Source organism: Punica granatum, chromosome 7, assembly GCF_007655135.1.
Source record: "Punica granatum isolate Tunisia-2019 chromosome 7, ASM765513v2, whole genome shotgun sequence".
In the NCBI taxonomy this organism is placed as follows: domain Eukaryota; kingdom Viridiplantae; phylum Streptophyta; class Magnoliopsida; order Myrtales; family Lythraceae; genus Punica; species Punica granatum.
The window spans coordinates 11,472,591-11,616,769 of NC_045133.1; the positions used below are offsets into that span (position 1 = coordinate 11,472,591).

The 144,179-nt window shown below is 38.2% G+C and overlaps 8 protein-coding genes and 2 long non-coding RNA genes across 20 annotated transcripts; 5 read left to right on the forward strand and 5 right to left on the reverse strand.

The window, feature by feature from the left end:
• The first annotated feature begins 5,288 nt into the window (after positions 1-5,288).
• Positions 5,289-8,860, forward strand: LOC116213008. The gene is made up of 2 exons (XR_004157979.1): positions 5,289-6,737; positions 8,397-8,860. It is a non-coding gene; the product is annotated as an uncharacterized LOC116213008 (long non-coding RNA).
• Positions 8,861-14,351: 5,491 nt separating this feature from the next.
• LOC116212971 (protein LSD1) lies at positions 14,352-21,965 on the reverse strand. The gene is made up of 7 exons (XM_031547751.1): positions 21,772-21,965; positions 20,375-20,488; positions 18,502-18,612; positions 15,904-16,016; positions 14,943-15,020; positions 14,786-14,854; positions 14,352-14,699 (listed from the first exon to the last, which is right to left on the reverse strand). Exons 2-7 carry the CDS (start codon positions 20,484-20,486, stop codon positions 14,655-14,657), a joined length of 528 nt encoding a protein of 175 aa, XP_031403611.1. The 5' UTR covers positions 20,487-20,488; positions 21,772-21,965; the 3' UTR covers positions 14,352-14,654.
• Positions 21,966-27,730: 5,765 nt separating this feature from the next.
• On the forward strand, positions 27,731-31,594 carry LOC116212968 (pentatricopeptide repeat-containing protein At1g63400-like). Of its 10 annotated transcripts, none has more exons than XM_031547745.1 (3): positions 27,739-29,680; positions 30,217-30,305; positions 30,723-31,594. In XM_031547745.1, the coding sequence occupies exon 1, from the start codon at positions 28,568-28,570 to the stop codon at positions 29,459-29,461; it is 894 nt and encodes a 297-aa protein (XP_031403605.1). In that variant the 5' UTR covers positions 27,739-28,567; the 3' UTR covers positions 29,462-29,680; positions 30,217-30,305; positions 30,723-31,594. The 10 variants fall into 10 exon arrangements, with proteins under 10 accessions (XP_031403609.1, XP_031403605.1, XP_031403607.1 ...); XM_031547747.1 differs by having other exon boundaries at positions 30,726-31,594; XM_031547749.1 differs by having other exon boundaries at positions 27,731-28,202; positions 28,683-31,594.
• Positions 31,595-31,862: 268 nt separating this feature from the next.
• LOC116212970 (vacuolar protein sorting-associated protein 2 homolog 2) lies at positions 31,863-38,552 on the reverse strand. The gene is made up of 11 exons (XM_031547750.1): positions 38,270-38,552; positions 37,906-37,950; positions 36,863-36,897; positions 36,734-36,784; positions 34,821-34,925; positions 34,650-34,721; positions 34,310-34,381; positions 33,511-33,591; positions 33,405-33,440; positions 33,242-33,300; positions 31,863-32,313 (listed from the first exon to the last, which is right to left on the reverse strand). Exons 1-11 carry the CDS (start codon positions 38,313-38,315, stop codon positions 32,253-32,255), a joined length of 663 nt encoding a protein of 220 aa, XP_031403610.1. The 5' UTR covers positions 38,316-38,552; the 3' UTR covers positions 31,863-32,252.
• Positions 38,553-52,017: 13,465 nt separating this feature from the next.
• Positions 52,018-56,731, forward strand: LOC116214761 (peptidyl-prolyl cis-trans isomerase FKBP42). The gene is made up of 8 exons (XM_031550215.1): positions 52,018-52,209; positions 52,334-52,457; positions 52,840-53,022; positions 53,328-53,417; positions 53,832-54,016; positions 54,116-54,238; positions 54,361-54,513; positions 56,199-56,731. The coding sequence occupies exons 2-8, from the start codon at positions 52,421-52,423 to the stop codon at positions 56,529-56,531; spliced, it is 1,104 nt and encodes a 367-aa protein (XP_031406075.1). The 5' UTR covers positions 52,018-52,209; positions 52,334-52,420; the 3' UTR covers positions 56,532-56,731.
• A 9,265-nt stretch (positions 56,732-65,996) lies between these two features.
• On the reverse strand, positions 65,997-67,349 carry LOC116212945 (disease resistance protein RGA2-like). 2 transcript variants are annotated; one of them, XM_031547708.1, is made up of 2 exons: positions 67,102-67,349; positions 65,997-66,913 (listed from the first exon to the last, which is right to left on the reverse strand). In XM_031547708.1, exon 2 carries the CDS (start codon positions 66,727-66,729, stop codon positions 66,163-66,165), a length of 567 nt encoding a protein of 188 aa, XP_031403568.1. In that variant the 5' UTR covers positions 66,730-66,913; positions 67,102-67,349; the 3' UTR covers positions 65,997-66,162. The 2 variants fall into 2 exon arrangements, with proteins under 2 accessions (XP_031403568.1, XP_031403567.1); XM_031547707.1 differs by having other exon boundaries at positions 65,997-66,814; positions 67,102-67,348.
• Positions 67,350-70,426: 3,077 nt separating this feature from the next.
• LOC116213948 (G-type lectin S-receptor-like serine/threonine-protein kinase At1g34300) lies at positions 70,427-71,477 on the reverse strand. The gene is made up of 2 exons (XM_031549113.1): positions 70,985-71,477; positions 70,427-70,601 (listed from the first exon to the last, which is right to left on the reverse strand). The coding sequence occupies exons 1-2, from the start codon at positions 71,443-71,445 to the stop codon at positions 70,568-70,570; spliced, it is 495 nt and encodes a 164-aa protein (XP_031404973.1). The 5' UTR covers positions 71,446-71,477; the 3' UTR covers positions 70,427-70,567.
• A 1,368-nt stretch (positions 71,478-72,845) lies between these two features.
• Positions 72,846-80,324, forward strand: LOC116213947 (CBBY-like protein). Its single transcript, XM_031549112.1, has 11 exons — positions 72,846-73,273; positions 73,340-73,389; positions 73,530-73,593; positions 73,794-73,842; positions 73,959-74,027; positions 74,819-74,880; positions 75,787-75,867; positions 76,335-76,489; positions 76,903-76,987; positions 77,295-77,438; positions 79,805-80,324. The coding sequence occupies exons 1-11, from the start codon at positions 72,972-72,974 to the stop codon at positions 79,893-79,895; spliced, it is 1,152 nt and encodes a 383-aa protein (XP_031404972.1). The 5' UTR covers positions 72,846-72,971; the 3' UTR covers positions 79,896-80,324.
• A 24,514-nt stretch (positions 80,325-104,838) lies between these two features.
• Positions 104,839-107,091, reverse strand: LOC116215500. The gene is made up of 3 exons (XR_004158474.1): positions 106,938-107,091; positions 105,546-105,614; positions 104,839-105,147 (listed from the first exon to the last, which is right to left on the reverse strand). It is a non-coding gene; the product is annotated as an uncharacterized LOC116215500 (long non-coding RNA).
• Positions 107,092-111,537: 4,446 nt separating this feature from the next.
• LOC116213263 (trihelix transcription factor ASR3) lies at positions 111,538-113,445 on the forward strand. Its single transcript, XM_031548136.1, has 2 exons — positions 111,538-112,466; positions 112,805-113,445. Exons 1-2 carry the CDS (start codon positions 111,716-111,718, stop codon positions 113,212-113,214), a joined length of 1,161 nt encoding a protein of 386 aa, XP_031403996.1. The 5' UTR covers positions 111,538-111,715; the 3' UTR covers positions 113,215-113,445.
• Positions 113,446-144,179: the final 30,734 nt, after the last annotated feature.

Below are 144,179 nucleotides of genomic sequence, written 5' to 3' on the forward strand. Positions count from 1 at the left end.
TAATTGGCTAACCCGATTGGAATTGGATTAGTCATTATCCAATTGACTTTCAAATACCATGTTTCACGCCAAAAAGATACACGGGTTGTATAAATATGTGGAATTGTTAATATGAATGTGATGGTTAGAGTGTCAACGTGCATGTTTTTGAAAAGTTTTGGATAATAGTCGTCCGACCAACTTAAAGCTGAGCTATTTAAATTGAAGTCGGGGTCTAAAAGGATACGATAGGGATCGCGATGGATGGGATCGAAAGATCAGAGTAGAAACTGCAACTAGATAAATATAGGAAAACAAAACTCTAGGTTTTCAGCACTTTCTTTCAACTCTAAGATTGTGTTTGTTTGAACTTAAAATTAAGCGTTGAAATTTAAGTGTACAAAATTTAAGCGCTTAAGTAAATAAGTGCTTAATGAATTAAGTAAATTTTGTTTGGTGGGATCAGTTTTCAAAACTTTATATCATTAGTGATCCTCGTAAATGCCACAAAACTTTTCTTCTTTTAACTTTCGCCCCAATATTTTATTTTGATTTTTCCAAAAAAAAAAGCTCAGATAGGAGAGGGACAGTGGTGGCTCCCGATCCCGGCCACCACTGCCTTAATCAAGATCGCCAGCGACGTCAAAGGTCACTGGCGACCTCGTCTGGTCCTAATCTCTCTCTCTTTCTCTCTTTCTCTTTGAGAGGGAGTCAAATTGGAGCCGGAGAGGGGTTCCGTCGACGGTGACGGAGCCCGGCTTTGACTTCGTCACTCTCTCAGAGAGAGAGAGAGAGGAATTTCGGGAGGTGGTGGCCCCTGATCCTGGCCACCACCGTCCTGCCGGTGATCTTCCCCCAACGCACCACCACAACCCCCTCTGCGCCCCTCTCTCTGTCGAAAAGCAGATGGACTGAACTGCAAAGAATGTAAAAGTTTTGGGGCTTCGCTGCAGATATTGTATAAAAAGCCCCTGACTAAGCGAGTTAGTTGAAAAAAAAAGAAGAGTAGGTTTCCATCTACTTAATCGTTAAGCACTTTTTTGACTGAATCATTACAGTTAAATCAACCTTTCTTTTGTGTTATTAAGTAAATTTAACTCAATTAAGTGCTGAAAAATTAATTTCAACAAACATCACCTAAGTAACGAGATTAAGCCATAATTCAAGGAATATGTAAATTAATCGTGATCATTAAGATGTTATAATGACTATTTATATCCTTAGTCAACTTGACTTGACTTCAATTCTTTCGAATAAGACTATACCTCATGCTGTTAATTCAAGTAGCCGTTGAGCATCACTTTCTTTTAAAGAAAGTTTAAAATTCTTGCAAATGACATGTCCTATGATTTACACGGTGTCCATATGAATCGTGGAAATTAGTTGAGTGAAATCCTCTCATTATCTTTAAAAAGAAAATTATAAGTGGTAACACTGGGAGAATTGTTTTATATCGTCGGATGAGATTTGTTTTAATTGATCATCCTGCTCATGATCCTAGAAAGGTGCTATTGTACTGTGATCTTCAAAGTAATTAATTCGCATTGTTACAGATAATTTGGATCGTAGGGTCGTATCGTCCTATGATCATGGTCAGGAGATTCTAATAGTCATGTTTAAAATCATTCCGATAAAGTTTTTTCATGAGTATCATTTCCAAAAAATTAAATCTTAATGATGAGTCTATATATAATATAATTAAGTACCTCTGATTAGTATTACTTTTAGGTGACAAACTCCCTTATGTCACGTTACTTTTCAGGTGCAAGCAGGCCCCCTCAAACTTTTTATTAGCTTTATTAGTTTCGCTACTTGATTCTCTCATTTTACCTCCCAAAATCACCCAATTTCACCTTTCTTTTTTGTTTCGAACTTCTTCGATTCTAACTTCATGATGTTACAAGGTCGTGATAGAGGCAGAGCCTTTGTACTACATTGGAAGTTCTTCGTAAGAAGAGCGGAGAATGACCATTCCTTATGCTGCAAGAAAGGAGATGGAGGGAAATGAGCGGTAAATGATCTTGCACGTCTGGAAATTGTTCGTAAAAGAGAGGAGTGAACTGTTGAATAAATTTAAACACGGGAATTGGGTAAGTGGGAGGACAAAAACTGCAGGAGTACTCCGGAGAGTCCCATTTTTGTAGTGTTAAAGAATTTTCTCGCAATAGTCTTTCGCTATTTTCCTCGAAAAATGCTTCAGTGATTTTTTTTGTTTTTATAACGAGGGTGCTCAATTTTTGTCCGATTAATCTCACAGTCCATATTAACACCATATAAGCTTAACTCTAGTCATAGCCCGTGCGAATGGTCCAATAACGAGCATTCTCCTACATTTCTTTGAGGGTGACTTAAACTTGAGATTTCTACGAGAAAATCAAGCCATTTAACCATCAGGTCAATCCTATTAAATTTTCAATCATTTTATTTCATTACAAGCTATCAAAAATATTTAAAAAAAATCAAAGAATGATTGAGTTTATTTTTACAACTGAATGAGTTTATTGTCACATAACTAATGGGCTATGAATTTGAACATTTTTATTCATTTTTCTCCGCCGCATCATTATAAAGATTGACCATCTAGAATTTTCACTTTCCTCTATCTATCTGTTAACGCTCTCAAATATGGCGAGTCTTCTTACTCCATTTTTGTGAAACCATCTTATTAAATTTTATATAATCTTATATAATGAAGAATAGAGGAGAATGAGATCAGCTTGTACGTGGTGACCCGAAGGCCGAAAATCTCGAAACAAAGGAGATCCAAAAGGGACGCCTAACTAATATGAAACGAACCAAACTATTTAAAATCTAAACCGACAAAATACCGGATATATTGTCTCCTAATAATAGTAAAATCGATCTCCAACACATCTCACATAAGGAGAGTCTTCTTCCTCCAATTTTGTGAAACCAAACACAACGTCAAATTACGCCGACAGGGTATGTGAATGTACAGGACAATGTTGGGACGGTGAAGAATTAATAACTTATACTTAAGAAACAAGGCCGTGATCTCGTAACGTAATTATGAAAAATTACTATGCCAGGACTCCCTCACATCCAGATAATAAACTATACTCAACCCAATAGGATTGGCCTAGTGATTAAGGAGTGTGACTTTCTTGGAGAAGTCTCAAGTTCAAGTCACCTCACGAACCATGCAAAAAAGTGCATAAGAGTACTCCCTATTGGGCCACTTGCACAGCCTGTGTAGCCGGATTGACCTGTTCTATTGGCTTGCGGGATGTTCACGTGTACTGTAGGAATTATAGGTGAAATGTACTCGTTATCAAAAAAAAAATTAATAGTAATAATGATAAATAAAAATAAACTATACTCTTTAACTTCTAAATAGAATCCAATTCCTGCCGTGCTTAGTTTTCGACGCATTGAGAGGCCAAGGGCTGTAAATATTACATTCTTATTCTACTCTTACTAGGGTGCCATTAACCGTCCACCTGTTTGCGTATATAGACAGAGATTCGGTCCATAAAGATACTAACAAGTACCCCAAATTACTTATAAAAACACACAAGTACCCAAATTTTATAAGTGATTCGTGTAATTAGAATGAATAGCTTATGTAAGTAGGCTTTTTATGTCACGAGCTTTCGATGGAATGATCTATTCGAGCAAGTTGGGTCCATAAGCTCAAAAGCGTATATAGTCCAAGGAAAAATGGCCCAAGGCATATGTCGATGGGCCATGACATGATATGGTCCAAGGAAAAAGTGCCCAAGGCTCCGTTTGGTTCGAGGTATGAAAACGGAAACACAAACAAAGACGGAGTGAGATGAAACGGGGTCCAAAAAGAACGTGGAGAGAAAAGCCCCGTGTCTTTTAACAACCATTGCCTCATAAGCCCAAGTCCATCCAAAAGCCTCAAACAAGCCCAGTCATCGAGGAAACGGTTGAGGGGGAAAATTCAAACCCCCAACGGCGATAAAACGACACCAGTATAAGGGGGTCAAGGTCATTCAAAATGATGCCCCCATAAATCGTCTACACTTCACCCTCCTTCTCAATAAGACAATACACGGGCTTCGTTTTGGAGTACTGTTGCCGATGAAAATGTCCTGAATAATAATTGTAGATTTCCGAATAAGTTAAATATTTTAGGAAATGGTAATTTAAAAATACTGAAAATAAAATAGATTATTGATTAATGTTTAAAATACATAATATGCAAAGAAGCATTTTACATAAATATCCATTTATCTGCCAAAAAAAGACAGAGAGAAAATCACTTTTACAATGACCAAAAGCAACTAAATCATGATTTGTAAAATTCTCATCAAATATTACTTTCGCTTAAAAACAAAGAAAAAGTGCTTATTGAACTCATGAGTCCACGCCTACTACACCTACAGGAGCCAGGAGGATCAAGATCCTAATGCACTTGATCAGATATGATCCTTGATATAGAGTCTATATTATAGACATGTGATGGACTCCGGGCCCAGTGACCCGGATCCGAGCCCATATTCTAAATCCACAATCCTTAAGCCCGATACTCAATTGGGCCTATCAGCACCGTTTTGGTCCACTGGAACTCGAAAATTATCAAGGAGGATCCGATTACATTTCCCACTTATCGAGAAAGACATCTCTGACTATCCCTCAACACATTCACTGCTTTTGGAGGTCGAGGCATTTCTTTAATTTAACACTAATTTTATATTTTTAGAAAAAAAATACTTTACGGGACGTTTTCGAATTTTTCGTGGTCAAGTTCGATTTTCAAAATCCGGAACAAAACTCAGGGTCGAAAATATTTTTCTGCAAAATATGGATTCTCAAACTTTTATGAACGCAATGGTGATTCCGGATTACTTCTCAGATATCTGATTGAAAAGACGAGAATTTCAAGTCTTACGTGCATTAATTTCGATTTTCAAATTCGGGACAATACTCGGGCTCGAAAAATATTTTTCTACATATTGTCGATCCTCGAATTTTTCTAAACACAATGGTGGTTCAGAAATGTTTTTCGGATATCTAATTTTAAAAATTGAATTTCGAAAATAATCGAGCAATTACGATCGATGCGTGTCCGAGGTTCGATGTCGATTTTTATCGAGATTCGATCTTCGTCGATGCAAATTGAAATTTTCATAAAGCCGATTATTTTTCGAATTTCTCAATTTCGAAGTTTTCATTATGAAAATGTCGACGAATCTTGAGAATCGAATTTATCCAAGGACTCGTATACGAGTATATATATATATTAAAGAAAAAAAACAGAGAGAAGAGAAGAAGTGGCAAGAGGCTCGGCCACAGTTGGCCCAAGTGGCCGATCCCCCATACCATCTCTGTTGACTCCCCTTTTTACTTCTTCTTCTTTTCTTTTTCTTCATTTTTGCAATCAAGTTGGGGCTGCAGATCAGCTCACTGCCCCGCTACACGACTGCTCACTCACTCTCTGCAACTTCTAAGCCCCTACAACTGCCACCTTGCCATCTCCATCACCTGCATCTTCATGATCTTCACACCTTAATTACCATCACCTAGATTCTACTCTGGGCTGCCTGTTCTTCTTGGGGAAAAAAAACAGAGAGAAGAGATCAAGGGAAAAAAGGGGGCTCGGCTGGCTCGATCTTTGGTCAAGCTTCCTCTCCTTTTCCCTGCCATCTTTATCATTGGGGACCACTGCCATCAACCTTCTTCTTCTTCTTTTGGGGAAGGCAGCATCAGATTAGTTGGGAGGAAGCTGCAAGACAGATTGCTCCTCTTTCTTCCCTCCTCTAATACCCCATTCTTCCTCATCACAATTTTTTGTCATCACCCACTCCTTTCCTTTCCCTTATTCTTCTTCATGGTTCCTCTGCTGAAGAGGTGGCTGGATCACCAGGAAAACATCACTAGCTCTATCTCTCGGGCCCTCTCATTCCACCAACATCATCATCATCAAAACAAATAGCAATCTCGATCTTGGGGGGGGGATCTTGGGGACCTTCTGCAGCTCCTTATCCATTCCCCTCTCCTCATCTCCTTCACGTCACCAGGATCCTCTTCATGCAACCATAGCTTGCTCTTTCCCAAGATCATGACCACTTCTCGACCTACTCCATTACATAACAAGCTTTCTTTCCATACCATCACCATCAGTAGCATCTACTAGCCCTTCTCAAGCTGTTGTAACCGCTGTGCTGAGGAGCTACTGTTCCTCTCCTTCTCGAGCTCCCGAGTCCCTGCTATGCTCCCCGTTTATGCTTGTTGTCTCTTTCTCCGAGCTGTTGTTGCTTTCCTTTCGTCTCTCCTTGCAGGTTGTTGTTGTTGCCCGTCCCTTTCTCGATCTCACCATGCCGTCTGGCAGACACTCTCGGAGCTCGATTGCAACCTTTCTTCCTCTCCAAGTGGCTGTTGTGTTACTGCATATGATTGCACCCCCGGGCTCAACTTTACTAGCTCCTCCTCCCCTCATTCCTTTGCTGCGGACCGATGCTTGCTATTGACACTTTGTTTGTGAAACTGTTGTTGCTTTCCTTTCTTCTTCCTTGCAGGCTTCTCTCGAGGTTGCTACGGTCATGCCCTTTTGAATCCCTTGAGCTATTGATGTTGCTACTCGGTCCATTTTTCGAGTTCTCTGAGCTGTCATTGTTTCCATTTAGCTCTAGTCGATCATTTGGAGCTTAGACGTTGTTGCTTCCCTGAGCTGCTGCTGCACTATGGTGTCAAGCCCGATTAGCTCATTGTTGCCCTAGTTCGATGGACTCTCGAGGTCGCACAAGCCTCCCAACATTTGCTCGGGAAAGGTACAAAATCTCAAACCTAGTGGCATGTCTAGGACTCCTCTTATCGATTGACCTGATGATTTCGTCAACGATGTCATGAAATGCGTGTATTGGATGAAAATGGCATGAATCAGTTTAATAATTAAACCCGACTTTTGAAAATGGGACATTGTGGTAAAAAACCGACATGAGCACAAATTTGAATATTTTAAAGAATGAACTTAAAATCGGTTGTTTAAAGTGAGAACGAATCCACACGAATTAATCTTATGTTCACTCAACTTTAAGGAATAAAATCAACTAAGAGCATCAAAACCAGCTTAATTGATCACTTGAATTTAAAACTGACGAATTGAGTATGGATGTGATCGTGTATGCCTATGTTTGTTTGTTCTTGGATTGTCAAGTGTTATTTTAATTAAATCCTCACAGGAATCGGATTCATCACGTAAAGTCGGTTTAAAATCAGGTTTAATCCCAGGGCGGTCGGAAATTAGAGTTCTAACAGAATAGTCCATCAATGGCCTACTTGATGGCTCGAAACTCACAAACCAAAGCATTCGACAAATTCATTTAACTTAATAGATCTCACACATGTAGTAATCTGGACGATCCATTCGGCTAATTAACTCACTTGACATTTAAAAGAATTGCACGAACCGACTAATAATTTATAATCAAGTCGATAAATCACGAATTGATGATCGTGCCTTTTTCCAAACCCATTTTCTTTACAAGTACCGAGGCGTGTGGTCCGTGTAGCATGGCTATTTGAGAAGGATTCGCTCGTATTGACTCGAGTCTAGGCCCGATTTGAGGCGGTCCAAGTTGGAACATGGGAGTGCTTCTTAGATCACTTCCAAGCAGACTGACCGGTCTTCCGGCTCCCTCAGGATCTACACAAGACCCTGATGGATCTAGAGGATCGGGCGACATCGGCTACTGGCTAAGGTGGCCCACATCACGCAATCTCACTTTTGCAACATAATTTTTCCATCTTAAGGGCAAGATTATCAATCTATGAATTACCAACGACCCTAAAGTTAAGGTGATCGAAACACTTTGAGCCATAGGTAAGGACGAGCAGCCTGTGCAGGCACAGGTCTCACCTGTATAGCCCTATTTACTTGGTTGAGGTGTTCTTGTAATCCTAGCATAAATTTGCACTTAGGAAAATGGACTAGAAACACGAGCCGAGACGGGTCACCCCCGTGGTGTTCCGCGTTCCCACTTCCCTAAGTTTGTGCTTAGATCAAGTTCATCTGTCATAAAACACAAAACCAGACTAATCACACACTCGGCACAATAAGCATAGGAAAACAGGCGGGACAAAACCGTAGGTTTCAAGTTTCGAGCGAGACACATTTCTATCATAATCTGTTAATCCTTCAGTGTCACGGAATAGTAAAACATAAAATAAACCCACATACTCGAGGCTTGACGACAGACATCATATCTATCAGGTCCTTTCAAGACAAAGTCGAATGTTATATGCCCTCCCGGGGCGGTCCATAGTCGATTTTCCAACCTATTTTCCGTTTTGTTTTGTTTGTTTAGACTAGAGACATGTTTGCCAAGCAACCCTAGTTCATAACTTGATAATCACGTAAACATGACAATCAATTCACACCACTTGTCTGTTTTATCTGTTTTTATCTATTTTCATTTGTTTCCTTGCAGGTCGGGCCCAACTCCATAGGATACGGTTGGCACGGGGTCCAATGCCCCAATCATTGATCACGGGATCCAATGCCCCCCATACACTAAGCGCGCATAACCTGAGCGCGACATGGGGTCAAACCTCGAGTCTTCATTTCAAACCTAGTAGTATCTAAGCGGAGGATGACTCTGGTCGGGATGCATGAAATGAGGTTAGACAATTACCTGGAAGCTCGACCGGTCTCACAGCTATCTTGAGGACCATTCTGTCCTCTTGGGATTTGTTAGTTCGGTCGGACCTTACCTCCAGCTCTCATGAGCTAGCATCGCATTAATTTCAGTTTCGATCTTTCCAACCTAACGGCGAGCAGGACTGGAATATTGACCGAACGAAGGCCGATCGGGATCCATTTGTTATAATTTGTATTTATTATTTGAGAGCATATTGTGAATCATTTATTTATACATTCATTTATATAACGATCCTGATCGATAAGCGTGAGATCCGAGGGTCGAAACCAATCAAGTTAGTTTATGGGTCCCCAAGATGAGCGGGACCATACGAGTCACGGGCCTGACCCATGCGGTGAACCGGCCATCATGGTTTAGCCAGTCGAGACATGAGGACTATATACTGATCCCCTGACATGAGGATCCGCTCCTCTTTTGGTCACTTAACCCGAATCAATTGCTTCCACAAATTTACAGTGTCAAACCGAGCTAAATGTGCGAAACCTAATCATGTGGTAAACTAACTAAAAATGGCAAACCCTAGACAAACTAGGACACCGATAGGGATATCCCACATGTAATAGAACTCCCGAATTCGGAGCCCTCGGTTCCGCAGACCATATGCCTTAGCAATTAAGTGTATCTATTACCCCTTTACTCAGGCAACTCACCGGCCATCGACCTCCGGGTCTTAAATAGGTAGTGGCGACCCCATCTCACGCGTGTCCGTCACGCATCCCCGGAAAGGTGGACACTCTCAAGCCATGCTATCAGCGCGCATGCACGGGCCCCAATGAGACGAAATTCAGGTCTGCATAGGGCCCATCTGTGGGCAAGTAACTTAATTAAAGGTCATGGCCTATTTTCCTTAATCAGATTAAAGTAAATCTGGTAAATATCTCTACAATATATTTGATTCCTTGTATCTCGGGAAATATCCGTAAAGATTCTCCTCCTATATAAGCATGGTCTGGTATGTTATTTACAATAAATGGTTCGTTCACAAACCCTAGATTGAGCCTCACTTAAGTATTAGAGGGGAAAATCAAGGAACACCCACAATCTCACTTTATGTAGGTTTAGCGGGGAGAGATTGTTCATATCACTTGGACCGTGAAGACTATCAAGACTTGAAGCTCGAATCCCGACTTCATCATTTGGTGTCGTTTATGGGAAATAAGACAAAAGATCATGGTATAAACAAGTAAAAGGAACACTTTAGCAATTCGAGGGCCTAGCGACCCTGCTACTTTTGGAACCCATAGGATGCAGAGGACCAATGATGCCAGCACTCTGGGGACTCGCAGATGGCAGGGAGATCTGAATCAGCCCTCTGTAGATGCTCCATCCCCCTCAGGCTGACCCCACTCCAACTGTTGACCCGGTGGAGGAAATCGACCTTAACTGGGCATACCTGGTGTCTTTACCAAAAGAAGTCCGTAATATGGTTTTTGGGATCATTGCCAAGGAGGCAGACCGGATAGCTGGAAGCACCGTGGTCACAGAAAACCAACCACCGCAGGGGGACCCACGTCCACCTCAGCCATAGGCAGAGGGTTGTCCTCAAACACAATTGTACCAAGGAGATATGGGGTCAGCCCTGAGAAATATTAGTAGTCGCCCCCCAAGGCCACCACATCATGAGAGCCGAGATCCGACATCCTAAGCTGCTAGAAAACGCCCCATGACTTTCGGGATCCCTCCTCTTGGTGATTCTGGTTCTAGCTCTGAAGATGAAGAAGATCCAGATCGGGAGAACCTATCGCGTCAAGTGACTAAAGCGACTAGAGCAACTGGCAATCGAGGAGCGACTAGAGCGAGTGGTAGCCGAAAAGCGACTAGAGCGACTGCAACGACCCTCTTTACTGCTGAAGATGTCGAGAGAATGGTGCAAGAACAAGTGGAGCATTTGCTTCAGGCAGTCGAGAGAAAGCATAAAGGATTGTCGACATTAAACAAGAATAACGACTCTCCTTTCACTCTTGAGGTAAGGGAGGCAACTATTCCCAGAAAGCTTGACGTCCCCAACATCACTCAATTTGATGGCAAAGCCGATTTTGTGGAGCATGTGACGAATCAAACCACCTCACTCCTGGGAAGGAATGCAACTTATGAGTGCTTGTTCTTCCCTGCAACACTAAAAGGGATTACAAACACATGGTTTCATCACTCGCTCCCGGAAGTATACAAAATTTCAATTAGCTGAAGGAACTTTTTCGCAAGAGATTCGCTAGGATAAGGAAAGTGAGGAAGAGTAAGCTGGAGATATTCAACATTGAGCAAGAGGAAAAGGAACCCTTCGTGATTCGTACCGTCACTTTCTCAAGGAAGAGACTAAGATAGAGGGGTTGATGCAAGTCAAGATGATGTCTACTCTCCAAAGGTCTTCGTAACGAAGACTTGATTAAGGCCCTACTGACATCTACCCCCAAAGACTTCACACAGATGACTGCAGTCGCTCAGAAATACATGCAAGTATAAGAGTCTCTTGCTAGGCTGAATAAGCTTAAGGAGAAGACTAATGATAAACACAAGCACCCTTCGGAGGGGGAAGAGCAACGAAAAAAACAAGCATATAAAGGAGTTTGAGAAATACACTCCGCTCAACGTCCTCAAAGTGGTAATGCTCAACGAAGTCGAAAGATTGGGTTGGGCACGATACCCGGCAGTTAAAAATAAACGGGGCGAGCTGGGAAAAGAACCCAACAAGTACTGCAAATATCACCGAGCACGAGGAGACCATACAAAAGATTGTAATATCCTCAAAGCAGACATTGTGAGATTAATTCAAGCTGGACATCTCAAAAACTTCGTCTAAGGAAATTCTGTAAAGCAATCACCTAGCCCACCGCGGTCAAAACACCCGAGGAGCCCCGCTTGGGAACTCAAGCCATCCTCTCCTAAACGAAACCACAAGCATAGAGGCCGCTTCAGGTCTCATTGTTGAAGAACCGCTCAAGGTCAAGTTTACACTCAGTATTTAGGTTTCCCTTCTAGCACATGGGTTCTACTATTGGCATTTACTTAAGTGAGCCAAATAGGCTACGCAAACTCATATTTTCTTACATTCAATGGAATAGCTTTTCCATTTTCTATCGATGGGTTGTTTTTTTGTGCCAATTCTCATCCCCGTGCATCAGGGGGCAACACTAACAAAGACCCTACAACAAGCAATAGTCGTTGCTACCAAGAATGTGCTCTTAGCCTTCGCTAAGGACCTCAGTCACTTAGCCTTTGCTAAGCAAGTCAATTTTCCTTTGTAAGGTCGCCTTTTCATTTCAATCGCTTTGCCTTCTCGAAGGACTTAAGTTGCTTAGCCTTTGCTAAGCAAGTCAACTTGCCTTTGCAAGGTCACCTTTTCATTTCAATCGCTTAGCCTTCGCTAAGCAAGTCAACTTGCCTTCGCAAGGTCGCCTTTTCATTTCAGTCACTTAGCCTTCGCTAAGGACTTCAGTCGCTTAGCCTTTGCTAAGCGAGTCAACTTTCCTTCGCAAGGTCGCCTTTTCATTTCAGTCACTTAGCCTTCGCTAAGGACTTCAATCGCGTAGCCTTTGTAAAGCAAATCAACTTGCCTTCGCAAGGTCGCCTTTCTAATTAAAGTCGCTTAGCCTTCGCTAAAGACCTCAATCGCTTAGCCTTTGCTGAGGACCTCAATTGGTTAGCCTTTGCTAAGCAAGTCACTCTAAGTCAAAAGTAAAAGTGACTAGCTAAACTGGTGCGACAAGCCTCACTCGCTTCAAGTCAAATTTTCGCAATAGGGGCATGGGATGAAGAAACGCCCTTACTTTTTTGAATGTGATGAGGACCTTTCAATCATTGCGTTGGCGACTGGATGCTTGAATGTAAGCAGGTGGAGCTGCAGGGGGAATCGATGTTAAAGAGTGAAAGCTTGGATCTGTAGAAATAGTTTGGGAAGGACAAGAAGAGCAAAGCAATTTAAAAGAACAAGGTAGGAAACTGAAAGCGGCGAGTAGACTAAGGATAATAATTGAGCCTTAGTCCCCATGAGGATAAGCCAGGCGAGGAAGATAAAGAAATTGTTGACATCACTGGACAGGTGCCATTCAACGCAAGCATCTGAAGGACAATGGGCAAGAACCTTGTGCTTTCCGTAGGATTTATCGGTGGGCCAAAACAAGCCATGTTGCCCTACCCCACTTCAATCCATGTGCTCGCCTAGCAACCAAACAAGGAGCAAATGATGAACTATGGGTTGATCGGCCCAAATCTGAGCTCATATGCTAAATCCGCAATCCTTAAGCCTGATACTCAATTGGGCCCATATGTGGGCAAGCTGCCCTAGTTAAAGGTTATCGCCTATTTTACTTAATCAAGTTGAGGTAAATTTGGTAAATATCCCTACAATATATTTGATTTTTTGTATCTTGGGAAATATCCTTAAAGATCCTCCTTCTATATAAGCATGGTTGGGTATGTTATTTACAGTGAATGGCTCACTCACAAACACTAGATTAAGCTTGACTAGAGCATCAGAGGGGGAAATCGAGGAACACCCTTGATCTCCCTTTGTGCAGGTTTAGCGTTCAAAGATTGTTCGTGTAGCGAGAATTGTGAAGATCATCAAGACCTGAAGCTCGGAACCCGACTTCATCAACATGACTATGTAGGAATGGACCAAGCATCCGACTCCAACATAATCGGTAGGACTGAGGATCAAAGGCTCCTGCTTACTGAAACAAAAGTTGATTAGCCTTTTTTATTTTTTTTGCTAACCCGAGGTGTCCAGACTTCGCCCGACTAATCTCCGGAGCTCTGTGAACCCCCGACGGCACACAGAGCAAGTAATCATGCCAAAAGCGCTATGGTGGCCTCAAGGGGAATCGAATCCGGAATCGGATGCAAGTTTAGGCGCACCTTAATCACTAAGTCAAATCCCTTGAGGTTGACCTGTATGTGAGTTAAGTAAGCCAAAAAGTAATACATGAGTGAATAGTAACTATCTTTTCTAATAAAATCTGAAACTTTGAAAGGAAAGAAAAACAACAGAGGATGTCGGAAACCCCATCCTTGGCAGCACGGCACCATCCCCATCTCAGGCCACCAACCTCACCTGCAAGGTCGCCAACACCATCGAGGCCATCGGCGACTTCGTGTGGTTGAACTGTAGCCCATAGCCACCAGCATTTGAGAAACAGAAAGATGTACGAGAGGGATGGAAAGGAGAGACTTTGTGGGCTGAAGGCGGTGCTCAATTTTAACCCGCAATTCCAATTCCATACTATTGTTTAATCCACCTCAATTTCTATCCGACGAATCAAATGCCCCATTACAAGATAAGGTTCGACTTATTATTTATATATCGTCCAAACACTCTTGCTGTGTTGGGTACTTCAACGAGTTAGTGATCGCGACTTTCCGAATGCTTTCGTTTTGGTGTTTCCATATATTGATCGTTTCCACAAGCTTAATCCGACCGACACCCTTCAAATATCTATTTCCGTCACACAGCGTTTCCGTCAAAGTCTAGAAATGCGTATGACGGCAGTCAACTCGCATGGCCTCTTCAAGGCCTAATATAGTGTTATGACTTAATGGATAGTCAGCCATACCCCGATTAACAAATACAGCAGACCTACCGGGGCTGATTTTGAATAGCCGATATTGGAGAAAATCTTGAATGGCCCTTATCTTGTGATTCTTTTCTAGCCATTCTTGCTCTTGATCGATTATCGAATCAACTATCATTCGGGGACCACACAGATAATAAGAGTTGCTTCACCTCCATAACAAGGATAAACATGCCGAAAACCATCAATTTACGCATATATGTATGGACAGTCTCGCAGCAGTATGAATCCCTCCCCTTCCTCTACATCAATACAATTTCCACATGTGAAATAACTCTTTTATCACGTACGCAACCGATGATTACCCAAGTCCATGTCAATCACAAAACCACCGCCCAAGAAGAGACAAATATACACAACGAATTCGATTTAACACAACCTTTGAGCCATTCGATCTTCAATGTCAATGTTCAAAGTGCATCTGACATAGGCTCATACTGACAACGGACCAAATGCAGTATTACGTTTTCTTTTCTGTTGTTACTCCAACCACGACATTTGTCACCTGTAAAATTATTTGGTCAACATAGATGCCCTCGATGAAACTGAGTATGGAGATTATGATAAGGAAATGACAGGAAAGAAATTTACCAATTTGCCACTCTCATCCACTGACATCGGATTCTCAACAACAACAGTTTGAGTAGAATGGGGCATGGACTGCAAATGGAAGATGAACATTGAGCATCAATAAGCAGCAAGCCAAATGAAAATTGTGGGCAAGAATAAAGTGAAAGCCAAAACTTACTGAAGTAGAGGGTGTCGAGTCGGAGCCTGTAGTTCCGTTGTTTCTCTGGGCTGGAATTGGAACCCTCACATTGCCAGCCTGCAATGTGATTCAGTTTGAGAGTGAGTCGATGAGATGGAAATTTGAAAAAAGTCAGTTTTTTGCAGACCGGTAGACCCAATTACTGAATTCAGGTGTGTTTCCACTAAAACTTTGTAATCTAGATTGTAGGCCGGAATATTTACCCAAAAAAAAAAAAAACAAAGGCCAGAAGGAACAAAGTTAATGTTGATGGTAATTCTCCAAAGTCGAATTCAATTTTAGGTAGTGGAGGCTCCAAAGAAATGACAGATTCAAAGAGATTATTGCCCAGACAAATAATTCTCTTTTCTTGCTTGTCTTACCAAATATTCATGAGGATGCCACAATGACGAAAAAGAAGAATGAGAAGACAACCAACCAAATAGCCAGTACACATCTGTTCCTACTCATCTATGATTACCATTACCTTTGTACAATGATGACATCAAATATGTATGACAAATTTAGTGCCCTTATACCAAGTCTTGTAAGCAAGAATCAAAAACCTTCCAGATAGAATCTTTTATTGAACGGCAATGCCAAATCATTCCTTCATACTGCTTTTGCATCTTATATCTTACAGATGAAAAGTCTGATGGTGGCATTGATATGAAAACAATACTAACATAACATTTGAACACATCAGTAAAGGAGAGGGAGGAGAGGAAGGGCTGGGAGGGAAAAGGAAGGAAAATGCTCTTTTCTATTTGTATGATATTAGTAGAGATGGAACGTATTCACAACATATATGTTTTCTCCCCTTCCATCTCCTTTCCCCTAAAAGGAATTCTCCAAAACAAAGAAACTGCTTACCCTCCACAGTACTCCTTCCACACTGTTAGGCCAATGGACCAAATTACTTGTAAAATAGGGAAAATGAGAGCCACAGAACAGTACTTACACCAACATTAGTCACGTATTGACAGAGTGCACATTTGACGGATGGAGCTCCATAAGGATACATCAGCATTGTCCGGCAGTTTCCGCAGTTCACTTGGGCATACTGATTGGACCCTTTTCATTTAGGAACAAGTGTCAAAAAGAAGAGAGAGAGACAAGAAATCAGTACCAGGTGACAACAAATGGATGGATGAGCATATGATTGATGCCGGCAATTTATGTAGAATATGAAAAGGTTAAATTGCCGTCATGAATGGTATGATGAATGAACAAAACAAGGATAAAAGAAGCCTTCTCACACAAGGTAGGGGGAAAAAATAGAGCAAGCCTGAAGCAATCCAGAACATTTTCAAGCATCACTAAAAGGCATAGCCATAACCCTCTGATCATTTTCGAGCAACATATAAACACCAATAGGAATAGACCCATGCGCTACGTACAATTACTTAAGAACCTGACAATTGGATTGTCTCAGCGTAATTAATGGGACAACAAGATAGAGAAGTAAAAGCTGAACCAAGAGATACAGAAATGCAGAATTCACTTGAAAATTATTACCATATCATACGGCCTTGCGGGTTCTAAACCTTATTTACCAACTAATTTCACAATAATTTGTCAAAAGATCCAACATTTTTCAATTATCTTTCTCCATTCTTAAATTACAAATCATAAATTCAGAAAATTTTAGTAGCTGGAATGCTTCCACCTTATAACAGTCTAAACCTAAACCAAGTATCTTCTCAAAATCAATGACACTATTGAACACAGTCTATCCACAATTATAATCAAAATGAGACCTTCAAAGAACTTATAGAACAATAGGCCAAATTCTTAGATTACAAACTGTAAACAATAGTAAGACAAACAAGGTATTAGGTGGAAAGCTCTGATAAGGCTAACAGGAGTTCTTTGCAAGTGGCTACCACCATTTGCAGTTCTTATCCATCAATTAAACTGTATTGTGATTTATTGATTATTTTTCATCATTTTTAATGTATAATTTTATTTAAATGTTATGCATTTTTACCAATAAATAATAGCTAGGATAAGCAGGAGCTTATTAAACTGGAAAATAAGGATGAAAAGCCATGCTAACATAGTATAATCGGCTTTTTAGAATACTTGTTGGTACGATGATACTTCTCATACACTTCTACAGTAGAACTTAACTGGTAAAAATAGCTTGAGTGTCTTTGTTCTCAAATGCTCCTCGAGTGCAAATGAGGTTTCTCATGCAAATCTATTTATAATTAACAAGAGAGAGAGAACTTTTTAGATGGTTCATGCATGTTTCATGGTGATGCCTTTTTGACGCAGCTGCCTACTACCTGACTCTAAAGAGGCGATTTGCACTATAAAGGTTTTGAGGAAGGCCTAACAGTTTGTGGAAAGAAATCTAAAAAAGAAAAAAAAGAAAAAAAAAAGGGTCTATTAGCACAGGGAATTGCCTCCATGGTGTGAAATATTGCCTTCACAATAACATAAAAATAAACTACAGCAAAAAGCAAAAAATGGAAAAAGGCAAAAAGAATAATTTTATCATCCTCTATGCATCTTTCATAAGTTTCGATAACAAAGGGACTTGAGAGCTTTTGACAGAACTGAAATCAATGATGCTCTGATGGTAGGAGATTGGTTAAAAATCTTTTCGTTCTGCATATATATGCAAATCATGAATGGAATTTCCAGATTATCAGTAAATTAGATATTCCTTCGCAAGCTTTTTAGCTGCATTCAACTATATATGTTTTGTTACCAAACATAATAAAATAAGGGCACTTTCGCTGGTCAGAATATGTGGAAGTCATGAGCTGGACGACAATTAAAGCTAAAGAAAATACTGGCAACTTCAAAAGCCCCTTATATTTCATTGTTCTCTTCAGAAGTTGGTGCCTTCATAACTTATAAAAAGGTGCCCAAATGGCAAGATTCTTCCACTGCTTTGAGGCTGAAGTTAATTTAGTCCTTACTCCTTTGTAGCTAGTATAGTCTCCCTAACTATAACTCTTAGGTTTTTTTTTTTTTGAATAACTTTGCAGGAAAAATATTCATGCACTGTGTTCGAATTCATTTTATCACCAACATGGCATAAAATCAGCACCAGCTTAACAAGAGTGCACGTAATAAAAAAATTTGCTGAGAAATGGGCACCTGCCTTTGGCAAATGGAAGAGCAATTGAAATCCCTCTTTTGACTCGACATATAAACTTCAAAATATGTATTCCTTTAGAATATTTATAGCAGGTGAGGTGGGTTTTGATAAATGTTGTATGGATTAAAAGAAAAACTGTTACATCAGCACGGTGGTAGCAAATGGAATAACACTAAAACTTAAGGAAAAGGACTGAATGAGCCATGACCTCAAGTATATAGTTTACTTCAAAGTCTATAATTTGACGATTCATCTTAAACAAAAAAACAGGCAAAAGGAAACCTAAAACAATAGATTGGCATGCCTATATGCCTAATTAACAAAATTATTTTCTTAAAGAAGAGTTGCCATAATCCTAATGAAAGTTCAAAAGGACAATCTTCCAGAATACCATTTGGAAATGATGCTTCCTAACATCCTGACAGGCAAAGGACAATTTTTTACCTGGGACGAGATTAACAGTATGGCAGCAGGAGCATCTCACACTTGTTGCCCCACGAGTATACATAAGCAATGTCCTACAACCTCCACATATGAGTTGGGCCATTTCAATTCCTATATATGTCAATCCAAAAACTCATATCAGATAGTCGCACCCTTAAGTCCAACATAACCAAATACCATAAAATTACATCCTTCTTTGACAAAAATATTTTGCATTTTTCAGCCAAATGTCACCAGTACATCTCTCCAAGTCATTAGTTTCTCTGTTATGATGATTAGGATTATAAAACTTCTTCCCAAATCATCATTCAAAGTTAAATATCTGAACGAATGGATTCATCAGAAATTTCCAAAGATATCCCACAAAGATCCCCATTACTTGATAAGATGTACAAGAAATGATGTATACATAAATGGTCAATGTGGATGAGTTTTGTAGGCTGTAGCAAACATGGCCCTTAAATCCCAACAGCCACAATGAAACAAAGACACTAAATGCAACCCATCCCCAAAACATTGCCCTTCAAGGAATATAATGCTGCTTCCTTCGCTCTGAGAAACCTAGCCCCATACTTGGGGAGTTCATAAAACGTTATTTCGGAAAAAGAAGATCAAAACAATAGCTGTTACAAATCTTCTAGGTCACATTTTCAAAAAATATTACAAAAAATTAAAACATTTTGCATCAAATAAACAAATGAAATGGTTACACAGAGATCAGTCCTCAAACCAAATGCACATATCTGGGCTGGGATCACATCATCTTGTGCTTGCTATAACTAATTAGCTTCATCTACTAAATAAAGCGCAATAATGATCTTCCAACTATTCTAGAAAGTTCAGATATCATCTGTGAATGGAACAGGGTCATTAAGGGGGACTCTGGAAGGGAATGGAACTATTTCATTTTGAAGAGAATATCTGTTTCTTAAAGGCATCCAATTCCCCTCCCAATGAGTATTCTCCTTACCCTGCACACCTAGGGAATAAGAAACATTATGCTTTGGATCTCACATTCTCCTCCTGTACTCTAGTCCAAAGCTCTTCTTTAGTGTTTCTGCTCCTCATGTCCTAAGCGGTTCCATCCACACCAATTTCCCTCATGAAAGGATGCTTCTGCTTTTTTCCTTTTTCTCTAATTTCAATCACTCGTTTGCTTATAAAATCAGACGAAAGAAGATTCGAAGGTTCAGTCTCACATTTCCTTGGAGACTTTTCTTCACTCATATTTATTCGTGTAATGCATCTGCTAATAAGTGATACAAGCACCGGACATAAGTTTAGTGAATGTTATGGTTGATAGAAGATAAAACTAATAGAAAAAGTTTCTATTCTACACAGATAAAAGTTAATAAATATGAATAAAGCTACTTGCACTAGATGCAGCAATAAAAGGTTATCGAAGACTCAGACAAATTGTTCTGCAACATTATTAGAGTGTATATACTTTCTTAGTACAAATAGACAGCACCATAAAGCCATAAAGAAATCGGGGTTTCTTTCCAGTTACCACATAGAATTTGATCCAAATGCTTAAACAAAATGGTTGTGATTCAATTGAAAAATGATTCAAAAGCACTTGAAGGCAAAGAAGCCGGTAGAACAATTTCAGTAACTACGAATTTGAAATGCTACAAAAAATTGGGCTCAGTCATATCAAATGCATCATTGCTACCTTTGTATAACTCCCCAAGGGCCAATGTTTAACATGACGTACCTTATAAACAAAATGGAAGCGGGTAATATTATTATCTGCCACATATCATTATGATGAGGATTCACACTAACTAGCATTCATGTTTGGAATGAAAGCCTACGAAAATAATTCCCGGAGATTTGCAGTAACAATTAAGAAAATAGTAAGGGAATTTACCGGGCGGAGGCACTGATGTAATTGATCTACATAAGGCACACAAAACATTAGTTGCTCCTCTTGGGTAAAGAAGAGTGTTTCGACAGCCACTGCAAACTAGTTGGCTCTGCATAGCTGCAACACCAAAGGAAGCACATTGTGACAGACGTACGAGTGTCAATACACTGGACAAATACAACTGAAGTCCTGTTTCTAGTTCAAAAATAAAACAAGAAAAAAAATTCAATTTATTCACATATGCATAACATATTCATTTCCAAAATCAGAAAAGATATTCTGCATAGTTTTAGAGCATACGTGGCTGAGACAAATTGGCAAGTGTAAGCAGTTCAATCACTAAACAAGAGAAAGATATTCACTGCTCAGCACTAGGGGTATCAACTCCTACATGTAAAAATTAAATCTTTAATGTAGATGCGATGCACTGCAAATCTTCAAATCAAGTCAGATACAAGTTCTCCATAACAACAAGTCCGCACTTTAGGGGGTTCCACTTGTCATTGTACGAAATCTTAACAGCTACATGGGCAAAGTTTTCAATTTGATCATCAGAAAGTATTTCCCAGGAATAGCTTGAGCGCAACTCCAATTTCAGGCATAACACGACATCCACTGAAAACCCTATAATAAGACCCAGTACCATATGGCTTACTTTTAATCAAAATAGTGGAGCCCATACAATATTATCTGGTTACTTGCAGGCAAGGACAGGATGCAGTATCATGGAGACACATTACATGATGCTGTCATAAAGGAATTTGCCAAATGTGTCATCTTAGCAAGCAACAAAAATTCCAAAAACTAATCCTTTTCCAAAACATTCAATACAATCCACAGGTTAGACGGCCATTTAACTAACTACCATCACACACTCTTTCCTACAGCAGACGAGTCAAGCCATTATAATTTCGTTAATAACAAAACCCAAAATTTGAGAAAAGCATAGAAAAGCAAGGAAAAATTCAGTTCATTTCCAAATAATCCATAAAAAAAGAAAAAGGAACAGCTCCTGCGATGGAACTCATTCCGGGCAAGCGAGACAATTTGGACACCGACCCACCGAGATTATTCCTTTCAGCGAAATGAAGGATTGACAGTATCAAAACAAGGAAGATAAGAGCAGCTCCAGACGGCTCAATCACAGCTCTTTATCTTTCAAACTCGGACTTATCATTACCCAAATGGAATCAAATTCAAAAGGTTTGACATCAGTCGACCAATTCAAACCACATAGCCAATAATCGGAGCCCACAAGAAAATCGGCCCTCCGTGATCATCACTTGGATCAGAAATTCCCAAATACATAAACGGGGACCGAAATTCAGAGGGCGTAATCATCGAGAACGAGAGGAAAAGATCGCGGCAGAATCTGAAAGCGATGAGTTCCAATTGCGTACCCAGCAACACAGCGCAATCTGCAAATGCTAGGACCAGGGGGGACCGACGAAATGTCAAAGTCGGGGAAGATTTCTCCGACGAGACAATCGATCGTCGCCGGTATCGATGGCCTCTGCTCTTCTTCTCTTCTCTTCTCCTGTATTCTCCTTATTTTTCTTGTCGGGTACGGACGGGGTTGGGTTTGGACTTTCCGTGCTGAGTTTAATTGGACAAGAGCATCCGGTCCGATTGGGCACACGGAAAGAAAACGATTGATAACTTTTTTGAAGAACCCGTCGAACCGGATTTGAACCGCGTGTTGAACCGGTCCCCATTAAAAAATTACGCGGAGACGGCAGAGCAGGTATTCTCGTAGGAGGTTAGACAGCTCTTACCGGGGGGAGAGGTTTCGGGTCATCCGCCCCCTTCCTTGACCCAGACACGATCTAATTCTTCTCTCTCTCTCTCTCTCTCTCTCTCTCTCTCTCTCTCTCTCTCTCTCTCTCATGTATGCCCGGTTTTCGTCGACTCTTTTTGGTCACCTTCAAAAACAAACCAGAATTCCGTCTTGACATGATGAATAGTGGTGCCCACCTGCAGAGCGCAGTCCTCCCTGCAGCCTTGAAGTTGATTATTTCTCGAGTGTGGTCCAGCTATACTCCGCGAGGAGCCCAACGGGCTTATGGCTTTGCCTTGCCATTTGACCTCTCTTCCCGTGTGACTAGGAATGTTCCGTGACAACCTCTCAATTGTCACCGCCTGGCGCCTCTTGCTACCACGGTAGCACCCAGTGTGGTCAGCACCAATCGTGTTAAGCTTACACTCATTCACATTTGTTCATCATGCTATGCCCCGGGCCTTTTGCTCTTCTAACGGACAAGGTGGCCGCCCATTCGTCAAGGCCCAGGAATCCGCTGGACATCTCATCGGCGGGATTAGATACCAGCCAGCTCATAACAAAATGGTAGAACAGGCTGACACAACCGAATTGGTCGAGGAAAAGGAAAGCCCAGCGACCAAGCACTCCCGCCCCCAAAAGCGGAGACTGAACAACCGCCAGGTTGTCGGTTGTCGAGGACCCATCTGAAGAGGAGGCGGGCGCCCTATAAGTTGACCACCCTATGCAGTAAATGCACTATGAGGGGGGCAGGCGAATGGGAACCGACCGAGAACCCGAACCACTTGACTGACTGACCCCTTCATACTCGATGCATTAGAGTCGGGGATGGATGGAACCAATCAAAAGTGCTAAAGAAAAAACAAATAAAAAATTCCAAAGAATCATAGACTCATGAAAAGCTTTGAAGATGGGTGATTGGGGGAAATTCTATCTTGTAATCGATCTAGGTACAAATCAATTTTAATTATTCTATTCTAATTGATTGTAATTTGCTTTCGATGAACAAGAAAAAATATTTATGACGAAAAAGGAAAAGCGGTTAAAGGTTGAAAATTAAAGTGATTTTATTTTTTAATAATTTATTAGAGATGCAAATAATCTATTATAATTGACGTAATTTACTAAAATCATTTTAAAGTTATTGGACTTAAACCTTCCCGCAGTGGGGAGATACCATTTAATTCGGCCAATTGAGGCCGACCCAGATATATATGATAGTTGGAGCGGCAGAGGGATCTGTTGCAGCACATTTTAACGGTTTTAGCCCGAAGGCATAAACTTTTAATTGAGTATCGCGTTTATCCCAATGTCAGATATAGCCCGTTAACGGCCATGACGTGTCACACAGAAGCTTACGTGGAATGAGACCAACAGTTGCGGGAACTGAGGCGCATTCTGATTTACCCTTGCCTGACTTCTCTGAAATTGGATTGGGGCCGGCAGGCAAAATCGTCATTTCCCCCTCAATCGGGGCAGAAAATCGCAGTTTCACAGGAGAGATCAGAGAGCTTGTCTTCAATCAGAGGCCAGGGAGAGCACAGAGAGAGCAAACTAGGGATGTGAGCTCACGGCATTTGCAGGTTTGCTCCAAAATTTGGTAGCAGAGGGTCGCATTGAGGATTCTTCGCAGAAATTACGAAGTTCAGCCAAAGGCATTAGTGAATTTCATGTAAAATATACGCAGAAGTGACGCCGTGGAGGGTTTTGCAGAAAATAGGGATATTCTCGAGGAGGACTGCGAGTGATTTTGCACAATTTAGGAACTAAAAGGTTCAAACAATGTTCGCAAATGGAAATGTGAAGAGAAATGGAGGAAGGTTTGTGAAGTTCATAAGCATTGTCGTCGTGGAGTACGAGCTGTGGTTTTCACCTCATGAAGCCATAATAAACTCGGACAAAGGTTTTAGGGGAATGCAAATACTGAAAGGTATGAACAATTAATTGAATTTGAAAGATCTATAGGACCGTTTGGATTCAGCGTTAAAGTTACTTTGATTTTGATTTTGATTTTGATTTTGATTGTGAAAAATAACAAATGAGATGTGATTATAAATTTGACTTGGAAAACGTGTGTTTTTGTTGTGTAATGTATTGAGTTAAAGTTAAAATTAAAATTTTTTAATTAAAAAATATATATTTTTATTGTGTAATGTGTTAAGTTAAAGTTAAAGTTAAATTTAAAATCAATTGTTTTTTTAATCCAAACGGGGTTATATTTATAGTTGATACTAACTCTAGTTGTGGATAAAGGATACCGATTGCGGTTTCTTTAAATGGCATGATCCCGAGGACCACTGGCATACAAAAAGGCGTTTTGTTGTCATTGATGGCTGAAAAGTGCTATTTACTAGAGTGGTTGAAGCTATTCAAGGATAGACGGTCTTTGGGCAACTCACTAGCTCAGAGTTTCATCGATCCCAAATAGGTAGTGGCGATCCCCTTTACTTCAATTAATCAGGTCAGAGAATGACCCAAAGTTTCACTCTATGTGTGAATTCAACTTTCGCATAATTTTAAAATTATTTATAGAATGAAATAGATTTTGTCGATTATTAGTTCAACCCTCTTTATTATAGTATAGTGTAGTCAACTTTTATATTCATTAAGGGTGTGCACGGATACCGGGTATACTCGAAATCGGTCGAAACTTATCCGTTAGGGTAGAGTCCGAGTAACTCATATTGAAAATATAATAGGGTCCAGGTATTAAATAAGGAACCGATGAAAATCGATTTTTATTTTAGTTCCTACATACAGGGTACTCAGAACCAGAATCGAAATCCGAACCCTGTAAATAGTTACTAGCTAAAAAAAAAAGTTATTAATCTCTGAGCTGCTCCTTGCCCTCCTCTTCCTCTTCTCTTTCCCTTCCTCTTCTCTTCTCTCCTTCACCTCCGACGAGTCCACCAGCAGCCTTTTTGTTACCCTCCTCCCTATAATCCACCAATTCGCCTCCGTCCATGAAGACACCGCCTCAGTCTTGCTCGCCTCAAGGAAGCGGAAGAGGGTCGCCTAGTTGCACGAACCCGATCTTAGGGGTCATGCTTTCCTCGCGAGGGGCGGAGATTTCTCGGACCCCAATTGGAGCCTCGACTTGTACATAAACTCTTTCAATATGACAACCTCCACCTTCGAGTGGCTCTTTGGCCTGCTCGATTCTCGAGACCCCGTGGGCTCCTTGCTTAACCTTTCCATGGAGTTCCAGTTAAGAATCGGGCTCTTCCGATTGGCCACAGCCCATAGGTAGTAGCTACAGTGACATTTCTTGGCTCTGTAGACTGACCAGCAAGCACCGGGTACTCAAAACAAAAAAAAATTACAGGTTCCACCGCGTACTTGAAACTTGTGGTATAATACAGGTTCCGGGTAGATTTCGATTCCAAGATTCAATAGGATAGGGTTCGATTTCAAAATCTTGGAACCTGTCCCTTACAGGGTAGGGTCTGGGTATCATGAAAAAAAATAGGTACCCGGAAATAATCACCCCCAATATTCATATACCTATAGATGGTAATTTAACAAAATTAATTAAAAAATTATTTTAGATTTTAGTTTTTATAGACTTTGTCAAGTTTACATATACCAAGTTTTTTGACCCCGTGTGTCGCACGAGACTCTTACTACAAATATAATTGAATTTATCTAATTCAAACTATACTTATTTCTTAGTTAAATTTCAAAAAAATTCATAAGCACTATTTCTTTTTCCAGTAATATACAATATCTAACAATTATATCGAATTATCTTAAGGAATTATGATCAATTAATGCATTACTGCTATGTTGAAGAAGCAAAGTGCTAGTGTGACATTTTCAAAATTATTATTTTATCGAAATTTCGTCACCCTAAGTTTTGACGATAATTTTATAATTATAATATTTATTCATAAGTTTTGAGGATATATTAGTATTTCAAGCCCAAATATTTATGCATGTATAAATTAAAATATTTATAAACTTTTAATTTATATGCATTTACTAATTTAATCCTATTTAACCCAAGTTGTATATATATTTATAATTATGCCACTATTTATAACACTGCTTTCAAGTTTTAAATTGTATAGATATTGATAGATGGATTCCACATATAAAATTAAAGTATAAGTTACTAATACTCATTTTTAATAGAAAATTTATCAAAAGATTTAAATTAAGCATTTTAAATAAGAATCTCATAAAATAATATTACAAAAATTATCACTAAACCGTTTAAAATCAATCCAATTGAAGTCTAAAATAGTAGAAATTATTATTCAAAATTATAAGTCAATTATTGAAAATTCTTACGGTTCATAAAAAATAAGTTCATTTTTAAAAATTATAAATAATTATTATATGTAAATAAATCCGTGCAACACATGTGATTAAAAACTAGTATCCTATTTGAAGAGATGTATTAATCTCATACTATCATATAAGGAACTGTTGCACTTCATTATAAACACAATTTCCTTATTATTTGCATAAAAAAAATTGGAGAAGAAGCTCCACTTCTCACTAAGAAGAAACCCACTCCACCGGCGTTTAGTTTCCTTCTAGTATATAATAATATAAAAAGTTCACAGATGGAGGGTAGCATGGGTATGCATTATATCAATAATACACAAAAAGGAGAAAGAAAGTTTCCTCTGACTTATACTTTCACATTTTATCCACACTAAATATATTCAAATTAATGAGAGACGTTCATTTAAGATTAACATAATAAAACAACTTAAAAACTATTAACTCACATCTCAAACCCTTACTTTTTTTTCTCCTTTATCTCTCTCATCTTTCATCTCTTCCGTCTCCACTCTCATCTCTTTCTTACTAAGTCACCTTTTTTTTTTCAAAAAAACTAATAATTTGCTCATCAAGAGATCGATGATATATTAAATCTGATATCAAGAGATCGATGATATATTAAATCTGATATCAAGAAAATTTTTACATCAATTTTAATCTTGACTTGCTAAATGTACATCATATTATCCATTCCATCTGTCTGCCATTAAAAACTCGACGGAATCCTCTGACGATATAATGTACATTTAATAGCTCAAGATTAAAATTGATGTAAAAAAAGTAAGAGAGTTATCTAATGGTAGGCAAATAGAAAATGTCATCTTATGTACACTTAATCTGTCAAGATCCAATTTGATGTAAAAAATTTCTTGATGTCTGATTTGATATAACACCAATCTCTTGATGGGACAAATTGTTAGTTTACTCAAATTTTTATTGTCTCTCTCCCCATTCACTTTCTTTTATTTTAGAATTATTTTAACAATCGCGCACGTAGTGTGAGCACACTTCTAGTTATATATAATATTTTTAGTGTAACCAAAGTTTTTCAATTACAAAAGAGGCTCATGACCTATTGTAATGAAAGAAATATTCTAAATAATTAATGAAAGAGCACGAGTAGTCTCACGTAAGTATCGAACTTGTAACATCTATATTCATAGGAAAGGGTGTATGCCACTTACTCTGCACCTCTTTTGATGGTGCAATCAAAGTTTTGGGGACTGATTGTTGAAAATCAAAGATAATAGGGAGTGAAAGGAGATTCTGCCTTCTCAGCTTCTGTCTTCTTCAATTCCTCAGGTCACACGTCACAGTCATTGTCACGCTGACGCATTTCCTTCTCTCGTTCTCTCGTCTCTCGCACTCCGCTGAGCCTCTAAGCCGCCCATTCCGTTGAGAAGAACTGTTACCTCCGATGCCGTACCGTTGCTTCCGTGCTTCTCCATGGCTTCTTCTTCAACAGGCCCATGAGCCGCCCGTTCCTCCATCGCAAACCCAGTCTTCTCCTCCGTTCATCTTCCTGTCTCTGTAGTCGCAATCTTTGCGCTAAAACTGCAATTTCTGAGGCTGATGTGTTCATGGATAAAGTGAGACACAGATGCAAGATCGGCGGAGTGAGAAACCTTGACCAAGCCCTGTCTTGCTTCGACAGGATGACCAGATCGCGACCATTGCCTTGATTTTAACCTGCTCATCGGGGTCATCTTTCGGATGGGGCACTATGCTTCGGCCAGTGGGCTGATCAGAAAGATGGATGAGGTCGGTATCGACTCTAACCTTCATAGTTTCAATATTTGAATGAACTGTCTATGCCGATCGAAAAGGGTCGATCTTGGTTTTGCTGTTATGGGAAGTGCGCTTAAACTCGGGTTTCCACCGGACGTGGTGACCTTGACTACTCTAGTCAATGGGCTCTGCATTGTGGGTAACATTTCCAGAGCTGTGCTGTTAGTTGATGTTGTGGAAGACAGAGGGTTTGAGCCTGATGAAGTCACTTATGGAGCAATTGTGAAGGGCTTGATTGAGACAAGCAAGACGTCTCTTGCCCTTGGCTTGCTCGAGAAGTGGGAGGGCAGGAGCTGTACGGTGAATGTTGTTACGTGCTCCACAGTAGTTGATGGCCTATGCAAGGAAGGACAATTGCGGAGGCTTTTAAGCTCTTCGAGAGGATGATAGACAAAGGTGTTAAGCCCAATTTCGTCACGTACAACACCTTGATTCATGTTATTTGCTCTGTAGGACAATGGGAAAAGGTTGAAGTACTCTTAACAAGAATGATTCAAAGGGACATCATGCCGGATGCGCAAACTTTCAACACTATAGTAGATGCACTTTGTAAGGATGGGATGCTCTCCGAAGCAGAGTCTACTCTCGATGCTATGATTCAAAGAGGTATCGAGCCCGATGTTGTCACGTACAATTCACTGATAGCTGGATATTTCCTTCATAATAGAATTAGAGCTGCTGAGAGTTTGTTCCATTTGATGTCGAAAAGGGGCTGTTCCCCCAATGTTGTCACTTACAATACAGTGATAAATGGATATTGCAAGAGGAAAAAAATGGATAAGGCAGTGATTATATATCATGAAATGCTTCAAAAGGGCATGATTCCAACCATTGTAACATTCAACATCCTTATTGGTGGCTTTTTCCAGATTGTCGACATGCAAGCTGTGGAGCAACTTTTGAGGGAGATGCTCGATGTTGGTCCCTCTCCAAACTTTCAGACGTATGTTATCCTCTTGGATGGATACTGTAAACATGGTCATCTTGATAGGGCAATGGCATTGTTTCGGCAGTTGGAAGATCAAGGGATGAGTCCTAACGTTGTGATCTACAATATCCTCATAAACGGCATGTGCAATGCTGGGAAACTTGAAGATGCCAAGAGACTTTTTAATGATTTGCTCAGCAAAGGGTGTCAGCCTGATGTCATGGCATTTACCACGCTTATGAATGGATTATGTAAGGAAGGCCATGTAAGTGAAGCGCGTAAGTTACTCCAAGAGATGGGATAGAAAGGATGTTTCCCCAATGCTGTGGCTTACAACATTCTAATTAGGGCTGCTCTTATGAAAAATGAATTGTGTGGTGCCCTAGAGCTTCTCCATCAAATGTGTGACAGTGGCTTCTCTGTGGATTCTTGGACAGTGGAATTACTCTTAGATGATAGAATGGACCCAGGCATCTTAGAACATATAAAAGAGGTTCTATAGATTCCTTGCTCTACCCTATAGGTATTCAAGGTGACCAATGTGTTTCTTGTTGTATTTATTTAAGTATGGTTAGTTAATAATAGAAAACACTTGTCTAGTATTATTCTTTTAGAGGTGATATATTTGACAGTATTGTCGATTCTCGAGAAAAGGCCAACCTTGAGCTGTAGCTGATATGAAATTCCATGTCAAGTGAACAGACAATTTTCAGTATGTGATTGAAAGAGATTGGAAAACTAACATATGCATTTTCCTTCTAACAAAGCTGTCGGCCAAAGCAGTGGAGGTTAATTTTAGTACAGTTCCAACCACCAAAGTTGTTGTAGTACCTATTTACAAAATCTGTGAATAACAACAGCTAAGAGGGTTGTGTAATGAGATATGGTGAAAACAGTTTTTCTTTCTCATTTCTTTGCACCTTTTTGATTTGTTACTCCTCTGCAGACATTTCACCCATGCTGTCTCTGGTTAAAATCTATTATGTGACGCTTATATTCGAGAACATGCAGCAAGGACATAATCTCTTTAAGTTTTAAATTCTCTTCGCATCTTGTCAGACTTTAATCCTTGATGATCCGCTGGCAAATTCTTTCATTGTTCTGGCAAGTGGCAACTGTTGATATTGAAGATGACCACCAGTTAATTTGTAAGTTCCTTCTCCAGATCCCCATCATATCTCTCTATTGTATTGCAGTGAACATCTTTCTGTATGGATTGTTGTATTGAAGAATATGTCTGCTATTATTTGCATTCGATTTCTTCTCCTTTGTCACTCTGCTGACCGCGTATGCCATTTCAACGCTATCCCTGTGCGAGGAATATTACACTATTATTAGTATCTTCTTCCATGACCTCATTTCAGGAAGGTATGCTGGGTTGTTACATGAATGGTATGTCTAGTATTCATTATCTGATCTTGTTCTTCTGGAATTTTGTTTTGAAGGCAGCTTGATTAATATGACAAGTTGGAATATGTGGTGATTGAGCGAAGAGATGGTTTCTGTCAGCATACTTATTCATCTCATTTCTGTTCATTTTCTCCCATTATCTTCTCTTTTTGGAGGAGGTCTTGGACTGCAGCTCCTATATGGAGAATTTTATGGAAGTTGGAAGGACCTCAACACATGAGGACTTCTTCTATGGTGTCTGGCCCACAATCGACTTCTTACGATGCTCACAGGTCTGTCAGTAATGTTACTTCTTCAGGCATTTGTGGAAGCTGTTTACAAGAGGAAATATCCTCTTAAAATAAGTTGGCTTATTCACGCTCTTTCAGACCACCCTGCCCCGGTCACTAGAGAGTCATGGCCGTGTATTCTTTTCCAGAACCCCTTTTGATGGTTGTCCCTTAATCTCTGCACTCTGTGCTTGCTGCATTGGAAATATCAACTGGTCTGTTGTTGGCTGGTTAGGTCGATGGCGAAACAAGGGCATGTTTTGACACTAGCTGCATCTACCTGTTTAGGAGTACGAAGTTGTCACGAGAGTTGCTTGCTGCTTCCTTTATGAGAGCCAGCCATTTGTTTGATCGGATTGATAAGAGATCAAGGAGGCCTTTTAATTGCATCAGATGGTGCGGACCCCGACCCAGATGGGTGAAGCTTGATATAAATGGTGCCCTTTTCTGGCAACTCGTAGGAGGGCCAGCCATTCGTCGACTATTGTTGGACGTGGGGGCTTGTGCTACTCCCGCTGCACTTTTGGATTGGTGCCATTACGAAATTCTTGTCCGGGATTGACATGTCACGTGTTGACTTGAGGTTCCCTACGTCTACGAGGTACCACGTGAGCGAATTGGCTAGCTCGATAGGCCAATATTTATGGGATGTCTTCACCCTGTTTCTGTATTCCACCGTAAAAAGGAAATATATATAATCTAACACTTTCATTCCTCTTTTATTTATTTATGCAAATTTTAAGTCCATAATTGATATCTGTGTTCATGTCCGTTTCCCTCCACTAAAAGAATGAACATCATATTGTGCAGTCATGCAAGTAATCAGGGACAGATATAGGAACATAAATTTTTCCAATTAAATTAGAGGAAGCGGATAACTATAATTTCATGAAAAATTAAAGATCATTTGTTAATTTCCTTTAGGCGTCAAAATTTTGGAACAAAGATCGACTCTATCAATCCCGCATCTTGTTGGGACAAATGATTTGCAAAGAATGTAGTTGCGGAAATACAGGAAGAGGAAAATGGTCATCAAGAACTCCATTCTTTTTCTTTTTTATTTTCTTAAAAGAGAGTAAAAATAAAAAAACTACCCAATCAGTCTACGAATGCTCCTACGTGCATGGCATGCATATGCATCGGCATTGTCTTGTATTGTCACGTTATATTAACTAGTTTGTAATGTACCGAAGCTCGAACACTACAACATATGAAGAGCCATGAAATACCGTGTCCTCATTGGTGATCATACTTTTTGTAGCTCAGCTTAGCGGTATATGAGCTCTACAGAGACTTTGATAACACCTTTACAAATGCTTTTTATCGTTCATATATCCAAATCTAATATAACACCATGTCCCCCATATATGCCTGCATTTATATCGTAAACAACCTTCACCAAACTTCGAAAGATGATCAGATTCGTCGAAGTGAGGCCAATCTCTTTTCGAGATCCTCCACATCTGGTGATTCAGTACTGCAGACAAGTTCATACAAACCCAAAAATAGTTAGGAACTATGATTATCGGGATAGAAGACTAACATGCATGAGATGCATTCTGCAACTATTGACGCTGAGCTGGTGTGGTGTTTAGCTTTCTTCTCGCGCTGACTCTTAAAACCTACTCTGATATATTATGATGTAACATTTACTCCCGAAATATAACTGAATGAGCCAATGATTGACCCGACGCTTTTGTGCCTGAGCATAGAAAATGGGGGTTCCACTAATATCTTAATAAATGTAAAATTTAAGCTTCATCTATTTGGGTCGAGCGCTCAGTTATATGCACATTGTGTTCATTGAAACTTGATCAAATCGATCGATCATATTCTAACAAGTAGAGTCTACGGTGATCAAGCTTCTCTTTGACACTATTTATCCATGACATCGCACATGGTCCAAAACCATCAAATAGTTTCCCATGTATATGAAATCAAGCAAAAGTGATGGGGAAGAAGCAAGCTTCATTCTTGTTTCAAAGAATATACGCTCTAAGTTGGGTTTTGAGACTCATGGCTGTATTTTGTTGTATGGGGAAGCAAGCATCATTCTTTTTTCGAAGAAAACAAGCTCTAATTTTTTTGAATATCACACAGCTCAGATTTGTTCTTCAAATAAGCGAAACTGTAAGTAACTGGATCGGCTAAGCTTCAAGCATTGTAGTAATTGGATATTCTAAGTTTCATTCTAGTGGGTGTAGGCAACAGTGGTCAGTGGTGCTCCGCGTTTGGATGTAGTAAAAATTGTTGGGAGTACTCTTGAATTTGTACAAAAGGCTACTCCTAAGGTACTCGTAGTGATTAAGTCATCCCACTGTTCCTCTAACCTAAGCAGAGCAAAACTTCCCAGAGTTTTAAGTGTGATATTGTATATGCATATAATATGAGTCAAGTTCACGCACCTGGTAACAACATTTTCAACCTTCTTCGAAGCAATACGTCCCTTTGGAGCAGAAGATAGCTGCAATGGAAAAGCAGATGATACCCAGATAAGAACTAGTCATCCATGTCATGCAGGTAACTGAGATAGCGTAATACTTATCAAAAACCAAAGGAAAAACCAACCTGTGATGCAATGTCGACGCCGATCTCATCAAGAACCTGAAAAAGAACAAGAGTCAGATCATGAACAAGCTTAATTAGGGGCAAATAGCTAATATACGAAAAATACCTGGTTAGTGAGCTCCTCAGTCTCCTCTTCTGCCTCATCCTTGTCCAGGGTCTCATCAATAGATTCTGACATCATCTCAATCTGCATTAAGAATAAACCGCATTTCAATTCGTCAAATCTCAGGAAAAGCTAGGTGAAAAACACGGTTTAAAAAAACCATAATAATATTGCGAGTACCCATATCAATTGTTTAATTGATAGCATGGCACAAATAATACTGAAGCAGTTCTCAAAAATGAACAAGGGAAGTTGCTCAAGTTGTTGAATTGGAAATCAGAAAGGTCTCCCGGTTAAAATACTATCATTAGCCAGAATAGCTTAAACACGGTAGGAGCTGGATGAACCAGCAAATTGGTTGGTCTGCTTGGCTGCAGGAGGACAATTTTTCAATTATAGAAGCTCGTTTCACTTTAGGTTTCTCAAGATAATATTGATTGGGAATTGAATATATTTGATATCCAAATCTTGCAACCTTCAAAAGTAAGCAAGAAGCTTGTCTCCCAATTTTATTTGATTGTCCATTTAGTAAATCGAGCCACTTAGAACTCACTTTAGAGACAAATTAGATGAATTCCTTGAAAGAAGGAAACCTGCTGAGAGTTATGCAAATCTATGATATTGTAGTGAAAGAATGCTATGCAAGCGAATCATAAATCATATGCTCGACAAATTCAATGATGGAGATGGTTTTTACTACCAAAAGAAGTTACTCCATTGCATTTCAGCAGAAACAATCCACTAAACTAGTGCATTGCAAGATTTTATACGGTGAGAAAAAGTTTCACCAAAGAGCAATTACCGTCATGTCCATTTGCGCTGATTGCTTCTGAAACTCTTTTATCACCTTTGCTTGTTTAGCAGGTGCCATTTGCTGAGAAAGGGTAAGCCAGAAATTGTCAGACTCCTTCAATCAACTCTTGAAAATCAAATACTTTCAAGTTTTACTGTAAAACGAAGGAACATGCTAAATGTTTCATAACAAGAATAACTCTTGGATAACAGGTTAGCAATATGAGTGATAAGTGCATAATCCGATGTCAACATCTGATTACCTTGGAAAGTAAAATAATTGCTGATATAAGGAAATAGCCATTATCGATAGGTTACAAAGCGAGCTTAATCCGGCCATAAAAGTTTACCTTGTTCATCGCCACCATTGCTTTAGTTGCACCCTTCATGCCAGTTGAAATTGACGTGCTGGCATATAATGCCTTTTCCACACATTACGAAAGAAATTTCAAATTATTTAGGATGTTACTTACCATCAGATGACGCAAATTCTTGTTAAGAAAATGGACCAGAAGATACACCTGAGTGTGGGTTGCTACACCTCTAATTTGGGCACGACTTCCTTGCAAGTTAGTTATTTGTTGACGTAGGCGGACAAGTTGACGAGCCAAGATTCTCGTGGCTGCCTGAATACATGAAGAAGCTATTTAAGGCAGAGCTAGAACAGAGAGAATAAGTCTATATTAACTAGTTACAATGTGATTGTTCGTTTACGTCAACCAGTTCGCAAGAAAACAGTCAATTTATGCAGCAACTGGGTGAATGAACCGAGAAAATTACAAGACTTGTCTTATAATTTGTGCAGTGAATCAGCAAAGCAGGGAGGTCTTCTCTGTATGTTACTTATTCATTGGACTAAACCGATGCATCTTTCAAGGAAAAAGAAAATTACATTACTGTTTTGTCTTACTTTTAGTAACTTTATGAAAACAGTCTGTGGAAGAATGCCTGAGAAAAATAAACATAATTCTTTATAGTAAGTCTCCAATATCTGAGAACAAATTTACTCGAAATAATTCATGAAGATCCTGAATAAATGCTCTCTTCTGAAAATACTTGAAAAACACACCCAAAACTGAAATTCGTCTTGGTAAATGTTTTAATCTTAGCCAGAGAAGGGAATAACAAATTTACCACCATACACATTCAGCTTCCTGGTATATGATTTTTAGCATCACCTTTTATAAAGTTTTCTTGGGAAGAAGTTGTTCAACAGAACATTTGATAACCTCAAAAATCAAGACCACAAATAGGATGAACATAATCTTTTGAATCTAGCATTATATATATATATATGACAACAAACTCTTTTGCCGATTTCTCGCACAGCCACCTCATAAAACTATCACTATACTGGCCATCTTGCGAAGTCACATCGTCAACTTAATTATGTTAAATATTATATTAAGTACGATATGTCAAATTATTCTATAGGATTTTTAATTATATTAATTAAAAAGTTACATTTTAGAGTAGTGCTAGAGCGGCCAAATTCGGAGCAGCTGAATAGAGACAAGTGGCACTTTTGTAAATAAATCAGATAGCAAGGGCATTTTATTGGACAGAGTGCACTCGGAGGATTTCCTTCCGAAAACAGCCGGAGGAAAAGTATTTTCCCTATATTTTATATGTTCAGAGCAAAAAAAAAGTATAGATATATATTTTAAATCTTACATAAATGGTCAAATTTATGATAGTGACCAACAAATGAGGTAATCCATGAGTGCTCTTCTACTATAGATAAGATGCATCAATGTGATGGCACAGTAAGGGTCAGTTAAAAAGTACATCATGTATTTTAAAAGAGAAGACACGACAAGTACTGATCATAATATGTTTCACTAGATTCAACTAGCATAAACTGTTATATGTGTACTTAGAACATGGTTCCTCGATTTTCTGATATGAAATAGTCGTGTTTTCAATCTTTTAACATGATATCAAATTATCATAGTTTTCCGATACTTTGCAATAACTGTATCAGATTGAAGTAAGCTTTAATTGACTATGAAACATGTATAAGACGACTTTAATTTCAATTTTAAAGCTAATGAGGCGGTGAAAATTTGCTCCAATGAAATTCAATTTTTTATGCCAATAAAAAAGTATTTAAATAGGGCGCATAACTGGTACCAATAACAACTATAAAGAAGTAAGAAATTATATTAGCAATCGAACGAATCAACATTAAGTGATTGTGAAAGCCGACGAAAGAGTACGTCATATACACACACACAAACACATTAGAAGGGGCATTAAATTGTCAAGCTAGACCAATTAAATTTTTACAAAATTCAACTAAATTTAAAGTTTCAGGCGCATGCCTAGTAAGAAGAAAAAACCAGACACTAGCAACCCACAATTTTATCTCAACTTTTCCAAAGTCAAAATTATTTGAAAACACTTAAGAAAAGTTACTTGGTGAATAACTTGCCTCATTTCCCGTCTTCGCTGTTTTCTTGATCTCTGCCACTAACTTCTTCTCCTGAAACAACAACAAGAAATCAGTTAATGAGCCAAAAAATAAGCCGGATTCTAAAACAATGATATATAGAAAGCATACCTCCAACTGAAGGGATGCAATCTCCCGTTCAATACCTGGAGAAATAGATAAGCGAAACAGTCAACCAACACAGAGGAAGTCCTAACAATGACAAGTCAAGTATCCAGCTAAGTGGATTTTAGGAGAATTTTGCAAGGCTGACAGAGTCTTAAATACCCTGCCAATTTTATAATTACTAGCCTTTACACTGTAGAAGAACGGCACTAAGATTTTGGAACCACATCCTACAATATCAATGATGGAATTGGATCCTATCAGAAATCTATATCATATTACAGGTTCCTCAATGAAGAAGAAACAAAGAAGAGAAAACTTGGCACAATAATAATGAAGTAGAGAAAGAAAAAGCACAGTTAGATTCTGCTTTCATTATTTAAGTTTACCATGAAATTTATAATGTTACAGACTGAAAGGGGAAAAACAAGATTGGCCATGTTAGGCAACTTGGGAAGGAAGATTTCTGGATTTAACAGAATGTTACAAACAACCATCATCAATTCCTCGACTGAAAGATGAGAGTTCCTAAATTTGTAGGAAACATAGCCTACTGATTTTTTTAAAGCCAAATCTAACTAAAAACCTACCAAACTGTTTCCACTTTCCAGGTATACCTTGTGCAAGCATGCCCCAAATTAAAATTAAGATCATGGCAAATCCACCTTACATGTCGTACCCCTCTCAGCACAACCTGCTCTCAGTTATTACACTTCTACAGGCGTAAACCACCTCAAAAAGAGTCCTGTCCTTTTTTCAATAACGACATGATATCAATAAGGAACAAAGGCCCCAAATAAGAGTCCTTTCCTTTTTTCTCTTCTTTCTTTTTTTCCCCCCTCCAAAAAGCCAAAAAACCGAAAGTTTTCTGCCGAATCATCCTTTGAATTAGTAGACAATTCAGATGAACGTGGGAAGGCAGCACATTAGAGACTTAACAACACATAAGAGATGAACCCCATTCAGGAAAGGAAAACAATTTCAACATGAATGCGGCAGACCAGAAGTTATATTGCTACTTTTACAGTCACCTCATAAATCAATCCTACCTCGTGTAGCGACCGCCATTTCTCGCTTGCTTGTCCTGAGGGCATCTGTTGGGCAAAGCAAATGTTAATTTCTTCAACTACAAACCACCCGACCTTCTTAACACTGAGGAATAACATCCGGAGAGCACATGCCATTAGCCCCCCCACTCAATCGACGAAGATCGACTAAATGCAAAAGGGGTAGTTTGAGCTTTTGAGACTAAAATTCAGAAAAACAGCATAGCCATTGGTCGTCCCGAGAAAATCTTCCGAGAGAACTCGAGATTGAACCCAAAAAAATGTTAATCGACAGAGAAAAACCGGAGCTTAGGAGGGCAAACTAAGCCCCAATCGGTTGACGAAGAGGGTAAAGTCAAGTAAGAACCTTTGGGGGAAGTCTGCTTCTTGAAGATGCTCAGGACCTTCGACATCTTCCCTCCTCCTCTACGATTCGAGAGCTTCAAAAGCTACAGCTTCCTTCGACTGCAATGGCGGAGCCTCCCGGAGAAAGGAAAGCAGTAACCGCTCTGATCTGCTATCGCTTGAAAAGCTCTGCCTTTCACACACACACGCAGACAGAGAGAGAGAGAGAGAGAGAGAGAGAGAGAGAGAGAGAGAGCGGCGACAGTGAAAGCAGACAGAGGAGAGAGAGAGAGAATCCGAGGGTGCAATTTGTTTCGTCAAACTAGACGTTTGAAAGGGCAGAGCAGAGAGAGAATAGAACTAGCCGTTACGCTCCCCAAGACAAAATTTATAATAATTTTATAATAAAATAGTAATGATAATAATATATAATAATTATCGTCGTTCTCTATCAATCATCTCATCAGACTCGTCCGTCGGTCGGAATGTTACTGAACAGGTCGGGCGAGTTTTTTTTTTAATTTTATTTTTTATTTTTGTGAATTGGGTTGTTGGATTAATCGAATCGAAATTTATTTTTAATAGGGTATATTACATCATATAGTATAACGTTGACAGATATTCTTAAATCTATTTTAACGTCGATTTTTTATTTAAGATATCTCAATATTGCTAATTTGATGTCACCATCTAGCCCTAAGGGATAGTTAGTGAAATAAAAATAGTAACGTTGGGATACCTCAGGTAAAATTATACTGGGATAGAACTAAAAATATCTGTTAATGTTAAGTCATATGATAAAATAAATTCTTTTTAATATTCTGCCCCCTTCTACTGCCTCAAACAAAGAACCCGAAAAGAACAAGAAGACAGACTCAAGGCTAGAAATAAAATAGCTCGAAGCATACACTAGATAGATCAACTGTACGATGATAAGCTGAAAAATGTATTATGGTGATACATAGATCTCATCAATTGGATTTGGAAAAATTAAGGCCTGTTTAGTTTTACAATTCAAACCAAACACAACATTATACTTTTATCTCAGTATCTTTGGACCACACACTTTGTTTGGTTAAATCATAATTTTATTCTACTCCACTCTACTTTATTATTTTTTTAATTCAACAATACAATAATTACCTTTTTATCCTTTTTTCAATTTAATAATAATTTTTTTTATATATTTTTTCTTAATTATTATTATAAGTAAATTTTTAATATTAAATTTTCTTAACTATTCATTATTTTTTTATTTTTTTCTCCAATGTTATAATGAATTCTCTCGTATATTTTTTCTTAATAATTTTTACAACTAATTTTTTCAATTATTTTTTCAATTATTTTTTCTTCATCTTGTGAAGTAGAATACAGTAATAATACTATTTCGATACTAAACGCAAACTTTAGTCCTTTCCTTTTCTATTTCTTCATTTTCAATGGTTGTTTTTTTCCCACCCATTAATCGAATTTTCTATTAGAAAAAAATGTAAGTTTTGGTGTTGGCTTTTGTAACTTTTTCAGTTATGTCATTTTTTTCAATCATGTCCTCGGCATTAAACATTTTGTTCGTAGTCTTTAATTCTCCAATAGAAAATGTAATATGATATTTATATGATAATAAATCTACTCTACAATAAAAAGTTTGAGGTTAATCTCATATTTTTAAAATTTCTAAACTAGTCCTACCCTTGCATTTTTTTTCTTGCTGCCTGTTTGCCTCATTGCTACGTAGCATCCCACCGGGAGACTCCTATGCTTTCGCATTTTCATTTCTATTCGTCCCATTCCCAGGGGATGCTTTGCACCCTCTGACATTCACGTACCCTCTTTGCCGGCTCCTTTGTCCTTCTTTTCTCGATCACTCCGCCTACGATCCGGGCCACCTTCCTCACCCTGCCGTCCTGCTGGCCACTCGACCTGCGCTCGAACCACCAAGCCGAAGTGCTGCGATTAGGTTCCTTTGACAGTTACACATTCTCTGCCTTCCGAACTGGGCCATTCCATTCCAATGGTTCGCACTTTTCATCAATTGCCTCTCTGATTTTTGGAGGTTTTCGCGATATATTTATGATATTACTAAATATATGCTACGATTAGGCTAATTTAGATTGCAGTTATTTACTAGGCTTCAATATCACCCCCAAAATATATTTTCTAAGTTGTTTTATAGGTCGGAATGACGGTGGAATTGTGGCATTTTATCAGGATATTTTACTTTCTTGGTTGAAATTGTAATTTTCTGAATATTCCTTATTTATATAAAAAAAATTTTGATATTATTTTGTAATTATCTTATAAAATTTTTGGAGTTTACATCTAAACCCTGTTTGATTTTGCAATCAAGTTTTTAAAATGCTAACTCTAACTTTAACTCTATTCACTACACAACAAAAATCAATAACACAATTAATACTTTTTTTTTCAATTCTTTTAACCTTTCAATTCAATTTTTAATACTAAATTTTCTAAACTATCAATTACTTTTTTCACAATTCAACACAATCATTACTTTCTCTCAACTATTCATTACTTTTTCACACTTTTTCTCATAATTCAACAATATAATTATTCTAACCCAATTAAAATCAAAACTCAACTCTAATTAACTCTAAAATCAAATACACCAAACAGTCTGCGACCAAGACTCTTCATAGTGCTGTATTGGGATTAGACAGAAATGGAGGGAAAATGTAATCTAATAGCGATGTAAGTCTTTGAAGTGGGCCAAGCTTTCAGCTTCAAAATTGTGAAAAGACCTCAAATCTTTCTAGGTTATATACTCTATGAACTATGAAGGCATGTTAGTACTTGATTTAATATGGAGAGTCCATTTCTCAAATCTGCTCGGGGGCATTTTTTCATTTAATACACTTGGAGTTGTTTTACTTTACGTGAAAAATGTGGTCGAGGAGTTCCAATTTTCTTTCAGAATGAAAAAGAAAATACTGTACTTGGATTTTCTTTTTTTAGAGAAAGCATGAATGGATGTTCAGAGGATATTTTATTTCAGTGCTAGGGCTTTGTTTGATTTCAAATTTTTTTTTGAGTCTACTCTACTCAACTCCACTTATCTTCAATTCAACAACACAATTATTACTTTTTCCTTTTTTTTCAATTTTTTGAACCATTCAATTCAATTTTTAATACTAAATTCTTTCAACTATTCATTTTTTTTCACAATTCAACAACACAATCATTACAAACTAATTAAAACCAAAACTCAACTCTAAAACCAAACATAACCTAAAACTTTATTTGATTTTAGAGTTTATTTTTTAAACTTAACTCCACTTAACTTCACTTAGTTTCAATTCAACAACACAATTATTACTTTTTTATTTTCTTTAATTTTTTAATCATTTAATTTAATTTTTAATATTAAATTATCTCAACTATTTATTACTTTTTCCACAATTTAACACAATAATTACTTTACATCGCTATTCATTATTTTTTCACACTTTTTTTCTCATAATTTAACAATGAAATCATTACAACCTATATATATACAAAGTTAGAATAGAGTTGAGAACAAGGCATAAATTTCTAAGAGACCTTTCTCGACAAATGTACAAGTTGCTAGAGTTGTATTTTTATTATTTATTTTTATTTTTTGCTGAGTAAAAGGCTAGGTCGAATTATTAGCTCGTTGTGGCTGCCCCAACTAAGGGAATCTGACCGCCATGGAATGTTCATTTTGTCATAACTCGCTGAGACTTAGCCTAGCTTGGTCACCACAGCCCCACCAACACACTAGTGAATTAAATTCTAAGTCTACTGAATCAAGCATTATGGGTCGGTCACCTCTATCCCATAATACATTCACATAGTGGCAAGCTCTACGTCCTCAATAAGGTTCGAACTCGTGATATTCAAGTGGAACGCTTAAAGCTTAACCACTAGATCACCGTGCTGGTGGTTGCTAGAGTTGTATTAACCTAGTGACAACCTTGATATCCTATCTCCTTCTCCTTGTCTCCAATCTTCTACCGTTATTTTTATTCTTAACCTTCAAAGATAGTAAATTTGTGTAGTGATTAATGCGAAATTTTCCTTTTATATTTGCCGGAGCGAGTCGAGCGATCAAGGTCCTTAACAAAATCGGTGAATGAGCTGAAGACCAAAACGAGCCACATGATTGTGATGCTCCTTTGACAAGAGCAGGGGCAAGCACTGCTTGTTGTTTATGTGGTTCGACATTAATTGCATTGGGTTGCCTTATGAAGCCATAAATACCAAAGGTTTGCTGGGAACATTACCAATGGCTCAAAAGAAGGCAGTTCCTAGATTGATCTACATTGGTTTTGAAGTATTGAATGAATTATTGGCTACAATTGATTACTATACCGTTTTGTACATTAACATGGCATGGTTCGTATACTTGTTGGTTTACCAACCAATTAACATTTATTAGATTTATTTATATAGTCAATTGAAACACTACTTTATAAATAAAATATATTCAACTTGTTTAAATATATGGGATGATTCAGTGCTACAACATCCATAATTCATGCACATGCCATTCCACTAGTATCCACAAAAAATATTAAAGTATTAAAATATGAAAAAGAGGGGGAAGAAAGTGGCTGATAGATGGTAAATATCCAACATCAACACGAAGGTGAGGTCGTCGACAACCATCTGTTTTGTCCCTTTCCTCTCTTTGTAAAGAGAGAGAGGAAAGTAGACCAGTAAAGGCCTAAAATCTCCACAATTGCCTCGAATGATGTCGCCACGGACCCTCGCTAAAGGTGGGCTCTCGACAAACTACTAATGGGGGGTGGTTGCAAGTGTTGCACGGTCCATTCTTTTTGTCTCCTGCATATAATTCTTTTTTTTAAAAGTTTTTTAATTTTCAATTTTTATTTTCAGAAAGAGAGGGATATAATGAAAGGTCGCCAATGACTAGCTAAAATAAGCCTATATAATGTGTAGCACTAAAGACAAGAATTGAAAGAAAAATGAGAATAAGGACAAAATTAAATAAGTGATTAAATTTGAGGACCATATTAAACATGAATTCTCTCTAATAGAAATGGATGGAAATAGAAAAACAACCAAAGGCACAAGACAAAACAAACAAACAAAGAAAATGAAAAAGACAAAAATAAAAAAGTAAGCAAAACAGTTGGATGTAAATGAGAATAACAACTAAAGGTACAAGACAAAAAATAACAAAAAAGAAAAGCAAAATTATTGGATGTAAACAAAAAAAAAAGAAAGAAGATTGACTGAAATATAAAAGCGTTCAATGTAATGGCTAAAATTATAAATTTTTTTCATTAGATTTACCATTTCTAATCCTGATGATCCATAATTTTTAACTTTTTGTGCGTATACTAAGGCTAATTCTATAATGGAATGATAGCTTCTGTTTTGAAGACAACATTTTCACCCATATATTTTTTAATGGTGTCACAAATCTATTGGGTCATATATAAAATTAAATAAATTTAGAGGGCCGCTTACTTGTCGAAATTATAGAGTTGTTACATATGCGTCATGGCATGTGTCTCAATAATATCACACCATGTCACCCATCAGTTGACCAACTTAATAAATCGATAACCAAAATAATCTGATTTATCTATTATGATTTGTACATATAAAAATTATAAATTATTTAAAAGATAGATATGCATGACTACATCAAAGAAAGGAATGGAGGTGGTCGCTCTCTCCCATGTCAATCGTCACCCCTCAGATGAGGTCTCTATGATATTAGAGGCCGCCAACGATCACGTATAGTCAGTGATGTTCGGCACCGGAACCACCATTGTCTCAAATCTCCTCTGCACCTCCTTTGTCAAACAAGTAGAGCTTTTAATAATTCATCTCTCATTTGTTCAATCACATGAAGTCAAGTAGACATCAATCTAATTTTCATCATTGGTTGCTAGGGATGGATCAAGAGGGTTGAAAGGGCAGTTGCCCTACTAAAATTTTGACGTTATAAAAAAAATTATGTATTTTACTTAGATTTTTTTATAAAAAATATATTTACCCCTTAATTTTGAAGATTGACCTTCTTATTTGTCCTTCCTAAGAACTCGACCCCTTAACCAAAATTATGCATTCATCTTTATGACGGTCGCTATCTGCCTCCATCACCGCATGTGTTCATTCTTAGGGGTTCATAACAGAATCTCTAGTTGGAAGAGTCGGGTAATCCTCAGAAATGAAGATGAATCAAGGAAAGAAATGCCTCGGAATTCCACCTGATGACGATAACCCTTATTGTGGTTCGACGAACCCAAGGCCTGCGAGCCCCATGGCTGGGTTCGCGACCCAAGTGCGAACCCGGCCATGGGGCGTGGACCCTTGGCCATGGCTTGAGAGTTGAGCAAGTGGGAGGGACATAAACCTTCGGGAGGCGTCGACTCTAATTTGCCTGGTGAGGTCAAATCGGGCCTCACTAAGGTTGAATGTAGTCTAGTCGACGTGAGAGTAACGGATTGGGTGTCTCCATTTTGCCAAAAATGGAAGTCTGCCTGCGGCGATCGACGGAGAGGGACGACAGAGGCGGAAGAAAGGCGGCAAGAGGTGGGTTTAGAAAATTTGAAGGATAGTTAAAGGTAATTTTAAAGGTCTATTAGCAAAAAAGTGTGTGTGTGTGTATATATATATATATATATATATTTAAGTAGGATTACAATAATGGGGTTGAGGAATAAGATAAAAAAGTAATGATTGTATTGTTGAATCGTGAAAAAAAAGTAATGAATAGTAATGAATAATTAAAAGAATTTAATATTAAAAAATGGAATTGAATGGTAGTTAAAATAAAAAAAAATTGAAGAAAAAGGGAAAAAGTAACAATTATGCGATTGAATAGAAGAAAAAAGCAAAGTGGAGTGGAACGGAGTGAAAATTGTAGCTGTAAATTGTAGAAGTTTTTTGTCCTTGCTCACAACCAGAGTCCCATTTGTTCCCCGGGCCCAAGAAAGATGCGGAACTCTTTTTTTTAGATAAATATTTTCTCTAAAAAACAAATGTAACCTTAGGCTTTGTTTGGTTTTCAAATAAAATATTTTACTCTACTAAGCTCAACTCTATTATTTCTCAAATTCAGTACTGCAATCGTTACCGTTTTGTCTTTTTCTCCACTTAATAACAATTTATCGCTTATATTTTTTCATAATCATTATTATAATCAATTTTTAATAATAAATTTCTCATCTACTTTCACATCTATATATACATACATATATTTATTCTCACCCATCCGTATATATGTCAACACTTTCAAATTATTACACAAAATCAAGTTGAGTTAGATTATGGTCCAACTCGAAAACCAAACACGAGCTTAGTAATTTCGTTTCTATTGCGTATGCGTAACCCTTATTATGTAGAAAGAGGTGGGCATTGTAATTGGGGGTCTATTACAGATAAAAACCTATCCATAATTGTGATTACGATTACTAATCAAAGCAAATAAAGTAATAGATATTATGTAATAAGCATGGAATTGAATTCTCATTTATTTGAACCAAACGCAACCTTAAAATGTAATTATAGTTGGGGGACCGTCCCAGCTAAGGGTGTGCATTGATATCGGTTATACCCGAAACCAGTTGAAACCTACCCGTTAATAGGGGTGACAATTCGAGTCGTGTCGTGTCTAAATAGGCTCGTGTCATTAAAGTCATAACCCGTACACGACACGATTATTAAATGGGTCAGGTTTTGGAAACACGAACACTATACGTTTATATCCATATCAACTTGTACACGACACGTTTAAACCTGTTTATGGAAACATGTCATAATAGGTACACGTATACATGACACGATTATAACTGTTACCCGGACACATTAATATGACATGTTTATCCGATCAACCCGTTTACCCGGACACATTAACATAACATGTTTATTCGATCAACCCGTTTACTCGGACACGTTAACACGAGTTGTTTATCCGTTCAACCCGGTTACCCGGACACGTTAACATGACATGTTTATCCGTTTAACCTGGTTACCCGAACACTTAAACACGACCTGTTTAAATTTTTCCAAAAATAAATGAGAAGAAAAAAGAATCGAGATTTGCATAATATGGACACGAATCTTTCATAGGAGAAAGTATGAAGTGAGCTATTCTAACCATGTTGAAAATCAATACTGAAGATATGGGCAAAAAGAACTAAAGGAATATAAAGACTTATTAGATTTGAACTTCAACATTGTAAAACGGTAAAGGAATAAGAACAATAATTCTCAGATCAGTTGCCACATCTAATTTATGGCGCAACCATGATTTTGGCATAATAAGTGCCAAGAAAATACAGTAAACATCTAAGAATCCATCCTGAATATTGACATATCATAATTACTAAAATAAGACATTACCCAATTATCCATGTTAGCAAGAAACCAATGGAAAAACCTTTAGTAGACTTCTACCTGTAAGTGGAGAAAATCTAGGGTACTCTACTACTCCTCAACTAATTACACTAACCAAACCCAAAAACAATGAGACTCCATTTTTTGCATTGCAGAGACAATACTTCATGTTCTTCCTTGCCCATTGAGAGCAGTGCTAGTTTGTGGGACAAACCGACATATTGCTATTGAAGGGTCCCATTAATTCCGGGACAAAGTTAATTATATCAACTTGAAAGTAACACATGGCAAAGACAAGTATAAGTAAGACGATACAATGTTAAGAAGAGGCAAGAAAAGACTAGTTTGTCATCGCCAAATCAGCATGCGATGGTAATGTGCTTCGAAATGGATGAAGTGAAGATACAATAAGAATCTCAATAGTCTGAGGATCACTGACAAAACATAGCAATTCTACAAAGGCATAAAAATATTATTTTGTTGGTATACGAAATATAACATAATCCAACCCAAGCCAAACAATTGCGAATACAAAAGCAATAGAGCTCTACAACTCTTACCAAGAGATATTCCATTCCATGGACTTGTTAATGTTCCCAAGAGCTAATTTCTCCCTTAATTAACCATAGTATTAGACCCTTGAGTTGATGGCTCCTCGCTAATATTTAAGTTCATCACATCCTCTGTGAGTTGATCAGCGGAAATTCCACAACCATCTACATTCAAAAAAGAGATAGATCAACAAAAAAACTGTAGAAATCAGATTTGAAAAGTAAACTTATCGACTAATCCATAAAGCCAATCTCGAGAGCACATGAGTGCTTCCTCAAGGTCGGGTTTCAAAGAACTCCGATATTGATCAAGAACACGACCTCCACTGCTGAATGCTGCCTCGAAGGCAACTGTGAATACGGGAATGCTCAAAATATCACGAGCCATCCTTGCAATTATTGGATATCGTTGGGAGTTAATTTTCCAATACTCAAAAATGTCCAAGTCTATCTTTCTATCGCTCATTGTCTCATCCAAGTACTTTTCTGGCTCGGACTTTTTCGATGATGCTAAATACACATTATCAGCATAATCATCGAACTCCTGATAAAAAAATTAAAAATAACAAGGAGAGACCAATGACAAACATATTCCAAGTGCAACTGACAACAAGAAAATGAAAATATAGGGAGGATAACAAATACAAATATTGACAAAGTAATACATAACATCATTAAAATTTTTACCTCCAGTATATCTACAGATTCAGACTCTTGATTAGGATTTGACACCACCTTCTCTTTTGATGCAAATGTTCGATTCACCTTCGATGTGTTGTATATTCTTCATAAAATGAGAATAATTTGTCTCGAACAGTCTGAAATTCTGAAGATTGACTACCATACAACTTTTTGTAACTCCAATCCATAAACTCAAGTTTGTACCTATGGTCCAATATCATCGCAATCGATAAAATCACTGAAAATTCAGACCAATATTTTTTAAATTTCACAAGCATCTTCAACGACATTGGTCTCATATCTTCATCTGTCCCATTACTATACTCCTTGAACATCACATATGTTTTGAAAGTGGAAGAAAAGAATAAATTTGCGGTTGGATGCTTAGATTTGCTGTTGGATGCTTACTCCTAGAAAACAAGTTTGTAATCTCAAAGAAAACTCCCAAGAACTTCTTTATCTTCTCAATCTTCTGCCACTCCAATGGGGTTGGACAATTTGTATAATTGGAATCACTTAACTCTAGGTGGCAAAATGCACGACGATAATAGAATGCACTTTCAAGCATAAGACAAGTTGAATTTCAACGAGTAGGGACATCTTGCATCAAGCCTTTCTTCGGATTCAAAGAGAAGAGTTTCACACATTTAAGAAACTTTTCTTTTTTAACCTGAGACCCCTTAACATACTTGACACTCTCCCGTACTTTGTCTACCGCAACATCAATCTCTTTTAGTCCATCTTGCACAATTAAATTAATGATATGAGCAGAACATCGTTGATGAAATAATTCACCTTTGGCTAGGAGTGCATCCATCAAATTTAAATGCAATCTCAACAAGCCCACGAAAAGTGTCATTGGTGGAAGCATTATCCAAAGTAATAGAAAACAATCTTTCCATAATACCCACTCAGCCAACAAAGAGGTAATCTTGTTACTCAATGACACACCAGTATGTGGAGGTGGCATCGGTGAGAAATTCATCGGCCGTTTGGATTCAGAGTTAAAGTTACTTTGATTTTGATTGTGAAAAATGACAAATGAGATGTGATTATAAATTTGACTTGGGAAACGTGTGTTTTTGTTGTATAGTGTGTTGAGTTAAAATTAAAGTTAAAATTTTTGAATTGGAAAATGTGTATTTTTGTTGTGTAGTGTGTTGAGTTAAAGTTAAAGTTAAAGTTAAAATCATTGAACTCAGAATCTAAACGGGACCTCAGAATTATTTTTTTGCAAAATTCAATTTTCATCAATAAAATGTGCGGTCAAAGAGAGATAACCATAAGTAGTAATCAAGATCCACAAATCAGATGTCAAACAAATCCTACCACTAGCTTCTTCAAGCAAGCCCTTAACTCGTGCCTTCTCTTTTTTATAAACTTTCAACACATAAGCCCTTGCAGTGTTTCGAGATATAACATGCAAACTCTCACACAAATATGATAATATAGATCTAATTACAGCATACTCCATAAAAGCAAGAAGCAGATCATGCATAATAATGGCAGCAATCAACAACTCACGAAAGTGTTCAGGATCAAATGTAGCACTTCTCAAAGACATATCATGGTTCATGAGTAGCTGACCAACATCTCGAATGCATCTTTCACTGTGCTTTTTCAGATTTCCTATCCCATATTGACTATCATAAATAAAAATAGCTCCACACTTCTTGTACTTACAACGACTCTTACCATCAATAGACTTTTCTGCCAACTTCTCAAAGAATTGCCACACAAGTGAGGTCAACCTTCTTTTTCGTTTGTCTTTCGATGTCCCTGCCTGAATTCTTGTTGTAGTGTCTTGGATCTCGTCTACATCGAGCTCTACTACATCATCATCTTCGTTTATCGTGGCCATAGGTTTTTCCTTCTCAGAGGATTCCAAGTTCACCTCAAAATTATTTTCTGAACTCATTATTCCTAAATAAAACAAACAATGAGAAACTGGTTAATGCAAATGGAAAAAGTACTCGCAAATGGAAAGGCACTCAAACAAGTCGTGGCTATCAGATTATTCAAGGGACTCAAACTATATTTTTGAAAGAATAGATATATTGGTTAGAGCATATCAAATATTTGCTTAAAATAGATTGTTGTTATTGCCTTCTTGCCACTTCAGAAGAGAGACATTTCAAAGGAAGTCAAATAGAACCAGGGGAAAAAAAAACAAAAAAACATAACAAAGTTTGTTCTGGGGTAAATCTATACGCTTGTAGACTACTTTTACGCTACCAAACTGCTGAGGTCATAATGGTCTTGCTCAAACTTCCCCAATAATAGAATCATTGAAGAAATTTTCATGTTATTGCAGAATTTTCCACATGCGCAAAGCAAAGCAAACAAATTACACGAAGGAACTGAAACTACGAACAAAAGAGAGCTATGTCTACCCAAAAAAAGAGCTAGTAGTTGAAACATATTATGGAAAAAAGACAAAACATAGTTATAAAAGTTAAACAAAAACAATCGGTCCCAGCTCTATCCGCACCCTCAATCTCTCGACCATCCTCCTAACCTGCAGCTGCACTGCAATCTGCAGTTCACTGCTCCATAACCACCACATTACTCCATCACCTTCATAACATTACTCCATAACCACCATATTACTCCATCTCCTTCACGCCCTCCTCATCTCTATCTTCCCCTGTTTTTGATCCATCACCAGCACACACCATCATAAAACATTACAAGAAACTCTTGATTCCATAAATCGATAGAAATAAGATAGACAGAACAAGCAGCAAAGCCGGGATAGGGAAGAGGAGTGCTTTAGGGTCTGCAGAGCAGGGGATACCCGATATCGAGGTCGCACGATAGAGTCGGGGTAGAGGTCGACTTCGTTTGAGGTCGAGTTAACGTCGTCTTCGTCTGAGGTCAGACTCATTGGAGAGAGGGCTCGACTGTAGAGGGCTCCAAGGTTGCGGGGTGGCGATCGCTGTAGCAGTCGCGGGGTCGTGGTCGTAGGGCCGAGGTCGCGGGGTCGAGGTCGTGCGGTCAAGATGACTCAGGTGAAGTCGCCTTTGTCTAGGTGTTGTCGACCGGAACAACAGAAGGATTCAGGTGGAGGCTTCGTCTGAGCGGACGGTCGAGGTTGTCTTCGACTCAGGTGGAGGCTGGATCTGGAAGGATAAAACTCAAGGATCCAAATTCCAAAGGAAATCGAGTGGAAGCTGGAAGGAAATTTTGAATATGGTGAAGATGAATATGATCTTATGAACATATGAAATAGGAAGCAGGAGGACCGAACCGAAGACTCTGATTTGAACTGATGACTCCCACTAGAACTGGAAGGAGAAAATTTCGAAATTAAGGTTAGTGTAAGGATATTTTAGTAAATTTAGTTAGATAAACAGGTTATCTGGTTACATGATTAAATAACACGATTGAACTCGTCTACATAAAACAGGTTTAATTGTGTATAATCGAGTTATACGAGTTTAACCTGATAAGACACGATTATTAACCATGTCTAAACGGATTCAATCCGTTTAGACCGCATATCAAAAAACCCAAACCCGAACCCGTTTAACTTTGTATCGTGTTATCGTGTCGTGTCAAATATTGCCGGCCCTACCCGTTAGGGTAAGGTCCGGATAACTCTAATTGAAAATAGGGTAAGGTTCGGGTAGTAATTTAAGGAACCGGTCAAGATAAATTTCGGTTTCGATTTCAACATACATGGTACCTAGGGAACTGGTATTCGAGACCTATATTTTTCTGAAAAATTATTTTATATTTACATAATTCTCTATGTACGATGTTGTAGTTACAGAATCCTAATGAGAGCTTATTTGCTTTTCTTACTAAGAAGAGCTACATAATCTTTTTAATTGCGTATTTGTTTTATCTATTATATAATCTTAAGGAGAGTTACCTAATCTTTTAATTCTGTGGATGGATGTGTTCAGATTAATCTATATCTTTATTTATTTTATGTGATTATGAATGAGATCTTTTCGATTTTAGTTATTTATTTTATTTATTGTGCGAGAAAAAAAAATTACAGCTTCTAATAGGGTACTCGAAACTTATTGTATCATTAGATTCCGGCTAAGTTCCAGTTCCAAATTCCAATAGGGTAGTATCCGATTCTAAAATCTCAGAACTTACCCTTACAAAATAATGTTCGAATATGGTAAAAAAAGTACCCGAAACCGCACGCTCCAGCCAATTATTTCGCTTTCTTCTCCCAGCTTCATTATCATGTCCAGAAGTTTCTCTGCTACTGTTGGATGTCACTTCTATTCGCTGTGGCTCGCCGGCTGCTGATCTCAGCCTCTGCTGCTTCCGCCTCTTCTAACTCTCCGCCATCTCCGATCCGCAGAACCAACTACTTACCCCCATTTGCTATTGCCCATCTCAAGTGAAGGAGGTAAACGATTTCCAATCCAGGGTTTTGTAATTTTTCTTGATTTTTCTGCGCTGGGTTGATTCTCCGGTCTTACTGACCGAGTTGGAATGATTTGCCAATGCTACCCCCATGATCGTCCGAGCAGGAGTTGACGACTTTCTGAGGAACTTCCGGGTCGCTCTGTGTGGTCAACGGCCTCCCCTTGCCCTCCACTTTGTCCCCATCCTCTTCCATGGAGGTTGCCGAGGAGCAGCGGAGTCAACCGCTAGGTATTGTCTTTTGTTCAAAACGTTGTCTCCCTACATTTTAACTTACATGTTATGGAACATCATTGTCTTCTTAGCCTTTCTTATTGATCGTTGGCTTCTTCACGCCAGTAGTGCCATCAATTAAGCTGTATCATGATATCTTCTCATTAGTCTTCCTCATTTTTCCAATGATTTCCATGGGGTTTGTCGAATATCCGCAATTTTCCAGCTTTGAATGATAACATCTACCGTGGCTATGAGAAAGATGTCATGTTTAATCGGGATGGCTCTAAATCTTGAATTTGAGAAAATTTAGGATGTGATGAACTGTGTTTTACGGGGAGATGCTTGCTGTAGCAATCTTTCAGGCCTGTTTGAGTGCTCAGGGGATTGCTTTTTACAGGCCAGAGCGATGAAAATGAGGTAGCTACGGAAGCCAGCTCGATTGTGCGTGGAGAGCCTCCTCAGGATTCGGTTGGTCCTCCGAAAGTTGATTCTGAAGTGGAGGTCCTCCATGAGAAAGTCACTAAGCAGATTATCAAGGAAGGTCATGGGCAGAAACCGTCCAAATATGCAACATGCTTTGGTATGTGCGAGATTACCATTTTCCTTAGTTATTTTGTCAATGAAGCATATGTTATCTTGTCTACTTGAGTTTATCTTGTTTAGCCCAGCTTTAACTCGTTATTTTGGATAGAATTTTGTTTCATGCTTTATGAGATATAGTGCAAATGGAATTGACGTTTTGCTGAGAAACATGAAGATTAGAAAATTTTAGTTGATTGCCTACTTTAGGTAGTGTATTTTCCAGTAGGTGGATACATACACTTTAGCTGTGTATCTTGTAAATCTTATTGAGAGGACAGTATCTGAGACTCTTTCGTCATACAGTGCATTATAGGGGATGGACAGAAAGCGCCCAGCACAAGTTTGAAGACACATGGCATGAACAGCAGCCAGTGGAGTTGGTCTTAGGAAAAGGTATTGTTTGCTTTTGATGATGATTCCTTAAAACTCCTTTAATCTTCATTGTAACCATATTGAGCGAATGTTCTTCTGTTTCTATATATTATGATAGGCAGATTGCTTGAATGAAATGCCCGTATTGAAGTTTTTACAACATTAGCCATGTACTGTTCGGAAAGAAGTTATATATCTCTTGGAGCCAACCTATTAAATGTTATGACCCTCTTGAATTATGCTATGAGTTTTCGCTTTAGAGTTAGTAATTATCATTATTTCGGTTGTTTTAGTCGCTTCTAAGGCAATCATTTGAGCTGAATGGGAATATTTGTATTCCATATCCAATTTCTCATATTGAACTTTTTGATCCTAAAACTGCCCTTTCTTTTTCTTTTTTAGTGGAATATTACTGATAACAAACTTTTGTGACAGAGAAGAAAGAGATGGAAGGCTTGGCTATTGGCATATATAGCATGAAGTCAGGTGAACGTGCTCTATTACATGTGGGTTGGGAATTGTGTTATGGGAAAGAGGGAAACTTCTCTTTTCCGAATGTTCCACCCATGGCAGATTTGTTATATGAAGTTGAGCTTATTGGTTTTGATGAGACCAAAGAAGTAAGCTTCTTTAGGGTGACATTTTACTTACTGAATTTCACAAACAGTTACCTAATACGGGACTTACAATGATATCTTGTTATTGGTCATAATATAAAGGGGAAAGCTCGCGGTGACATGACAGTGGAGGAAAGAATTGGAGCTGCAGATAGAAGAAAGATGGATGGGAATGTTCTTTTCAAGGAGGAGAAACTTGAGGAAGCTATGCAACAGTATGAAATGGTCAAAGACTAAGATTCCTCGAGTTTCTTTCCATTCATTCTACTCTAGGAATAATTTATATCGGGGGCATATGCTGGATTTGTTAAATTGCTCTTACGGGCTTTCTTGTGTGTTTACCTCAGGCTATAGCATACATGGGGGATGATTTTATGTTCCAGTTGTTTGGGAAGTACAGGGACATGGCATTAGCTGTTAAGAATCCTTGCCACCTCAACATGGCCGCTTGTCTCATAAAGCTCAAGCGTTACGAGGAAGCTATAGGGCATTGTGGTCTTGTAAGTAGACATTCTTTCGGATCTCTACCTGTATGAAGAAGAACATTAATAAAGCAGTCACGTAGACCACTTTCCAAAGTCAGGGAGTAACATCTATGGATTCAAATTGTCAAACAAGAAAAATAGAACTATAACAAGCTTAGATCACAAGAAGAATAGGACTATAAATTAGTAAGGCAGTCTATAGAGCTTATGAGACACATAGTTGCATTCTTGCCAAATTTTGCACACAAGGCAGAAGGATGCCCCCTTATCACAACTTTCCAGTTAAGGGAACCTATGTAATCCTGCACTCTTGTACATGGTTTGAATGAATAAATACAGTATCACACTTGCTCCCCCCCCCCCCCCCCCCCCCCCCAAAAAAAAAAAAAAAGAGCTTAAATCAGCTTGTCTGCAATTGCAGCTAAGAACTCCATAGCTTTATATTGGGAGGAAAAAGAAAGGTAGGCTCCACATCTTCCTTATATCATTACATCGCACTAATCTTGCATATTTTATTAGTCTTCGATTTCATCCACAATGGGAACCCCTAAGGTTTCTGGCCAACTTAGGCGCACAAATTCTAATTTTAATTATTTTCTAGAAGTTTGCCAAAGGCAACTGAAAATCCACATTTTTCAGTTTCATGTGGTTTTTGGCCTCTATGCACCTTGATGATTCAAGTCGATATATTGTTTTATCAACAAGCTAAGCACACAACTGGGTTGCATCACGCATTCGGTGACGTGGCTAGGTTTTGCTGTATTGATGCATTGTTTAAGTGGCTTTTCCACATCATTCACGAGAGCTGCTCAAGATATTCTACTACAAAAATTCAAGAAGATTCTTCGAGACATCCCTGGAGATTTGCATATTGTTGAGCCGCTAATATATGTCGAGACAATAGAAAATCAGCTCAACATGCAGAGATTAACGAATTCAAAGAGAATGAGTCGCTAAAAGAGTCTATATAGAGGCAAGCTGTCCCAAGATAGTCTAGTTGTAGAAGTCAACCAACAGTCTCTAGGATCCTTTGGAGAGGCCTGGAAGACCTTTGGATCTGTCTTGAAAATGCCTGCCTAGAGGTGGAATCTCCTCCGACTTGCACTGCTCTTTCTATTAGTTGATGCGAGCATGTTGCGCTGATCTTGATTTTGTTCTATCTTTGTTGGTCTTTGTCATTGGCATGCATAGTCAGAGTTGGCATGAAGAATTTTCCCAATCTATTTGCTGAATATCTAATTAATGGAACAATCAGAGCGTTTATGTTGGCCAGGAAGACCTACAAGTCTATAATAGATGGAATCTTGAGATTGTTAATGAAGAAAATTAGTTTGTTATTATTGCGGTCCTTGATTTCAATTACTATGCGCTTCTCGTAGGTTGTTATTTTTCTCTTTTTGCGACTAAATTGGAGGACGCTTCTCTTCAATCTTTGAAGTAGTTACCAAGGCTTCTTGGTTCATTTATCTTCTTTTCCTATTATATCTAGTTTTAGAATTCTTATTCGTAGTTTTCTTCTATCTATCATTGTAGATATTTCGTCTTTCATAATGATTCCATTAGAATTACGTTCTATAATATGGATTTGCATTAGCACAGTGAGTTGCTAATCATGCCCCAGTAAGTTAGCTATATATGTGATTACTAGCAACAACTCTTTGATGTGTTGAAGTTCGTCTGTGACTAACTTGGCTTTGCAGGTCTTAGCAGAGGACGAGAACAATGTGAAGGCTTTGTTCAGGAGAGGAAAAGCTCGGGCCGAACTTGGGCAGACTGATGCCGCTCGAGAGGACTTTCTCAAGGCCCGGAAACATGCCCCTGAAGACAAGGCCATCGCGAGGGAGCTTCGGCTGCTCGCCGAACAAGACAAGGCTCTGTATCAGAAGCAGAAGGAGATCTACAAGGGGATTTTCGGGCCGAGGCCTGAACTGAAACAACAGCAGAGAGCTAACTGGGTAGTCCTTGTATGGCAGTGGCTTCTATTGCTGTTCGTCCGGCTTTTCAAGCTTGTCAGGCGCGAAAAAGATGACTAAATATTTTAGATTCGAAGCTGTGGAATGAATAGCCTGCTTGCAGGTCCTTTTGACATTCGTTCTATGAAATGATTGTCTAGACTTCTTTATGACGTGGTGAGCGGATTCTGTTCAATTATTGAGGTGAAATAATATCATGTAATACTGGAGGGAAACCGCGCATTGTGCAAATGGTAATTGGGTATCTTGGATTTGATCAAGAAAAATTGACATGTAAAAATTCCTAGTGGTTAAATTAGACTCTAATACGTATGTAATTAATTAAATGTTATATAACATTAAGAAAACAAACAGAATTTGAAAAAACACAGTAATTAATTTCATTTTTTCCATTTGATATAATATCTAGGAACTGCATGAAAAGCCAGACATATTACATTGCATATATATATATATATATGTATGTATACACACACAAAAGCAGGATCAAGGTAGGTCCGTCTAGTGTCAATAGGTCCGTCTAGTGTCAAAACGTTCTGTTTCTAAAAAAATTTACGTTCTGTTTCTGAATAAAATTATTTCAAATTTTTTGAGTTTTTTTTAATTTTTAAAAGTTTTAATTTAATGAGTTATTATAGATATCACGTAATCTGATATCACATTATCCGATTGATACGTTGCAGGTACCACGTAATCCAATTGACACGTTGCTAAACGATTCAATTGTTAGGTCGACACGTTACGCCCTTTTAGTATTTCTAAATCCGACACGAATAAAGTTTTACGTAATTCAATTGATCCGTTATGCCAAATGATCTGATAATTAGGTTGACGTGTTATGCCCTTTGCGTTTTCAAATTCGACCTCAATAAGATTCCATGTCTACGCGTTACGCCAAACGATCCAACCGTTAAGTTGACGCATTACGCTCTTTTAGTGTTTCCTTAATTCGGTCGACGTGTTATGCCAAACGATCCGATCGTTAGGTCGATGCATTACACCCCTTAAGTATTTTCAAATTGACACGAATAAGGTACCGTGTAATCCGATTGACTCATCATGCCAAATGACGCGATCGTTATAGTATCCAAGAAAATACCCTTACCCCAACTTTTATTAGAAAAATTAGAAGAAATTTTGTATTCGAAGTACTAGATATACAAATTACAATATATGTAATTTCTTTTTCCAAATTTTAATTTGTGAGTATCGAACCTTTTTCATCTCCCTTTTATTAATTTCATTCTTTTGTCCATTATTTCATAAACCTAGCGTGACAAGGTAGCAGTCCAATTGATCGGCTGGGTCAAATGACACGATCATTATGGTTGAACCAATTATTCCTTAAAAAATATAATATCACATTTTTCGCGCATATGATGTATAATTTTTTTTCATTTTTCCAATCACTATAAATTTGACGCAATACATTTTATTCTATTCTCTTCATTTATTTTACCTTTTTCTAAAGTGTTAGATCCTATATAATTTTTATTCACAGACAATGACTTCCTTCGTCTATATGGTATCTTTCTTAAGAAATTATACTAATTAAACACATTTTTTTTTTAAAATTTCAAGTAAATACTTATCTCTCTTTATTCACATGAGATGACCTAAAAATGAAAATTAATTTCGTTATTAATTTATTTTCATAAATTTATAAAATGCAAACATTTTCATTTTCTTAAAATCCATCATGTCTTCATTCACTTAATATTATTCAAGAATCAATCCATTTAACACATTAATGCACTAAATGAAATTAAAAAAAATGATAACATATATGATAACATCAATTATATACAGTGAGTTAAGCTAACATTCACATTTCAAAATTAAGAAGAAAACATGAACATATATGAGGAATGAACTCCACCATCTATCAACTTAAAATTTTTTATTGAACATTGCCCATAATAATATTTATCCCTCATTATAAACTCTTATATAACGATGAGTAATGTTCGCTTTATACTGTATGAAATATTAATTAGTACCATCTTTTAAATAAATTAGATTATTTACTATTAATGGAGAGTTTGTAATTTTTACAAATAAGTAGTTTTATTATTAGTTTCAATTATACATTATATTGATTATTACACAAATCACTATGATGAACCAAAAAATTAAAGAAAAATATCCAACTTGCGGCACCGTGCGGAATCACCTCTAGTCTATATTTATTAGGGAAAATTACGCCGTTGGTACAAAATCTATTGGAAAAGTAACTATTTGGTCAAAACTAAAAAAAAATCACAATGCTGTATAAAAGGTTTTCATTTTGTTTCAATTTTGGACAAACTGCTAATTTCGGGTTGAAACCGTCAACTTTTACTGATGTGGCATGTCCCACTTATCACGTTTGTCACGTGGTACCACTCATAGCACGTCACATCATTAATAAATTAATAAAAAATAAAAAAATAGAAAAATAAAGAAAATCTCAGAAAAATAAAAATAAAAATAAAAATACAAAATACAAAAAAGAAAATTATTTTCTGGTGCAGATAATGAAGTTTTAATTGTCGGATACAAATTAAACACTCTATATTATATATCATTTAAGATCATGATAATTCATCCTTTAACTCATAATAACTAGACGAAATCACCCGTATAGGCTAGAGTTATTGAAATAACTAAGCATTGATGATCGATTATTTAGTATGTAATTAAAAATTGAAAATCATATATATGAATTTTAAATTATAATTATTACATCATCAAAAGTACAAAATAGTGCAATAATGCAATAATAGTATTAACAAATAACTCTAGCATATTTACTATATTCCTTCGATAATAGTATTATTGAATATGCAAATTAAGAATCATCTGGACATAATGATAAAAATAAAGGCTAATCATGTAAAAATGCACCACCTTTGCTCGGCATGACGTCCTTTATTGGATGAAGGCGCACAGTCTGAATTGGAAGGATAGTCAGGAAAAGTACATGCAAATACACATACTGCATGCGGTAGGTTAAGTGGTTACTGGTCGAACTTTTAGTTTTCTTCTATAACTTATTTGCCTGTAGCCTAGGGTTCGTGCTGCAGAAGAAACAGAGAGATCGATGAATAACGGCGAAAATGGAGGAGTTATTTCAATTTAGATTTTCATGTGCATCTTCCAAAAAGATGAAGTTCAAAATTTTTTCATCATTGGATCGAGCTCAAAATTTGAGGGAAAATTTCGGACTCGTCATTCTTCAATCTGAACGGTGGAGATCGATATCGGATTCTTGCAGCCTGCGTTCTGAGTCTCGTGGCTAAGTCCCCAATTTGGTTCCTCTGTTTTGGTGATATCTTTCAACTCAAGTACTAGTCTTTGTTGATTAGTTGGGATTGCTAAGAAGCTAGTTTCTTGATGTTCAGTTGACTTGATTGATTGTTTTTATACCTCTAGTCGGTGTGTGTTAGAGAAGAACTCTCTTATACATTCCCATTATTGGTTGATAGTGGATGATTTTATCCGTGCTCCTAGCGTGGTTTTACTCCTTATACCGAGGAGGTTTCCACGTTAAATTTTAATATTCTTTTGGTTATTTTACTGCTACAAAGTTTTCCTACTTTAACTATTCCTTGCTAAGTTCATAGGAAAGGGGATATGTTAATTGTATTACTTTTCTCTATCCCACATAACAAAGTGGTGTCAGAACCTGGTTTGGTTGCTTGGGTGTTTTCTTTGTGCTGAACAAATGGAAGTTGATGTAAGTAGACTGATGATGTTGCATACCAAGAGATTTTGCAGACAGTTGAAGAGGGAGAACAAGAAGTGCCGATGCTGAGGATCGATGAATGTTGCTTCTCGTCATATTACAAGGATTACGATGAATCCCTCCACATAGTCGAGAAGGGGAGAATTATTAGGCCAGTTTCTCTCTGATGGAGAGAGAGGTCAAAGGCAATTTGGATTAAAGACTACATGAATGATATCGGCTGGGTTTAAAGCCCATGAATTTATATGGAGAGCACCCACCATATAAGAGGAGTTAGAGGTTGTTGGGGGAGATGCCTGTAGCCTGGGGTTCATGCTGCAGAAGAAACGGAGAGATCAACAAATTACGACGAAGAATGTAGGAGTTATTTCAGTTCAGATATGCATCTACAGCTTCCGAATAGAAGAAGGTCTAAACTTGTTCACCATTGGATCGAGCTTAGAATTCGAGGGAAGGTTTTAGACTCATTGTTCTTTAATTTCAACGGTGGAGAACGGTGCCGGAGTATTGCAGCCTGCGTTTTGAGGCTTATGGCTGAGCCTTGATTTGTTTCCTCTGTTTTGGTGATATCCTTCAACTCAAGTGTTAGTCTTTGTTGATTAATTGGATTGCCATGAAGCTTGTTTCTTGATTAGTTGGTTGGTTGTCTTATGCTTCTAGCCAGTGCTAGCTAGAGAAGAACTCCATTGTGTATTCCCATTATTGGTTCATAGCGGATGATTTGTGGGTGCTCTCAAGCCGTGGTTTTGTTCCTCACGCCAAGGAGGTTTTCACGTTAAATTCTTAGTGTTCTTTCTATTAATTAACTGACTACAATGTTTCTCTATTTTAATGATTTCCTGCAATGTTCACACAAAAGGGGGACATATTTTTTTTTTGCCAAGGGGAACATGTTGATTGTGCTAGTTTTCCGTATCCCGCACACATTTTTTTTTTCTCTTTTGCTTTGTCTGTAACCACGATGATCTCATTTTGGATGTCATTTACAAAAAATTGATGCAAAGTACTGCGGAACATGTGATTCAACAACGAAATTTTGTTGGGCAGGGGATTGCCTCCTTGAAATCGGAAAAGAATTACAAAATTTTACTTTGCTTCCGGAATTTTCATATTTTGCCCTTGATTTTACAATGATACTTTTCCTTTTACCCCGACTAAATTTTACTGCCCAAGTAATTCATATATACATGATAGAAACCTCAACAAAATAAACAATAAAATCATCTGTATTTATATTAATTGATAATTAATTAATAACAATTAACCACAATTATTTTTCAGTAATTATATTTTAGAACTTTTTCTTTCAGCAACAACACTCGCAAACCAAACATTCAACAACAATTATATTTCGGTGATTATATTTTAGAAGTTTTTCTTTCAGCAATAACACTCAGGGCGCACATCACGGCTAAAGAGCAAAGCAAGCATACGAGATAAGAAACAAAGGGTTAATCACGTCAAAAATCATGAACTTTCACTTAATTCCCAAATCTAACATACACTCTCAAATTTTCCAAATCTAGCAGCACGTTATCCATGTTAGACCAAATATATCATCCGTCTCCAATTCCGTCGTGGTTTTTGACGTGGCAAATAACGGCTGCCGACATGGCCCAACGATTTTTAAGCTCCAATAAAACGACACTTGGATTTATGGTCCCATTCATTTTTTTAAGAAGACGCTAATATTTCTTATTTTTCAAATTTGCCCCCATATTTTTGTCTCTTGTCTCCCTCCTAAGCACATCAGCAACGGAGCTGTAGCCGAATCGTGGAAGGAGGATTCATATAACTAACTAGCAGAACCTTAACAAAACAAAACCAGAACAAAGCAAAATTCATATAACTAACTAGCATAAGCTATATATATCACACACAAATCAACCAAATTACATCAGCACGGTTAGCGTTCACGTATATGCATCCGCTCAGAAATTGAAAGTGGGGTGGGGATAGCTGGCTCTGTAAAAAGAAGCAGAAGGAGGCCGGAAACGAGAAAATTATGCAAAAAGCAACATCATTTCGACAAGAATAATGACAAGAGATGGACGGTAATCGATTAAGATGGGACTAGGAGATGAGAGGAAAGTGAGTGTGTGTCTTATGGTAAGGGACTTGCGATGGCTGGGAGCTTCAGTCGGAGGTTGCCGGTGGCGATCGAGAGGGTGTGAAGAGCATGGGAGATGCCTCCGAGCTGAGCTGAAGAGCAGCAATGGCATCATAGCCTGTGAGGGAGAGGGAGAGCCCCCATCCGGGTTGGGGCCCCCTTCCCTCTTCCCTTGTTTTTCAATGGAAAACAACTGATGATGGCTATGAGAAGTGCAAGTGCTGCACTTTCTCCGTCGGTTTCTCTGCTGGAATTTCCGCGGGATTGCTGTTGGGCCGGAGAATCCATATGATGATGATCCGTTGTTGTTCTTGAGGAGCGCGAGCAGCAGTTGCAGAAAAGGCGATCTGATAAGCCTCGATAATGCTTTATTTTGTTTCGACAGAATGATTGAGTTTCGCCCTTTGTCTTTTGTCATCGAATTTAGCCAGCCCTTGGGAGTCATCGTTAAGGTGAAGCACTTCTCTACTGCTGTCAGGCTTATTAATAGATTGAACACTTCATTTGGAATTACGTCTGATGATTGTTTCTTTAATATATGGATGAATTGTCTCTCCCAATTGAAAATGGCGGAGCTCGCATCCTCTGTTCTGGGGAAACTCGTCAAGTTCGCACCTGATCTGTTCATAGCAAACTCCGTGATCTATGGTTTATGCTGAGCAGGACGTTGGAAAGAGGCTATGCTTCCGCTAATCAAGATGGTCAGCATAGGAGTTGAACATAATTTAATTTTTCCAACTCGATAATTCATGGTTTATGCTATGCCATCTGGATCGGTGGAGGGAAGCTAACCTTTGGTTTCATCAGATGATGGTCGAGAGCATCCAGGCAGATGTTGTGACTTGTAACTCCATGATTAATGCTCCTTGCACCTCGGCCTGATGGGGAGAGGTTGAGGTTGAGGTTGTGGTATTGTTGAGGTTGAGGAATATCCTGCCAGACGTTCAAATATGTAACCCTCTAGTGGATGCATTTTGTAAGGATGAGAAGATTTCTAAAGCGGAGCACATCTTTCATGCTATGATTCAAAGCGGTGTGGACCCTGACATATTCATGTACAGCTCATTGATGGAAGGGTACTGCCTTCAGCGTTGTTTATATGATGCAATTAATTTATTTGATCTTATGGCTGAATGGGATTGCCGGCCAATATCTTCAATTATAACGTATTAACCGATGGATACTGCAGGGTCAAAAGAATGGATGAGGCAGCGTGTCTATTCCGAGAGAAGCAATAGAAAGTTTCGACTCCAGATGTAGTTAATCACAACGGTCTTATGGTCGGGTTCTGTCACATCGGGCACATTGAGCTGCTGTAAAGCTTCTCCATGAGATGCATTCAATCGGTCATTATCCAAACCTTCAAACTTATGCAATCCTCTTCAATGGTCTGTGTAAGACCACTAATCTCGACCAGCAATTGCACTGCTTCGACTAAAGGAGGAACATAAAATAAAACTTGATACTGTGATTTACAGTATTCCTCATTGATAGCATGCTCAAGGGTGCGAGACTCAAATCTGCCAAGCAACTCTGATTTTATGCTCTGCAAGAAAGGCCGTTGCAACCTTCCATTTTGATATTTAACACACTGACCAATGGATCATTTTGGGTTTCTTGGTTTCTCTAGAAGTAAGTAAACAGTAGGTCTCTCGAAGACAGAGTTCTTAGTGTTTGGGATGTGCATCTGTTTCAGAATTTGGTTGTCTCTTTATCATTCCATAGATCGTTTCTTCTTTTTTGTTGTCGTATATATTTTGTAAATCCTTGTTTGTGTTGGTTTGGACCTTCTTGGTGCTTTCAGTTGTACGATAGTTTCCTATACAGATAATAATTTCTGGGCTTTTGTCTCAATCTTGATGATTTTCGCTCTTGGTACTGATTTTAATGGATCTGCCTTCAGTTGAAGCCATGAATAATGGAGCATGGCATGTCCATCATAGTCCATTGCTCTCACATTGAGAGAGGTCTGGAAGTCCCATTATGCACGTATAAGGCTATGGAAGGTATCAACAGCAAGGGCAGCTAGAGACTGCATTGAGATTTCCATGGAAAATCATGCTGGCCCATTTAAAGCAGATCGCCTCGCAAAGAATTGATTAGTAAGCAGAAATGGATAGTCAAGAACGACATAACAACTCCCGTACCAACCAACAAGCAATGAAAGAATATTTCCGGGTTCAAGCGGGAATCTGTCAAATGGTGAAGTCTTATATATGCTCGAAAAGTCTGTGAAATATTCTGAGAACTCGACCTGTCAAAGCCATCAAGTCATCGGGGAAGTCTTTGTTGAAGCTGATTAAGCACAAGAGCAACGAGAATGGGTCTCCTCCTCTTCTATTGGCTTCTCCGAAAAAGGTTAGAGCTGTTGCACATATCACTGGGAGTTCGCTGTTATCCTAATTCTATTGATCAAAAGATATGGCATGGACATGTCGGAAATCTATGGTTTGTTCACTGGCTGCTCCTTCAAAGTTTTATTGTGGAGGGAGTGGGATGTGCTTTCCTATAGAGACACTTCAACATGGAAGGGTTTGAGAAGACTATCTGTCCTGTACCAGTTCAAGCTGCATTACCCACCAATGCATATTCATTGATCTATTTTCTGGCCTTATAGTTCTCTACTTGAAGCTTCAGAAACCAATCATGAAGGCTGTAAGTCAAGAAGTTCTGAGAAACAATTCCATTTCCTGTCGACACAGGCTACGAGGCAGAAGTTCAGGGACTCTCAACAAAAAAACAAATTTGGCACCCCTGATCGCGTTGTAATAGATTTTTCCATCACAAAGTCCGTGGAAGGTAACATACTCTTCCATGATGAGGAATAACGCTCGACGGCTGTTCTTGTCCAGTTTATGGATTTTAGAATAAGCTAGCTGCAGGATATGTATCAGTCCACAAAATCAGATGCACAAGATCTGTATACATATGATCCTTGCACACCATCGTGCTCTATAATCGGTTTCATAATTGGTTACTCATTGGTTGGTTCTTACTGCTCCAACGTGTTGAAAAAGAGCTGGAAAAGCGCATTGTTATGATTTGCAGTTAGACCAATTGCCATAAATGTGTTTTTTTTCCTGCCGAACACTTGCCATAAAAGCCAATGGTAATGCTTTAAAATGAAACAAACAAAAACTGAAGCAAAGCCCTAGAAAAATTAGATCAAATCAAAGTGGCCCCCTCGTATATGCAGTATATACTTAGCTTTGATTTCTAGCTCAACGAGGTTAAAGGTACGGGAGAGAGGAAGAAGAAGGCTTACCATGGATGCTCTCGTAAGAACTGTGACAATCATAACCGGCCTATTTTTTGTCTTTAACATTGCAATTGCGAGATATTCTGCAGGTATACCGGATCTTACACTGCTGTCAAAAACCTGCAATGGCCAAGAATTTTCAGATGAGCAGTGGGGTAAGAATCGGGACTATGTCATTCAGCAATTAGTAAAAAGTACCCGGGATAAAGGCTTCAATTGTTATGAGATTTCCCCATCATCTGACCATATCGTCTACGGGCATGCAGCATGCAATGGAGAACTTTCGAAGGAGGCTTGCCTATGGTGCCTAGATGAAGCTCGCTGGCAGTTATCAGAAGATGACTGTCCTAAAAAAACCGTAGGCGCTCAAGTTCATATCAAGGATTGTAGATTGAGGTACGAGTTTTATAAGTTTGACGATTGAAACTTAAACTCGATCGTTCAATAAGAGAATGACATCACGTAATGATGTTCTCCCTGTAAGACACGTCCTCTTTATGTACTCTGGCTAATCTAACTTAAAAAAAAAAAACTCTACTTTCTCATAATTGAATTTTGAATTATTTGATCAAATTTAATGATTTCAAGAAATTAATTATTTGATCATGTTTGGGCCCATTAAGCACTCAACAATCGCATCCCGATCGATGTCTCTTCCCACAACTTCCGGCAAATGCACGTGGGAATGGGTCTCCCTCGATATGGTACGAGAACTGCCACCAGGGTTGGGTTGCTGATTAAGATTAAACGCGTTCTTCACAGCCGTAATATCATCCAATCTCTTATTGATGTCCTTTATCCTGTGGCCCATCTTTAGACGGAACGCAAGCGGATTGGAGCTGGAAAAGAAGTGGCTTAACTTTCCACGCAAGTTTCCCTGCTTAATGACCTGCTTCCGCAATGCTTGGCATTCGAATTCATCCAGAGCATTCTCAAAGTCATATAACACGCCTTTGAGGTCCTCTAGCCAAACACGGAGGCTTTGTTCTTGGGATTGTCGCTGCTCGGCATCCGCAATGACTGCTGAGATGGCTGCAAGAGTTTTTTGCAGTTTAAGGAGCTCATCTTTCACCTCCCAAACCAAGGAAAGTTCATCCCCAACAAAGGAAGCTAACTTGTCCACTAGTCTTTCAGCAATGTATCGGAGTATTGGTTCTGCCATGCCCTCTGGCTGGGATGAATAAACTCAAAGTGGGAGAAACCGACCTTGATGCCTTAGCTTCAAGCGAAATCTGCTGCCAAGTTCACTGTCCACGAAAATAAGTATCAAAATGAATATAATCCACTGATGGAATCCACTGTCAATCATGTACCTCCATTGATTTTCTATGGGATCTGCTACGCACCTAAAACAGATAGAAATTCTGCTCGGTAACAAGTTCAAGTAACAATTCCATTAGCTAAAGAATGGAAGCCTAGATTGATTATGTTCATGGCTGCTTCAGGAGAGACTAAAACATTAGTCATGCGTCCGGCCTCAACATGTTTCTGCCTACTATCATCAACAAACAAGAATCAAGAGGAAGTGGAATACCTTGTTCCAATTGTTTCCCGTGTGCTACGAGTGATGAAGTCGGAATTGCTGTGCTTGTGCTCTTCTAATTAACAAATACAGAAGAAGGAAATGGACAGCGGGGAGAGTATTGGCATTACTGACATCTGAGTTTTCTTTGATGGAGGGGCTGAGGGAAGAAGAAGAAGAATAACAAAAAGAACAATAAGAAAGCTAATGTAATGAATGAAGGTCTTCCTTTCCCTGTTAAAAGTCATCGACCCATCTTTCCTTTTGGCTAGGGAAAGTCTCGCGTTAGGGAAGTAATCATTAACCGCATTGTATGCACGATCGCCTATTACAGTATGCCACATTGATAATTAGCTAATAATTTTTCATAGTGGGGCGGGTCTTAACTTTTTCTTTAAATAATATGTTATTTCAAGGGTTATTAACTCATAAAATCACAAAATTTCAAAATTTTCCAGATCTATCATTTTTTTTTACCTGTAAAATAAAATTTTTTACTCTATTGTCACACCTTCCAATATTAATGGTTTTTGCTGACGTAGAAGATAACGGTGCTAACTTGAGCAATAACATTGACATGTAAAAGGAATCTGATGTGGCAATGTTGTCTTCATATAACACAAATTTTAAATTTTTTTCATAGGATAAATTGCATTGGTGGTCCAAAATGTTTTACAAATGTTTCATTATGGTCCAAAAAGTTCTTTTCGCTACATGATGGTACAAAATATTTTAAAGTTATTTCATGATGGTACAAACCGTTAATTGGCTCTAACGTTGTTAACATTTTACTGACGTGGCGCGTCTTATGTGTCACTTTTATTACGTGAAACCAATCATAGTGCACCACGTCATTTAAAAGAAAATAAAATTTTAAAAAGTCCAAAAAAATAAAAAATAATAATTTAAAAATAAAAAAAAGAGTAAAAATTTTGAAAAAAATAAAAAAATATTTTAAAATTTTGAAAATTTTAAAATTATTTTGAAAATTTTAAAATTTTTAAAATTCTTTTAAAAAATACAAAAATTAGAAAAAAAATAAAAAAATTTATTTTAAAATTTTGAAAATTATTATTTAAAAAATTAAAATTTTTAAATTTTTAAAAATATTTTTTATTTTTAAAAATAATTGTATAAAAAATTTGATATTTAATATTAAAATTATTTTTAATTTAAAATAATAAAAATTATTTTTTTTTAATTTTAATTTTAAATTAAAAGTTTAAAATTATTTTTAAAAGTTTTTAAAATTTAAAATTTTTAGAATTATTTAAGATTTTTCGGCCACGTCAACAAGAATGTGACACGTAGTAGCCACGTCAGCGTCAGATCGACGGCGTCAAGCTCGAGTTGACGGTTTGTACCATCATGAAACAACTTTGAAACTTTTTGTACTATCATGTAGCGAAAAAAACTTTTTGGACCATAATGAAACATTTGTAAAACATTTTGGACCACCAGTGCAATTTATCATTTTTCATATCTACCCATTTTTTTTTTCCATATAATCACAATTTTTCCTTATTTCAAAAATATTTATCCCTTTTAATATTGAGAGTATTTTTAATTCCTAGGTATATTATTTTTAATTCCTAGGCATATTTGCTTATAAGTGTAGCTATTAATTAGTCTTACAAGAAATTAAAAAATATATATACTTAAATTGATTTTGTAGATATTTAGTAGTTGAGTGATGTGAAATTTTAAATAGGCTTATATAATATCGAACTCGACGGTCCTCAACTGCCAAATGAAAAATGAAAAAGAGAATACAATGATAGAATGGGCTAGTTGACCAGAGCTACTTCACATTGTTACATTAGAACGACCTATTCCTACTAAGCAAGAACGATTTTATCCCACTTGATTTTTTTTTTTATATAGGAAGCAAGAACTTGGATATTCTACCTGTAGTTAGGGTATCAATGCTACTTTTAACCCTTGAATTAGATTGACCTGCCCCCTACTGTAGGCTCCATCCTACTTTTTTAAAAAAGTAAAAGTGGGAATAAGGAAAAAATTCTATGATAGGTAAGGTACCAGAACCACTTCCTGCCATTAGATTAGACTGACCTGCTTGCTACTAAGTAAAGCAAGCTCCATCTCATTTACTTGAATTTCCTCTTTTATTTATGTATGGAGCAGGAACGAAGAAATTTTACCGGTAATTAGGTTACCAAAGGGACTTCTCACTATTGGATTAGATTGACCTGCCCGATACGAAACAAAGCAAATTCCATCCCACTTTATTTTTTGGTCTAAGTAGGAAGCGGGAATAAGGAAAAATTCTAACGGTAGTTGGAGTATTAGGCTTCAACCAGTGATTGAAAACTGTTTAGGTACAAGACTATGAGATAGAATATAATTTTTCGAAACTAGGTTGTTCATAATTTCTCATCGAGTAATTGTTGAAATCGGACACTCTTTGTACTTATAATTGCATGGCTAAATGTCACGGCCTGAATTCGATGCATGACCGATAGTATCTAGTGATGTCACTATCATAAGATACAAAACAAATTTAAAATTAAATCATTCAAGTATTGAATATTGATAAACTGACTTAAATCAATTTTTAATGTCAAGTGTGACTAACTATTAAATACAGCTGGAAAAAGGAATAAATGTTTTTGACAATAATTAAAGGAGAAAAATGTTTGTGATTTTAAGGAAAAAGATGGTAGACATAGGAAAACTTTATGGAGACAAAAAAAAAACCCACAACAAATTCCATTCGACATGTCAGTGCTGTTATTGTCCAAGTCAGCAAAAACCATCCACAAGTAAATGTGGTAACGGAGTTAAAGTTTATGATTTTACAAGTAAAAAAAAATAAAAAAGAATTGATAGATTTGAAAAAAATATATGAAAGTTTGCGATTTTAGGGTCTAATAACTCTTAATTCAAACCAAAATTCTTTGTTTCAATTTGGGATAAACTATCACAATATTTAGTATAATTATCGTCAGGTTGTTGCATTTAAGAATTCAGCTCATAATGTAAACTAACTAAATTGCACGTGCTGAGATGGTCATATATACGACTGTTTCATATTTATTATACACTTGCGCATGTATTTAATTATCATAGATATCTGCACTGTCATATTCTAATATATTTTCTGAATCGTGCAAAATATTCTATCATATGATAATAGTGGTGATAACCCAAATATATTAATTTATATAGTAGTGATTCTACGGTAGCTGTTTGGAATTTGTTTTGGCAGTCAGATTTTAATACAATACATTTCTCCATATTTTTAGAATATGAAGATTCCGTACTTATAATATTATGATTAATATTTTCGATCACGCATCTTTTTGATGATACTAGATTGTGTCTGAGAATGAATAGAATCTGTTTTGATATTAAACCAAATCAAATCGACAAATTCAATATATAATATAATAATTTTATACCTTTTAAATTTGAAAAAAAAAACATTAAACAGAAGGTCAACTCGATCGTCCTCCACCTAAACCTCAGTCCACTCCCGAATTAGAACAGCCCTGCAAATCAAAATCAAAACTCCAAATAAATAAATAAATAATAGATAAATAAATTATCAAATCCAAATCAGTGTTATCAGAACCAAATCGAACCGGACGGTTCGACTAGTGGAATCAGAAACCGGACCTATATCCGGTCCGGTTAGTTTAACAACCGAAAATGCATAAACAGACCAGTGAACCAAAAAACATGGCCGATTTTTTAGCAAACCCATGGAACCCATTCGAACCCGTCGGTTGCATGGGTTCACAACTTTTTGAAGGGAATCGGATTTCCTGAAAGTGAAATTGAAATCCCTAGTCTTCAATCGGATTTTCTGAACTTCGAACTGAAGGCTGAAAAGGTGAAAGTGAATGAATCGATGGGGTGGTCGAAGGAGGACCAGAGAGTGATGCCGGTGGCATTTCGGAGGATGAGCTTGCCGGAGTCGTCAAGGAAGGAGGAAGAAACACCCTTAGAGGAAGTGTTGGAGGACCAGACGGTGGAGCCGTCGCCGTGGGAAAGGACGAGGTTGCCGGTGGGGAGGAGACGGAGGGAGCAGGAGCGGTCAACGGAGGAGGGGGTTGACAAGACGAGGACGGAGCGATCGAAGTAGGTGATGGCGGCAACGAAGGAGGAGGAGGAAGAAGGAGCGGGGAGTAAGCCGATGAAGAAGGTTTTGTTGGGGGAAGACCATATTTGGTTTGGGAAGGAAGCATCCAGTTGAGAGGGATTTCTGCTAACGGTGAAATTGAAGAGAGTTGTTATTGGATGAGCAACAAGAAGAAGGAGAGGAAAGAGCAAAGGGGAAGGATGCCCATTTGACTTTGGGGAATCATCGCAGATTCGTAGCCATGCTTTCATTAGATTTAAGATTAGAAAATAGAAGAACTAGAACCTTCCTGAGCACAGATCTCAGAGGTATTTTCTATTATTTTTTAAAATAATAAATATATATTTACTTTATAATTAAACATGCGGTCCGACTCATCGAACCTCCGGTTGAACCCATGAACCCATAGTTTGGCCGGTTCGATGTCCGGTTCGATTCTGATAACATTGATTCAAACCTTGCACTTTATTACAATTTTATCATGAACTTTTTTTTTTTATCATAACAATTCACTATTATAGTGCGATGTCTCATTTTCCTTTAATTTTAATGGGATTGCGCATGTGGTACTTGCCGGTGCTACTTGGCTAACATTGATTAGGCCTCAAAGATATATATATATATATATATACACAAAAGATAGGGCAAAGCAGAATTTTTTTTTTGGGTGGGGGGTGGAAGGGGTGTGCAATTGGGGTAGCCGTTGATCCCGATTAGGGAAGTAGTGGCTCCTGATGAGGCTCCCATTAGCGACCCACTTTCCTTTTGAATTCTTTTTATTACCAACAAGGCACAAAATTAAAATTATTATTTTGTGAAAATATAATATAGAAATATTAGAAAAAAAAACAAAAAATCACTGTTCTATTTCATGCTAATATTGTGCTCATTAAAATAGTATAATGATTCATTTTGAAAGTGAAATGTTAAATATGAAAATAACAAAGTAAAACCTAAAAGATACACGTGAATGGAAGTTGTATTTTTATTAAAATTACTTTTTTTTAACCTTCAATCCAACGGCTCAATTTGATTGAGATTTGCGTAACACGTCCCGTGTTTGAAAATAAATGCTACGCTGATGTTTTGTTTCTCCCATTTGTAACAGTATAGATACATACATATAGATATAAGAACTATAAAAATTCCAAAATCTTTTCATGCCAAAGTTCCACTAAAAGATCCTTTAATAAAATTTAATAAAAAATAAACAAAATTTTGAGTTATGTCCCCGATTTCGGACTGAGTTTTTTCTTCTTTTCTTGAATTATTGAGGTCTTGTTTGACGAATAAATTTTTTTAACTCTACTTCATTTTACCTCTACTTATCTTCAATTCAACAACACAATTATCACTTTTTTTTTTTCAATTTTTTTTATCTTAAATACAATTCAATTTAATTTTTAATATTAAATTATCTTAATTATTCATTACTTTTTTTTCACATTTCAACAACGTAATTATTATTTTATTTTATTTTTTTTATAATTCAACGTAAAGTCATTACAATCTCTAATAAAATATAATTATTTGGAGTTAACCTTCCCAAAGAAAGCCGAGTTTTTCGGATTTTTCCTCATGCATGCCCGCTTCCCTATACGGAGGCGAAGCAAGAGCTCTCCTCTTTGGTCAAGATATTTGTACGGAACATCCAACGGCCACCGGAGGAAATGCTAAAGAAAATGTCGTCCCCACAACACGTCGCTGCAGAAGACTATTATATATCCCGATTGTCCATCCGTCAGCTTCCCTTTCGTCACTGAAGATATCTCCTCCCATGAAAGCTGCTTCCTCTTGCTCGATCCTTCAGGGCCTCTCCCATTCCATTTCCGGCCCATTCAATGGCAGCCTGAGCTCCCCCAGAGTCAGACCACCCTTCTTCTGTCACGGAACTTCAACTCCCAAGCGGCAAGGGAACCTTCTCGTCTTCCTCGATTCATCTTCCTCTGCCCTCCCATTCCATGCCACTCACCCCTCCAAGGGTTCGGTCTCTCGGCCCGCTCGGCTGATTACCGCCTTCAGCTCGCTCTCGACCGAGCTGGAGCCCGAGGAGCTCGCAGTTCTTCTGGAAGTCGAAGGGTATGAATCCCAATTTTTTCAACGTGTTCTTCCCCTGTAAACTAAAGTTACCATCTTTTCTTCCAGGGTTCTTGTGGATGCTTACCGGGTGGGTAATCGTCGAGCATTCAATAAAGGTCCGTCCCACCGTTCAATTGCTACGACTCAGCTTTAGAGTTTACTTGTCTGCTTTCTTCCTTCTACAGTCAGGGTTTCCTGTGCTCTGAGACAGTTTTATTTGGCCATGTCCTGATTCAATCGTTGTGTGGGTTGTCAGCATTTCAAAAGCTCGGGCTCGACTGTGCTAATTGGACCGAACCCATCTATCTAGATCTCGTAAGGTTCGAATCACTTGAGTGTGCCAGTTCGTTATCGAACTCCTTTAATGGCTCTGGAACGCTAATCCTTTAGTCTTGCCAAATAAATGAGGAAGTTTCATTTGTATACAAGGAGACGAATTCACTTAATTCACTTGTGAAAGAAAATGTTCCGCCTTAACTACTTCGAGGCTGTCGATTAAGCAACTTGTCTTGCCTCACAGGAAGAGCGGTGGCAATGAGGAAAGGATGCTGATTCTGTATTTTAATCGTGTAAGTAACTCTATTTGCTCCCATGGAAGTACGAATAGCTCCTTGTCATTAGTTTCTTCATTGTATATCTTCCTCTTTTTAGCTTAATGGCTCCTGTTGCATCTGACTATCTGCAGATTGGGTGGCCCACTTCATTGCCAACCAGTGAGAAAAATGCATTTGTCAAAAGTGTCTTGCAGGAGAAGGTAAGTCCAGCTCTAGGGTTCAATTTTCTGTATGCACTATTTTGGTTTGCGTTGCCCCGGACATATTTATGTGAATATATCCTTCCTGATTCGTGGCTATTCCAGTTGATTTAATTGTTAATGCTATACCTTCGTAGTTTAAATGAAGTGTTCACGTCATTTCATGATTTCAAAATGAGGATTCGTTTATATATCCTCATTTTGTACAGTGGGAGCTAGTCCTAAGAAATTTCATAACATGTGAGCGTTCTCTTAAAATTATTTTCTTCTATGTTTCTATTCAGCAATAAGCATACTTCAAACTTCCTATTAGAATTTTATATGACATTGATTGTATTGGAAATATAATCTTTGATGCATGATTGTTTTCCAGTCTTTGCGCTAAATTATTGGTTTTAAATAAACTCACTTTTGTTTATGGAGTTTACAGAAAAAATTATAGTTCAAGTTGAGAAAATTAAGTTTAGCCGGAAATATATTTGTTTTTGTCAAAGAAAAACTATAATTGAAATTGTTTAAATAGTCCTTCTATTTTTTATTTTTAGTTTTTAGTTTTTTGTGGATGTACATTATATAGCTGTTTATGTCATGTCATTTTCTTAGAAGTGTCTTCTATTATGGAAGAGTGCATCCTTTCATTGATGAAAGTTTTTTATGAGTTGCCACTGTTAGATTTTGGTGCTTTTCGTCAAATGTGGACTTAGTTACTGTATATTATTTTTGTTTGAGTACATCGAGGGTGCTCCATGTTTTATTTTGTGAAAATACTGAATATCCCATTTCTGTTGCAGAAAAATGCATTGGATGAACTCATGATGTCAAAAGACATACCTTTGCGACCTGGGGTGGAAGAGTAAGTTATGTTATGCAGCTTGAAGAAATTTCTCTGCTTTTACCTGAGAAATGGTTTCTAAATATACAGAAATATATTCAGCTTCGCCAAGTTATCTGTTCTAGCGGTTTCATAATGCAACTGATCTGGTTTAAATTTCAATGTAGCTTCTCTGATTCTGTCAGTTTATGCTTTAGTCGGAGCATTTTTCTTTGCAATAGTTGCTTTTTGTGTGCAACTAGAGATGCTACGATTTTGCATTGCTTATTTACTTAATCTTACAGATCGCAACTATAGAAACTCTGCGCCCTAGTGGACCACTTCAATGTGAACCTGTTGGAGCAAAGTGTCTCGACAGAGTGGTGGCATTTCTGGCACGAAACATACAGTTGTCAGATTAATTAAATGGTTAAAAATGGAAATTTGACTTGTTTGTGATGATGGGTTTATCTGACTACTTAAATGTGTAACTGTTTTAGCACAGTGTCTCAACAGTGGTTGCATTTGTGGAACGAATCTTATAATTGTCAGATATTAAATGGTTAAAAATAGAAATTTGATTTGCTTGGCATAATGGAATTAGTAGTAGTAGCAAGCTCCAACTAGGACCAAAATGGTCATATGTTGTTGCCCCTCACCAGTAACCAATAATAATAGGGGGAAAAAAGGGATAAAATCCTCAAGTTTCTTGGTGATTTCAAATATCCTATTGGATGGTTATTAATGCAATAGCATTAGCCTTCTCCTGTTAAATCATAGTTCGAGGGTCTTTTTGTTACACTCTTTAATCACATTCTCCTGTACATCATTGGTTCTTTGTTTCAGTCATTACAACCTATTTATCTCTTTCAGTTTCATTCTGAATTGGGATTCTCTTACCATCTGCTTGCAGTTCTCAGAGTAGTTTCTCCATATATTTGGGTGCAGATTTATTGATAATGCCTGCAATGAAGGAATACCCGTGGTCATTCTGACTTCCTACGGTAGAAGCGGAGAGAAAGTTGCCAGGTAAATTAACATATTAAGAGTTAATAATGTGGAAGTTTCCAGATACAGTAAATCTCCTCTTTCACTGAGAACATTATTATACTTAGCTTGGTCCGCTATCCCTTTTTGCTTCTCCTCCCTTAATGGCTGTACACTTAAGTTAAAATTAAAATAGGAAAACGGTTCCATTTGAACAAATAATCGTAGAGAAGAAACTTAGGTTTGGTTAGTGTCTCACATCCCATACACATTTTTGTAGTAGGTATAATTTTCGATTACAGAATCTGGCATTTCTCTCTCGCTACATTACTGAAGACTTTGTGTTATGGCAAATTCATGGGCTGTCTAAATTGTCATGCATATTAGTGGATATCCACCTACCACTGCTTAGTTCAGTTGCCTAATGTTATTCTAGGTTTGCCTCTGCAAGCTTCAGCTATGCCTGTAATTGCCCTTTATTGACATCTGATTTTACCTTAAATTGTCAGAGCTGTCGTAGAAATGCTTGGCCACGATAGGATATCTAAAATTAAGATTGTTGGCACTTCTGAGATTGAGCAGAGTCTCTATGGTCAACTTGTACTTGGCGGCAGATTGCCATCAGGGGTGGATGAGGAACTGGTTAAGGAAGTGAGAAAAGCAGGTAGATTCTTCTACAAAATAAATAATACGATAATTTCATTCCAAGCCCTTTATTTATGCATTCATAGCCTTTCTTTTCTGTCGAGCTAAATTTTCTGAAGTGCTCTGGTCCCTTATTTTGAAATCTACGCTAGTGACCTCATATTTTCAATGCAATCAGGATCCAGGAAAAAAAAGAATGTAATGGTTTTGTATCATTGGCAGAGTTGCTTTCCGGCTAAATTAAGCTTTTTTCCAAATTTATATCAAGGATTGGGTGGGACCATCTTTCATGGTGGGAGAGTGAATACTGTTTATCTAGCAGAAATACACAAAGAGGGAGGGAGAGGAATTCTTTTGACTTTACACGATCTTTGATCTTGGCTGGCATACATTTCCGATGCTGCTTATTTATTGATGCAAAAGCTTGGACAGCTTCTGCAGAAAAACAAAGAATAGCGGAGGAGGTCGCATCCATGCTAAAATTGAGCGTTGAGCTTGATACGATCTCATCTGAAAGGTGAATTTATTTATTATTCTTTTCATGTTTTTTCAATCTTAAGATTAGTATTAATGTTTCATCAGTGAACTGGAATATTGGAAAATTGTAGTTCTTTTGGTTAAGCCATAAATGAATCCAAATCAACCCATTCAAGAAGGGTATGCAATTACCAATGTATGCTTGGAACTTGACTTACCTTTCCTTTTGGCCTGTACCACAATTATGAGTTATTACTGATTGACTGATTTACTGTGTATTTTTCTTTTGGCTCACTGTGCTCGCTTCGCAATTCTTTAAAATCTCACACCCTAGTAGGGTTGTCCAGCTTACAGAATATTGTGGCTGCATTGCGTGCTGGGGCGGAATTTTCTGAGGTTCCATTGTATCGTTGTGTGCTTGTTGCTGGAAGTCAATCAGGTGTTTCAGGAGCTCAGCAGATTGGAATGGCTTGTGTCGTTCTTCGTAGCAGGTAATTTTATGTCATGTATGAGGTGTGGACTGTTCATTAATCAACTCAGTAAAGGACTCCTTTCTGCTGAGGAGGGGGCTGCCCATTTGTATCACGTCTATATTGATTCATCAAACTTGTGTCTATTCACTTTGTTGCAGTTAGAAACCTTATTTTCTAGGCCAGGGGACATTATAGTTAATAAATGATTTCTTCCATCATATAGTTTGTCATAGTTAGAATGACATTGATCAAATAATTTGGTCATTTGGGGTTTTCTTCTTGCATGTGATTGGAAATCATGATGAATAAAATTAGAAGACCAAACTTTAAGGGGAGAAAAACAAAATTAACTGTTGGCATCAAAAGTAACAGGAGAAAAATTCAACAGACCAAAGTTTTGATGTAAAAGAATTTTCATTGAAATAATATTAGTTGAGAAAGACAATTTTAGTCCCTAACCTTTAGCTACCCATCTTCCATTCTTTCTTTGGTTTATTTTAGTTCTTTCTTCCAATCCCCCCAACCACCAAAAAAAAAAAAAGTGGTGATAGGACTAGGAGTGAAAAACTAGAAATTGATGAGAACAATGTTTAGGACGAAAATGAAAAACAACTAAGCTTGAGGACTAGAATTAGCTTTTAAAAACAACTAAGCTTGAGGACTAGAATTAGCTTTTCTCCATGTGTGAAAATAACATTGGCTTTTTCCCTTATTTAATTTTAGAAAAGGCGAAAATACTGCAAAGTTGGTGCCATGTAAACACACCTAGGGGGCTTCGCAAATTATGGTTTAGGAGATTTTTTTGGTGGTTGTGGTGAGCATGCTCCATGATGTAGAAAGTGATCATGAAACATAGAATTAGAGTCCTAATTAAAGTTATGTTTGCAGGACAAATAGGTTGTTTGCCAAAGTAAGTCTCATAGGAAATAGAGTAGATGATGGAATGAAATGAGCTGAGCTGTCTTTTTCGATCAAGTGCCTCAAAATTTCCTGATGTTAGATATTTAGTATTTTCGTAGAATGGATGCTTGGGTCCACCCTCTACTGCTCAATGAATTTTTTTTCCTTTTTATTTTTCCTTTTGTTGTTTCTGATTACAACGTTCTTACTTTGTTTCTTCTATCTTTATTTCCTTTGCTCTCCCCTATTCTTTTTCCTCCTTTTCCCTTTTCAACCTCCCAGGTTGATTCGAACCTGGGTGGTTTATGGACTTGAGCTGCACTGTTAAAGCCCAGTCTGTCTTTGCTAAGTACTAATCTGGCTCCAGCAAAGCCCACTAGAAGACACAGGCAGAGAGCATTGGAATTTTGAAATTTGAGTGGCTGGAGGAATTTCTGTTTTATAAGGAACTGCCATGGAGAATAACAGTCGCTGATCTGTTGCAAACTCGTGATGTTACAAAACGATGGGAGTAAGATTTTATCTGGAATGGATCTGGATGGGGAGTCCTGATTTTGTCCAAGTAAACATGCTCTAGGGACACCTAAACAACCATAGATCATGTCATTGTGGCCTTTGACCATGGAAACCCCTGAAATGATCATAAACAAGATAACATCTCAGAACACCATTTCTCAACTTTGCAAAACTACCATGATCCTAGGACATCAGGTCATCTGTCCAGGATTTTCGGTTCTCTTAGGACATTAGTAATTTGACATTTTTAAGTGTTCTTTGAGTGTTTGGTTGGTCCAACGTTATTGGAATTTAGATATGATATGCGAATTGGCTACAATTTGGGGTGCTAAGACATTTTATAAGTTCTCTGGATATTATGACCTATAAGGATCATGGACGTTCTGTTGTCTGAGTTTGTTCAGCGACCATGATGAATTTATATGCTGTTTCTGCATCCAAATATCTTATATCGGTTCTGCAATACCAAGTTGACTGTCTTGGATCAGTGCAAGAATTTCTGTTGTGTGAGTTTCTGCTAAACTAGATTGTTTAGGGCAAAATGACGAGTGGAGATGAAAGTACAACTTTGGATTTAACTGTAGGGAGACCTTTCCTGAAATCGAATAATTCAATGCCATCATCTGTCTGATAATTCTTATTATGGAACATAAAGTTATGAGAAGAACTTTTGGTTACTTGAAGTTTCAGTTATCTGCATCAATCCACCAAAGAGATAATCTCTCGATTACTTTTGAAGTTTTCGATGCTTATAAAACAAATAGCTTACTTTTGGGCTGAAGTAGCAACTAGGTGTGAAACTGCTCTTCCAGTTCTGTCAGCTCTGCTGCACATTTGCTGGAAGATATTCGCGATCATGTACTGACAATCCAGTTGATTTATTGTTTGGCTTTCGGAAATTGTACATAATCACCTGATTTGCTGGTTTGCTGATTTGCTGATCTTTTACTTGTTTTGGTTCGTTGCAGTTCTCGGGCAGAATTCCCATCAGCAAAGGCGACAGTGGATGGGTTCGGAAGTCCAGATCTCACCATCTCTAGACTCAGGCGCATATTGTGATGTATCGGTGCCAGCGTCAGATGCTGCAGTGACCATGATTCCAAGCAAACAATTGGAAGAAGAGATGAATTGCCATTGTAAAAGCGAGGCAGCCCCTTGCCCCTATTTTTCCGCACCCGTCAATTTTGTTGGTATTAAATGAAGGGGCAAAGGTTGCGTGTCTGTTCATATTGTATCATGATGCTGCACAGAAGTATCTTTCTTGTACTCAATAAATCCATTACCATGTGACATGAGAAAAAGAGTGGGTACACATCCCCTTGAGTCCTACCAATCGGATGTATCGACATTCGTTTCTTGGTTAGGCAGCATTTTTTGGTTGAGTATGTAACGTGGAACCTATTCTAGTTGTGTCTGGATATTATTGTAAGCAACCGGAAATGTTGGTAAAGAAGTAGACAGAACAAGCGATACATGCGTTAAACATAATTTGGCGTCAGGATATTTCTCCCTTTGAATAGATTATGAGGTTTTAAGAGATCATGAATTATAGGAAATAATATTTCTCCCGATTTCTACCTCGTTTACCGGGACTTCGAGATTTCAGGTCATAATTCAAGACTCTCTCAAATGGTCTCTCAAGGGGGCCAGGGTTTCACAGCATTTGAGGCTTTTGTTACAATTCGTACAAGACTATTTATATCATGATATTTCTCCCTTTGAATAGATTATGAAGTTTCAAGAAATCTTGAAATATAGGAAACAATATTTCTCCTGGTTTCTTCCTCGTTTGCCAAGTCTTCGAGATTCCGAACTTATTGCAGGACGCCCCCAGCAATTCTCCACCTTGGCTTGCAGTCAGCCAAGCATCATAACGGTCAGTCCTCCACTCACCGACTCCGGATGTGTTCGGGAATTCTGCAATCTTCTACGGTCTTCTGCGGTCTTCCACTCACCTTTAATGTTGCAGTCAACTGCCCGCAGTGTCGGTCTCTTACTCACTCAAGCTGTAATTCCTCTTGCTGCATCTCTATGCAGCTGATCGTCCTACTGGCCTGCAGTTGACTGGCCACCGTTTCGGCCTTTTGTTGGATCTCCGAGTTCCCGCCTTGCATCGTATTTGACCTCAACGCGCTTCGACATCTTCACGCACCTCCAACTTTGCTACAACTGGTAAGGGCTCCATGTCTTTTGCCGTAGTCCGAGTTGAGGCTGTCAAGGCTTCTCCTCTGAGTGCTTCCTCAAGGTCTTGTTGCACCAGCAATACCTTTAACTCAATTTGCATAATCCGCTACGCTCGATTCATCAACCTTCTCAAGCTCGAATCTCGTAACCGACATCTTCAATATCTGCCGACGCCTGGGCTATGATACCAATTGTTGTGAGAAGATGCCTATAACACGAGATGAGATAACAAAAAAAATTAAATCGAACACGGGATATATATGGTAAAATCCTCCGGCGAAGCGGTTCTAGTATAAACTCATCCCAATTTTAAGCTCTAGTATAAACTCCTCCGATTTCGCCATCTCACTGATGTTTCCATCATTTTTCTCCAAAATAGCCTCTTTGTCTGCCCCTTCTATTAGGCAAATTCTACAATACAACACCCCATACAAGTTGTATGGTACAACACTTTATTTTAGCGTTCTTATAGTTTTTTAAAATTAGAGTTTAGCTCTCATAACTTTTTATCAGTCATAGATATCGTCCCAAATTCGGTTTAATGATGTGGACCCGTTATATTATGCAACGTGCAATGTCCACCCCGACGATTTTTATTCATCGGTTTAGTGAACCAATCGATTTTGGGAATCGGACTGATTATATGTTTAAAACTAGACCCGCAGCCTATATTACTGTCGCTGGGATTAGGTGGCGATGCCTAAAGGCGCGACGACCACTGGCTGCACGATGGCATTTGGACCGAGGTTCCATCGTCTTCCATCATCGAACAATTTGTGTAGAGTGAAACTGTCATCATGGACCGATGAACCCGGCCGCAATGTCGCCACGATGTCAACCTCCACCGTCCACTGCCCGAGCTCTAGCGGTTTCCTAGTGTTTGATCCTATTGTATGCTCATGGTTCTCTAATGATCCCAGCTGCGCAATTTCACCCCCGATATCATATTCTCTTGGTTCTTCCTTCTTCAAAAAGACCTTGTAATTGCACTTCACTTCTTCTCCAAAATTTTTTTATTGGTTTTTTTTCATGTTTGCTCAAATTCTCTTTGAATTTGTTTGGAATTAAGTCTATGTATTTAAACTTTTTTATCGATTTTCCAGACAATATTAGCTCCCGCTCCTTGGAGTAGTAGCATGAAATATCAATTATGCTTATAAAGTGTTCGCTAAAATGGCTGAAAGGAGCTAGATAATCTGTTTCCCATATGATTCAACTAGATGCGGAAATGGATGTGGATGCTGAGCTAATCGAATATCTTGGTGGTGGAGTCACATCCAAATTTTAGAATTAAGGTTTAGTAGTTAATTAATTCATTATATGAATGCTAATTGCAGCATTTGTGTTTCTAGTTAACTTACATTGCCATTTTTTGATGTGCAGGTAATTGAGGGAATGCCATGATGACACAAGTAGATCGCTTAAGATAGAAAATTAATGTTGGAATCGGATTTCATCAGATATGTATACTGTATGGACCCGAATGTGAACTCTCGTCGGGGCCCGCATGCGCGCTTTTGGATCGCGCGGCTTGAGAGTGTCCACATTCCCGGAGATGCGTGACGGACACGCGTGAGAAGGAGTCGCCACTTATCATTTTACGATCCAAAGGTCGACGTCCGATAAGTTACCTGGGTCTAGGGGTAATGATACACCTAGTTTTGCTAAGGCATTGGTCTGTGCGGAACCGGAAAATCCGAGTTCAAGGGTTCACGTTACGTGTGAGCCTATATCCCGCACGCCATTTCGATACTTCAATTTGCTAGGTTTGCAGTTTTATTTCATTTACTGCTTGAATTAAGCTGTGCTCGGCTTACACGTTTTGACACTGTAAATTCGGTGAACTAAACGATGTCGGTTGAGAAGCCGAGAGAGAAGTAAGCCCATATGTCGATGAATCGGTTCACAATCTTGCGTTACAGTTTATCAAACTATGATATTTGAATTCTTGCGCGAACCAGAACCGCGAAATCTTAGGATTACTCTTGTCTAGGCAAGCTTTGGACCGATTCGATTAGTTCGACACTCGGACTGCTCGCTCACTGACTGGGATTCTTACAGAATGAATGTACAAAGTAAAATCCTTACAATGCTCTCAAAAAAATAATAAATACAAATTACAAATGATTGAATCTCAGTCGATTAGTGTTCGATTATTATTCCGTTCCGACTCACCGTGAGTTTAGGGAAAAATCGAAAAATTGAAATTCAAGCGCTCTCAGTTAATAGGGCGTTGGACCCTGTGTTCGATGGTTAGGGCGTTGAACCTTAAGTGCAATTCGTCCTATTGGTCGGGCTCGACTTGCATGGACAAATAATAGCAGAAAAGTAACAAACAACATGCATATGGAAGACAATGTGTTTGTTATTATCGAGTGTAAGTGGATTAACAGATTATTAACCCAATGTATTTTGCAAGCAAATGCCATATGTTAAACAAGTAAACATGTGCAAAGCATTTTGCATTCGGCTTTGTTTCAAGGACCTGACAGACATGTTGTCTGTGGTCAAGTTCTTTGTGTGTGGATTGCTTTTAGATTGTTATGTATTGTGACACTGAATTATTACTGAATTAGCCAAACTCGTGTTTTGATTCTATATTTGGAACCTAGAGTTCCACCTAACCATTATCTAGTGTTTGGTTAGGTCGAGTGGAAGGTTAATCAGCATTTTGCATGTTTTGCGACAGAGATATCCGTTCTAGTTATCCGAGCCTACGCTAAGATGACAGAAACTCATCAGTGAATAAGAAAAGGCTTTGCAAATGAACCTGCACCTGAACAAGTAGCATATTCTTATCATGACACCATAGTGTTTCTGTCAAGCTAACCCTAGGGGTGTCGCTGAATTGTGAAAAGACGATTTTGCCCTTTATTTGAAAATTGTTTTCAGAAAAGGGAAAACATTGCAGTGCAGGCCACCTCGAGCTGCAGGCCAGTGTTGACCAATTTCCTAGATCTTTCAGGGTTGTGTAAGGACCTCAAAAAAGCCAAAGAACCGGTCGATCTAATCGGAAGTAATCTAGAAAGATATTATGTATCCTGACCTGAGTTACCTGAAATCAGGTAAAAACTCAAGTTGAGACACACAAGTCCTTTCTAGACGTATGTGCTACATCAGACTGCGCGTTTCGGGTTTTGAAATAGACAAGTTTTGAAAAGGACATTAACGTCATTTGACCACTCATCGACGTGGGTTATCAGTTAATTACCAATTCATGCAAACTTATTAGTGCCAAGTGAATTTAATCGTGTGAACGTCCCGATTAACCCGTTGGTGGATTTATAGCTTAAAATTAAATGTCGAATGCAGTAAATGTGCAGGTTACAGACAATCAGACAGATCATGAATTGATCCATGCATTTTCTGCTTTAAAAATAATGTTTTAAAGTTGTTAGCATGCGAGATTTGCGACAATATTAAAATTGCAATTTGCACAAAATCCGAGAAATTGATTTCATCGAGGTAAAGAGACCGTTCTTGACCTAAATAAGGTTGAGGTACCGTCAGCTCTTTCCTCTTGGGAATAGCCGTGAGTTTCCTTGACCCGTTTCAGGTTCAAGCGTTCTTTTTAACCCAATTTTGACTAATTCTCGCATGCTCAAATGTTAAACATGATAAATGACACGTATTTAACAAAAGTCGGTATCGCGATGATTTTGAAAGCGCATTTAAACATACAAACATGCACAAACACGTTATTTATGAAATCGATAAAACGATACCGGCTTCATGGATGTGGTAAAAGCATAAAATTCGGGAAACAACTTAAATCGGGGCAAGAAAACCGATTATAACCCGAAGAACCAACAAAAGTTCACGGTTACCTTTCCTCAAAGGAAACCCGTGAGCTTCTTTGGTCGTTCGGGTTTAAATCGGTCTCCTCGACTACGATTTAAACATTTCCCGACATGCTCGCATGTCAAACGAAGATGATCATGCATGATACAATATGGAAATGCATAAAAGAAATGATCTTGAAGATAAAATATGCTTGAAATGCCTTATAACTCCGTAAACGCAATGAAAAATGTAAAAGTCCTAACTCTTATAAGTCGGGAATGGATATACCTAGTCCTGGGATGAGGGATGGGACCGTAAAAGTCGGGTTGGACCACTGCTGGATCGGGTTCCAGGGTGTTTTGGCTTTAACAAACCCAAAATAGGCTCTCTGACCCGACTGGAGCTGTTTCGACCCGACTGGACACCTTAGAGAAAACGGGTCGGTTCAGACAGCTCGGGGGCTTTTCGGAGATTGCTCGGATGTTCCGGAAAGCCAAGAGGATGCTTAACGTCCCTGTGGTGGTTTCGGGAGGAGAGCACGCATAGATTTTCCTAAAATCAAGAGCAAAGTCAGGTCAGTAAAATAGAAACGGATCGAATTGGGTCAAAATAGACCTGACTGGCAGTCTGGAAAAAAACGGCTCTCTCGGAGGCTCCCGATGGTATTTTGATGTAAGGTCGGTGGCTCCCGACTCCTAACTGAATCCCGGAGGTGGCTATGGTAGTTGTTTGGTACCAGAGTTAGGGACAAAGTTCGGGTTTCAATTGATTGCGTGTTCGAGATTCGTGGCTCAAAGAAATTTCGAATTATCAGTGCGTGCGAAAACCATTCAAACGAGCCCAAAATCATCCATTTTGCCAAAAAGATCGTGTGGTTTTGGGCTCGAAAGCCGGTTTTGCTCATTTCAGGTGATCAGAGCAAAGTTAGCTGTTTCTGAATGCACATCTCGTGTCTGCATTCCATATTGGTCATTTTGACGTGCATTGTCAATCAGACTGAATAATTGACTAATAAGCTGGTATTATAAATGTGAAGCCGGAGACGTCCTAGGAGTCTGAAGCCGGATTTCTCAGAATACTTTCTGAGTTGCTTGGATGATCCGAAGATCGTTGCGATCTCTGTTTGTTGAGAACAGATCCCGAAAGATTGAAAAAGTGCATTTGAGACCCTAAAAGCATTGTTCTGATGGCCTAGATGGATTGTGCAATTCTTTCTGAGGATTTCACACTGTGCCTTGGGATGAGTAGCACTGTATTAACCAACCATCTGACGTCAAGTTTCTGCCAAAAGGACATCCGGTTATGAATTTTCGTTAAAACGGTCTTTTATGCCATTCAGAGGTCATTCGGGAAACTAAAAGGGATATCGCAGTCTGATTTGCCTAATTGCGTCTGTTCGCTGTAGTTTTTGGGACAATGCATGGCTAACTTGGATTGTCGATATTCTGTTAGAGCAGTCTCCGGATATGGTTTTCCGTTGAAAGGTATGCTTGTTCTGCCGCTCGGGAGTCGTTTGAGGTGTTTACATGACTTCTGAGAGACAATCTGAAGTAATGCTCATGCTCTACATAATTGTTGGACGTGATTGTATTTGACATCAGACACTAATTTTTCTCAAGTGAACCAGCATTTTCGGACTTCCACTGAAAATTTGTCTGTATTCAGAAAATTGGTTTGTATTCAGAAAATTGCTCTGTATAGAGCAGATGATCTGCGAAATGTGTTTGAAGACACTTTTCATCTGTTTGGCACCGCAATGGATATTTGAAGTCCAATATCGACGATCTTCTGTTGGTCGAGCGAACCAACAGAAAATAGCATTGTCTGCGATGTATATTGAAAACACCGGTTTTGATGTTGTTTAGGCTCTCTGTTTGCTCTGTACGTCGCTAGATGATTATGTATGTTCTTCTGTCATGTGCTTGAATCATCTGCTTGTTTCTGTTGACTTGAGAATGAATAGCAATTTGCCGCTCTGTCGAGCCATCTTCTGTATCGATACTCAAGTCATGGCCTGAATTATTACTGATTGCTTGAATTTGTGAGCCAAAATAGAGTGCTGACATATACTATTGATTGAACAATGTAAGTGGACTACTTTGTTATTTTTATATGTGGTTAAATTAATATTTTATGTAGGCCTAAACTGTATACGCTGAAATTTTGGTACTGATAGTTGAATGCAAATGTCTTGACATATGAGACTCTTTAAGAAGTAAAAATCCAACTTGGTTAAAAGCTCAAACAATTGACTAACATGTCTTGCAAATGTACTAAACTGTATGTGCTGAAATTTATTTACTGGCAATTGAATACAAATGTCTTAATATATGAGAGTCTTCAAGCAGTAAGAATCCAAGTTGGAGCAATGTCTAGAGACATGTTAAATGTCATACACAATATATTTAGCTCGGTATGGATGACCACTGGTGAAGGAGGCTGCATTAATTACGATGTTGGTGTCCCCTAACTCTTGCCCAAACCGTTATGCATGTCCTGTCAAATCTTGCCCATTAATTGTGTTGGTCAATTCAAGGTTTAGAAGGGCAAGGCGTCTGCCAGTGATTCCCGCGTTGCTTTCATTGCCGTAACTACACCTACAAAAGTTTGTAATCTCTGTTTGGTTCAATATTTTCAAAATTAAATGCGCATTAAGGATTCATTTGGCATACACATCCTAACATTTGCTACCTCCCCAATGAAGGTTCTAATAGTTACATTAAGAGTCAGGATTCGGCCTACAACATGAGAGTGCGAACGTTAGATCCACACATAGAATGGAACTTGGGTCATATTCCGATCGGATTTGATCGGATGGATGGGAGTTGCCACTATCTATTCGAGGTCATTGGAACCCCAGGCCGATTAATCGTCCAAAGACAAATGATTTGTACCCAACTATACCACCTATGTCTTTATTTATCGGTTTTGTACCCAACTATACCACCTACTTGTCTAAGTTTGCCGATTTTATTTATCGAGTCAAGTTGTATTAGGTTTTCCTGCATCTCACGCGATCTTATTTGAAATCGAGTAATTTGGCCTTACTTTGGACATGTAATTATATGTAATGATCATGGGCCCTACTTTGGCTTGAATGGATGTGTATGCATGGATCATGAACACAATATTCTATGGGCCCTTCCAAGCCCCAAACCTATATGTACGCATGTCATCATGAATAATGATTTAGTTTGATTTGGGATGGGTCTTACAGGGGCCCAAGCCCACCTAATCATCCTAGCCTTCTTGATCCATTATTGATTAACCTATATGCATATTTTGTTTTGGGTTTTCATGTATGATCCAATTTCATGATTCATATGGAATGGGCTTTATGTGAGCCCGTGTCCATTTATTTAACTAAGGCCCAACCATTTTTTTTTTTTATAATTTTGTCAATTTTAATCCTAACATGTCATAGCAAATCCTTCTTATTCGATTTCCGACTTTCTCTCGGGCCAAGTTAATTTTTTTCTCTCGTGCACACCGAGACTTTGTGATTCATATAAAAAACATAGGCTTGGATTCCTCAAGGGACGGAGACCGGTATGGATTGATCCATGGAATTCAAATGGGCCTTGGGCCCAATATAAACTCGATTGATTTATCCGGTTTGTGATCGGAAGTCATCGTATTAGGATAAAAACTAACCGACTTTAATTGATCCAATGAGGGCCTCAAAGAGTCGATTTGAGTCTATTGTAACACGATGTCCACGTCTCACTCAAGCCGGCTTAATTATTTTAAAATTGGATTTGGACGTTGGACCCTGTTCAAAATTGATCGCTCTCATTCTAATTCTAGTGGTTTGGGCCCACATCACACTACATAATTGAACCGGCACTTACAAATTCATCAAATCACATCTAAGTAATTTAACATTGAACCGGTTCATTTCTTTTTAAATTCTTTAAACCGAGTTTAACTGAATTAACCGGTTCGTGTGGGTCTGATTCAAAAAATAACTAAACATATCTTGTTACATGCTTTTCTAGATAAAAAAGGAGACAAACACTTGATTTCATCACAACATCCCCCAAACAAATCAAACTAAGCAAAATCTCAAGAACAACTCAAGAACATTATGATTTTTATCAAAACTAAACCAACGATATGAACGTCAGGATCAACCAAGCCTATCCTAAACATGGTTTCTAGCACGATCCTAGCATGAACTCACCAAGAACATGAAAAATCGAGCTTGCTGGCCTATTTGTTACATTCTGCTAAGGGGGGGGGGTGTGAAGGAGCCGAGAGCACCTTAAGCTCTGTTTGGCTTTGGAGTTGAATTATTTTCCACTCCACTCCACTTTACTTTTTGTTTCAATTTAACAACACAATTATTATTTTTTCCCTTTTTCTTCAATTTTTTTTTATCTTAACTACCATTCAATTTAATTTTTTAACACTAAATTCTCTCAATTATTCATTGTTTTTCCCACTTTTTTCCATAATTCAACAACACAATCATTACAACCCAATTAAATATATATATATATATAGTTGGACTGGAGTTGAGTAACTCAACTCCATTTCCAAATTAATCATTTTCATGCACTTTTGGTTGGTTTCTAAGTTGATTCAAGGTCCATTAAGTCGATAATAGTTAATTTCATGTTTGTGTGGATCCATTCTAGTTCAATCAAGTCCGATTTTAGTGTCTAGTTGATGCGGCATAAGAGATGGCAAATTGATATTTTAAGAAAAATAGGTTATAACAACCCTGTCTCGAGGAAAACGGCATTCGAAGCAAAACTCACAGCTTTTAGCTGTGAAAAGACAAGATTTTGACCGAATTCCATCGTTTAGGGTCTCAAACGGGTATTTTTATGTTATTTAGGCGTTTTTGCAATTTTAGGAAATGTTTATATCTTTCGTGCAATTTAGGCGTTTTTAATTTCTATTTAAGCTTTGTAAAACCCTAGGGTTAAAGGGAGTTGTCTTTTGATCAGGGAATAAAATTCAGAGTTTTCGTGCTCTTTGCCCAATCTCAGAGTCGATTCGAGTTTGATGCCTATTTCTTGGTATTTGTAGAATCAACATGTAGTAGAATGTCGTAGTTCCGGTATTCGTGCTCGAATCAACGGGTCTGTGACGGGTTACTTGCGTGTACGCTGCGTCAGTTGGTATCAAAGCCGCGTTCGCTCTTGGATCAACGATGTCGCCCCGAAGAACGGTTAATCCACGTCGTGTTACGGAAGAGGACGAATTGGATCGGAGGATCGAGCATATCATTGATACCCGGCTAGTGGTAGCGCTGAAGCGTAGATTGGATGTGTTTGTGGATTGCCTAGCCGAGAGGATGGAAGCACTAATGGAGGCCCGGCATGAGGTCAACCTGAGGCGCAATCGAGTCCCTAATCCGAGTGTCGACTTAGAGGATGTCGAGTATGATATCTATTATGAAGGGGACACGAATATATTTACTAAAGAGAATCCGTTTGATGATGCATTTTTTTAGTGGGAGCCGATAGAGAGCAAGATTTCGACGAGGATGATGAGGAATATGACAAGGGTTATGACGAGAACTGGAAATTCGATGAATTTGAGGGGAATGATGTGGGTCTGTTTGCTTCTGTGGAGTATGATGAGGACGACAAGGAGGCTGATGCGGTCTAGGAGGCCATCGACAAGAGGATAGACTCGCGAAGAAAAGATAGGAGGGAGGCGAGGCTGGAGAAGAAAATTGAGAAGTACCGTGCCCCAAATCAACAGATGATGACGGGGATATCAGATGTCTCTATCGAATCAATCACTACAGCAGAGTATTTTGAGTCGGAATTTTTTCCAACCATCCATTCTGAAGCATGGGCTGACATCGGTTTCTGGTCAAGTATGGAAGATGTGTATGTTTGTGTGGATAATTTTATCTCTGGACTCCTGGGGCGAATTCGATGGCGAATTCTCTCCACCCAAGGAAGAATGATGCCGCAGAAGAGGTGGTAAATTGATATTTCGAGAAAAAATAGATCATGACAATTCTGCCTCGAGGAAAACGGCATCTGAAGTAAAACTCACAGCCTTTGGTTGTTAAAAGATGAGATTTTGGCCGAATTCCATCGTTTAGGGCATCAAACAGGCATTTTTATGTTATTTGGGCGTTTTTGCAATTTTAGGAAAAGTTTATGTCTTTAAAGGGAGTTGTCTTTTGATCAGTGAATAAAATTCAGAGCTTTCGTGTTTTTTGCCCAATATCGGAGTCAATTCGAGTTTGATGCATATTTCTTGGTATTCGTAGAATTAACAGGTAGTAGAAGGTCGTAGTTCCGGTATTCGTGCGCAAATCAACGGTTCTGTGACGGGTTACTTGCGTGTACGCTGCGTCACTAGTCGAGATTAATTCCGATTTCATGTTCATATGGTTGGCCAAGAAATGAAATATTGGAAACAACACATCAAAACCATCATCCATACATCTTGAGGGGTCCTAACATTTAGCTAAGTTCTAAGAAATTACCTATCCTAAGTGTTCTAAAGAGGTTAGACCCGACAATTTCGTGAAAAGATGGAAGACAAGCTTTTGGAATTTCCTTGGAATGGATGGCCATTGTTCTTCCAGGGAGGTCACGACTCTTCCTTGGTCTTCACAGCTCCTCTCAGCTCACAAATGACCTAACCAAAGAGAAAAGAAAGAAGAAAGGAAGAAGCGGGAGAAGTCGGCGAAGATCCGGCAAGAACCATCCTCATGGTCCTCTCAGGTGAGCGGTTGTGCTGGTTGAACGGGGCTTCCAATGTCTGTTTGGTCACTGGGAAATGGTAGGGAAGGTGGAGAGGGACGTGAGGGTGGTGGTTTGTGGGCTAGGAGTGGTGGAGATGGCTATAGTTGGCCTTAAATGGCCACGGGTGGAAGAAAAATAGGAGTTAGTAGCTGCTCTGTTCTTGCCGTTCAAAGGGAGAGTGGAGAGGGTTTCCTTGCAAGGCAATCTATATTTTTCAAACTTGAGATGTAATGAGCCGACCCTTGTTGAATGGGGTAAGTTTCATTTAAATATCATGATCCTAGGGTGGTTAATGGGCAAAAAGGCTTTGATCCAAGGGCTATCTGTGATCCTTATTAGGCAGAGGGGTTTTAGCGAATTTAAGGAAAGCACTAAACTTCCCCCACCCAATATGGAATTTTTATTGATAATGTGTTAGACACATTTATTTCAAATTTAAGCTCATTTCTACTTTGGGGAGAGTGTCAAGAAAATCATTCCTCGATACGAGTCATTTATGGACAGGTTCAGAATAATTGACGACTCTGGGCAAAATTCTCTTCGTACCACCCCAATATTTTTCATAGGCACGTATCGAGGAGTCAAGAGCATGGTTGTTAGAATCGCGATTTGAATCGTAGAATCGTACGATTCTACGATTCGGGGGGGGGGGGGGGCTGCGATTATGATTCCACGAGATGAATCGGGATGGTGCAATCGAGCGCTGAATCGCAGAATCGGCCCGATTCTACGATTCTGGATTCAAGCCAAAGTCAAACCAAGCCCGGGCCCAGAAGCGGGCCGGAGCCCGGGCCCAGAAGCGGGCCGGAGCCCGAGCCCAAAAGCCCTCTTTTTTCTTTTTCTTTTTTTTCTTCCCTCGCCCTTTCTTCCTTCTTCCAAGTCGGGTTTTCCAGTTAGCCCTAATTTCTTCCATCCTTGATCCTTCCAGTTCGAGCTTGTCGTTAGACCATTGCTCCTAAATCTTCGAGTCTTCGATGAGTTATGCCCTAAATCTTCCATCCACCTGCTTCTCCGAGCTTCCATCCACTTGCTTCTTCCGAGAGCTAGCTTGTTTGAGCTTCCATCCACCTTGTCCAAGTGGCAGTGGCAAGTACCTTCTCGGCTACTCCAAGCTTCAACCGAGGGCAGGACAGGTACGGTCTTCGACTCTGAGCTCGAATTCTCTCTTCCCCAAACTCATGCTTGCTCGATTGAGTCAATTATGTACTCTCTTTCTCTCTCTCTCTAGCCAGTGTGTGTGTATCTTCGACTCTAGGATTGTATCGATTTTGTATCTGTAGTCTGTACTGTCTCTCTTTGTTTTCTTTCAGACGAAAGAATGTTACGTAGCCTGCGTGAAGCTTTGCCCAACATATTGCATATCCTCGTGAAGCTTTGCCCAGCATGCACAAATTTAATTATTGTAGTCCCAACTGCGTGAAGAACTGCGTGAAGTTTTGCTGTATACTGTATAGTACTGTCTCTCTTTGTTTTTCTGGCTTGGAGATTGGAATCAGGGATGTTAATTTGTTAACATATCAGAATTTACATCTTTTTTTGCCCCAGTGTACAAATTTGTTACAATTTAATCACGATGACGATTTGGATGAGATTTAATTTGTTTGTTCATTTTATGTTATGACTTATATTGTTAACTTTTTATTTCGGGAGTTTGAGTTATGATTTGGACCTTGAAATTCGATCATTTGTACAGATAATTTATGTCTTTATGACTTTTTGTTGGTTTGTTGGTTTGCGATCTTTATTTGAATGAATAAGGATTGTTTTTTTTTTTTGCTCAGGAAAGTATGGTACATATATATGTATATATGTTTTTTTTTAATTACAAATAGAATCTTACGATTCACGATTCGATTCTACGATTCACAATTCTACAACACTCGATCGATTCTAGGTGGAATCGCGATTCTATCAACATTGGTCAAGAGTCCATGGAAGTTAGTCTAGCACGTAAATATGACTTGAACAATTTTAGAGGAATTATTTCCCCCGACGTTCTGAGTTTGTCTACTGTTCATTGTTGTGTGCATAATTCACTTTAAATTTTTGTTCTCCCGCCTCGTGTAGAATCTTGGGTTGAAATACCCACTAAATTGATGACAACTCGATTAGGCACGTCTTAGTCTCAAGAATTGTGCCACTTGGATTTGAATTGAACTCGAAATGTGTGTTTATATCTTAAACTGGGTTGTCTCGGATCCACCTCCCTGACATCTAGATTTTCAGGAATTTTATCTCCTAACTCCAATAAGTTTTTGGGGTGATTTTCGTGCCCAGAAGTCACCAACTTGTTGGATTTCAAGGGAAGATTGGGACAAATTGCTTTCGTTAAGGCATCTGATTTCATCAATTCCCAAAGTGTAGAGAAGCAGTATCTTTGGCCATTACTTCCTTAAGTTAGAATTTCGAAAAATTATATCTCGGGATCCATGAAAAGTTATGGGCACTGTGAAATTCCTGAGTGAATCTCTTGATGTGCCCTATCCACCATCAAAATTTCAAGTCGTTTCCCGATGAGTAATTTGCCCAATTAATCTTAATAAGGTTGACCTTTGGTCAACAGTTAACCAATGTTTACTAATTTTGACTTGATTTTTCTAATTGGTATTTTGACCACCCTTGACTGGACTCGATCAGTTTCCAATTGTCAAAACAATCCCTGGGTCTTGTATCGGTCAATTGTAATTATCATCGGGTCTTCCAGTGGCAAGTTTGATTTTGACTTTGACCAAGTTTGACCGTTGACCCTCCCTTTGCCCTTCATTGACCAAGTTTGATCGGGTTAGTTTTTATCTGTTTTTTCTTTGTTTCTTGCTCTGTTTCTGTCGACTTGTTCTATTTCTATTCTTTTGAGCCCTTTTCCTTTTGATTGGCCCGGGTTGACTTTTTAGTCACCTTTGACCATTTTGCCCCTAGCCCCCTTTTAGCTCGTATAACTTCTCTTCATGCCCTAGGCCAAAATAAGGTGTCTACAATGAGCGAGTTTAGTCCTTTCTAAGAACGGGATAAACTACTTGTCTCAACCTGTCATTGACCAAGTTTGACTGAGTTGGTTTTTATATGTTTTTTCTCTATTTCTTTGCTCTGTTTCTATCGGCTTGTTCTATTTCTGTTCTTCTGAACCTTTTTTTCTTATGATCGGCACCAAATTGATTTTTTAGTCACCTTTGACCATTTTGCCCCTGGTCCCCTTTCATCTCGTATGACCTCTCTTCATGCCCTGAGCCAAACGATGTGTCTACAATCAGTGAGTTTAGTCCTTCTAAGAACAAGATAAACTACTTGCCTCGACCTTTCATTCATGCAAAATTTGGCATTTGGAGAATATCTCAGACATGAAGGTGATGATGGGAAAAAATAAAAATTTATGAATAAGAAGTTGTTAAAGCTTACATTAGGTAGAAAATTCGTCACTCTTTCAATATCCCAGGTGGTCAACACTGGATAATGAGAAAGGACATCTCGCCATTGTATTATTTTTAGGGCGGCATTGTCTTTTTTTTTTTTTCGCAGTGGATAGGGAAGGAGTAGACAAGAAGAACAAGAAGAAGAAGAGGAGGAGGAGGAAGATGACGAGGATGTCAGCACCCAATTTCGGTCCATCGGCTCCGAGGGGGGCAAAATTATCATTTCCTAATTTATCACCTTCTCTTAAAAAAAAAAAAGGTCAAGTCGGTCAGAACCGGTCAGAGCCGGTCTAACCGATGGGACGGATGGGCAGGGTCGGTCAGGTTTGATCTGACCGACTGTTGCACCACCGCAAAAAAAAAAAAGTCAAACGCAGTTTGACTTTCCCTATTCTTCTTCTTCCTGCAGCTCCCGGATTCCCCTCAACGACCGGAAGTTAATTGTCGGCTGATTCTTCGGAAATGGGGAGGATTTCCCTCAACGGCCGGAGCTCTCCCTCTCTCTCTCGGATGGATATTTTAAGGAGGATCGGCAGTTCGATCAAAAGGGGGGGGGATCCCTCAGCTCACAGAAAAAAAAGAGAGAGATCCGGAGCTCAGGGAAGAGGACGCCCACAGCCCCGACCCCCGGCTCACAGCTCAAACTCCCGGAAATTTCCAGCTACCAGACGGATTTCTTCCAGAGATCGATTTTCGGAACATTCCGGAGCTCAGACGTTGGTTCCCTCGGAGCTTGGACGCTCCCTCTCGGATCCGAAACCTCGAGCTCCCGGACACCCGCAAATCTCAGTCAGCCCGTAGCTCCTCCCACCTCTCGACTCCCTCACGCCCTCTCTTCCTCGTGATTCCCTCGCCCTAGCTCAGCCGCGACCTTCGGATCCCTCACCGACTTCGCCCTCGGCTCGTCCGGACACCCCAGCCCAGAGCTCACCTGCTCTCCCTCGCCTCCAGCTCGTCGCTCAGCCACCTGGACCACCCCTCTTCTCCACTCTGTTTCCATTTTTTTTTTCTAATCTAATCGGGTCCACCGTGATTAGTCGAGTTGAACAGACACACGTCGGCCCAGAAGCCCGACCCGCGTCCAGTGGCTCAGCTCAGTCCGTGTCCAGTAGCGCCGGTCCAGTCCAGCAGCGGACGACCCAGTCCAGCAACGGCCCAGCCCAGATTGGCCCAGTCCGGCCCATCAGCCCAGTGCGGCCCAGTCCAAATCCCAGCAGGCCCGTTCGGCCCAATCCAGCTCAGACTGGCCCAGCCCAACTCGCCCGACATTTTTATTTATTTTAATTTTTTCTTATTTACAGAATCACCCCTCAACTCCCAAATTAGGTAAATCCTCTACTTAGTGGCATGTTTAGGGCTCCATTTCCTGAATATTATTGCTTGCTTGATGAACATAATGTGAAATGAGTGTTCTTGGGTCGCGTGGGTGATCAGATTTGTCATGAACTCGATTTTACGAACTTTCTGTTTTGTCACATTTCAGTCCAGAGGACGTATTTTATTTTTTTAAGATCTGCCCCGAATTTCAAAATCATTTTCAATTAAGCCCCGGTCATTTTATTATTTTTCAATCAGTCCTTGAATTTTCCAGAATTTTTCTAAGAATCCCAAAGAACTTTTCAAATCGCTTCAGTTTAGTCCCGGGACCATTTTTCACCCTTTTCAGATCTGCCCCGAATTTCAAAAATTCTTTTCAATAAAGTCCCAGTCATTTTACTATTTTCCAATCAGTCCTGAAATTCTCAGAATTTTTCAAGCGTCCCAAGGAACTTTCCGAGTTGTTTTAGTTTAGTCCTGGGGCCATTTTTTATTTTTCAGATCAGTCCCGATTTTCAAATTCATTTCAAATAAGCCCTAGGACACTTTCAGTAATTTTTTACACAGTCCCCATTTTTTAGAATTTTCAAATCAGTCCCCAATCTTTCAGAATTTTCAGATCAGACCCCAATTGTTTTAGAATTTTCAAATCAGTCCCTGCTCTTTTAAAATCGTTCAATTCAGTCCCCTAGACATTTTCTAAAATATCCGGCCCTTTTCTACTTAGATCACCCACCGACAATGTATGTGCCCCATTTAAATATTTCATTTTTGTAATTATGTGACCATGTCGGAAATTAGGGTTTATCGGGCGGTCAACTCATGGCCATCTCGACGGCTCGAAATTCGTAAACTAAAGCATTCGGCAAGTTTTTTAATTAACCTAAAATTCTACACACGGGATAATCGGGACGTTAAATTTGGCTAAATTAAATCACTTGATTTCTTTAATTGGGTTGCACGAATTGATTAATAATTTGTAATCGTGTCGACAGTTCAAGAATTGTTAGTCATGCCCTTTTCAAAATTCACAATTTCAAAAGCACTGAGATACGTACAACGTAATCTTGATTTTCATGCACACACATATTTACCGATTCAAGGGCATGATTACCGGTTCTTGTTCTGCCGTGACCCTAGCGTAAGTTTGTGCATAGAATTGGTCAAAACATGGGAAAACAAATTAATCACAAACTCGGCTTAAATCAAACATGGGCAATAGTTAATTAGAGGGTTAGGTTTTTGGGTTTTAGGTGAAAATACTTTTAATCTGTAAAAGCCATATTGTCACGATACAGAATAATCTAAAAACAACCCACACATTCGAGACTTGACCATGGACATCACGTCTGTCGGGTCCGTTAAAATAATGCCGGATGCTACATACTCTATCCATCACCCCTTTTTGCTTGTTTTAAGGTAGGATTTGTATGCCAATATACCCCGGATAGTAATTGATTAACTCACATAAATTCGACAATAAAAAAATCTCATTGTTTGTTTATTTGCGCTTACGTGTTACATTTTTACACTTATTTGTTATGCGGGTCGAGCCCGATCCTTAGGGATACGATTCACTGGGTCCAATGCCCATAACCTTCGATCACGGGGTCCAATGTCCTCATACACCGAGTGTGCATTTAATTTAATTTCCGGTCTTTTCCAAAATCATACGGTGAGCATGAGTGAAATAACGGCCAAACGCGAACCGACCGGGATTCAGTAATTGTAATTTATCTTTTATTTGAGAGAACAATGTAAGGGTTTTATGATGCATATTTATTCATGTAATAATCCCGGTTGGAGAGTGGACGGTTCAAGTGTCTATTCGAATTTACGGTGTCAAAACGCGTAAGATGAGCGGAACTTAATTAAGCGGTAATTAAATAAAAAATGACAAGTGATGTGGACCTCACGAAGGATTGTGAAACCCGACGACCAACTTGAATCGATTCCCAGATCGCCAAACACAGATTTAGATAAAGAGGATTATTGACCCGTTGTTTATAGAGAAACAAGAACCAACAATATCAAGACAAGGATTATCGACCCGTTGTTTATGAAGAAATAAGAACCAATAATATCAAAGTGTACCGAACAATCACAAGCTGTCACACTTGCTCGTTCGAAGGAGTTCAATGAAGAACAAAGGAGAAAATCTCACCAAAATATCAGAATAATCTACCCTGATCAGCTACTCAGCCTCCTTTATATAAGTTTAGGAGAAACTGGAAACTAACAAACTAGGCAACTGGAATATCCTTAGTTTCCTAAAGCCAGAAATAACAGAGGAAACTAAATAAAGGTTATCTAGAATAGTTGGTAGTCTTTTATTCCATCTTCAGCATCTCATGGCAAGTCAAGTGAATAAAGGCCTTTGGAGACCCAATTGAATTGGACTCCTCTTGGCCCAAAAAGCCCATCAGCAAGCTCTCCATAGCTTGTTGGATTTGTTTGGCCTTCGCCCGTGTGATTGGCCCACTCGGAACATGCAAGCCTCCAAGATCTTGTGCTTCAGCTCCCTCTTCAGGAGTCCGACTTCCAAGCTCATGTGCATCAGCCTCATTGTCATGCCCATGATCCTCATCACCGAGTGTGCATTTAATTTAATTTCCGGTCTTTTCCAAAATCATACGGTGAGCATGAGTGAAATAACGGCCAAACGCGAACCGACCGGGATTCAGTCATTGTAATTTATCTTTTATTTGAGAGAACAATGTAAGGGTTTTATGATGCATATTTATTCATGTAATAATCCCGGTCGGAGAGTGGACGGTTCAAGTGTCTATTCGAATTTACGGTGTCAAAACGCGTAAGATGAGCGGAACTTAATTAAGCGGTAATTAAATAAAAAATGGCAAGCCTAGACAAGCTAGAGTACCGATAAGGCATGCGAGATATAGGCTCGCATGTAACAGAACCCCCGAATTCGGAACCTCGGGTTTCACAGACCATATGCCTTAGCAATTAGGTGTACCCCGTACCCCTAGACTCGGACAACTCACCGGCCCTCGACCTTCGGGTCGTAAACAGGTAGTGGCGACTCCTTCTCACGTGCGTCTGTCGCGCGTCCCCGGGAAGGTGGACACTCCCAAGCCGCGTTGCATTTAGGCGCGCGCATGCGTGCCCCGACGAGACGAAATTCGGGTGCGCACAGAGGAGATTTGCAAATTGATAGTGCATTCAACAATCTTTGGAGTGAGTTGATATAGGCCCGAAGTCGAAAGGGTGCGAGACAACCGATGGGATTATTAAAAATAATTAATATCATTTGTCAAATGTTTGCATTGTTTGCCATTCAAAGAGACATGTCCAATTGACCTATTGAAAAACCACTGAGATTACACAAGTATTGACAACATACATAATGTGTCTTGCCAATTGAATAAACACAAGTGAAAGAGGCTACGTTAATTACAACATTGGTATTTGTTCACTCTTAAATTTTCATTTGGGCTTATACGGGCTTGGACTCAACTTTCAACTTAAAAGTTCGAGCTGATAAGTTGTGAGGCCCAATCCCATATAAACTATTCTATTTTCTTTTATGCTTCCGATGTGGGATTAACTTTTTATATTCCCAACACCCGCCCTCATGTGGCACCTCAAGCCGGTCTCTCCTCTCTTTTGGACTCAAGTTTTAACTACCTCGAGCTAGACTTCTTCTTCCACACTCGGGAGAGGGAGGTCAATGACTACGAGCCGAACTTCTACTTCCGAACTCGAACTTCACTGGCGTGGTGTGGGCTCCTGCGCATACACGCCCCCAGGATCATTACCATGGGCTCTGATATCATCTTAAATTTTCATTTGGGCTTATATGGGCTTGGACTCAACTTTCAACTTAAAAGCTCGAGCTGATAAGTTATGAGGCCCAATCCCATATAAACTATTCTATTTTCTTTTATACTTTCGATATGGGATTAACTTTTGATATTCCGAACATTCACATTTATATGTGAAAGGAGGGTCCTCTTTGGTCTATACGTATATGTATAATATTCAGAACATAAAAAAAAGTATTGATTGATGGAGTCATTTTTCCCTTAAAGAGCAATTTCAAACTAAATGTAGCTAATAAATTGACTAAAACACGAAAATTGGTCGAACACTTGCAGTTTAAACAAACGATACCTAAATTAATATACATATTATTCCATCATGATCGACGAGAGTTCTAATCTTACAAATCTCAACATTCAAATAATAAAGTGGGCATTGCGGTAATGCTCATGCAGTTGGTGATCGATGAGATCAAACCCATGAGCAACAACATTTTGACAATGGTATCCCCTCGCCCTACACAAATGAATTTGATGGAAGGTGTCCCAGTAGCCCCATAAAAAATACCGTTGTGAATCTCTATCGATTATGCAACCAAACCGCTCTGGGTGTCCCTCAAAATCTTGTTCGTTGATTGCGCTAGCCAATGCAAGGTTGTAGAAGGGCAATGCGTCTGCCAATGGATCCAGCATTACTTCCGCAACCGCAAATGCTTCCTACAATAGTTTGTAGCCTTTGACCGATTCATTATTTCAAAAAATAAATGTGTACCAAGGATTAACTTGGCATGCATATTCCCAGCATTTACTGCCTCCTTCATGAAAGGTTCTAGCAGTTACATTAAGAGTCGAGGTTCAGCCTATAGCATGAGCGAATTTAGTTCTTTTCCAAACGGGAGAAACTAGTTGCCAGAGATTGCCCAATATGTCATTCATGCATAATTCGGAGTTAGGGAAATATCTCAGACGTAAAGTTGATGATGAGAAAAAAACAAAAACTTAGGAATAAGAAATTTGTGTAACACTTACACTAGGCGAAGAGTAATCATGCTTTCAATCCCATATGACCAAACGGTCTGGATGACAAGAAAGAACACCTCGTCGTTGTACCTTTTTAGGGGCGGCATTGTATCATTTATTTATAGTGGATACTAAAGAAAGTGAAGAACAAGATTGGCAAATTGATAGTGCATTCACCAGTCCTATGAGTGAGTTAACACAGGCCTAGAAGCCGAAAGAATGAGAGAAAATCGACGAGATTATTAAAAAAATTAATATTATTTTTTCAATTGTTTGCATCGTTTGCTCTCGAACAGAGACTTTCAGTTAACCTATTGAAAGGCTAGTGAGATTATACATATCTTGACAACATATGTGATGTGCCTTGCCAATTGATGTCTATAATTGTTCACATCTATTACGGAATGGTGCACATATTTTGTATAGACATTTAAATCTAACTAGTCAAACAAAAATTTATGTTTGAGAAGAATAGTAGAGGCAACGACTAAGCGTTCTCGACTAACAATTGAGTAAATGTGCGAGAATGACTATTTGTTAAGACAACTAAATTAATGTCATGAAAAATTGGATCGAATTACTAGGCGATGTTATAACCGAAATCGTGAACCGAATTAATTAGCCAATTGGTTTAATTGCATGATCAAAGTCGACGACGTGGCAATAATTAATTGGCCACGTCAGAGGATTGATTTGCCAAAGGGATATTGCTACACGGAGGAAAGTATAAATAGAGAAGAATGGAAGCTCTAAAAAGATAAACCTCTAAATAGACGGTTAGGATTAAAAAGATGCAGATCTAATGGGTATTGTATGGTACAACACATGGGGTGTTGCATCACAGAATCCACCGACGTCTCTGTTATGATACTAATTGTTATGACAAGAAGCCCATAATACAAGATGAGACAACAGAGAAAATTAAATCGAACACCAGATATATATATATATATATCTGATAAAACCCTCCGAAAATGTCCACGTTGACGTAAAGCTTCTTTTTTTATCACATTGCTTGACACCCTTGCGGATACTAAAACCCGCAAGCAACACATATTGGTTGTAAAAATTGTATGCGTCATCCTCGGAAGCTAATCTCATCCCGATTTTAGGCTCTAGTATAAACTCCAATTTCGTCATCCCACTGATGTTTCCATCATTTTTCTCCAGAATAACCTCTTCGTCTGCCCCTTCCATTAACTTGTTCGACCTAAAATATCATAAATCGCAATCGCGTAAAGAATAATTGATTGGCAACAGTAAATTCGATCAAGATAATAAACAGATTGACAATCATAAAGAATATTGATTACAGAGAGTCAATGCCATTAGGAAGAAACAGAGGACAAATATCAACAAAAAAAACTCAATTTCACTATGGTTTCTTTCGTATGAACAATAAAAAGTAGTAATTACCTTGGAGTGCTTTTACAAAAGTGATGAATGTGAAAATTATTTCCAGAGAGCCTTTTTTTCTCTTTTTGCTGAATGTTATTCAGAAAATTGTTTCCAGTGTTTAAGTCTACGAAATGTAAAAATGGAAAATATGAGAGAAGATTCTCCAAAATCGATATCCACTGATTGCTAAAATTTTGGGACAAAGATTGCACTTTTCTCTGGATAATTGGGAACAACGTGACATTAGTGGAGCTAGTTAGTTAACCGCGTTCAATTTTTTTTAAGCAATCTATTGATCATGCTCATGTAACCCATAAATAAGTGTCCGTTTTTTGTTGGCTGGAAATACCAGGTCAGTCTGCCAAGTGGTAACACAACTTCATTGAAGACTCTCTTTTACAAGGAGAAATCTAACAAAAAGATACAGTTAATATCACTATAAGAATCAAATTCGAAGTTTAAGAGCGTGTACCATTACACTACATTCACACCTCCTTCTCATTTGACCCCTTTTTCCACGGCTTATGTCCGCTGGCTAGAAGCCATAGGAGAATATCTACGCCCTATGTTTTGCATGTGATTGCCTTTTGAATTTCCTAATTTTTTAAATTATATATCAATATTGAATTTAGGCTGGATTTGCTTGCACGTTCAATCTCGATGAACAGTTATTAGTTCCACCTCTCGAAGACAAAATATTGATGTTGCATATATACATTACAAAAAAATGAGAGCAAATGTTAGAGAGAGAGAGAGAGAGAGAGAGAGAGAGAGAGAGAGAGAGAGAGAGAGAGAGAGAGAGAGCAGATATGCCAAGTCGAGTGCACTTTCAGCTGTTGAAATAAGATTCTTCTCAGTGGCGGATCCAGGACCCCGGAACTAATGGGTACGGACTACAATTCTATTATGATTTTACTAAAGCATCACATGTGCTACGAGTGACATCAAACTTACGTCAATTTTGAAATTTTAACTGCGCTAAGTGTGCTACTAAATAAATTTTTTTACTAGTCCTGGAGTCTGTACATTGTACAGGAAAAACGTTACATGATTTATGTTTTTTAATTGTTAAAAAATCATAATAATTGCTATCAATAAAAAAATATTATTAAATATATGGCTAATGGTAATTTAAATTGAAGAATAAGATATGAAAAACTATATGAATGAAGTGTAAAAAAGTCATCCTTCTAATGTGCATATATAGCAATAATTTTTATTCTGAATTTTGACGTGATATAGACATAAAATCAGAGAATTCAAAAATTTAACAAAGTTCCATTTAGCAATACATGCATTTTAAAGGTATTAGTTGTATATAAGTGACCAAAAAACTGATAATTGAAAATTTCACTTTCATTTCTAATGATAGACATACTTTGAAAAACTCACCTTCAATTTTAATATGTATTAAGAAAAAAATTCAAAATACAACCTATTGCATACATAGGACAAAGAATGAAATTTAATGAAAAATAATTTTTTTTCTTCAAAACATAGGTAGACGTACAAAAAAGATAAAAAAAAATTTGAGATTTGTTTATTAGAGTTTTTGTACTTTCAAAATCGAGAATTTGAAGTGGAAAATAAAAAGAAAAATATCTAATGCACCTTGTGATAGATGTATTTTTTTTTTGTTTACTCACAGACATACTTTTTAAGAGGTCACATCTAGTGGTAGACATATAATTTGTGTCACGACCCGAAATTACGGTAAAATTTTTCCTAAATTTTATCGAATCCATTATCACATAAAAACTTATTTCTCATAAATTTCCAAAGTATATAACCAATCCATCAACTCTAATTTGTGTATACACTTTTCCGGAGATTTCTTTTTTGCTCTCACATCAGTGATGCAACTAAACAAAATTTTCAGGTCGTAACATTCTCAAGTCCATTCTTTACAAAAAGGATATCTATCGAATAACTAAGGTTCCTACCTAGTCCTCCAAGCTGATCCCCGATATCAAAAAGTGGTTCCTCCGCACAATTGGGAACTTATCTGGAAAAATATATGCAGGGTGTGAGCTGCATCTCAGTGAGCACAAAATTCCAAAGCAAAATGAATAATATTAAGTGATCAATATATTTTAAACAATCAAATATTCATATAGATAGTATCCGCGTAACCAAGTCCATCAACTAATTCATCAACAAGGTATAATATACCATACATACGACTGACTACTACTTTCATTCATAAACAATCAATTGCCTTTATAACCTATAAAACTATTATTAGGATTAACCATTAACTCAACATCACGTTGCATTCATAACTTAATTAAATCAAATTAACAAACAATACGGCTTCCACAAAATAATTCAAACAATCGCAATAATCATCACATCTACAACAATCAAACCCAACAAATAATATACAACACAACCAAATCAATATAGCCATAGGGTTGCATTTCCTCGCAACAGAGTTATGACGGTACCGTGACCCTGCACATCTCGCTCATACCATTCTCAACTTCCAATATCCACATCTCATAAGCGATGGCCGCCTATTAACCTCTGGTGGTAAGAGTTGACCTCACTTTGCATTCCGCCGGGTCTTAGCGGCCGATCAGGCCCCTTTTTTCTATTCCGTCGGGTCCAGCGGCCGATCAGGCCCTATTTGTATCCCGCTGGGTCCAACGGTCGATCTGGCCCATTTTGTACTCCGCCGAGTCCAGCGATCCCAAGGCTATATAATCACGCAACAATCACAAGCACAATCAACTACAACCACGCCATTTCATATCATATACCCACACCAAATTCTTATTCCCAAATTATCGCAATCTCCGCATACACAACCACAATCCCAATCATATTGAATCACATTATCATCATAAACTTCATACGCAATCCGCATACTCAATCACACTGTATATCCCAAGTTAAGGTGAATCACAAATGGCCATATTGCTCAGATCCGTTCACACAACATAGCAATACCGATTCCTTAATCTAACTACCCCTACATTCATCTTAAATAATTTCTATAATTATAACACATGATTTCAAAAGGGAATAGAGTATTCACATATCATACATACATATATATATATATATCATTTCACAATGGAATAAAATACTCACCGACAACTCCAAGAAATATAGCTCATTGGATCGAACCTTTTGAGTGCTAGGATTCAGTCTCCTCGATCCCTATTAGTTGCAAGTATAACAAGAAAACATATCATATAGCATATCAATTCCATCCGTATACATATCTCATGCCTAGCCATTTGCAATGCTCAAGAGAAGAGAAAGATTAACACCCATTTATTCTTAAATTCTAGGCACTCATACAGCTATAATGGTCGACCATATAATCACTAATAAGGTCAACCAACCAAAAGGTATATTAAGGCGACAAGTTCTTCTTAATAAACTTAACAGCCCAACCCTTATAATTCAACATACTGAAATCCTATATACTCACACAAGGTAGAGTATAAGTCATATAAGCTTAGAAACTTAATACAATCAGCTTCTTCTAGTCGTTCTACCCCCATTCCATATTCTTTACTTCTCATCAGTATTCTCTCGGCAATAATAAGAACCAATCAGTAACTGACTTATCTTATTCCTCAAATCATCATTTTAACTTCACAATCTCAAACAAGTAATTACATAGATTAATTTGCTATGGCATTTAGGTTAATAAAAAAAAATTATATCTACCACCAAGTCCAATAAATCACTCCCATGCTATTAAACCACCGATCAACAACCTCCAACTTAATAACGTAACTAACATTACCCAATCCTATCACAGCAAAGGAAAGCTAAACAACTTAACAAAGCTCAAGTTATATTAGTCATTTAACCACTGCCAGAAATTCTAAAATCAACTATTAAACTAACTTCTTCAACTCAGCACCCAACTGTACTACTACTTTCTAATTTACTAAAACACAATAGGACTAAGTAATTAAAGGAGAAACTTAATCAGCAATACATACCCAAAACCCATCAATAACGGATCAGCATGTCAAGGTCTTCCTCACGGTGTTCTCCAATTTCCCTATCTCAATCTACCCTCAATCCTCTCTGCCTCGTTCCCCTCTCTATTCGGTTTATCCACCGCCGACCTGCTAATTCCTCCAAATTTTATATCCCATTCAAGAATCCAGCACATAGCTTTTCTGTCTTATTTACAACCTAAAAAAAATCACAAACTATTGTCTTTCCTTAGGAACTTTTTCAATAGCAACAGATTTTCAATCCCTGATCAAATTCTGCCACCAATATAGCCCAATTGTTGGGGCACACTGACCTAACGATAAGAACAATTTAAGCACCGACAATCAACTAGGAATTCAATTCATGCTACTCATGAGAAGCTGCCAAAGCTACAGCAAGCATCGGCAAATACAAGCCTAAGGGTACAGCCACAGAAAGAAGGGGCTTCGTTCAAAAAATTGCCGCAAAATTATTTTCGTTTCCCCTGGTGAAAGATATGAATTGGAGGAAACCGAAGGGTACCTGAGCTCATTGGCGATTGACGGCAGGAGATTTCATCCATGCGTAAAAGATGAGCTCAATAGAAATTTGCACGAGCTCTCTTGCCATCTCAACACTTCTCTCTCTCTCTCTCTCTCTCTCTCTCTCCTCTCTCTCTCGTGCTCTCGTGCTCTCGTGCTCTGTTTTTCTCTTGTTTTGCATCGTTTTCTTCTTCCCGTTTCCCCCGTGAAACCAAACCCGACAGACAAGGGAAAGGAATAAATAAATAAATACATGAATGATGTGAATGCTGAGGCGGTGGAAATGATGCTGGGGAGACAAGAGGGGAAAGGTTGGGCCACGTGGGGTCCATAGCACCACCACCTCTTCTTTTTTTTTTTGATGCTTCAGAATATGTACGTAACATATATATATATATATACCTATATAACATGTAAGTAAATGTATGTATATATATATATAAACTATTTGAAATTAAAAAAAATATCAGGTCTCATAATTTGATAACAGAATAGGTCACTGTTTATATAACTTGTGCTTTTTATTGGTAACATATTATACAAAATCTAGAAAAAAAATATAATCTTATTTGTTTTTTGAAAATTAAATATGACTGATATATCTATAAAATATATTATGTAATTTGTTTTTTAAAAAAGCAAATGTTATTTAACTTTGTTATATTATGTAATTTGTTTTTTAAAAAAGCAAATGTTATTTAACTTTGTTACAGGTTACATTTTATATAATAGTAAATATCACAATATCAATTCATTATATACCCATTATATTTAAGAATCACTCACAAATATCTTTATTATATATATATATATATTTATTAGGACATTAATGTAATACGTAATGAGTAATAGTACTGCTATATTTTCTGATTTTTTTGAAATATGAGGATAACAATAATAATAGATTCTTTTGAATTTTGAACAGTATTCAAGATCCTTTGTTTTCGATTATCTAATAAATCACCTTATGAATGTAGATTATCTTTCCATTCATTTTCACACAATCAGATGTGTGTAGATGTAACGATATTTTTTGAGGACTACAAAATGGTTTTTCATTAAAATTAAACGTGGCTAAAGAATTTTATAATTTTATTTATTTGCCCTTATTAATTCAGTGGTTTCTATATATTATTTAATTTTTAAGGGCATTTTAGGGTAAAAATTACATAAAATTTTTGTTATCAAATATCAAATATATATAATAGTAAGAGAAAGATGTTACAAGTAATATAGAATTGTATTTAAATTGGTTAACTAGGAGGAAATTTATGAAATATACAAAATTTGAAATTGTCAATCACATATTTGTTTCAAATAGATAAAGCAATAATAATAGTTCTAATTGGCACTATATAGAAAATATATTACAAATTAAGAAACAAGAAGGAAGAAATCAATTGAAATTGGTACAATTATAATAAAGAAATCATAGTAATACACGATAAAAGCGTGGACGATGTGGAGAGATGCACCCGCGTGGCGAACGGGATGAAAGGGGGACTGAGAGAAATCTCTTCGGCCTTAGGGACGGAGAATGAGGTTGAAGTGATTTTTGCTGTTGAATAGGTTCAAGTAATTGGGGCAGGAAAAATGTGGCTTGAGAAGAAGACAAAAAAAAAAAAAAGAGTATTGGACCGTGAGAGAGAGATCAATTTGTGTTTTGCACCAGAGTTCTCTTCAATATTTTTCAGCAGCAGTATCATGAAAATGAGACACATTTGCAACTATTAGTACTATTTGCAAAGTTTCTTAAAATTAAGTGGGGTCAATTGACCCCACTACAATGCACATGGATCCGCCCCGGATTCTTTTACAGCCTTTTATACATTTTTATTATTTGTGTATATATATAAATATGTGTGTGTGTTTGTGTGTTATGTAAAACCTACGTTTGGATTTTTCTTGAGAGGATGCTCTTGATTACTCCCTCACTCTCTCTTCCTTTTTAGAGTGGACAATCTCATGCACGTTCCCTTCTGGGGGCGCAGTGGATGGAATAAGTAGCTTTAGATTTGACTTTAAAGCTTTGAAGATTTTGAGGATTTTGAGGTAATTCGCTACCAAATCTCAGCAACTGAAGCTTTTGACAAAAAGATCTCGGATAATAAAATAATGAAAATAATTAAGGAGGAAAGATTAATGGAGCTAGAGAAGGGTACGAGAAAGCTTAAAACCCTAATCTAATTCCCATGAAGATCTAACTTGAGTCCCAACTAGATTGATGCAAAAGACTCTTCAACTTAAAGAGTTTATCGATATTATCTCCGAAGATTGAATTGATCACCAATATATGTGTTTTTCGGATTTCACTCCTGCACAATATTCATCCACAACCGATTACTTGGCATAGTTGTTTTATACGGTCGAACCATGGCAACTTGAGATGCTAACAAACTTGATGAAATTTTAATTTCCCGCTTTGACACAATCAATTGATGGGCTGGATTTCTACAAAAGGATCTTTCATGTCAAAGTATGATCGGTATTTAGATCCAAGTATGTATCTTATGTCTATATATTGGTTTTAGTATAGGGATTATGAAATTGCATCTACACCACAGTAGTTCACCGGAAAAGGCGATTGACTGATCATAAATCGGTAGAAGGTAACACGGCAGACCTATGTATAAATCAAATACAAGCTAAGAACGCCGTTCCATTGTTCCTAACTTCAAGTTTTGTTTAGACAAACCGTACTTTCTTAATTTGTTAAAAAATTTATAAAGAATTTGGAGGGCTTGAAAGTCTATCAAACTCACACTTCCAAATTCACTTTCTTATGCCTTCCATAACAAAGGAAAGGTCAAGGCTATCTCTGTTGAAAAATAATTGGACAATTTGTATCCGTAGATACACCAAAACATAACTCCAAAACTTTATAAAACCCTTACAAAAATTTTCAATAATAAGCTCTCCGAGAAAGGGTTTTCAGACCATTTCGAAACCATGTCAAAACTAGTCACAAACAACCCAACCTGACCCAGCCCTGCAAAATATTCCAAATCGCTTCTAGGTTGCGTTTGGATGAACTGTGGATTCCCTCCGCTTGAATTGGGACTTCAATTTGCCTCAATTGAAAATGAAATATTTCACTGCTAAGCAAAAGAAGTTCCTTGTTGGATAATGCAGATTTGGTGGAATAACACGTATCTCTTCGGATCCTTACCTCCTTCCAATACTCTTAAAATCCCTTCTTCCAAACATACAACTAGACTGGATTTAGGAAATGGAGGGGCGAGGAGAGGAGAGAAGAGAAGGGGAGGGGAAGAAACGGAAAGGGGATCGATAGGAAAGGAAAACAGATTCAAAATCTTTATATTAGGCTCATTTATTAGATCGCGAGCTCGGGCCCAAGCTCGATCCTGCGCCAGCCTAACTCTTCGACCTTGGGCTCGGCTCGTTGTATTTAGCGAAGGCTTGACTTGGCTCGTACAAACTTGCCACGCTGGCAGAGCTCGACTTGTATAAGCTTCGTGAGCTCAAGCTCGTATAGGCTCGTGAGCTAAAGCTCACATGGGCTTGGATTAGGCATGGGCTTGGATTGAACTACCGAAATAACTCATAATATATATATATATATATAGATAAAAAGCTTGTTTAGATTCGCGAGCTTCACGAGTCAGAGCTTAGCTCGGCCCATTTAACTGGTGAGCTCGAGCTTTATAAGAGAGCCAAATTCGAGTTTTTATCGAGCCGAGCCTGAACCATTTGCGAATGTCTCGGTTCGTTTACTCCCCTATTTCGGTGGAAAGTGTAGATAGTCCCGCTACAAGTATAGAATCTTAAACCTCTTGATTGATAAGCAAAAGCGTGTACTACTACGTTACGCTCTGTTTGAGGCGGCAGAAGATTCAAAGTACCTTTTCGTTTGTTTTTTTTTAAAATCAAAATAAGTAATTTCTGATCAACTTTAAAACTATACTTTGGATTTAATTTGACAATTACAATAATGATTATCGACTACAAGTTTATAGGTGATTATGGAAACTTCTCTCACTTATCATACATTTCAACTAGCCTCGAATAATCATCCATTTGAATTTCAGCAATCTTAAATTACTATCTCCCGTATCCTAACTTTACTTTTGAAATCAATTTTAACTTTCAGAAATTTCACTACAATACTTTTTCATCAGTAACAACAGTCCTTGAGTGTCAGATAAGAGTGATTATATCATCTAGTTAATCTACATATTGTGAGTAGTTTTAACTTAATGGGGTTTTATATATTTTGGTACCATCATATCATTGTAGGATCATATACGAGTCGCATTGTTTTGGATTTGAGTCAAGTACAATGCCACGAAACAAACGCCCTTCAAATCATTGTGATCGGTTAAAAGCAAAAGAAAACTTGCGTACTCAATCTTAAGAGAAAAATTCCCATTAGAATGTAAGTATAAATCCAGTTACAGCTGTTTTTAGATTCAATCGCATGTAAACGGTGCACATTCTTCTCGTGGGATAGCTGAATGCGATCAAACACGACTTATATGAACAATGTGATTGGTTGGGAACAGTACTCTTAAGAGAGCACGTATGAATGGTACTCGCATTAATGCCCCCTTGCCCAAATTAGAAATCAAGGCAAATCTTTGACTGGTCTCAACTCCCCTCAATCTTGAACCCATGAGGGGGAGAAAGGTGTCCCTAAAAAGACAAAGAGTCCTTTGGCCCATTAACTCCCCTCTTTCACCTTCTCTACTTTCACACTCACTCACTCACTCTTCTTTGTAGTTCTTCCTCACTATCTATGGGGGTTCTGATGTGCGGACGATGGTGATGGCGGACCAGGGCGGTGGTGGCAACAGTATGGCTGCATCGGTGGCGGTGATGAGGGACTATCGGAAGGGGAACTGGACGGTGTTGGAGACGATGGTCTTGATAGAGGCCAAAAAGATGGACGACGAGCGAAGGATGAGGATCCGAGCTACTGGTGCTGGCGGCGAGCCGGGCTCGAGCGGCAGCGGGGTCACCGCTAATAGGTCATCGGAGCCGAGGTGGAAATGGGTGGAGGACTACTGCTGGAGGAAGGAGTGTTTCCGGAGTCAGAATCAGTGCAACGATAAGTGGGACAACCTCATGAGGGACTACAAGAAGGTGAGGGACTATGAGAGGAGACGGCGGAGCACCGCCGGCGACGATAGTGCTAGTGAAGATCTTAGTTACTGGAAGATGGAAAAGGCCGAGAGGAAGGACCGGAACCTGCCCACCAACCTCCTCCCCCAGATTTACGAGGCGCTCGTCGACGTTGTGGAGCGGAAGCTGGGAGGCGGCAGCAGCGGTGGGGGCCCGTCGGTGGCATTGGCGTTGCCCGGCAGCGGTTCCACAGCTGCTTCTTCCCACCATCAGCCGCCCGGGGCTTCGGGGGCCGGCATGAGCCTTCAGCCTGTGGCTTCTTCTCTGCTGCCGCCTATCCCTTTGCCGCCTCAGTATGCATCGGCCCCGGTGCTACTGGCACTTCCACCACAGACATCACCGACGACCGAGGCCCCACAGCGACCTCAGCCATTTCCCAGCCCAATTGGTAAAATCTCTCTTTCACTCGCACGCACTCGTATACAAAATATGTTTTTTCAGTGGTCTTCACTGGTGTTCTCAGCCCGTTGGTCGAGAATAATCTCGTTCGATTCTTGAGTTTTTCATTTTATCAACATGAGTAGTACATCTAGACATGTGGTTTTATGTACTTAGAAAAGGAAGATCGAACAGAAACCGAAATGCATGCCGAGTTGAATGTGATGATAGTTTAAATGATGATGCCATAATTCCCATTCGTATTAACAATCCAATTTGATGAGCTCACTCACATATATATTATACTGATGGCTTTGGTCGGCATGTTTTGATGACGTTCAAAAACAGAGAGAAGTGATACCTCGGACTCGGAAACTAATGAGCACTCGCACTCGTCACCGGCGAAGAGGAGGAGGAGAATAGCCAGGGCCGTAGGGGGGCCGGAAGAAGAAGGCAAAAGGGCAGCTGCTGCTGCGTCAAGTGGAGGCACTTCCTCCTACGAAGCAGTGGGCACTGCCATCTCGAGAAGCGCCTCCATAATAGCCGAAGCTCTTCAGGCATGTGACGAGAGGGAGGAGAGGCGGCACAGGGACCTCCTCGGCATCCAGGAGAGGCGGCTCAAGCTCGAGGAGTCCAATGCCGAGACCAACAAGCAGGGAATCAACGGCCTCGTCGACGCCATCAACAAGCTAGCCGATTCGATCCATGCCCTAGCGGCTTCCTCCAGCAGTAAGAATCAATCTTCAGCTCCCGAATGAACGTGACTTTATAATTATTTCATATATATTTATGTGGGCATTTTAGAAGAAACCCCATTATGGTCTCTCTCTGTAAATATATGATTGATTAGGAGAGAGCCCATCATTCATTCCATCTACTATGATAGATTATACCGCAGCGACCTCGATGTGATTATTTCTTTCCCATTTCTGAACAATGTTCGCACGCCCTAAGTTTAATACAGTTCAAGATAATTTAGGTGTGTCAAATTAGCATTCGCACCGCTAATTAAATATGAATTACTGGAAAACTATCCCATCGCCTAGGGACAGTCGGGATGACAGTCCTTAAGGGGACGGGATGAGTTGGATTTTCATTGCTCCCTGCAAAGGGTTTGTTTGAATTGAGCAGATTATAACGTGCGAATACTGACTCGTAAATTAGAGATTTTGAATTCAGCTCTCATTACAGGAATTTATGTGATACTTTATTTCGTTTTATTTTTTATTACTGTACTACATTCATAGCCTTCCTTATAACAACAAGAAAAATAATATATATATATATATATGTATACTTATATATATGTATGTAATGTGCATGAGAGATGCTATAAGGTTGAATAGACTTACCAATCAAAAAAAAGGAAGGTTGAATGGGGATCGTGGAGAGGACGCGCTTCGATGTGAGAGTGGGGGTGGGGCAGGTGGGGGGCTTATCCAAATATTTATGGTGAGGTAGAAATGTGAGGGAAAAATAAGAGAGGGAGGACTGACAAGTTCCCTGCAAAACAGGTATGGCTCTGCCAAAAGAGGCTCAGGAGCCACGACTGGTCAAACATCTCCTCTGTGTAATGTAAATGTGCGTATTTACAGTTTTGCCCTTCTCCCACTCTAATCCAATATTAGCTTCTAAAGCCAACGTCACGAGATTTTGATGCAATGACATCACTTTTAACGTGAAAATTTAGGATCAAGAGATCCTGAGTTCATTCTCACGATGGAAATTTTGGTAACCTTTCATTCCCCTTTTCTTATCCCTTTTAGGCTCATAAACTTCACACGTGACTCAAAAAAAAGCAATCGCTTATAAATTTATCGTCAATAATAATAGTTATTATTTATGATGTAAAAGAAGTGGATATTGGGGCAACGAGGGTGTTATAAGTGTCTAAAGTGAACCGAGCTACTTGGGATCGATTCGATAAAAGGTCAGGCTTGATGCTGGTTTTAATCATGAGGCCAAGCCCTGTATCTAAGATTGCTTAAGCTATAACTAATGTACTTATCATAATTAGGCAAGTTACCACCGGCATGGCCCATGGGCTTCCCATGGCCAATTACAATCGAGAGTAAATCACATATCCTTGATGTTCATGTTCAAATTCTTCTTATGAGGTCAATTTGATCTTCCATGTAAATTACGATTACCGTCAACCCCATCGGTTAAATCTCACAAGTAAGCTTAACTTGAACCCGGAGATTGATACCAGAGCACGAGTTCAAATTTTTTTAATCGAGTTGAATTTAAGCCGGTCAGTATGTACTCAGCCTGATTATGAGCTGACGTCGGAATAGTGATTCTCCTATGGAATATACTACTTTGTTCCCCCTTCTATATTGCTCATAATACATTTTCAGGTTCCACATTGTGGGGGGTCCGTCACATATTAACTTACCATATGATCATTCAGGAGAAAAAAAAAATTACAATATGATCAGTTCGTCCCCATGCTTGACCAAAACCAATCCTATGATCGTTCCGGAGGACTTATGGATCACGATTCTCATACTTAATTTATGCCTAAAGGCAGACTTGAACAAAATATAATCCAGCTATGACATAAATCCCCATTTTGACACTTTCCGCCCGGTCGGCCCCTTTAGCGATAGATCCCATTGTATATTTCCACAAACAGATATAGGAAACAAATCAAATTAAGCTTCCATTTGAGACAGATTGATGAAAAACTGCATAGTAAATGTGCTAATAAATCGAGTTCAGGCAAAATTCCAAATGAACTTTGTCCTTGGCAAAATTATACGTGCTGTGGGGGTTAACTATAGGTGGCACAAGCGATTCCATATTTAAAACATTAGATCGTTGTAAGCTCGCCGATGTAACACGAGACCTAACTCCAATCAAAAGTCGCATAATTTTTTTAAAAAAAAATGAAGAAGTCTCGTCAGCTCAAGTAAGTAGTGTGTCCGATTCTGCTAGAGGGAGTCACAACCACCTATATTTTCTCGATTCCGGGAGAAGATAAAACAAGAGCAATGGGACACTGCCAAAAGAGTGACTGGTCAAAATGCGACCGGTCAATTGATCCATCCGTCTGTCTGTCTCTCACTCACCTGGCAATGCCATTGTGCTCTCCAATTTTACCATATTGCCCATCACTTGGTGCTTCAGTTTTGCTGTTTGATGATGGGGCCAAAAAGCTTTTATTGGTCCCTCTCCTTTCCTCTGTGTCCTTTCCACAGAGCTCAGACGTCATTATTGGCTAATTGTGTAGCCCTCTGAGGCCAATATATATTCATATTTTCTGCTCTGACAAAAGCCTGCAAAACTAAAGCTCGGCCCTTTTCCTTTAGGGAGGGAGGGAGGGAGGGAGGGAGAGGGTATCTTCGCCGATGTCAAAAGCGAAGAAATTACCGTGCTCCTTTTTTTTTTCAATATCCCAAGTGCCTTGGGCTGGGGCCTATTCCCATACCCATTATATGGAATTGGTGCATTTCTTTTCTCTCCCTCCCTTTTGCCTCGGCTGGAATTCGTTCCCAGTTATTCGGATTCTTATACATTAGTCGAACTCCGATGAGATGCCTATGCATGGTAACTTTAGTCTGATCCGGGAAGGTCTGACCTGACCCGAGATGATATGAGTGGATCAGATCTGGTTCGACCATTGGGCTTGTGGTATGATGGTATATATGCATTGGAGATCTTGAAGCAAATATCGGAGTTGGATCTTCAAGCTATACGGTGATCAAAGGAATTCTAATCCGATCTAACCCTGCCTGAAAATATTTATGAATAACAAATATTTTCATATATATTGTGACATAGATTAATGGCATGTAAAATCATATACCATACATCATATACAAGAAATCAGATGGTATCGATCCACCAAATATTCACACATTTGAAGACTCATGTATATCGAATCACGTCCTTTGCATGTGTTTCATTGCAATCTCTCTCAACATCTTGTCGCTCGCTCATGAGAAACTTCTGATACGAGGTGGCCTTTTATCTCGGATGCTAATTGACATGCTGGGGAGCAATCCCAAGTGCAATCATTACGTAACATCAGCCGATCTCACTAAATCTGTGCGTAGCACCACTGTCCGCAAGGTCAAAACTCAAAAGCAAAGAAATTAATTTTGATGCTCCGCACCTTTTGCCGGAGCTCGAATGCCTCGGTAGGGGCCTGTCCTTTTGCCATTCATAGAATTGGTGCATTTCTTTATATACGTATACTAGAAATTTTTTTTCGCCAGGGCATTTGACCAGAGTTTTACAACAAATATATTTTTATTGATATAGTTCAAATTTAATTGTTTTAGTTATATTTCAAAATTTTCATGAAAATATATTCACTTTCTCTAGTATATAATATGTACTAATTATATCCGAATATTTTTAGGAATTTTGATCAATTCATATACTACAAATATATTGGGAAAGCAGAAGGAAAATAATGTTGTAAAGTTTTCAAAATTATCTTTTTTTCAATCCGATAAATTAGTAACTATAACTTTTTTGCTTTCCTGTTATCTTTTATTGTCGTGGGTAACCTCTTGAGATCTTGATTTCTTTGTTATACTTTGCAATATTCTCTTAATTGAGATTTTTGATGAGCTATCCAAAAAAAAGTTTGGAGGATAATTTTTTATTTAAAAAAGTAAATTTCACTACTTATTGTGCTGCTCTTAATCAAATCTCATATATTATATTTCATGAATTTATATAATTTTAGCTAAAATGAATCAATTATTTTCATGAGAGATTTACTTAATTGAGCTTTTATAAGATTTGCAATAATTTTAAAACATTATTCAATAGAGTTTAAATTCATCTAATTATAAATTTTCTTTATTTTTCTAAGATTATGAATATTTATTTTCTATTGAAATAACAATAATAATTCGAACTAATATATTCTTCACTTTCATATTTTGCTACTATGACTTACAATAATATGTATTATTGATTAAGTTTTATTTAACATATTAATCTATGAATTACAATACATTTGCTATTATACCCCCATTTATTGTACAACATTGGCGTAAAATTTACATTTAATTTGTTGGGAATTGGTGTATGCCCTAGAGGTAATCTATCATCAATATTGTATTATGACATGTATTTATTAATAACATGAGGCATTCTTGTTATTTCGTGAATTGCACTATATATTATTTTGCACAATAACGTCATTAGAATAGTAAGTTCAATAGGCATCAAGTATGTCTTTATTGTAAAATCCTATAATTAATGAACATTATTTCTAAATGTCCCTAGTCGAAGTATTATTGTTAATTAGGACAATGATAATGTGGTAAGACTAGTGTAGGTGTCAATTGATGACTAAGTCTCACATGTCATGGATGTGTGAAGACATCGAGTCACACTATAGGTATATATTAGGAGTAATGTGTATTGAACTAACCCGCCATGAGGCTGCTACATGAGTTGTTACATCGCTGGCAGTTTTCATAGTCACTATGATGCAGTAATCATTTGACTTGAGATCACCATGGTTTCCTATATATAATGTCGTATACTTTAACGCTGTCAAACACCAATGTAACAGGTTGGTTATAAATGCAATTATTGGATATGCCACAAAGCATAGAGATGAATGTGAGTGACTAAGATAGGATTTGATCCTCCAACGTAACGAGAACGATATCTCACGCTCGATTGGTGGGTAGCATACACAAATGAGTCTATACAAGGATATTGAGCTCACTTGTTCTGATAGACTTACCCAGTAAATCAAGAAAGAGAGATTGAGCCATACAAAGGGTGACAGCGACCATGCTATGGGCTGAATAGAGATATAGAAGACAAAATGATTCTACCGCACAGTAACTTAAGTCACAGGTTCATCAAGCAATTGACTTTCCGATTACTTGAGTAGCAGTGATGCATTGTTAGATTATGCTCACTGTTTATAATATTGAAATAGAGATTTTGATATTACTGTCAACGTAATTGGGAACCTACAAGGGTCACACACGATGACTAAATCAACGGGATATTTTGAAATAATAGAATCATCTAATAGCAATTAGACGAGTTAAGGTGCGAATCGATTAATCGAATATTTAATTAGATTAAATTTATAGATTAATTAGACCGATTTATTAGATTAATTGGACTCGATTTATACACGAAATAAAAACACACTGGGGCCCGAAATGAAGCCAACTAAATAGCACTAAAAGGGAAAGGGCTGAGTGTGTGTATGTATAAATGTGTATATATTGGAAAATTCGGTTGAATAGCTCAATTCAAATAAGTCCTTCTAGTCTAATAACTTTGAGGATCTCACCGATGTTTCCTTAGAGGACTGGCCGTTAGGATCACCAATCTGAAAGACCCGTAGACGAAGTCGATGTGGATATTTATAGTACTAGTCCAATAATTTTGAGGATCGGTGTTTTTTTCGAGGGCTGGTTGTTAGGATCATCGATCTCGAAGACCCGTCGACGAAGTCGATGTGGATACTTGTAGAGGCATCATGGTGGGGCGCTCGATTGATGACTCGGAAAGTTTCAAGTGCACTTTATCAGTAGGTCTTGGGAATAGTTTCACGGGTATAAAGTTTTGAATTTTTCCTCCTTCTACTTTTATGTATACCTCGTGAAACTAGCAGAATTGACACATTGCATTGATGGTAAAAATACTATTATGAGACCATTTAATGCAAATAGTTAGTAGACTTTATCTTTTATAACCGATTTATTAGTATTGGGAAGTGGAAATTAATATTTTTTTAATATCATATTTAACAATTTAAACTATTTATCGTAATTTATTTCTCTCTCCACACACACACATATATAAAATATCTTTCCACTGAGATATAAAATATATATTAACTGTAAGGCATATATACACTCTAATACATTCATTGTACTCAAGGTTATATGTCTATATATATATATATAAAGTTAGCTTAAATTTGTATAATTTTAGCTAATATGACTCAATTATTTTCATATTTTAGTCAAATCTCATACGATGATTTAAGTTTTGAGGACAATTTTAAACAATTATTTTTAAAATATTTAATGTGAATTAATTGTATATATATTTACAATTACATCATTCTTTATTTACATTTAGTTCATGTAAATATATCATTAATATAGTATTTATTTTCTTTGAGATAGTATTTTTTAACCCTGAAAATTATTTACACATTTATCTTTCTGACCTTATAATATTCAAAAAATGACATTCCTAATCAAATTTAATGTGTGGGATGCAACTTAATATATATAGAGATATGTATATATAATATATCATATATAATTAAAGTAGGCTCTTACGAACAATAACTTTGTATTCGATTTACGGGAGCCTTCCGCATAGGCTTTTCAAGCATTCTCATAGACTGACTCTTCAAGTCTGTTCTATTTAATATGAACATAAATATTCATAATTAGTAATTATTTTTGCATTATCCTATGAAAATTCAATAAAAAATAATTAAAGAAATAAATTTATAGGTTTTCAATTCATGGTCACATAGACAATATTTCACCTATAAAGAATTCTCAATTCATATTTTGTATGCTCAGAGCATGTTTTAATAAGTTGTAAAGATATTCTTATCAAAATTATGTTTTAAAGAGTTGTTAAAAGTTCAACAATTGTTAGGACCCACCAACAAGCTAGCTTCAAAACTAGCGCATATATATATATATATATATATATATATGTTGAGATTGTTCGAGTTTTGCCTGACTAATTTCACATTCGATGTGAACACCCTGAAAACCAATCAATTTGGACACAAACTGTGCAATATTCTCTTGCATAGTTTGTGAGATGACTTGAATTTTAGAGTTCTCCAATGAAAGGCCACCTTATGTATGGTAAAATCAATCTGATCTGGTACTCGATCTAAGCCAATTTTAGGGGATCAGATCTGATTAGATGATTAAGCATGTGGATTGGTCTGGATCAGAGATGAGAGATCTTAATCCATATAATGGAGTTGGATCTTAACGGGTGATCCAAGGAACTCAGGTATTGTTCAATATTTCCTGAAAATATAGAGTAACTAGTTTATTGGATCCGAATGTTGCACGGATTTATAAAGGAAATTTTGTTATAAAATTCTAAATATGAAAACAATAATTAGTATGAATTATAGTTTATATTAACAAGTAATAATTTTTCTTTTATATTGTATAAACTTCAATGTGGTAAATAAGATTTGTAATAGAATAATATATATCAAAGATATATTAAAATTTCTTATATAAGAAATTCATATAATATATACATCATTGCAATTATCAATTTAATGTCTAAGAAAATTAATTCAAAATTTGACTACTGTAATATATAGTTTATTCAGACGTAAAAAAATTATTTTTATATTGTATAAACTTAATGCAGTAAATATAGGTTTATAATAGAAGAATAAAAAATATATTAAAAGTTTCAAGTAAGGAATTCACGTAATTACAATTATTAATTTAATTTCTACAAAAATTAATTCAAAATTTGAATACTTTAAGTTATAGTTTATATTGACATGTAAGAAATTTATTTTTTATATTTTATAAATTTTAATGTGGTAAATTCAGACTCGTAATATGAGAATATATATCAAAAGTTCTTGAGTAAGGAATTAATGTATATATGCATCATTGCAATTATCAATTTAATTTCTAGGAAAATTATTTCAAATTTTGGATATTTTAATTTATAGTTTACACTAACTTGTAAAAAAAATATTTTTATATTGTATAAATTTTAATGTGGTAAATTCAGACTTATAATAAAAGAATATATGTCAAATATATATTAGAATTTTTTTGGAAAAGAAATTTGTGTAATAAACACATTTAATCTCCCACATTTAATCAAAATAAATGAAATTCATCAAAGTTTCAAAATACTAAGACTTTGGAAATTTCTCAAAATGTACGGAATGAAAGGTCATTGAAACTAAATTAATTTTCTACAAATATATATTAGATTTTTTTCTGGAAAAGAAATTTGTGTAATAAACACAGTTAATCTTCCGAATTCCAATAAAAGTCATTTAATCAAAATAAATGAAATTCATCAAAGTTTCAAAATACTAAGACTTCGGAAACATTTCATAATGTACGCAATGAAAGGTCATAGCAACTAAATTAATTTTCCACAAGTCAAATGCAACAATTTTTGATTATCTACCAATCATTGGATAACTCTCGCACTCCACCCAGATGATCCCCGTGTAACTCTGAAATGGGAAAAAGATCTTTTGGGGGGGGCTGATATTTGGGAGTTCGTCTGGTTAAGCTCGAGAGCTTAGTAAGTAACCCTGACATGTATCAGCTGAATCATGCATCAAAGTAGTATAATTGTGGATTTTGAAATCCAAAATTCACACAGAAAAATGTACAGATAACTATGGTTACGTTATATTCCCTTGAGAATGTCCAAAAACCAGCATATACTTCAACTGGCTAAGTCAGATCACAGCCCAGAGGCTACGCCCATGCTATATCCCCGTGAGAAGGCCCAAAAACCAGCGTATTCCTCCACTCGCATAGTCAAATCGTAGCCAAATGTACCACACAAAAGCAAAGCTCCACAATTATCGGTTACCAAAAATCAAAGTCACATAAGCAATAACTTTCATGCATGATCCATAATTTTGCAAAACAATAAATCACCAAAACAATTCTTGATAATTTCAGAGCAGCAAAGGAGTTTGCAAAAAATATTTTCCTTCAAAATATTTCATTTCGCGAACATCAATGTAGGTCATGATCACTAGCCTCTGAGTCTTCAATCGAGTCTAATCCCTCAACAGTCTAAGAATAGGAATCACCTACAATACCGAATATTCGAAAATTACTGCAGAAGAACTTAGATTCGGAAGAACTTCCTAAACTTCCTAATCTCTGGAAATGATCAGATTTAACCCGAACAACTGCTTTTTCGATAAAAATTGCGAAGATATACGTACTTATCAAAACTCACGTCAAAAACCAATTAATTCAGAAAATTCCAGAAAAATTCCAGCAAATGGGGAATTTAATAACGAGTTCAAAACCACAAAAATCACTGAAATCCGATATCGGAGCGCGGAGAGCTAGCTTCCCGAAGTGGCAAACCCCAAAACCGAACCTGCTGCACAGCATTAACGAGCCAACTTCGGGGGTTCACTTCTCATTGCTCAGAGCTCGGATTCCCGAGTTCACAGTTGCTTTAGAAAGCTTCTATATCAGGCTATAAATGGGGGTAGAAAAATCGAGCCAATAGTAGAGACTGCAGAAATTTCAATATGCAATATCTCACAAATGGCATGACGAAATCGCGAGCCGTAGAGTTCTGTTGATTCCTTATGAGACGACGAGTTTGACCATATAAATTTTTCAGACTAAAAATGACTCCATAGAAATTCGCCATGAATGAGCTAGCGAATCTTTCTCTCTCTAACTTTGCACTAGACCGAGGTTGAAGCACGAAACTAGTCGGGAAACTCACTTAGATGGTGACGCAACGGAATTAATTACAATTTGTTGATTTGCGCACGAATACCTGTCAACATTCCATTTTGGCTCACCATTCCAAACAACGATATCAGCAATGGTTCAGATCATGACTTGAGCAGGAATATAGAAAACGGCTCAACAGAGTAAGAAAATACTATTCATCATCAAGTTAGCCAAATCAAGTGAGATGACATGCGCATACGACAGGACTCTAGGGGTCACCAAAAGACAATGGAGTGACTAGGAGTTCAACAACTTCCAAAACCGGCATTTTCAATATATCATATGGACAGTTTTATTTTCGGATAGTTCGCTCGACCATCGAAAGATGGCCAATATTGGGCTTCAAAAATTCCTCGCGATGTCAAACAGATGAAAAGTGTTTCCGAACATATTTCGCATATCAACTGCTCCATACAGAGCAATTTCATAATACATACAACTTTTCAGTGGAAGTCCAAAAATGCCGATTCATCCAAGAAAAGTTAATGCTCGATGTCAGATACAGTCATGTCCAACAATTATGCAGAGCATGATCATTACTTCAAACTGTCTTTCGGAAGTCATACAGACTCCTCTAATGACTCCCGAATGACAGAACAAGCATACCTTTCAATAGAAAACCTTATCCGAAGACTGGTCTGATAGAACATCGGCAAACCAAATTAGTCATGTTTTGCCTAAAAAACTGCAGCAGACATATACAATTGGGCAAATCAGACAACAATATCTCTTTTAGTTTCCCGAGTGACCTCCGAAGAGCATAAAAGTCCATTTTCAAAGGAAATTCATAAACGGAGCTCCTTTTCATGGAAATTTAACGTCGGATGGTTGGTAAACCCAGTGCTACTCATCTCAACGCTCAACATGAAATCCTCAGACGGAATCTCACAATCCATTTAGACCCTCAGAACACCGTTTTAGAGTTTCGGATGTAATTTTTCAATCCTTCGAGCCCAATTCTCAACGAACAGAGATTACAGTGTTCTCCGGCTCGCCCAAGCAACTCAGAAAGCATTCTGACAGATTCGGCTTCGGACACTTAGGACGTCTCCAGCTTCACATTGACAATACCGGCTTAATGGTCAATTATTCAGTGTAATTGATAATGCACGTCAAAACGACCGATTCGGAATGCAGACACGAGATGCGCATTCAGAAACGGCTAACTTTACTCTGAACGCCTGAAATGAGCAAAATCGGCTTCCGAGCCAAAAATCACACGAATCTTCCTTTTGGGCAAAATGGATGATTTTGGGCTCGTTTAAATCGTTTTCGCGCGCGCAATGACAATTTGACGTTCGTTTGAGCCACGAACCTCGAATACGCGATCAATCGAGACCCGAACTTTGCCCCGAACTTCCCCTCAAGCCCGTGGGGCCCACGGTCAGCCATGACCAGCCACCACCCCCTCCATTGCCGTCCATTCCTCGTCGTTTTCTTCATCAAATCAACAAGCCAACTTGCATTCTTATCTTCTAAAATATCAAGCCTCCAATACTATTCCAACGCTCCACCTTCATCAATGCATTTGGCTCTTCCTCACCAATGCAATGGAAGAAGTTTTCATCCTCATCCTCATTAAAAATTCGGATCTCACACAATCCATGGCCCTAATTGCACTTTTACTTCACTAATAAAGTCATTAAGCATGCATATATATAACCTAAGTAATCTTCAAGCACACCTACCTTCTCTTACATCAACACTTGCAATTTTTCATCAAGCAAAAGCTCCCAAAGAGCTCAACAAAGTCGCAGCCCCCTTTGGCTCAGCACACACCAAGCAAGAACATCAAAGACTTAAGTCTGAATCATCCCGGCTTAAATCTAAACTTCACCAAACTTCATATCCCACATGTTTTCGACCTCCTCTATCCATTTCCGGGCTTAGATTTTAGTTTTGTAGCCTCCAACCCATCGGAACAAGCAACCATAGAATCGGATCCCGTTTTGGTCCTTCTCGGGTCAAAACTTCCAACCCAGGTTTCAAGCCCTTCCAAGTCGGTTTGAGCTACCAAAACCCATCAAACACCTCTTCACACAACCCTAGGGTGTCAAGGAGTCAAGAAATCCAAGAAAAACCCATCGGTTTAACCCCATGAAGAAGAAACAGCCCGACTGCCCAGTCGGGTTAAAATTTCTAACTGTTTGTGCCGTTTTCTTGCAGATCAGGTCGATTCGAGACTCTTTTCGGAAAAAGACCACCACAGCCACCTCCAGAGGTAAGTTAGGAGTCAAGAGCCATTGGCCTTGCCTCAAAATTCCATCGGAAGACACCACAGTGACGTCCGACCCGAAAACTGCCCAGTCGGGTCTGTTTTCCAGACATACTTTGTTTTCCGTTATCTTTGCATATCTATACGGGTCGACCCAATAACTCTGGGAGCAAACAACCACCACGGTCATCTAGAGGGGTCCCTTGGCTACCCAAAGCCGTTGACCTTGCCTCAAAATTCCATCGGGAGCCTTCGTGGCAACGTCCGACCCGACTTGTGCCAGTCGAGTCTGTTCAGTTTCTAGCCGAGTTTGTTAAGGCTATTCGGGTTTGTGCAAGGCCAAAATAGCCCAAACCCCATCCGACAAAGGTCCAACCCGACTTTTTGCAGTCCCATCTCGTATCTCGGGACTAGGTATGACCATTCCCGACTTAGAGGAGCTAGTACTTTTACATTTTTGTTGTGTTTACAGAGTTATAAGCCATTTTTATGCAAGTTTTACTTTCGAACTTTGATATTATGCAATTTCCTTATTATATCATGCATGTCTATCATCGTTTAACGTGCTAGCATGTCGGGAAATATTTAAATCGAAATTGAGGAGACCGATTTAAACTCGAACGACCAAAGAGGCTCACGGGTTTCTTTTGAGGAAAGGTAACCGTGACCCCTTTGTTGGTTTTTCGGGTTATAACTGGTTTCCTCGCCCCGATTTGAGTTTATTCCCGAATCTTTATGTTTTTCTCGCATCCATGGAGTCGGTATTGTTTTATTGATTCCTTAAATAATTTGTTTGTGCATGTTTGCATGTTTGCATGTTTGCATGTTTGAATGTGTTATTTAAATAATGACAATACCGACTTTTGTTTAATCGTGTCATTTATCGTGTTTGTTGTTTAAGCACTCGAGAAATGATTCGAAACGAGACGGGGAAAACTCGTGGAACCCGATGTGGGCCATGAGACCTCTCGGTTTTCTCCAAGGAGAAATGGCCGAGAGTCTCTTAGACTCATACGGGTTGCATGAAGCTTCCTCTCCCAGTATTAAGTCCGTTCTCGGATTTTGTGTAATTTGCAATCTACATTATTGTCACAATTTCGCATGAAAATATCCTTTCCAAACAAAACATGCATGGATTCGGGTATCGACGACTCATTCAGGTTCATTCGGTGGTGAGGGTATTTTTGGTCATTGGATCAAATTATCCTTGATCCTTATGGAATCGTCTTGGTCACCGAGTCACGAATCGTTTTCATAATTAATACATTCGGCACAACCCTTAAGCATTAATTTCACGAACGGGTTAATCGGGACGCTCACACGGCTAATTCATTCAATTTAAACAATTTTGCATGAATTGGACATTGATCTATAACTCGCGTCGACGAATTACAAAACAGTGTTAATACTCTTTTCAAAATGCGCATACTTCTAAACCCGAGACATGCAATACGAAGTAACATGAACATCTAGGAGAAACTTGTATGTTTTGACTTGAGTTTCACCTGACTTCAGGTAATTCAGGTCGGAATACAGAAGTTCCCAAATCTTTGGCTTTTACGGGGTTCTCATATAACCTTGAAAGATCCAAGGAATTGGTCAACAACGGTTACAGGCCGAGGTGACCCGTATTGCGTTGTTTCCCTTTTCTGAAAATACATTTTCAAGTCAAGGGCAAGAATATCATTTTCTGATTTGGCGACATCCTAGGGTTAGTTTGATGGAAACACGATGGTATCGGAATAGGAACGGGCTACCTGTTCAAGCGTAGGTTCATCTACGTAGCTCTTCTTATTCCCACTGATGAGTTTCTGTCATCCTATCATAGTTCAGGGTGCTAGTCAGGTATTCTGTATCAAAAATACAATTACTTGACTAATCATTTCACTCAATCTAATCAAATGCTAGAGAATGGTTAGGTGGAACTCTAGGTTCCCAACCTAGAGTCAACATACGAGTTGGGTTAATTCAGTGGTAATTCAATGTCACAACACCGAATCACTGTAAAAGCAATCCACACACAGGAAACTTGATTACGGACATCTGATATGTCAGGTTCTCAAACCAAAGTCGAATACTAAAACATTAGCACGCGTTTGTTTGTCTAGGATAGGATTTGCATGCCAAAATACTCCAGATTAACAATTTGCTAAGACACGTTCACTTGACAATAACAAACACTTTATCTGTTATTAACATGTTGCGTGTTACCTTTCTACACCTGTTTGCCATGCGGGTCGAGCTTGATCCCTAGGCCAAATAATATTAGGGTTCAACACCCTAATCATCGTACATTAGGGTCCAACGCCCTAATCATCACTCATAGGGTCCGACGCCTTATTCAGTGAGAGCATGCATCGAGTTCCATTTCTTCGGTTTTTCCCTAAACTCACGGTGAGTTGAAGTGAAATAATAACCGAACGCGAATTGACTGGAATTCGACCCTTTTTTGTAATTTGTATTTATTATTTTCAAGAGCATTATAAGGATTTTATTCTGTATATCCATTCTGTAAGAATTCCAATTGATAAGCGAACGGTCCGAGAGTCTAATTAATCGAGTCGGTCTAATGCTTGCCTAAAGGAAAGTAAATCAAAGATCTCACGGTTCTGGTTCACGTAGGGATTCAACCTCCATGGTTTGATGAACTGTAACGCGAGATTGTGAACCAATTCTCTGACACACAGATTTACTTCTCTCTCGGCTTCTCAACCAATATTGTTTGATTCGTCGAACTTACGGTGTCAAAACGTGCGAGCCGAGGGCAATTTAATTCATGCGGTAAATAATAAAACATGCAAGCCTAGCAAACCAGAGTACCGAAAGGGCGTGTGGGATATAGGCCCGCACGTAACATGAACCCTCGAACTCGGACTTTCCGGTTCCGCACAGATCAATGCCGTAATAACAACTAGAAGTTCCATACCTCTAAACCCGGATAACTTATCCGCCCTCAACCTTCGAGTCGTAAAATAATAAGTGGCGACTCATTCTCACGCGTGTCCGTCACGCATCCTCATGGGAAGGTGGACACTCCCAAACTGCGCGATCCAAAAGCGCGCATGCGGGTCCCAATGAGAGTCCACATTCGGGCCAATACAATACCAGAAGACAATCTTATATAACATGTTGATTCTATGAATACCAGGGAATAGACATCAAACTCGAATCAAATACAAGAATGGACGAAATAGCACTGTAACTCCACAACTTTATTGATAATCCAAAAACAACTGTCCTTAACCCTGAGTTTTACAAAGTTTAAATACGAATTAAAAAGCCTAAATTACACGAAAGATATATACTTTTCCTAAAATTGCAAAACCATCTTAATAACATAAAATACTCGTTTGAGGTTCTAAACGATAGAATTAGCCTTAAAACTCATCATTTCACTGCCAAATGCATGAGTTGTGCTCCTGAGGCCGTTTCCCTCGAAACATAGTCGTCAGAGCCTGTTTTTCTCAAGGTACCGATTCATCACGTCTACTGCCGCATCATTCTCCCCTAGGTGGAGAAAATTTGCCCTCAAATCGTCATCGTCCAAGCTATCACCTCTGTAAGAAATCAGGTGCTTCACATTAAACACATCAGCAGTACGAATGTGGCTAGGAAGCTTAAGCCAATAAGCGTTCGGATTGATCTTCTCCACGACCTCCACAGGCCCAATTTTCCTTGCCGAAAGCTTGTTGTACTCAACAGCAGGATAACAATCTTTAGTAAGGACAGCCCACACAAAATCACCCACTTCAAATTCCACATAGCGTCGCTTCTTATCCGCAGCTTGCTTATGGATCACCCACTTCAAGTGATCATACACCGCTTGATGGATCTCCTACAAGCTATTCACAAAATTTGCAGTCTTACCATGAACTTTAGATCGGCTAGGCAAAGGGATTAAATCCAAAAGACCCTTCAGAACAGCAGCATACACAACTTGAAAAGGACTAAAACCCGTACTACGATTGACATAGTGATTATGGGCGAACTCAGCTTGGCACAACTTGAGGTCCCAACTCTTCACATGCTCTCCCACCAAACTTCGCAACAGGTTACCCAGGGATCGGTTCACCACTTCAGTTTGCCCATCGGTTTAGGGATAATAAACACTGCTGAATTATAGTTGCGTATCCACCATCTTCCATAAGCTGCACTAAAAGTGGCTAAGGAATCGGGTATCTCGATCAGAAATAATGGATTTCGGTAAACCATGAAGACGATACACCTCGCAAAAGTACAGCTAAGCCACCCAAATAACATATGTCGTCTTCTTGCAGAGAATAAAATGCGCAATCTTAGAGAATTGATCAACAACAACATAGATAGAATCATTACCACGCTGTGTTCGCGGTAATCCCAACACAAAATCCATGCTAACATCCTCCCAAGGCCGCGATGGAACTGGTAATGGCATATACAACCCAGCATTTATAGCCGTTCCTTTGGACACGTTGCAGACCCGACACCTTTGCACATACTTCTCCACCTATTTCCGTATGATCGGCCAAAAATACGAGCCTTGCACTAACTGTAACGTCCAATCTCGCCCAACATGGCCTTCTCCATGCAATTCTTTAATAATTTGCAAATGAATGCTACAATCTGGAATACACAATTGATTGTTCTTGAACAGAAACCCATCATGTAGCAAAAATTCCAATTTCTCCTCGGCACGAACTTTCCCCAAAACATTAGAGAAATAGGGATCAACCTCAAGCAAATCACGAAGACAGACAAAGCCAGGTACTTCAATACGCAGGTTGACCAAAAAATTGCTCCTGTGGCTCAATGCATCAATCACCCTATTTGTCACCCTCGACTTGTGCTTCACCACGAAGGTAAAACGCTATAAATAAGCAATCCATGAGGCATATCGTGGGGACACCTTATATTGGCGGTCAATGTGTTTTAATACCTCGTGATCAGTATAAAGCACGAACTCCCGATCAAACAAATCATGCCGCCAATACTTGATTGCTTGTACCACCGCATAAAACTCAATAGGTGTTGTAATTTAAGTTGGTCCCGGACAGCTTCTCACTAAAATATGCGACCGGCCTGTGGTTTTGGCTTAAGACTGCTCCAATGCCCACTTTAGAAGCATTACTGTGTAATTCGAAGGGTTGGGCAAAATTATGCAAGACTAATATTGGAAAGTCGTAAGTCGTAGTTTGATGAGTTGGAATGCCTTCTTTGCTTCCTCCGTCCACACGGACTTTCCACCCTTCACACAATCCGTTATAGGCGCCATAATTGTGCTGAAATGAGGAATGAAATGTCTATAGAAGGAAGCAAGTCCATGGAAGCTACGCACTTCAGTAATTGTCTTCGGTTGCGGCCATTGTTTCACCACTGTGATCTTGGACTCATCTACCTTCAATCCTTTGCCAGAGACCACATATCCAAGGAGTAAGACCTTTGAAGCCATGAATACACACTTATTAAAGGCAGCATAGAATTTCTCATTGCGAAGCACACACAGGACCGCCCGCAAGTACTGGAGATGCACTACTTTATCAGCACTATAAATCATAATATCATCGAAATAAACTACAACACACTTGCCAATGAATGGTTGCAAGGCCTGGTTCATCACACGCATAAAGGTGCTTGGTGCGTTAGACAACCCAAAAGGCATCACCATCCACTCATACAACCATTCGCGTATCTTGAAAGCTGTCTTCCACTCGTCGCTAGGCCTTATGCGAATTTGATGGTATTCACTCTTCAAATCCAATTTGGTAAACACCGTTGCACCGCTAACTTGATCGAGCAAATCATCCAATCGTGGAATTGAAAATCTGTATCGCACCGTAATTTTATTAATGACTCGACTATCCACACACATGAGCCACGAACCATCTTTCTTCGGTGTAAGCAAGGCTGGAACTGCGTAGGGACTCAAGCTTTCACGAACATGTCCCTTGGCCAGCAACTCCTCAACCTGCCTTCTCAACTCCTCATGTTCCCCAGGACTCATCCTGTAATTGGGTCTATTTGGTAGTGCTGCTCCTGGCTCTAGGTCAATTCGGTGTTGAATATCACGCAAAGGTGGTAAGCCATCAATGAAGACTTTAATAAACTCAACCACTACGGATACGGCTGCGGTCAGGATTGTCACTTCAGCAGCCACTTCTTTTCCAATTAGCACATAAACTAGTTGTGACTCGCTCAACTCTTCTTCGAACCTAGCCAATGACAAGAGCTTCGTCTCTCTACCCATCGACTTCGCCTTCTCCGTTTCTTTGTTGGGCACAAGCACAATCTTTACATTCTCAAACATAAAACTCTATGAGTTAGTCCGCCTGTCATAAATTACCCGACGGTCATACTGCCAAGGCCTCCCCAATTATAAATGACATGCATCCATCGCCACCACATCGCACCACACAACATCTTTATATTTCATGCCAATAGAGAAAGGTACCAATGCACGTTGTGATATGTTTACCTCGCCTTCTTTTTTCAGCCAAGCTAAGGCTTAGGATGCTTCTTCGTTTTGAGGCCCAATTTCTCACAGCTACCAACATCGATAACAAAATGACACACCTTCCCGAGAACAGTACACGTGGATTGGAAAGTATTGTGCCTCAGCCAATTATCGTCAGAAACCTTAGGCGTCAAGCATGAAGCCTAACAACTAATGTCGTTCTTGTGTCTTCTGTCACTACTTCCTCGTCGACGACCTCCTCACAATCAAATACAGGATCTTTGGATTCCTCTACATCCTCTTCTGCGCCCTCCTTCGTGTCAGCGAAGAATGTCTTTTTGCCGGCAGTTTTCCTGCACTTGGACTGCTTGTGACCAACCTCGCCACATCCAAAGCATTTCATCCTACTCCCCGTTGGTCTATTTGACTGGCTTGTGCTGGCAGTATTTCTGTTGGCTCCCTCTCCAGGACGGTTCACTCCACTACTACCACCACCACCTCCAAAATGACTCGCACCAGTATTGCTCCCTACACTAGAGGAATTCCCGAAATTGTTATTGCGTCGGGACTGCTTTTCAACTTGTAGAGCCCTTTGATGTGCTGCCGAGAAACTGAGTGGATCAAACATATTGACGGTGTCTTGAATCTGCACCAGCAACCCTCCAATATACCTCCCCACCAATTGGTCTTTAGTCTCATGTACCTCATTACGGACTATAAGTTGAAAAAACTCTGTAGTAGATTCATCCACCGTTTGAGTTCCTTGCCGTAAGTTTTGCAATCATTGGTACATCAATCTCTGAAAATTGTATGGCAAAAAACTGGCTCGTAAGTGCTTCTTCATCTTCTCCCACGTCACAATTTTTTACTTGTCCAATCTGCCTCTAGTTAATTTGACCTGCTGCCACCATGTCGTGACTCTGTCACGCAATCTGATTGCCACTAAAGGTACATGTTTATCTTCGGGCACTCCTTTAAATTCCAAGATCTCCTTGACTGTGGCCAGCCAATCAAGAAACTCTTCAGGTTTGAGGTTGCCATGAAATTCTGGAATTTCGGTTTGCATCCTAGACTCCCAACGCCTCCTGTCATCCTCGATAGGACCCTTTGTTTCCTACGTGGGATATCCGCAAAATAATTCTCTCCCTTCAATTCCTCGCTAGATTCCTCTTGATGAGGATCAGGGTTAGGGTTCGGATTAGGGTTTCCCCGATTCTAATTCCCTATAAGTGTAGACATCTTCTGTGTTAGCTGCTTCATCATACGATCCATCCTTCGATCCACGATTTGCTCCAGCCTCTGTTCCAGATGTCACAGGTTGTCACGATCAAGAACATCATCTACATGTCTACATGATCCCTTCTCTTGGGTGGCATGGTTGTTCAAGATCAAATCGTAGGCTTTGATACCAACTAACGCAGTGGAAATAATTGCAATTTGTTGATTTGCACACGAATACTAGAAGACAATCTTCTATAACCTGTTGATTCTACGAATACCTGGGAATATGCATCAAACTCAAATCAAATCCGAAAATTGGCGAAAGAGCGCGGTAGCTCAATAACTTTATTGATAATCAAAAAACAACTGTCCTTAACCCTAGGATTTTACAAAGTTTAAATAGGAATTAAAACGCCTAAATTACACGAAAGACATAAACTTTTCCTATAATTGCAAAAACGTCCTAATAACATAAAATGCCCATTTGAGACCATAAACGATGGAATTCGCCTTAAATCTCGTCATTTCAGGGCCAAAAGCGTAAGTTGTGCTCCTGAGACCGTTTCCCTCGAAACATGGTCGTCAGAGCCTGTTTTTCTGGAGATATCAATTTGCCACGTCTACTGCCGCATCGTTTGGTCTAACCCACATTCCTGGTCGTTGTTCCAGTGTTTGGTGTGGTCGACTGTTCCGCTTTGGTCGTCACGAGGTCCTCCTCCTCCCTCGAAATTTACCGTCATCTGAAGGTCTCGATCTCTTGTTGCTATGGAACTCCTGCTCGAGGCGTTGTTTCCTTCAATCCTAACTCAATTAATCTAGTCTTATTCATGGCCTATGCATAAGCATTCAACTCAAATGGGATATCTAAGCCTCTGTGCAGAACTGAGATCCAGCTCACTAGCTTGTATTTCGGTGGATATTTGCTTAATTAAAGTGTTTATGTGTATATTAGATTAATAGGTATATAGTTTGTATCATTTAGAGCCTAATTAAGATTAATTGGATAGTATCATGCTTAATTAGGATCAAACTCGAGTAATTAACTGTGATTGTCTTCGGGAAAAGACTAATTGCATGTCAATTGTACTCAATTTGGAGTTAATTGAGTCAATTTGTGTATAATTAAGTGTACTTAGTTGTAATTAGCTTGTGTATGTGCTAATTAGGTTCTAATCGGGTTAAATCATGCTTAATTACTCATGATAGTATTCTGATAGTGTGTTGATTTGGTCTAATTTGAGGTCAATTGGGTCTAATTATGCTTAAATCGTGCGTAATCGGACTAACCATGAACTTGACTATGAGTAATTAAGCTTGAATTCACTTAATTAGGTAAATTAGCATAAATTACACGGGTCTAAGGCTAATTAGATACAATTAGGGTGTCTTAGACTCTTAGGAAGGTCGTTGGGACCTTGAGGGTGGGTCATTAGGACCTGGGGTTCCCTAAACCGAATTAAAGACAATCACTTGACTTAATTGGATTAATAATTCGATTTTTTTAGTGTAAATTGATTAAAAATGGATAATCATGTATATTGACATGTGTCATGGGGATTAGGGGTAATAAAACCCATTAATTGAGTCTTAGGATTCAAATTGAAAGTCAAATTAACCTTGAGGGATTAGGATCACTTTTGTAGAATTTTGGGAATTAATTGGCTAATTCATGAAATGTGGCCTTGATAATAAATTGGAAAAATTGATAAAGCGTTGAATAAAACGTGTCGAGATAGGAAATTAACTTATAATTTTTCTAGGTTAGGGATCCTAGACCCATTTTTTCTCTTCGAGCCTTAGGCCCGGTCCATGAACCCATTATAATGAAATATAAATTCTAATAACTAATAAAGGAGCACAGTAGTCTCACCAAATATTGAATCCGGAACTTTTTGGTTGCCAAATAAGAGCATACGCCACTACGTCGTACCCTGATTGATTAGGAATTCTTAAATTTCATTAGCACTAATTTATGGATATGTACAAAACATTGGCTGGTATACAGATTTTGGCCTTTTTTCGTTTATGCAGTGTGAAATGTTTATAGCAAGTATTGATCTGTACAATAACGAAAATCATGAATTCTGCCCAATAAGATCCCTTTACAACCATAATAATAATAATAATTTTATTGTACTCTGTAACTGCCAATTAATTGATGCATTTGCTGGAAGTTCTAATTGGTATTGTTCTCAATTCTTTGATCTCTTCTGAAGAAAAATATTGTGACGGTCCTTTTTTTAAAAAAAAAAAACAAAGGAAGCCCATACTCCTCAAAGGAAATAGATAATAAGAGAGGGAAAGTAAAGAGACACAGGGAATTCCTATTAGTGAAAATCGAACTCAAGACTTCTAGGTTCCAGCTACAAGGCGATTGTACCAAACCCCTTTCTCAGTTGTGATGAATGATTATGTGGGCGAAATATTTGGCTTAAATATTAAATACATAAATTAATAGTATTTTCATTTTTATTTTTAATATTTTGAAATTAATAACAAGCTCTCCACATGCAAAATGTTCACGAATTAGCAGACGGATAAATGTCGGGGAAGTCGACTGATTTATATGGAAATATAGATAGATAGATTTGATACGTAAAATGTACACACAAGCATGCACTCTTTTAAACAAGCTGAAATTATTTTCTGCCTTTTTATTTTTGGGTGTGATACGGGGGATTATTTCTCTGCCTTTAAATTGGAAAGAAAAATATAATATAGATCGCTTACTTCCTAATAAAATCATAGTTAAGGACATATATATACATACAGCTAGAGAAGCAAATTAATACTTAACAGTTAACCCTACCAGTTCGACCATGATGATGATGAAGAAGACTTTCTACTACAACTTTCTTCCCACCAAGGCCCAAGAAGAAGCAGCGGAGGCTCGGAATGTTCCGCTCCAGGTGTCACGGGTCCTCATCGAGGTGAACAACATTCACCTTCCCTCGTTGCATATGCACGAGTCGAACCTCAGTAATCCTTGGCCGATAAGGAAAATTCTTGTCAGCAGAGAGATCATGAGCGAGAAGATCGAACTGACCTACAACGACACATTCGATCACATCTTCAGGTACTGGACATTGGATATGGCTAACGTTGTCGTGATGGGGGGTAAGTTCTTATTCCCACTGATCGACTTCACTGATGAGAAAAACCCTAGAAGATACCAGAGCGAGCGCATCTACTTGGAGAATGGAATTAACGAGAATTACAACTTGAGGTGGACTGATTTGGCACAGGTTCGGCTTTTCAATCCCTCGGATGAGATCGGGTTGCTTTGGGACTTCCGGACCGGGTGTTTTCATTTTAAATTGCTCCATAGGGGAGCTTGAGTTGATTCTTTTATGTTATTAGAACTGATGAGATATGGTTTCCGTGTACTTCTTCGATCCATTTCGTTTTCTCATATGTTGGCTTGATTTCTTTGATGTGGTGGAATCGTCAATGATGACTAAATTGATATCTTTGATGTGGCTGAATCGTCTATGACTGATTTTTTCCGTCTAAGTTCATTAAAATTACGTTGGCTCAACCATTGAAGGGCTAGTGCAAGTCGATAGAATGTCTACATATCATGGGTAGTCTCCTAGATCATGTATCGAATTCCCATTGTATGAAAAGCCCTCGGTGAGACTACTAATATCGAAAAATAATAATTATGTTGACTGTCTCAAATTCTCAATAATGTTGTATATGGGCTACTGGCATTCATGTGGACACCGTATGTTTCCAGTTCAGCCACTGAACTTTCTGTGTACTTCCAATATTTCAGCCTGTAATTTTTGTGCACCTCATTTAAACCACTGAACTTTTGGTATAGTGGCACTTCAGTACGTTGTGTTCCCATGCATATTTCATATAACTTATGGACTTTATCATGATTTAGTTCAGCCATTGTGCTTATTCCATCCATTTACTTGGCATGTCTTTGGTATGAGGTGGTTCAAATTAAGTGCTCTAACGTAAAACACTTAATTAATTTGTTTAGGTTGTTTTAGTAAACCTAGTATATCAGAAACCAACTCTTTTTATCTTCTTCTTTTTCTTGATCGCTCAACAACTAGTTCTAAAATTTAAGTGGTGGCAAGGGATTTTATTGCAGTGGTATAAGACGCAGACTTGAAATTAAGAAGTCTTTAGTTCGATTTTCACTAGTGGAATACATATATCCTCTTAGTTTCGTTTTATTTCTTATCATTGTAGTAGATTCCTTTATAATCGAAAAAAATTATTGCAGACTTTTCTTTAAGAATCTCAAACAATGGGAGAAAAAAAGGAGAAAGCGGCCAAGTGTTGGAACAGTGGTGGCTCCATCGCCCCGGGCCGAGGGGTTGGGGAAGGCAATAGTGGGGTTGCCCAAGCACTTATTTCATCTAAGTTTATTAAAACTAGATGAAGGACTCGCGCCTAGTATTGAAAAGATGATTCACTTGTAGAATAAGCTTATAGATGATATAAAATATTCACAACTAATAAATGTTTGTCCATGATGCATAAGAGAGTTTGTTTCTAAAATAATTGGCTACAAAATAATTAATTGAATATTTCGTGCTTTCAAAGAAAAATTAGATGAATTTTCATTTTCCATAACTGAAAAATTGTTTAGAGTTCAATGAATTAGAGTTCAAAGAGTTACTCAACCATGAAGTACTTACATCTTACATTGTATTGTCCAGTGCTTGGTTACGGCTTTTATCATTATATAATATAGAAGATTACTAGGAAATGATGCTGGTATAAAAATTAATTTAAATATTGTACTTCATTTAATATATATATATTTATATATATATAATTAATTGCACCGATGGTTCAAAAAATTTTATGAATGTTTCAGGTTGGTCCAAAATGTATTTTTGGTAACTTGTTGGTATAAAAAGTTTCAAAACCGTTTCAATATAGTGCATTCCGTCAATTGCCCTCGACGCCTTAACATTTTACTAATGTGGCGCGTCCTATGTGTCCCTTTTGTTACGTGAAATCAATCATAGTGTACCACGTCATTTAAGAGGATATAAAATATGAAAAATTCCAATAAAAATGCAAAAAAAAGTAAGAATTTAGAAAAAAATTAAAAAATATTTAAATTTTAAAAACTTTTAAAAATAATTTTAAATTTTAAAAACTTTTTAATATATTTTTTTATTGAAATTTCAAATAATTTTAAAATTAAAATTATTTTTAAAACTTTTAAAAATAAAAAAAATAATTTTTTATTTTTCTATATTTTTAGTATTTGTCTGTATTTTTTTATTATTTTCCGTATTTTTATTGAATTTTTTCAAATTTTATGTTCTCTTAAATGACGTGACGTACTATAATTGGTTGCACGTAACAAAAGTGATACATAGGACACGCCACGTCAGTAAAATGTTAATGACATCAAGGGCAATTGACGGAATGCACTACATTAAAACGGTTTTGAAACTTTTTGTACCAAGTTACCAAAAAAATATTTTGGACCAACCTGAAATATTCATGAAACTTTTTGGATCACCGGTTCAATTAACCATATATATATATATATATAATTAGATATCTGAATTTGCTCGTTTTCATTTGTCATATAGCCCCAGTACTATCATAAAGTTTCATCAAAAGTTCATCAAAAAGTTCAAAGATTATAAAGAGATCCTCATCTCCTTATAATCTTAAGATCAAACGTTTAGAAAAGAGAAAGATATTTATTTTTTGTTATATGTTTTCATAAACATTGCATTATATGATGTATAATTTTAACGGTAACTATTATAATCGGCCTTAGATGCAGGCCACACCTGCCCTCCTCCCCCCTTTCTTCAAAAAGACGAAGAGGAGGGCTAATTCACAGCTTGGGGCCCAACACCATCCACCACCATCTAGGCGAGGTCATCATCCGCCGACTTCACTCAAGAAGATGGTGGCTGGAGTAGGCTGTTGTTGCTGCTCCGTCCTCTATATTCTTCTTTTGTGCACTTACTTCCTTATTTTATTTATTATTCTTTTTAATTTTTAATTTGCTTAAAATCATTTTCATAGTTTATTTTTATTTTTAGGATTTAAAATATATTTTAAATTCTATTATTAAATTTAATGGTAAAATACATTTTCTCCCAAGAGGTTTTGGTGGATGACACTCCATTCCATTCTTGACCAAAATAAACACTCCGCCCATTTTTGATAGAAAAATTGATATTCTACTCCATTGACCATATTGACCTAATAGAAAAAAATTCTTTTAGTCCTTAATTTTATTTATGTTTTCAAAATTGTCTTTAACATGACACAATTATTTCGCATTCTTTCTTACTATTTAAATCACTGTCAAATCTATATGAAAAAAATTGAAAATTAAGAAAGTATATAAAAAGGAAACAAAAAGAATGTTTGCATCTACTTTATTCAAGATCAACAATGACCCTTAAAGTTCTTGGTTATCTCGAGTGAAGGTATTTGCAACCGGCAAAACCCCACCCATAATATAGTCGTACATAACTTCTTTGAAGTGTTGATGGCATTTTACCGCTGTACATGAGTTTCATATATAAATTTACTACCATGTATTTCTTTTCATGAATAACAAAATAATATTTAAAAATTAATAAATAAAAAAAGGAAATGCTAACAAGTACTAGGAGAGGGATGGTACTACAACCATATCAGTGCGCCGTGGGTACACTAGTTGACAGCGATGTATGGGAGGTGCGGGTGTGGACGCATGGGGCTAAGGACAAAGTAAAGGTGAAATCGCATCCCTACCTAGGGCACTGAAGACTTCAGAAGACAATTACAGTGGTCAATTTTAGGCAAGTTCCTCACGATATGGTCTCAGTAGGCATGATCTCTTATTATCAAATGTAGAAGTTACAAATATCGATCTTGAGGAGCGAAGGTCTCGCCAAAAGACGGCCTCGTTGTCAACAATCGAGAACCTCAATGGTTGTTGACATGCAGTTCTCTTCTCTTTTTCTTTTTCTTTTCAAATAGGTTTGTTCTTAAAGATATTGCACATTACTAAGTTTATCGAGAATTCAAGCAATAAGACCAAAGTGGATAACTCGTGCAAAGTTTGAGATGAGAATAATTCGAAAGACAGAAAAAATATTAGAATGGAAGTGAAAAGCAAATAAAGGTTGAGGACCAAAAGAAATTATCTTATTAAGTTAACAAGATCAATGAGTTGGTGTTTATTTTGCTTAAAAATGATGTGAAGTTTCATTAAGTAAAACATCAAGCGAGAGGAGTACATTTTACCCTAAATTTAAGCCAATGTGAACAACAACAGAGATCATATGATTGCATTAGACAAAATACCAAGGAAACAGAATGAAGGGACACAAGGAAAGGGAGGAAACAGAAAGCAAAGAAGCAGATTCAAAACATTACGGCCAGGCAACAAATTTTATAGCTCTACTAACTCCCGATTTGGCCAAATAGTCAGCAAAGGTATTCGACTCCAGAAGAGATTGCTGATACCGTAGCTATGCAAAATAGAGGGAAGAGAGTCGAATGTCAATGAGAATACTTCGATGCTTCCATGTTGAATGAAATGATTTGTTGATCCAAGAGATGACATTCATGGAGTCATATTCAATGATGAGAGAGAAGTCATATAATGAGGGATTAGATGTAGATAGTTGAAGAGCTTTCCTTATAGCAAGCAACTCAGCTAGATTTGAGTCAATAATGCTAATGATAGGAGCAGATGCAGATGACATAGCCAAAAGAATATGTAAGTACTCCTCCTATGTCCGAGGGGTATGGTTTCCAAGAGATGAACCGTCGATGTTCTATTTAAGCCAACCAATAGTAGGTGTAGACCAAAGGATGTGAGGACGAACCTTTTTATGATTTGACCATTTGCGAATCCCTTCTGAAGAGCGTAACAAATCAGAAGCGGCTAATTCACGAGCCTTGACCCATGTCGATAACCGAAAGAAGATCATTTCAACAAGGTCATGAAAGACAGTGTCCTTAGAATTGAAAATTGCATCATTCCTGGCTAATCAGATGGACCACATGATAGCATAATTTTTATATACTCCAAATACTTGATTAGAATACTGTGTAAAGAGGGAGAGAAAGGCTACTTCACGGCAATGGGGCCCAATGCCAGCGACCACTACCCAAGCGAGGTCATCGTCCACCGACTTTACCAAGGAGGTGGTGGCCGGAGTAGGCTGTTGCCACTCTGTGCCCTCCATTTTCCTCTTTTACGTACTTCTACTTCCTTAATTTATTTTTTATACTTTTTTACTTTTTTATTAAAGTCATTTTCACGAGTTTATTTTTTATAATTTTAAATATATTTTAAATCCTAATCTTATATTTAAATATACTCCAAATACTTGATTATATTGCAATCCCATTCCATCTCACCCCTATTCCCATCCCTAACTTGACGACCCAATGTAGGTTGTATATAAGATTACCATTTCACTAAGTAAATCTCAAGTTATCGTACCTCATAGTAATACAACATATAATCAATAGTATTATTAGCAGCATAAATTATGACACTTTACTTCTGTAAATAACATTTATATACTTATTTGTTGCAATCCGATTAATGCTTACTATTATGCCGTGTGACAAGGCATGATCACAAAGAGTTTACCGAGTAAATGAGCACGAAGGATGTCTGAGTCGTGGGTTTTCTTTACGGGTGTAGGGTGATAACTGCCATAGATATCGTTGATCTTAATTTATTTCTATACATGAAATTCGACTTGGGATTTATCTAGGCCCAGTATGGGCCTGAAGAGGCCTACAGATTGAAGAGCCTGGGCCTGGGATTGCTCCTAAGCAGCTTTGCTGGCTAAGATTATTAATAGTGGGCTGAGGCCCGGCTTTTGATGGCTCCTAAGGCCTTGTGGAATATTGTTTTTTATGGGTGTAAAGTGACTAATGATGCGTTTGGTTTCAGAGTTAAAGTAACTTTGATTTTGATTATAGAAAAAAACAAATGATTATGTAATGTGTTGAGTTAAAGTTAAAGTTCAAATTTTTAACTTGAAAAATGTGTATTTTTGTCGTATAGTGTGTTGAGTTAAAGTTAAAATTAAAATTTTTGTGATTTTAACTGCGAAACCAAACGGAGCGTTAGAAACTCTTAGCTGAGAAAATTCAAACTCAAAATTTCTTGATTTGAAGTTGAAGGAATGCCAGAGTACTAAATGCTTTATTTCTCTTTTATCCGTTTTTTCCCCTCCTGTTGGCTGGTCGGCTACATATCCGAGCCAGCCATACTGCAACTCTACTTATCCATCTAAGACGAGTTAAAAATGTCATTCAAAATCGTCTTTAACGATTCACAGTGGATAAATCTCCGTGACCTGGACTCGAAGGGATCTAAACGTGCACGATGACTTTCAGTTGATAATACAATGATCGATCTGACTAGACTTTTTGGAAAAACTCGAGATGACATGTGAGTAGTTTACGCACCAATGTCATTTCATTGTGCTCCTGCTCTATCATGCCAAACCCCGATATGAAAGATCGAAGGCACGGAAAGACGGACTGTGGCCCTTTTGGACTGACCGATGACGGGGGCGGCCGACCCGAAGACGAATCTCCCTCTTAAGTGAGACAAAATTTATTTCTCCTAGTGGGGGAATCATGCAGTACAGGAAGCCCGTGAATGGTGGCACTTTCGTGGAAAGCTGATGAGTCTCCATCACACACACACACACACATAATCCAACCGCCCCGTGCATCCCACTTACCCTCGACGACCACATTTTTATGAATGCATGTGCTATCCAACATAATTCCACCGGCCACTATATTGCCCGTTGAGAAGGAAATTCGCTCACGTTGCATTCAGGTTGGCTGGGATGTATTTGATGCGAAATGTACATAATTATGTATAGGTAATTCAGGATATGAAAATTGGTAGAGAATTGAATTGCAATTCTGATAAAATTTTAATTGTTTGATTGGACAGAAAATTGAGATTCTGTTGTTTGGTTGATTTGAATCAACGGAGAATGGAGCAAAGGTGTATATCAAACAACGAAAATGGTCTGACTACAATTATTACAATAATATAAATGCAGTAAATTTTTTTTTTTAAGAATCTACAGTGTGCGAACACAGTAGAGCTCATCGGCCCCTATCTGAGTCCAGCTTCGATGGGCCCTCACCTCCCAAGTCCTCCCAGGGCTTGCGATCTCGTGTCTGAATTCATGCTAATTGGGATGGACCGAGGGGGCTGAGGAGGCCAGTCGCCCTCCCTAAATTTTCGACATTAGCAATTTCTATTTTTTTTTCCCTTCCTTTTGCCCTTTAAATCAGAAAATCAAAGAGTTAGTTCAATCAAAAACTCAAAGAAAGAAAGAAAGAAAGAGGGTTCATGGCCAAGGGTAAAGAAGTCCGTGTAACGGTAATTTTAGAATGTACCAATTGTGTTCGTTCAGAATCGATTATTTTCCGAATTTCTCAATTTCGAAATATTCATTCCGAAAATTTCAATGGATCCTAAGAAATTGAATAAAAGGCCCATACGAGTAAATAAGAAAAAATTAATAAATGAAAAGAAAACGATGGCAGAGGGGTTGGCCCAAGTGGCCAAATTGGCATGATTTTTTCTTTCTTCTTCTTCTTTCTTCTTCCTCTTCCTCCTCCTTTCTTTCGTTTCTCTTCTTCTTCCTTTACAACTCCCCTGCACTGCCCACCATAAATCTCGGTGCCACCCTGCCAACCCGATCATCTACTTTCATCATCATCGCCTGATCTCCTCCTTTTTTTTTTCTTTTTTTCCTTCTTCTCTCCATCAACTTGCTCTCTCTCACTCTTCCCCTCCCTCGCCTGCAGCAACATCCCCAGCACCAAGGGCGGAGCCAGCATATTAGCAGGGGGACAATTGCACCCCGAACTTTAATTTTTTTAAAATTTTACTTCAAAAGTATATTTATTTTAATATTTTTGCCTCCTTGCCCCCTCTGAACTTTGAATTTTTAAAATTTTACCCTAAAATTATATTTATTATAATATTTTTGCTCCCAGATAGAAATCCTGGCTTCGCCCCTGCCCGGCACCATCCTCTATCCTCTGTCATCTCCTCATCTTCACGCCACCATCTCCATCAACATCACCATCAAACGGCTCTCATCTTCTTCTTCTCAGCTCTGGTTCTCTCTCTCTCTCTCTCGACAGAGACAGACATGCACACAAACAGCAGCACTTTCCCTCTCTCTCGCTGTCTCTAGGCTGCATACACAAAGACAGCAGCTGCTTTTGCTGATCTCTACTGGCTTCAATCTGGAGCCATCACCAACAACTCCTTGATCCATCTTCCTCTCCTCGTTTTTTTCCTGTTGAGATCACTATCACAGCAGCTCCGCCTCAATTCCCTTCCCTTCTTCTTCTCTTTCACACCATGACCACCTCGGTTTCTTT

What these genes read in the sequence shown, in the direction of transcription:
- LOC116212971 (XM_031547751.1), bottom strand. Translation starts at nt 20,486, where the DNA reads ATGCAGAGCCAACTAGTTTGCAGTGGCTGTCGAAACACTCTTCTTTAC. An exon ending in AATACGTGACTAATGTTGGT is followed by an intron (nt 15,021 to 15,903) that starts GTAAGTACTGTT and finishes ATCACATTGCAG; the next exon opens with GCTGGCAATGTGAGGGTTCC. An exon ending in TGGATGAGAGTGGCAAATTG is followed by an intron (nt 14,700 to 14,785) that starts GTAAATTTCTTT and finishes ATAATTTTACAG; the next exon opens with GTGACAAATGTCGTGGTTGG.
- LOC116212968 (XM_031547742.1), top strand. Translation starts at nt 28,568, where the DNA reads ATGCAAGGAAGGACAATTGCGGAGGCTTTTAAGCTCTTCGAGAGGATG.
- LOC116212970 (XM_031547750.1), bottom strand. Translation starts at nt 38,315, where the DNA reads ATGTCGAAGGTCCTGAGCATCTTCAAGAAGCAGACTTCCCCCAAAG. An exon ending in AATGGCGGTCGCTACACGAG is followed by an intron (nt 36,898 to 37,905) that starts GTAGGATTGATT and finishes CTATTTCTCCAG; the next exon opens with GTATTGAACGGGAGATTGCA. An exon ending in CTGAGGAGCTCACTAACCAG is followed by an intron (nt 33,441 to 33,510) that starts GTATTTTTCGTA and finishes GTTCTTTTTCAG; the next exon opens with GTTCTTGATGAGATCGGCGT.
- LOC116214761 (XM_031550215.1), top strand. Translation starts at nt 52,421, where the DNA reads ATGGAGGTTGCCGAGGAGCAGCGGAGTCAACCGCTAG. An exon ending in CTATGCAACAGTATGAAATG is followed by an intron (nt 54,239 to 54,360) that starts GTCAAAGACTAA and finishes TGTTTACCTCAG; the next exon opens with GCTATAGCATACATGGGGGA. An exon ending in CTATAGGGCATTGTGGTCTT is followed by an intron (nt 54,514 to 56,198) that starts GTAAGTAGACAT and finishes TTGGCTTTGCAG; the next exon opens with GTCTTAGCAGAGGACGAGAA.
- LOC116212945 (XM_031547708.1), bottom strand. Translation starts at nt 66,729, where the DNA reads ATGGCAGAACCAATACTCCGATACATTGCTGAAAGACTAGTGGACAAG.
- LOC116213948 (XM_031549113.1), bottom strand. Translation starts at nt 71,445, where the DNA reads ATGAAAGCATGGCTACGAATCTGCGATGATTCCCCAAAGTCAAATGGG. An exon ending in GCCACCGGCATCACTCTCTG is followed by an intron (nt 70,602 to 70,984) that starts GTCCTCCTTCGA and finishes TTTGATTTGCAG; the next exon opens with GGCTGTTCTAATTCGGGAGT.
- LOC116213947 (XM_031549112.1), top strand. Translation starts at nt 72,972, where the DNA reads ATGAAAGCTGCTTCCTCTTGCTCGATCCTTCAGGGCCTCTCCCATTCC. An exon ending in GATACGATCTCATCTGAAAG is followed by an intron (nt 76,988 to 77,294) that starts GTGAATTTATTT and finishes AGGGTTGTCCAG; the next exon opens with CTTACAGAATATTGTGGCTG. An exon ending in TGTGTCGTTCTTCGTAGCAG is followed by an intron (nt 77,439 to 79,804) that starts GTAATTTTATGT and finishes GGTTCGTTGCAG; the next exon opens with TTCTCGGGCAGAATTCCCAT.
- LOC116213263 (XM_031548136.1), top strand. Translation starts at nt 111,716, where the DNA reads ATGGTGATGGCGGACCAGGGCGGTGGTGGCAACAGTATGGCTGCATCG. An exon ending in GCCATTTCCCAGCCCAATTG is followed by an intron (nt 112,467 to 112,804) that starts GTAAAATCTCTC and finishes GTTCAAAAACAG; the next exon opens with AGAGAAGTGATACCTCGGAC.